The following is a 144,179-nucleotide window of genomic DNA, read 5'->3' on the forward strand; positions in this document are numbered from 1 at the left end:
CTGTAAAATAAATATTAATCCTAAAATAGCTATAATATAATTATAATTTATATTGTAGCTATATTAGGATTTATTTAACAGGTAAGTATTTAGCTTTAAATAGGAATAATTTATTTAATAAGAGTTAATTAATTTCGTTAGATGTAAATTATATTTAAGTTAGGGGGGTGTTAGTGTTAGGGTTAGACTTAGCTTTAAGGGTTAATCCATTTATTAGAGTAGCGGTGAGCTCCGGTCGTCAGATTAGGGGTTAATAATTGAAGTTAGGTGTCGGCGATGTTAGGGAGGGCAGATTAGGGGTTAATACTATTTATGATAGGGTTAGTGAGACGGATTAGGGGTTAATACATTTATTATAGTAGCGCTCAGGTCCGCTCGGCAGATTAGGGGTTAATAAGTGTAGGCAGGTGTCGGCGACGTTGAGGGGGGCAGATTAGGGGTTAATAAATATAATATAGGGGTCGGCGGTGTTAGGGGCAGCAGATTAGGGGTACATAAGGATAACGTATGTGGCGGCGCTTTGCGGTCGGCAGATTAGGGGTTAATTATTGTAAGTAGCTGGCGGCGACGTTGTGGGGGGCAGGTTAGGGGTTAATAAATATAATACAGGGGTCGGCGGTGTTAGGGGCAGCAGATTAGGGGTACATAGGGATAATGTAAGTAGCGGCGGTTTACGGAGCGGCAGATTAGGGGTTAATAATATAATGCAGGGGTCAGCGATAGCGGGGGCGGCAGATTAGGGGTTAATAAGTGTAAGGGTAGGGGTGTTTAGACTCGGGGTACATGTTAGGGTGTTAGGTGCAGATGTAGGAAGTGTTTCCCCATAGGAAACAATGGGGCTGCGTTAGGAGCTGAACGCGGCTTTTTTGCAGGTGTTAGGTTTTTTTTCAGCTCAAACAGCCCCATTGTTTCCTATGGGAGAATCGTGCACGCGTCCGCGTCCGTAAGCAACTCTTGTATCGTGAGTTGCATTTGCGGTAAAAATGCTCTACGCTCCTTTTTTGGAGCCTAACGCAGCATTTTTTTGGACTCTCGATACCAGAGTTAATTTTATGGTGCGGCCAGAAAAAAGCCCGCGTAGCGTTAACAACCCATCTACCGCCAAACTCCAAATCTAGGCCACTGTAACTATTAGTTATATTGTAGCTAGCTTAGGGTTTATTTTATAGGTAAGTATTTAGTTTTAAATAGGAATTATTTTGTTATTAATAGTAGGTTTTATTTAGATTTATTTTAATTATATTTAAGTTAAGGGGTGTTAGGGTTAGACTTAGGTTTAGGGGTTTATTTTATTTAGTATAGTGGTGGCGACGTTGGGGGCAGCAGATTAGGGGTTAATAAATGTAGGTAGGTATCAGAAATATTAGGGGCAGCAGATTAGGGGTTAATAATATTTAACTAGTGTCTTGATGCGGGAGTGTGGCGGTTTAGGGGTTAATATGTTTATTATAGTGGTGGCGATGTCCGGAGCGGCAGATTAGGGGTTAATAAGTATAATGTAGGTGTCGGCCATGTCGGGGGTGGCAGAATAGGGTTAATAAGTATAATGTAGGTGTTGGCGATGTCGGGGGTGGCAGATTAGGGGTTAATAAGTGTAAGATTAGGGGTTTTTAGACTTGGGGTTTATGTTAGGGTGTTAGGTGTAAACATAAATTTTGTTTCCCCATAGGAATCAATGGGGCTGCCTTACTGAGCTTTACGCTGCTTTTTTGCAGGTGTTAGACTTTTTTTCAGCCGGCTCTCCCCATTGATGTCTATGGGGAAATCGTGCACGAGCACATAAAACCAGCTCACCATAGCTTTTAGTAGCGCTGGTATTGGAGTGCGGTATGGAGCTCAATTTTGCTCTACACTCACTTCTTGCCTGCTAACGCCGAATTTTTGTAAACCTGTAATACCAGCGCTGTAGGGAAGTGAGCGGTGACAATAATGTGCAAGTTAGCACCGCACCCCTCATAATGCAAAACTCATAATCTAGCCGTTAATTATTTAAAGTATGATTAATTTCACACCGTACATTCCTAAGCATTACTGTTTTTTAGAAGATCATTTAAACTCATTGGGCTCCATTTATTATAGGTCCTGTGGACATAATTTGCTACCACAAATCATGTCTGCCGGACCTTGCTGCATATGCTGTACGCATTTAACAGTGCCTGCTTGCTGGCAACCAATCGGCTGCTGGCACGGGCTTTCAATCAGGGTTAAAAGGGATAGGAAAGTTAAAATTAAACTTGCATGATTCAGATAGAGCATGTCATTTTAAGACACTTTTAAATTCACTTCTATTTTCAAATGTGTTTTGTTCTCTTGGTATCCATTATTGAAAAAGAATAAGCACACATCCTACACTAGTGGGAGCTGCTGCTAATTGGTGCCTACACACATTTGTCTTGTGATTGGCTAGCTAGATATGTTCATCTTACTGCCAGTAGGGCAATGTTGTTCCTTCAGCAAAGGATAACAAGAGAACAAAGCAAATTTGTTAATGGAAGTCAATTGGAAAGTTGTTTAAAATTTTATGTTCTATCCACATCATGAAAGAAAATATTTGGGTTTTCCTGTACCTTTAAGCAACAGCGGACTTAAGAGCACTGCTTCTTAACTATCGTTTCAAGTGAGCCTCAAACGCTGGGGCTCCGAAGCAACTATAACTGTTGGTAAATGGAGCTCATTATCTCATACAGTCTCACACTATTGCTCTATACATTCATTAAATTAGTTTAAAAAAAGTGCATCACTTACCCAAAAGTCCTTCTGTCCTGTTTTGGAATTTTTGTTGTAGCGTCATCACAAAATTTAATAAACCTAATTCTGCAGACACCAACAGAGAAATGCTGTTGTCAAAAATAGCTTTTGTTTCCCCTGCTTCTGTCTTTTCAAATGCCATGTTTCCAATGTAAGTCAAATTTTCTAAAAAAAAAAATTATGCAACTTTACAAGATGTGAACATAGGAGTTCTGTTACATATACATAAAATATTTGTCTGGATTAAGTAGCGCGATATTTACGCTCAAGTGTTAAAACCGACAAAAGTAATCTTTTTGCGCATGCGGGTTATTAAGCGTATTACAAGCTGAAAGTAAAAGTTTTGCACACAATGGAAATCAGACACACACTAGCCAAAGTTTTTTTTATTATTAATAATAAAATATATTTTTCATATATATATATATATATATATATATATATATATATATACCTATATACATAGGAATAGACATATATTTTACATTAACATTATCAGGTACATATTGAAATATATATTTAATTTTTAAGTGAAAAACATTGGAATATAAATATGCATAAACGTGTTTTGCTTTGTGCGCTTTCGGTCTAACTGGTTATCGGGTTAGCATGCATGAAGAATTCATTAAGGTGCATTATTAAGGTGCATTATTGAAATATTAATTATAAAATTATTGAATAAAATATTTATAATAATTAACAATTATTCTAGTTACTGCAATATTTATATATATATATATATATATATATATATATATATATATATATATATATATATATATATATGTACAGAATACATTCTATGGAATATTCAGAATTTTATAGTACGCCTATGATAATTCATTACATTAATTATTAATATTTTTCAATATTTTATATTTAATACATAATGCATCTTAAAATAACTTGTCAAGTTAGCGCACATGAAGAAAAAGTGTACTTATGTTGGCACATAAACCCAACAGGAGTAAACTAATTCTTCATGTGCGCTAACCCAGCATGAGTTATATCTAGGTGCGTTATGTATTTATTAAATATAAAATATTAAATAATTATTATAGATGTAATGAAAAAATCTAAATATTCCATAAACTATATATATATATATATATATATATGTATATATAAAGCAATAGTTGTGGGATAAGCACTCTCACCTCCTCATTGACTGGCCAGGGTATCAGGAACAATGGTTTTCAATACTGCAAAATAGATCTGCACTCACTGGACTTTAAATAACAAAACGTGGTTATTGTTGTGACGTTTCGGGATCAAACCGTCCCCTTCATCAAACCAAACCTGGTCTGATGAAGGGGACGGTTTGATCCCCGAAACGTCACAACAATAAACCACGTTTTGTTATTTAAAGTCCAGTGAGTGCGGATCTATTTTGCTATATATATTTTAGATTAATTGAAATAATTATTAATAACTATTATTAATATTTTATATTTAATATTTCAATAAATTGGCTTTAGATAACTAATTCTTGATGCGCGCAATATCATATTACTGTAAATGAAAGACATTGAAATGTGAAATATTAATAATTCCTGTCAGGTTAGCGTGTGAGCAATAAGTGCTAGGTTTTTTTCTTCTACGCTCTCCATTAAAGTCTATGAGGAGAATGTGTTAGCTTGGTTGTGATATCCAAAGTCCAAAGTTCATTAGGTTCCTTAATAAAGTATCATCGGTTTCATTATCATTTGTATGCAAATGACACCCAAATCTACCTCTCTACAGCAGAACTATCTCCTTCCTTGCTAACCCGTGTCACTAACTGTCTCTCTTATATCTCATCTTGGATGTTGTCTCACTACCTCAAGCTAAATCTCTCCAAAACTGATCTCCTTATTTTTCCCCCTTCTTCCAAAATCTCAACCCCCCCCATTTTTCTATAACTGTTGATAACTCATTCAATACTCCAACACCACAGGCCCGATGTCTTGGGGGTCACACTTGACTGAGATCTATCTTTCACTCCTCATATTCAGTCCTTGGCTAAAGCCTGCCGCTTCCACCTTAAAAACATCTCTAAAATTAGACATTTCCTTACACAAGACACAACTAAGATTTTAATCCACTCTCTCATCCTTTCCTGCCTCAACTACTGTGACTCCATCCTCTGTGGTCTCTCTGCCGCCTAGCTTCTTCCAGTCCATAATGAACGCCTATGCTAGGCTCATCTTCCTTACATGTCGCTCTTCATCTGCTACACCTCTCTGCCAATGCCTTCACTGGCTTCCTCTTGCCTCCAGGATTAAATACAAAATTCTCACTCTGACACACAAAGCCCTCAACTGCACTGCTCCCCCCTACATCTCAAATCTTGTCTCCAGATACTCTACCTCAAATCCCCTTTGCTCCGCTCATGATCTCCTACTCTCCTCCTCTCTTTTAAATGCTTCAAGTGCTCCCTGAAGGCTCTACTATTCAGGGATGCATGCAACCTACACTAACCTTCCTATCTCCACTGCTATCCCTTTAAACCCCATAGCATGTAAGCCTACGAGCACAGCTATTTGTAGTTAACATTCATAAGAGCCGACTACAACCGTGCAACTCTCGGCAGAGCCCTCTACCTACTTGACCCCTGTAAATTTTATTTTGTAAACCACCTATGTTCATAGCGCTGCGGAATTAATTGGCGCTCTACAAATACCTGATAATAATAATAAGTCCTTAAGTTAGAGTGTGTCGGGTTTTGCTTGCTCAGTATTTTTACTTTCAACTTGTAATATGCACACTACCCAACGAGAGCAAAAAGCTTACTTCTAGCAAAGTCTACAATTGAGCAGGAGCACTGAATACTGCTCCACTTGTAATCTAGCCCTATGTGTGTTAATGGCACTTATATGTTCTTTTCACTGAACTTCAAGGCATTTTCACAGATGCTGTCATACATCTTCATTAAAGAAGGTTTCAAACAGCCAATAGGAAATTATATAAATTATAACTAAAAAGTTTGATTTCACTGAAAAGTAAAGGCAGGCACTATTTGACAGGAAAAATGTGATTCATATTTTTTTTTACTTATCTCCTTTTTTACACTTATTAAACATATATGTAACAAGACAACTTATCACAGCACAAACTACTATACAGATACTTTTTAAAGAATTGATGTGAGAAAAGATGTGATAAGGTGATGAAAATAAGGTGTGTGAGGGTAGGGTGTGTGGGGGAAAGAATGACTGAGGAAAAGAGAGATAGAAGGAGTGAGAAAAAACAGTGAGAACAGTGGATGAGAAAATAGGATGAGGAGAGTGAGAGAGGAGTGGGTGAATGGAGAGAGGATTGGGTGCAAGGAAAGAGTGAAGAGGGAAGGGACTAAGTCTAAGGAAAGAAAGGCATTTTAGTGTCAGGAGAATGTGTGAGAAACTAATGTGAGGAAGGAGTTGTAATGTGAGGAGTAAGAGATAGGAGTTGGTGAGTGGAGATGGATGGAACAACAGGAAGTTTGATGGATGTTGAAGATGACAAAAGGAAAAACAGCCCTTTTTTTATTTCTTAATAACATTACATTGATTTAGACTTAATTTTACCTGGAACTGGAATAATGGTCCCATTGTAGACAAATATAGTTTTATTATCATTTACCATATTCCACTGCACCTGGAATTAAAAAGATACTATTATCAAACTCTATTGTGTGGTCTAGTTAAAGGTCTTTATTCACTTTCATCAGCATTGAATATAAGCTAGTACTGCAACAGATTCAAAACAACGTTCACTAATCGGTGCATTTCTTTTTAAATTACCTGAATACCATCTGAAGCAACTGCAGCAAGTCCAACAAAAACAGTTGCATTGCTCATTCCATTTTCAGCTCTAGCTGTACGTCCTTGAAGCCTGAAGACAACAGTGCCATTCTCATCCTTGACATTGGCCAATATAAACTCACCCAGGCCATTAAATGTGTATTGAACACCATCTAGGGTGTTAATATGGGGGTCTCCAAAAAGAAAACCTTGGGGAGAAATTCCAAATATGTAGTATTAATTATAATACAAACTATTAATTCATGAAAGAGTTTATATCTGTTATGCTATTTTCTTTATCTGCAATTAAGCTAATGTACAGTCTTACCTATTTGAGGAGGGAGATAGTTTTCACAGTTAACTAAAGGACGCTTTTCCCTATAAAGGCTACACAGATAACTGGATCCAGAATTTTTGCAACAAGAGTTGTAGGGATCAAGCTCTTCATCTGTAAATACATTTAGACATAATGTTTTATTTTACTACCATTGCATGTTGCTTTGTATTTGCCTTGCTGCAGAATAGAGTGAATGCAGAATAAGTCAAAATGATTACTTAATTATTAGATATTCACATCTACAATAGGTTGGAGATTTATTTAGTATGGTAAACTGATATATTCTGTTTCACTGACTTGATGCCCCATAAGTTATTGAAAGATAATGCAGGTCATTGCATATAATAAGTGTGCACAAGCATGGTTCTCATTATGTATCAGTATTACAATGCTTTCTTTTATCAGCTGACAACCAACTAACTGTAAAAATATATACTGCTGATACAGTTTTACAGGATATATTCAGTTTACCACCTGGCAATGGGCATGAACTGTTTCCGCAGCTTTGGTATATCTTAGACATTCTAAATACATTTGTCCAAAACTGCAGACTATTATTATTATTATTATTATGCAAGTTCCAAGCAGTACCTTTATATTGATTTATCTGGGGTTTTACAACTGTGTTCAAAAAGTAATTATCATAGGCTTTTGGGTTGGTCAAATATCTCCAATAGTCATAATAAAGCCATGGAGTGGGAAGAAATTTCTCCTTCTCGCCAAAAACAAGAGCTCCGTTTTGACTGTAGTAACACCGTACTCCTGCACCCTTCCATGTGGGGACCACACTTTGCACAGATCGATATTGCTCTGCAAGAAATAGAAAGTGACTAGGCTGATTCATCTAAAGGAAAAACAATGACACTTTTTATTGTAGAATTACTTTTATCAATAACTACATAATATAATTTTTTTTTACATCAACTACAAATATGTAGGAAATCGTTTGTACATACAACTTGAGGTAAATATATAGGGGCATATTTATCAAGCTCCGTACGGAGCTAGATGCCTTGTGTTTCTGGCGAGCCTTCAGGCTCGCCGGAAACACAAGTTATGAAGCAGCGTTCTAAAGACCGCTGCTCCATAACCGATCGCTTGAAAAAGGCTGTAGTTTACAGCTGAAACGCGTAGCGTATATCTATCTTTGAGTGCCGTATCTGTTTGGGGAAGCAGTTCCCAGCGACACACTACAGAAGGAGTAACAGAAAGAATCTTTCTATAGGTCAGAGTAATCATCCGCTAGCGTTCTAAGGAACGCATGAACACAAGGAGCGGAGAGGATTGCAAGGAGACCCTGAAGAGGATTCCATATATTACAGTAAGACTGAGCTTGAATAAACAACTGCCGTAAATTGAATGGAAGGATATCATTTTGATGCATATACCGGTATTTGCCACGTATAACAGCATAAATTGTCTGAACAAGAGGTTTTTTTGCTAACAACTCTTTTTGGCACATTATACAAACAAGACTTGCTTATTCTTGGAGACTTATTCCTAACAGACCTTTTACTTGATATCTCAAAAATAGGTCCTATTTTATGAATACTAACTGAATATTTTTTTGTATGTTAGTTTCTGTATGTTAATTTTAACTAATTCTTAAGTACATGACAATTTTTATGCAGTACCAACAATAAGCTCTCTACTTAGAATGATATAAGTTCTTTATATACAAAGGTGTATTTTAAATCTGACACATTTCTTATTGACTGGCCAGTCACATTTTAACAATAATTTATTAGGTTATGCTGACATACATTTTATGCTTTTTTATTTACAGAGAAACTAGAATAAATGAATATATATTTTTATGTTTATTACATTTTCTCTCTCTGATATTTTAGTCTCTTGGGCCTAGATTTGGAGTTTGGCGGTAGATGGGCTGTTAACGCTACGCAGGCTTTTTTCTGGCCGCACCATAAAATTAACTCTGGTATCGAGAGTCCCAAAAAATGCTGCGTTAGGCTCCAAAAAAGGAGCGTAGAGCATTTTTACCGCAAATGCAACTCTCGATACCAGAGTTGCTTACGGACGCGGCCAGCCTCAAAAACGTGCTCGTGCACGATTCTCCCATAGGAAACAATGGGGCTGTTTGAGCTGAAAAAAAACCTAACACCTGCAAAAAAGCAGCGTTCAGCTCCTAACGCAGCCCCATTGTTTCCTATGGGGAAACACTTCCTACGTCTGCACCTAACACCCTAACATGTACCCCGAGTCTAAACACCCCTACCCTTACACTTATTAACCCCTAATCTGCCGCCCCCGCTATCGCTGACCCCTGCATTATATTATTAACCCCTAGTCTTCCGCTCCGTAAACCGCCGCAACTTACATTATCCCTATGTACCCCTAATCTGCTGCCCCTAACACCGCCGACCCCTGTATTATATTTATTAACCCCTAACCTGCCCCCCACAACGTCGCCGCCAGCTACCTACAATAATTAACCCCTAATCTGCCGACCGCAAAGCGCCGCCACCTACGTTATCCTTATGTACCCCTAATCTGCTGCCCCTAACACCGCCGACCCCTGTATTATATTTATTAACCCCTAATCTGCCCCCCTCAACGTCGCCTCCACCTGCCTACACTTATTAACCCCTAATCTGCAGAGCGGACCTGAGCGCTACTATAATAAAGTTATTAACCCCTAATCCGCCTCACTAACCCTATCATAAATAGTATTAACCCCTAATCTGCCCTCCCTAACATCGCCGACACCTAACTTCAAACATTAACCCCTAATCTGCCGACCGGAGCTCACCACTACTATAATAAATGGATTAACCCCTAAAGCTAAGTCTAACCCTAACACTAACACCCCCCTAAGTTAAATATAATTTAAATCTAACGAAATAAATTAACTCTTATTAAATAAATTATTCCTATTTAAAGATAAATACTTACCTGTAAAATACATCCTAATATAGCTACAATATAAATTATAATTACATTGTAGCTATTTTAGGATTAATATTTATTTTACAGGCAACTTTGTAATTATTTTAACCAGGTACAATAGCTATTAAATAGTTAAGAACTATTTAATAGTTACCTAGTTAAAATAATAACAAAATTACCTGTAAAATAAGTCCTAACCTAAGTTATAATTAAACCTAACACTACCCTATCAATAAATTAATTAAATAAAATACCTACAATTACCTACAATAAAACCTAACACTACACTATCAAAAAATAAATTAAATACAATTTCTACAAATAACTACAATTACATAAACTAACTAAAGTACAAAAAATAAAAAAGAACTAAGTTACAAAAAATAAAAAAATATTTACAAACATAAGAAAAATATTACAATTTTAAACTAATTACATATACTCTAAGCCCCCTAATAAAATAACAAAGACCCCCAAAATAAAAAAATGCCCTACCCTATTCTAAATTAATAAATTTAAAAGCTCTTTTACCTTACCAGCCCTGAACAGGGCCCTTTGCGGGGCATGCCCCAAGAAAATCAGCTCTTTTGCCTGTAAAAAAAAACATACAATACCCCCCCCCCAACATTACAACCCACCACCCACATACCCCTAATCTAACCCAAACCCCCCTTAAATAAACCTAACACTAAGCCCCTGAAGATCTTCCTACCTTGTCTTCACCTCACCGGGTATCACCGATCGGTCCTGGCTCCGATATCTTCATCCAACCCAAGCGGGGGCTAGACATCCACTGAAGAAGTCCAGAAGAGGGTCCAAAGTCTTCCTCCTATCCGGCAAGAAGAGGACATCCGGACCGGCAAACATCTTCATCCAAGTGGCATCTTCGATCTTCTTCCATCCGGTGCGGAGCGGGTCCATGTTGAAGCAGCCTACGCGGATCCATCCTCTTCTTCCGGCGTCTCCCGACGAATGACGGTTCCTTTAAGGGACGTCATCCAAGATGGCGTCCCTCGAATTCCGATTGGCTGATAGGATTCTATCAGCCAATCGGAATTAAGGTAGGAATATTCTGATTGGCTGATGGAATCAGCCAATCAGAATCAAGTTCAATCCGATTGGCTGATCCAATCAGCCAATCAGATTGAGCTCGCATTCTATTGGCTGATCGGAACAGCCAATAGAATGCGAGCTCAATCTGATTGGCTGATCAAATCAGCCAATCGGATTGAACTTGATTCTGATTGGCTGATTCCATCAGCCAATCAGAATATTCCTACCTTAATTCCGATTGGCTGATAGAATCCTATCAGCCAATCGGAATTCGAGGGACGCCATCTTGGATGACGTCCCTTAAAGGAACCGTCATTCGTCGGGAGACGCCGGAAGAAGAGGATGGATCCGCGTCGGCTGCTTCAACATGGACCCGCTCCGCACCGGATGGAAGAAGATCGAAGATGCCGCTTGGATGAAGATGTTTGCCGGTCCGGATGTCCTCTTCTTGCCGGATAGGAGGAAGACTTTGGACCCTCTTCTGGACTTCTTCAGTGGATGTCTAGCCCCCGCTTGGGTTGGATGAAGATATCGGAGCCAGGACCGATCGGTGATACCTGGCATGGTGAAGACAAGGTAGGAAGATCTTCAGGGGCTTAGTGTTAGGTTTATTTAAGGGGGGTTTGGGTTAGATTTGGGGTATGTGGGTGGTGGGTTGTAATGTTGGGGGGGTATTGTATGGTTTTTTTACAGGCAAAAGAGCTGATTTTCTTGGGGCATGCCCCGCAAAGGGCTCTGTTCAGGGCTGGTAAGGTAAAAGAGCTTTTAAATTTATTAATTTAGAATAGGGTAGGGCATTTTTTTATTTTGGGGGTCTTTGTTATTTTATTAGGGGGCTTAGAGTAGGTGTAATTAGTTTAAAATTGTTGTAATATTTTTCTTATGTTTGTAAATATTTTTTTATTTTTTGTAACTTAGTTCTTTTTTATTTTTTGTACTTTAGTTAGTTTATGTAATTGTAGTTATTTGTAGAAATTTATTTAATTTATTTATTGATAGTGTAGTGTTAGGTTTTATTGTAGGTAATTGTAGGTATTTTATTTAATTAATTTATTGATAGGGTAGTGTTAGGTTTAATTATAACTTAGGTTAGGACTTATTTTACAGGTAATTTTGTAATTATTTTAACTAGGTAACTATTAAATAGTTCTTAACTATTTAATAGCTATTGTACCTGGTTAAAATAATTACAAAGTTGCCTGTAAAATAAATATTAATCCTAAAATAGCTACAATGTAATTATAATTTATATTGTAGCTATATTAGGATGTATTTTACAGGTAAGTATTTATCTTTAAATAGGAATAATTTATTTAATAAGAGTTAATTAATTTCGTTAGATTTAAATTATATTTAACTTAGGGGGGTGTTAGTGTTAGGGTTAGACTTAGCTTTAGGGGTTAATACATTTATTAGAATAGCGGTGAGCTCCGGTCGGCAGATTAGGGGTTAATAATTGAAGTTAGGTGTCGGCGATGTTAGGGAGGGCAGATTAGGGGTTAATACTATTTATGATAGGGTTAGTGAGGCGGATTAGGGGTTAATAACTTTATTATAGTAGCGCTCAGGTCCGCTCGGCAGATTAGGGGTTAATAAGTGTAGGCAGGTGTCGGCGACGTTGAGGGGGGCAGATTTGGGGTTAATAAATATAATATAGGGGTCGGCGGTGTTAGGGGCAGCAGATTAGGGGTACATAAGGATAACGTAGGTGGCGGCGCTTTGCGGTCGGCAGATTAGGGGTTAATTATTGTAAGTAGCTGGCGGTGACGTTGAGGGGGGCAGGTTAGGGGTTAATAAATATAATACAGGGGTCGGCGGTGTTAGGGGCAGCAGATTAGGGGTACATAAGGATAACGTAGGTGGCGGTCGGCAGATTAGGGGTTAAAAAAATTTAATCGAGTTGCGGCGATGTGGCGGGACCTCAGTTTAGGGGTACATAGGTAGTTTATGGGTGTTAGTGTACTTTAGGGTACAGTAGTTAAGAGCTTTATGAACCAGCGTTAGCCCAGAAAGCTCTTAACTCCTGCTTTTTTTCGGCGGCTGGAGTTTTGTCGTTAGAGCTCTAACGCTCACTTCAGACACGACTCTAAATACCGGCGTTAGGAAAAGATAGGATACGCAATTGACGTAAGGGGATCTGCGGTATGGAAAAGTCGCGGCTGAAAAGTGAGCGTTAGACCCTTTAATCACTGACTCCAAATACCGGCGGTAGCCTAAAACCAGCGTTAGGAGCCTCTAACGCTGGTTTTCACGGCTAACGCCAAACTCCAAATCTAGGCCTTGGTCTTTTTTAGTTTTAGCTTTAGTTTCAGTCTGATTATTTTTGTCATACATTTTAGTTTATATCTGTACAATCAGCTTTAAGCCTTTCTTTGAGAGTCTAGGCTAGCATTTAAAGGTGCAACCACACTATTTTCGTTCTCTAAATTGTATCCCAATACACCAATTTTCCTGAGGTTTTATTGGTTTTGGTGTAGTTGTTTAGTGGATATATACAGATATACTCTTTTCACTGTCTTTTAGACTTTTTCATATCCATAACCTATTCGCCTGCTCTGAAACGGCGGACATACATCGCCAGAAATTAACCCGATCAAATACGATCGGGTTGATTGACACCCTCTGCTAGCGGCTGATTGGCCACAAATCTGCAGGGGGGCGGTATTGCACCAGCCGTTCACAAGAACTGCTGGTGCAATGATAAATGCATTTATCGATGTGCAGCGGACATGATCCGCAATATCGGATCATGTCCGCTCGCACAATGATAATTCGGCCCCACAATAACAGAAGTTAGCAAGATATATGGCAATTAAACAGACTTTAAATATTGCAAAACCAATAAATCTCATGGTTCTGATAACATACTATCGCCTAGACCACAAAAAAGATGTTGGCTGCACTAAACATTTTCTGGTAATTCTGTTTCACTATTTACTTGTAATACCAGATGCGCTAATCTTTTCAAGATCCCACAATATTAATAGCACTACTTGTGCTATCAATAGTGCTCCACTTGTAATCTAGTGCCTTATTGAAGTCGATCACAGTCGTTTAGAGAAAAGTTTTAAAAATAATTTATCTACAAAGATCCCCATAGACTTTGATGTTTTTCTTCTGTTGCTGATCATCATGACATACGTTTTCTTAAGTATTGTGATCAACCCCATAGTTAGAGGAAATAAATGGAATATTATTTTCAAGACAAAAACAATATTATTTTTTAACCCATTTGAGCTGGGGAATATTGGGCAAACAGAACATGCATTTATGGGGTGTAAAAAATACGTACATACATTTTCTATTTGTTTATTTGTGTGTTTTTGGTTTAGAAAAAGGATTAAGAGTGTGGGATATTAATACACATTAAAAATGACAGTAACTTTTCCCAATCATCATACTGTATTTAAAAAACATTTCTTATGCTGCAAAATGTATTTTACAAAAAGGTGTAATTTCTACTATTTAAATTGAGTAACTGCTTCTTTTGCACTGTAGTACATTTATGAAAACTATATCACACTCTACCTACCACATTTATGCATTCTCACAGTATAAACGTGTTTGGTATAAACACAACCATTATGTATAAAATGATACTAAGGGGCCTATTTATCAAATGTCTGTCCAACACGATCCGATCAGTGGCTCATGTCCGACAGACATCGCTGAATGCGGACAGCAACACGCTCTCCGCATTCAGCATTGCACTAGCAGTTCTTGTGAACTGCTGGTGCAATGCCGACCCCTGCAGATCCGCGGCCAATCGGCTGCTAGCAGCGGGTGTCAATCAACCCGATCGTATTCGATCAGGTTTTTTTTCGGCAATCTCTGTCCGCCTCCTCAGAGCAGACGGACAGGTTATGGAGCAGCGGTCTATAGACCGCTGCTTCATAACTTGTGTTTCTGGCGAGCCTAAAGGCTCGCCAGAAACACGGGGCTTCAAGCTCCATACGGAGCTTGATAAATATGCCCCTATGTGTTATACAGCTACAAACTGTTTCATAAGGAAATATAGAAATAGACAGTTTTAGAAACATAGACAGGTAGAATTTGACAATAGATAATAACCAAAACGCCTAACAAGTCTACCCATATTACATATTACTCCTGAATCTCTTTCTGTTTCTACCCATATTACATGTTACTGTTTTCTTAGGATATCCTTATACATGTCCCAGGCATTTGTACAGTCTTTGTGCTTACCAACTCTAATGGAAGTTTATTCCATGAATCTACCACCTTTTTTTGTAAAAAATGCTTCCTCACATTTCTTCTGATCCTGCTACCCTCTAACTTAAGATTGTGTCCCCTTGTTTGGTAAGGGGTCACAATCACAATGTATCTATGCCCAGAAAGAATAATTTTTTCTTACCTGATGAACTTTTTAAATCAAATCCATAATACAATAGGTTGATTCCATCAGTAAATGATGAATCAAAAGAAGCCTGCATGTATGTGCAAGGACAAGGTGGTGTGCTACGAAGTGCAGTAGGTTCAGACTCTTTATAATACCAGTTTAGACACTTAAGTCGTGCATTGTTTGTATTCAGACTGTTACTGTCTAGTCGATATGCCCACTGTCCTTTTTTATCTGGTGAAAAAAGCACAATTATAATATATTTTTATGTGTTCACTCAAATATAAACTTATACATAAATAAATAGTGAAAATGCCAAACAAATAGTGTAAAATAAAATAAAAAGGATAAAGTCCTTCAATCCGACAGTTTGAGATTTTTTCCAGAATATTTTGGTTGCTGTGTTAATCCTGGAAATAGACCTTAATGGGAAAAAAGGAAAACAGACAATATTGAAGTCCGTTTTAAGAAACCAATATTTTTATGAGTGGTCAGGTACTCACACACTTTTGAGCTATAACTCAGCTTTTAGTGGTTGGGGAGGTAAGTATCAGGCCCCTCGGCCATCCCTCTTGTTGTATATCTTCCAATTATGCAGATAAATAACAAAGAAAACAGAAAATAGTATACTTTTATTTTATTTTACAATATTGTTTTGGCAATACATAATTATAATTGACAACTTAAAGCCACTCATCATACACTCACACCCGTTAAAGCATTTTATTTATTTATTTATTTATTTACATTTTCTGTTGTCAGGCCATTCCATCAAATATTTTACTTTTATTACCTTTTTCCTTGTAAAGCTACCCACAGATTACTGATTCAATTTATAAAATATTATGGGATATAACTATTATATAAAAATAATATTTATATGGGTTTAATCAATATTGGTCACTGAAGTGCATATGTATATGTTTGGTTGAACGCATGCATTGTTTGGCTGTAAGCTAGGGACGCAGGGAGGAAGAGACCTTGACGTGGTCCTGGGCCTTCCACCATTTGGTCAAATGCTGTAACTAACTCTTCTATTTTGCTTTAAGCTGTGTGCTTGCAAGAGGGTGCCAGACTTTCTATGTTTTGTGTTAATAATTTTCACCTAGATTACGAGTTTTGCGCTAAACAGGGTGCAAAACTAACTCCAAAAAAGTTGCATATTTCACTCTCCATAGCTAGTTACTGAAAAGCCTCCTTGTGCATGCGATATGGTGGTGTTAAGCTCCATACTGCACAAAATCCAAGGGCTGCTTTAACGTGTCCATGCACACTTTCCCCCATAGACATCAATGGGGAGAGAGTGTTCGAAAAAAAATTAACACCTGAAGTGCGGAATGACGAATCTCCGTAACGCAACCCCATTGATGTCTATGGGTAAAAAAAGTTACGTTTAAACCTAACACCCTAACATAAACCCCTAGTCTAAATATCCCTAATCTGCGGACCCCGACATCGCTGAGCCTAAATAAAGTTGTTAACCCCTAATCCGCCGCTCCCTATATCGCCTACACTAATAAAAGTTATTAACCCCTATTCTGCCTCTCCCCGACATCGTCGACACTAATAAAAGTTATTAACCCCTATTCTGCCACTCCCCAACATCATCGACACTATAATAAAGTTATTAACCCCTAAACATCCGGCCTCCCACATCACTGCCACTATTGAACAGCCAATAGGATTTAAGAAACTCTCATCCTATTGGCTGATTTGAATTTGAAGAATCAAATCAGCCAACAGGAATGCAAAGTACGCCATTTTGAAACGGCTGCCTTGCATTCAATTTCAGTGTACGGTGGTCACCGTATGAAGAGGACGCTCCGCGCAGGATGTCTTCGGCTTCCAGAATGGCTCCGTGCCCCTGGGATGAAGATAGAAGACGCCGCCTGGATGGTGATGGATGTCCGGACTTCAGGAACCGTGAGTAGATATTCTGGGGTTAGTGTTATTTTTTTTTTTTCAATTTTTTGGGTGTTTTTTTTTTTTTTTAGATTAGGGCTTTGGGCTATTTTAAAAGAGCTGAATGTCCTTTTAAGGGCAATGAAAAAGAGCTTAATGCACATACAAATGCCCCTTTAGGGGCAATGGGTAGCTTAGGTTTTTTTTTAGAGTTAGGTTTTTTTATTTAGGCGGGTTGGTTGGGTGATAGGTTTTACTGTTGGGGGGACTTTGTATTTTTTTACAGGTAAAAGAACTGTTTAACTTAGGGCAATGCCCTACAAAAGGCCCTTCTAATGGCTATTGGTAGTTTTTTGCAGGGTAGGGTTTTTATTTTGGGGGGCTTTTTTATATTTATAGATTAGTTGTAATTGTTTTTATTTTTTGATAATTTCTATATTACTTTTTGTAACCTTAGTGTTTTTATTTTTTGTAATTTAGTGTTTATTATTTTTTGTAATTTTTTAAATTTGTAATTTAGATTTTTTAATTGGTAGTTTTTGTTTATTTTATTAGAATACAGTAGTTATGTTAGGCTAATTTATAAGATAGTTATATTGTAATTTTAATTTAAAGTTAGGGGGTGTTAGGTTTAGGGGTTAATAGTTTAATTTAGGGTTTTGCGATGTGGGGGGGCTGGCGGTTTAGGGGTTAATAGGTTTATTTAGTAGCGGCAATGGGGGGGGGCCTAAGGTTTAGGGGTTAATAGGTTAATTTAGTGGTGACGATGTGGGAGGCCGGAGGTTTAGAGGTTAATAACTTTATTATAGTGGCGGCGATGTCAGGGAGTGGCGGATTAGGGTTAAATAGCTTTATTATAGTGACAGCGATGTCGGGGGTGGCGGATTAGGGGTCATTAGGTTTATTTAATAGTTGGGATGTGGGTGGGTGGCAGATTAGGGGTTAATAAGTTTTAAATAGTGTTTGCGATGCGGGAGGGTGGCGGTTTAGGGGTTAATAGGTAGTTTATGGGTGTTAGTGTATTTTGTAACAGTTTAGTTATGAGTTTGTGAAACATCTTTGTTTTGCAAAATCCATAACTACTGCTCTCAGATGGTGGTATGGATCATGTCGGTATAGGCTGTAACGCAAGCATTTTAGCCTGAACACACAACCTGTAATACCGGTGCTATGAAAATCCCACACAAAAACGTAATTTTTTTGAGTGCGGAATTGATGCTGCGTTACAGGCTAAAATGCTTGCAGTATAGCTATACCGATACGACTTGTAATATGCATTCCTGGCGATTACGCAGGAATTGCCATTTTTTCAGCGTTAAAAGTCGTACCACACCGTAACGCAAAACTCGTAATCTAGCCTTTTATTTTTACATTTTCCCTATGGGCATTGCACACAGACCTGCCTGGGTTAACTGCCTGAGTCTCTGAAAGATGTGCAGCTGTCTGTGAGTACTGATGTGCACCCACGGCTGTGAGTTTTGCAGGGTTATAGTCATAGGATGTGTACGAAGTATGGTTTGAGAGTGCAGTCTTTTTCTGTGTTTTGTGTTATACATATATATATGAATATTGTTTTACCTGTGTTATAGCCTTTATATTGATCTGGCATGTACCGTTGTTCTTTGCTCACAGAAGGATCTGTTTGTGGGTCATTGAAAGCTGGAAAGTTGTTTTTGTTGCTGGCACTGGGAAGGCCACTAGGAAGATAAAATTTGACAGTTACAACATTGAAACAATGCAAGTTTTTATTAAGTGATGTTAATTATGGAGTAAATTTAAATGTGTGATCTAATTTAGGGTATCTAAAGAACTTTAATTTTACACATATCAAAAATTAACTAAACCAAACAAAAACTACTATAAACTTTAATCTTTATATTACAAAATAACAGCTGTGTGATGATTAATCAGAGACTGACAAGTATGTATGACAATCTTAAAGAAATATACAACAAAAGAGTAAGAAAGACTTTCAACCTCAAATATGTACAGCTCACTACCTTGTATTATACATATGCTCTCCAAAATCCATCTGTCCACTTTAGCCTTTCACAAAATTTCCTGAAGTATCTGAGTCTGAACCATCAAAAACAACAACAAATTCTCAAAACAAATCGCTAATTTTCTTGAAATAACAGCTACAAAAATCCCAGATGAATGTATCAAACAGGTATAGGCACTGTCAGAGCTCATTAACTTTATTTCTTAGAAAAAGCTCACACAGGGTGCAGCATCTTTTGAAATTTGTCTTATATGCTGAGCTTTACCTGTTTTTGAATCACCAAGTTTCTATTAGATTTAAACTCTTTGAAAATCAGAAAAATTCAGAGAAACAATCGCTCAAGTAACTTATTTGATACATTGAGGACTGTTTGAATTATTCAGGCATTCTGTTTGGGTGGTCTGATATACCGGCTCCATTATCGACGCAACTGTTTATTGTACAGGGGCGTTTTGTTATCCATACAGCTATTATATGCTCAGAATTACTCTGCCTGCTTTTACGGTATATTTTTTTTTAAATACTATTTTAATTGAGGATTTGGTGGCAGACCTGCTTATTGCCAGTGAGATGTTGTACCTATGTTAAACCAGTGAGGGAAAGACCCACAGAATAGGCTGCATTGTTAGCACTCAGAGCTTGGACTAATGAGTAAAGAGAAAACTAAGGTTGTAAAAAAATTAACTTTTATTCATGTTACATTAAAATTTGGGACCCAGTGTGTGAAACACATTAAAAACAACTAAAGACCATGTGACAGAATTCCTGTTAATTAATTAATGTTGCCTTTGAGGTACAATATGTAAAAACAGGAATCTGTGACTGTGCGGTTAGTATCTAGTGTAGAGACGTCATGTACTCATGCTTAAAGGGACACTAAACCCAAACTTTTTCTTTTATGATTTAGATAGAGAATACAATTTGAAACAACATTCCAAATTACTTCTATTATCTAATTTGCTTAATTCTTTAGATATCCTTTGTTGAAGAAATAGCAATGCACATGAGTTAGCCTATCACATGAGGCATCTATGTGCAGCCACCAATCAGCAACTCCTGAGCCTATCTAGATATGCTTTTCAGCAAGTAATAACAAGAGAATGATGCAAATTAGATAATAGAAGTAAATTAGAAAGCTGTTTAAAATTGCATGCTCTTTCTAAATCATGAGAGAAAAAAAACGGGTTTCATGTCCCTTTAAGGACAGAAGTAAGGAGTAAGGAGGCTGTGATTTGGACATAGATCAATATAGGTTAGTGTAAATACCACAATTCAGTTTTCCCTTAAAGGGACATAATACTCATATGCTAAATCACTTGAAACTGATGCAGTATAACTGTAAAAAGCTGACAGGAAAATATCACCTGAGCATCTCTATATAAAAAGGAAGATATTTTACCTCACAATCTCCTCAGCTCAGCAGAGTAAGTTCTGTGTAAAAAGTTATACTCAGCTGCTCCCAGCTGCAGGTAAAAATAAAAAAAATAATGAAGAAATGAACAGCAGCCAGTCAGCATCAGCAGTGCTGAGGTCATGAACTCTTACTGTGATCTCATGAGATTTCACTTAACTCTCATGAAATTTCATAGTAAGCTTCCTTTACCTGATTGGTGATATAATATGAGAGTTCAAGAAGCTCATCCTTTCAGCTGTCCCAGGACAGACACACTAAAATGCTGCTTAGAAATCCTTTACAATGGGAGGTGGCTACTGAGGAACTTTTGAGGTAAAATATCTTTCTTTTTTACATAGAGATGTTCAGGAGATATTTTCTAGTCAGCTTTTTACAGCTATGCTGCATCACTTTCAAGTGTTTAAACATTTGGGTATTATGGCCCTTTAAGTATGTCAAATTCTCAAGGGATTTGTATTCGTGCTCAGTGAGATAATGTACTTAATATCATTACTATAGTAAAGAAATCTCAGATTTACTTCATGTAACCATTATAATCAGTCATATAGGTTATGTATGTCTAATATATAATCAGGCATAGATCATCTATTCATTGCTTAATAGCCCATCTGACCAAAGAAAGGGTTTGACAAGTCTTGATACTGAGAACTATTATTATTGATAGTTCGTGAAGTATGTAGTGCTTCAACACATGATTATTTAGTATGGTATGCCAGTTCCCGTTATTTAAATTTAAAAGAGAATTATTAAATTCTTTTGACAGATCCAGAATTCCTTAATGTGATCTTTATAGTGTGAGTAATTGTATGTATTTCTCCCTCTGTTGCTTGGAATTTTCTCAGCAGAGGTATGACACTGAGTCTGAATCTGGTGTGTGTATCAAAATATGAATTAAATATTGTTATACTTATAGCAAATCAGGTAGAGATTGTTATAACACAAAAATATTTATTATTTGCTGATATTTAAGTTATGGTTGATATAAATATTACTATTCCTCTTAGCTTGTTAGAACAGTAGTCATAGCAGTATTCTCTGGTGTGGCAATAAAATTGCTAGTGTAGTTACGTCTATCGATACGCCAATAGATTTCTATTAAAGTTATAGTTGGTAGCAATGATAAAGTGTTGCTCGAATAACAGCGTATGTATCAGAAAGAAGACTTTTCATTCTTTAATTATTAGAGATTTTAGTTAGCTACCTTTACGTCACCACTCAATCATCAGGTAAATTGCTGTGTTATGATAACAGTTTAGGAAAATATCCTAAACAAATTTCACAGCAACATTAACTTATAGAGCTGTAAACTGCTGTCTGTCCTTATGTGTTAACTAACCTTTCAGAGCAAATACTGGTAGCATACACATTCAATATTGTGGGCTATATTAGAATGGCCGTGATAGTCCTTCTGTACCAATACCGTGAAACAGTACACTACCCCTTCCACTATCTAGACGCTGCTGGAACTATTTTCACAGCAGTGTGATATTAACCTCTTAAAATAACTTGGTCATAACTAGATAAACTGTAGTCTCTACGAGGTGTGATACTAGCTAATAAAAAGTACACATAAAGTTACAGATAGAAACACTACAAATAGTAACATATACTCTCCTAGATACAAATAAGCAAATTTAGCGGCTACAAGGTAAGAACCATAGTTCAGTAAACACCGCCAGTGCGGTTAACAGGTCTAAAGTAACTTAAAATTTGAGCTCCCATGAGCTCCTAACCCCCTGACGCATTTTGCTCATATAGAGCTATTTCAAAGGCGGAGATACGGGTTTAAGTACCGACACTGAACCCAGTAGAGAGTTTCTATCTCTATGTTAATTGGATAGCTTGCCTGTCACTCAAATATTTTGGTCTAATGAGAATTGTGACAGCGTCCATATTAGGCAAAGGATATATCGATGTATGGTGTATAAATAGTTTAAAAGGTATAAGTCCATTAATTAACAGTCAAATATGGCATTGATATTACAATTGTAGACGGTAAACTGGTTACAGTAAGTATCTCAGTTGAATTCTATCTTGTGTTTTACTGTCACTCAGCTGATATATACTGAGGGTTTATAATTGCTTCCAATAACTTACAGAGGCTGTATTATGGCTGTATATAGAATAAGAACTTTGTAAGTAGCATCAAGTTTATTCGTATGTGAAATTAAGTGGAGAAATCCACCCTGATTTTGAAATTATATAATCTGCGCCTATAGTATAACGGGTGGTCTAAGTATCACCGTTAGGACATAACTTAGTTTGTTAAACATAGACTACGTTATTATTGTGATAACTCATATCGGCTGATTAGTGTCTATAGAGATATTCAACTACAGACACTACTTGGTTTCTTGTATTATAGATCTAGGATAGTTACTCTATTAGAAATGATCAAAGTTCTGTGATATGCTACGGTGCAATGGTGTGACTCTTATATGTCATCTGGGTGGTCAATTCAACATAGTGGTGTGTACAAATGGTGTGTGACAAAAAAAGAAGACTAAAGAAAGGAAAACATTCTTATGTGAGGCGATTCCTGGGATCAAGTTGCAAGTGTATTACAAACGTGATTGATATACAATCTAACTGAAATATTAGTATTAAAATGTCATACAGCTGATGGCCCAGTGCAAATGAGTAAATAGATTGTGCAATCACAATGGAATTATAGCAAAGTTCTAGATTATGTATAACAGAGCGTACATAAGTGCTCTAGAAGTGAAAGAATAATTAAGAATAAATGTAAAAAAAGGGGATAAGTGGAATGGTGTAGCAAATATAGAACATAAGAGTGTAACAGCTTAATAGCTAAATGACCTTGCAACTATCCAAGTAAAATATATCTGATAGTATTGTAAGAAAATGGAAACAGACTGGGCAGAGTAAATTGTCCTATCTTGAATCATTAAATTATACTGAGCCATACTAGTAGTATAAATTGTTGAGGTCTTAAAGATGGACTTAATAGTTATTGTTTTCATTAAGTCCATAGGGTTGAACTGTATTCAATAAATATATCCATCTACTCTCTGTTTTTAATAATGTTTTTTCTAAATTGCAACCTCTAATTCAAAGGCTCACCTTCTCTATACCTTGGCATAGTAATTCTTCTGCATTTGAATTATGGTGGTGTAAAAAATGTAAAGCGACACTGGTTAGAGTTTTGCCATCTTGCTTGTCTTTTTGTGCATTTCTTATGTTACAAAGATGTTCTATCACTCTAATCCTCAGCTTACGTGTTATCATACCAACATAAATTTTGTCACATTTGCATTTGAGGGCGTATATAACTCCCTCTGTTTGACAGCTGATATATTTGCTGACATGGTGCCTTTTATTGAATCTATCAGTTATGTAATCTGATTTGATGATATATTTGCAGGTACTACAATTACCACATTTGTGTGAACCTGGGGCTAATGAGGTCTTAGTTCTATGTCTTTGGAGATGACTACTCGTTATCATGGCTTTGATATTCTTAGTCTGTCTGTAAGTAATAGAAGGTTTATCTCACACTGTATCTTTAAGAGTAGTGTCTGACATCAAAATATGCCAATGTTTATTAATAATCTGTGTTACGTTGGTGGTTTGGCCATTATGGGCATTATGTTTTTTTCTGCAACAACACTTGTCTGTTAGTTTCAAGAGCCCTGTGTCTGGCTTTTTTAATGTTCCTTTTGCTGTAACCCCTCTCCAATAGTCTGGATTCTAGTTCCTGGGCTCTCTTGTGAGAGATATTGTACCTTACCTGCTTTACACAATGAGAGACATTAGATCACAGTGTCCTATATCTCATTTGTCTTGGTTAGCGTTTGACTTTTATGTATACTTCATGAAGCATAGCTGTAGTTAGGCAAATTGTGTCTTCCACTGAAGAGAACTAAGCATCAATGGTATAATGTAGTTATTAGTCAACATCCTATACCTGTAGTAGCCCATTTTCGGCAGGTGCTCAGATGGAAGAGCATAATATCGCCACTTCATGCCACCATCTTCAAACAAAATCAAGCAGAAAGAGTACATGCCGTCTGTAGCCAGTATAGCTTGGAAAGTGTTAGTCTGAGTAAAATGAAGCATATGACAAAAACATTTCAAAGAAGTGCTTAACCTTAATAACTTTTCAGATTACAAATTGCTATATAGGAACAAATATTGACATTTGAGGTGAAGATTAAAAAAATAAAAAAAATACACCAAATATAATGGGTTTTGCTAAATCTTTAAAGCTCCTGTGTTTATAAGATTAAACTATTACAAAGACACTGGCTATTTTTTGTTTTAACACCTGTGTGTTCTGTATGTACTGTATGGTACAGTGGATACTGAAAACTGAGTTCTGTTTATATTAAACTATGTTGTGTGTGTGTGTGTGTGGGGGGGGATTTCTAACAATGCATTGTGAAAGCAATTTAAAAAAATAGATGCTTTAGTTTTGCATTATAAATTATGGGACGTTGCCCTTAGAGTATCAGAAATAGGGCCGGACAATGATCAACAACTCTCAGTGAACTCATTAGGTTCTTGCAGGATTTGCAAGCTATAAATAATTTATATGTCACTATTTCTCATATTAACTTTCAAAGGACCAATATAAATAAAGATTTTGATGAAAACAATGTAACATGTCAGGATACCATAAGCTCTGTTCGTACTAAAATGCAAACTGTAGGACGGGGACGCCACCATTGACTCCCTGCCTGGGATTGAACCAGGGACTCCAGGTTCAAAGTCCAGCTTGCCCTGACTGGAGGATATTTATTTGCAGGGGTTTGTGAAGGAATATTAAAATCAGTATGTGCATCTCCCAACTCTACCCTCTTTGGATGCTAGCCAATCAGGGAAATGCTTTCCGACTACATATTGAACAACCTATGCCTTTACAGGTTGCTTTGGCATTGAAGTATTTCCTGTTCCTGCTTCCTGTTTGTTGCTGGACTTCCTGCTGGTGACCTTACCTAAGTTTCCTGTCCTGACCTTGTCTCTGCATTTGGCACCATTAGTAATACTGCTTGGACTTTCCCTGTTGCAGTTTCCCAGCTCCAGTACCTTATTGCCTGCTGTGCCTATTTGTTTATCCTGTCTCCAGCCCTGCCTTTGCTGCTGCTTGCAGCTTTTATTCAGCACATTGTATTTCATTTGCTTAACCCAGAAGCTGGCATTCCCTTTGTTTAGCCAAGAAACTGCCATTCCCTTTGCTTTGCCAAGGAGCTGCATTTCCTTTGTTTAGCCCAGAAGTGTATACTACCGTCTTTGGCACTCAAGTGGGCCTTTCAATACTTGGCTCATTTCTATCTGAACTTTAACATGAACATTAGCTATACTGGTTTGTACAGTTTTCTTCTGTTAACTCTTGCTTGTACCTGTTTCACAGTATAAACTATTTCAGGACATTACTTGCTAATTGTCTGTGTAACATTCTCTAAATAAACATGATTGTTGTATATATCTGAGTCTCCAGTCTATTGCTATTCAATCTGCTCAGTTCCCTGCTAACCCTCCTATTTGGCTCCATCCTGTAAAGGAGGTCAGAAACATGACAATCAAGCACTATTGGATATATTCATATTCCCACCTGTTCTCTGAAACATGTAAATTACTAAAATGTGATTTGTATTCGGACCTAGGCCTTTGGAGTTAATAGAAGTGTTCTAGATATACTTACATTTGTGCTGTATGTACTCCAGTATTTGTCTGAATTGTAATGAGCAGTAGTTGGAGGAACATTTTCCCATGTTATCTTCAAAGCCCATAAAGCACTGAATCTCTGGGCTAGAGAAGAGCTGAAATATTCATTAATGGCCTTCTCCAGAGAAATCTTAAAACTTTCATCTGAAGTAGCAGTGGAGGACTGGAAATTATATTCCTAAATAAAAAACAAAGAATAAATAAGTTTTAAGATAAGGTACAAGAGAAATGTAGATTGCAGTGCTTTCTACAACATGATGTTAGGGGCATGGGTTAATAGAGAATTATTTCTTTGTTCTAAATGGTATAGATTGACTAAGATGTGGGAGCTTAGTGAGATTCATAAAATTGGTACAATATAAATTATATAAAAGTATATTGAGGATCCAACTTCTTCATATAACATATAAAAATGTTGTTTTTTTTTTATCATAATTATTTATTCATTTTATTTGCTTTTTAACATATTTTCTAATCAATTTTCCATCTTGCAAATGTAGAGATGAGTTATTGAGCCTATAAGACCGCGGCACACCAATGTGTTAGAGGTCACTGGACGTGACGTCCTATACGTTTCATGCCACACAGTGTCACACTATACTATACTATATCGACAATCAAAATTTGCCAAAACGAATGAATGCACTGCTGGCAAGAACTTAATAAGAGTAGTTTAGGCTTTTAATTCTAGAAATGCTGTACACATATAAAGATATGATACATATGACACATTCAGCCTCACTTTTTCCTCCTATTAAAAGGTTAACTGTAGCTATCACAATGGCCTTACCCTTAAACATATACGACCATGTAAATAAAACGATAATTCCAATAATCCCTTTTTAGATTTCACCAAAAAACCCAACTAATAGTATAAAATACTACACTAACAGGTATTGTACAAATAAATAAATCAGTTTGTAAATTACACTATTCTTATTGTTTAAAAACAAAATTTCAAAGAGCCTTAAACATAAGGGTGTAAAGAACAAGTGCATATCAGGAGTTAAATTAGAAACATATTTTTTAATTTAAAGGTTATAATATTTTCCTTAACACAAAAAGGAGATAAATAAATAATGGATACAATAAGTAAATGGATTAAACCCTAAACAAATACAAAAACCAGTTAGTTAAGCACATTTTTCATTACTCATCACTAGGCAGAATGACTCTAAACCTCCTTAACTCATTTACACTTATTCTGACCCTTACCCAGTGCAAGATCCTTTAAAAGCACAAAACCTCACTTGTAACCCAAAGATCCCACTAGTCCTAAATTGTCTTCACTGCCACCCATAACGCAATGACACTAAGGCAAAGGTTATTTCCAGCATTGCTTATTTTATCTTGATTGACATCCTCAATCATCTGACTCTTCTAGCCAGGAACCAGCAGGATGTAATCCTCCTCAGCAATGACTTTTTCATCTTCTCATTGATAGATACTTTGCTTAAAAGGACAGTAAAGTCAAAATTAAAGTTTCATAATTCGGATAGAGCATGCAATTTTAAACAACTTTCCAATTTACTTCTGTTATCCAATTTTCTTCGTTCTCTTGGTATCTTTTATTGAAGAGTAAAACTAGGTAGTCTCATAGGAGTTTAGGAGTGTGCACGTGTCTTTAGCACTCTATGGAAGCAGTGTTTTGCAACATTATTTGTAGCTTTGTTATACAATGTTGCAAAACACTGCTGCCATAGAGCTCTTTTGAGCCTACCTAATTTGACTCTTCAATAAAAGATATGAAGAGAACAAAACAAATTTGATAACAGAAGTAAATTGGAAAGCTGTCTATCTGAATCATGAAAGTTTAATTTTTACTTTACTGTCCCTTAATGAATTAACAAATCAGAATCTAAATTTGATCATTCAATCATAAAAGTAGAAGCTTCAATAGTAAAGCCCTGATTCACTGTTTTTACTCCTGACTTGTTAATTTCTTAATAAATTAAAATGATAGATTACTGCCACTTAGATTACAGGACAATGAATCCTGTACATCGTCACTTCTAAATTTCTGAATTAATAGTTCAGGATAAGCAGTGACCTTGATTAATGTAATTCAGGTATTTTATGTCCTGGCAGCCACCAATCAGCAAGCGTGACCCAGGTGTTAAACCAAAAATGGGCCGGTTCCTATGCTTACATTCCTGCCTTTTCAAATAAAGATATCAAGAGAACAAAGAAAAATGTATAATAGGAGTAAATTAGAAAGTTGCTTAAATGTACATGCTCTATATGAATCATGAAAGAAAATATTGGGGTTTTGAGTCCCTTTAATTACTTTGCATTATGGAAAATCTTGCCTTGTGTACAGAATCTGCCACATTGTTTGCAATGCTCTGACCTATTACCTTGTAATATATCTCTCCTAGTCCTTCTGATAAGTCTGAATCTGCCCAGAAAGGGGCTATCATTGGTGGTGTATAAGGATCATTGCTTTGAAAAAGTGAGTATGGATGGCTGAGTACATAGACTGGATCATAAATATTGCGCTGGAATATGATCACACCATTGTCTGTGAACTGTTGATTAGAAAGAAAAAAAATAGTTATTACACATATTTATACCACACATTTTACATCACCATATATATAATGGAAGATAAGAGTTGGGGAGCATGCATGTATCTTAAAGTGAATGTAAAGTTAACGTAGTGCGGTAAAGTCAAACGATAAAAGTTTCATTCATGAAATCTTTACTATATACTTATCTTCAGAGATATTTCAATAGAAACGCTCTACAGATAAGACCCGATCCTCCACCCGGCATAATCAGCAATTGATTGTCAGATTACTCATCTGCAATCAACTAATCATAGTTTCCCCCCTGGGGCGTTAAGCACCTTTACACAAACGTCACTGCCCGATTAGTTGATTGCAGATGAGCAATTTATTATATAAGTAAATAGGAAAGTTTTTTCATTTTACATTTCATGCTCTATCCAATTCATTTAAGTTTAATTGTGAATTTACTATGCTTTTAAAAATTACACAGTAAATTGGATATTATTAATGAATTTTATGTAACTGTATATGCTACTCAAATTTAGAAATATGGTACAATTCCATATGCTTAATTACCTGTTGGGAAGTTTGAAACAGCTTTTTCAATTATTGATGAAACTATCTGATATCTGTTTTCTGCTCTGTGGTGCTGAGGGCCCCACACACAAAAAATATCCTTGGAGATCTTACATTACTAATTTATATAACTATCAGTAAAATATAATTATGCAGTATGAATCTTTCTGAAGATTGAACTTATGTATTAAAACTATGGTTCAAACTCTAGATCCACAGAACCAAATGCAACTCATTTTGGGTCTTCACTCTACAGAGTTTCCTGTATATACTTACATAAAGATTTGAATAAAACATAGAGTCAAATGGGAATCCAAAAGGAACAGTGATCAAGCGAGAAACAAAGTCTCTGGAACGCTTTGTTGCTTTTACATCACCCGTTGCGGCTCCATAATTAAAAAGACGTTTCTCTTAATGGACAGAAAGAAAAATTATTTACAAATCTTTTTTTAATTAAACTTTTAATTAACTGTGCAAAACAAGAAGACATCCCAAGTAAGCTCTGTACATTTTTGTGAGAAATTTGATATTTCATACTATCTAATCTATTTTTAGGGATTTTAAATGTGAGGCCATTTTTCATCTAATATAAAACCAGTTATTACCAATTCTTCGTATTGAGGAACATTACTCCCAGTCTATTATCTTTTTTTTTACATGATTTTTGCCACTTACAATAAAGGGATACTAAACCCACGTTTTTTCTTTCACCAATCAGCAAGCATTATTCAGGGTGCTGAACCAAAAATAGGCTGGCGCCTAAGCTTTCATTCCTGCTTTTCAAATAAAGATACCAAGAGAATGAAGAAAACTTGACAATAGGTGTAAATTAGAAAGTTGCTTAAAATCGCATGCTCTATCTGAATCATAAAAGAAAAAAAAATGGATTTAGTGTCCCTTTCAACACATCAACACTGTATACCATGCTTATTCATCATAAGGTCCATGGCTAAAATGCAGCCTTCTCTGGATTTTTATCTTTAGCATTTACACAACAAATGCTACTTCATTCTACACCAGACTCATACCTGCTGTTTTTTTTTCTTTTTAGTTCTTAATATGTATATTTAATTTGAGGAACTTATTTTCCAAAATATGCTAAAATGTGGAAGCCCTCAAGAAGTTTTAGGAGAAAGTTGCACACATGTTGGAGACAAAGATATTTGAATAGAGTTATATATAGAATAATCCAATATTTTAGGAGCCAGAAATACAATTCTAGGAAATATTGCACTCTAGTTCACAGGATTTGTAAAGCTTTGTATTACATAGAAGTATATATTTTTATTTTAATCAACAGAAATTCTAAAGATTATTTCCTCTTTTCTATATACATACCTTTACAGGTAAAGCCATCTCCCTTATAACCTTCTTTGCAGATGCATTTGTATGAGCCCAAAGTATTGGAGCACTCTGCATGAGGATCACAGTTGCTGGTGCCCAGAAAGCATTCATTTACATCTAAAGCAAATGGAAATGTATCAGTGGTGTAGCACACTCAAGATCACTAATCCCTCTTTTATCCTGCAATTTCATAGTCCTCATTTAAGGGTGTTACTAAAATTAGAGCTAAAGGTGGAAAGTTCACATATTGTACATATTGTTTTTCTTTCATTGTATAATATTTCCAAATTTATTATAACATAATGCATGAAAGTATTATATTAGAAACGTCCTAACCTTCTATGACAGTATGCGCTCAAAATTACAATATTCTTATTTAAGTATCTTCAGTACCCATGGTACTATTTTTAAAAGTTAAAAAAACGGGGGGCATGTCCGGGGCTGCAGCCATGCTAGACTGAAATACCAGGAGCTGTGGGAGATCAATTGATAATCCATAAGTTATCTCTAAAATCCGAATATTAAAGTGCCATAGCTAACAAGATGAATAAAAGCTGAATTTAAACATATCGGTTTTTTGACATTCCAACTCTGGTCTGGTCCAGACTGTTAATTCCTAGGTGACACTCTACTATACAGATATTAACCCCCCCGGTTAGCAGGGTAGTGCAGATGCAAAGGGTCTGTTCAAATGCTAACCATGAAGGAGATATACAATGAAATACTAACATTATTGAAGAACTTCGAACAAGAATTTTGTGCAAAAATGGACGAGCTGAGGATCTCTTTAAAGTCAGAGGTTGGTCTAACAGGCAGATCTTCACTGAAAACAGATATCTGCACAGTTACTTCAACCATCCAAGATGATTTGCGGGATGAAGTCTTAAATCCACCTAACTTACCAGCAAGAGAGCTACCTTCTGTACTGAGTATGAATCCCGAGCTCCAGGATACTTGTTGCTGAGGCCACCTCGAGTTAGTTTATCCACCGGATCTAAACTGAGGAAGAGCCTCCCGCTCCTTTAAATATATACAAGCGAAGGTGGAGAATCATCTGACGCTGATCAAGCAGTAATATCACACAAATTTAGATGGATGGGTCGGGGGAAGTGGCCGGTTCCCTGATGTGTCGATCCGATGTCTCCTTGCAAGTGGAAGCGGTTTGTCAGCAGCCCTTATTCTGGCTATATCATCTGTCGTGTCTCTTGCTGGATGCTGGAAATGCTCCCCAGGGGGCACTTTATAGACTGCTTACCTGGACTCTGACCATACTATGCCGTAAGACTGGCATTGGGTAATATTCATAGTGACACCTCATCTCTAAAAAGTGTCTCTAATACTGAGACACTGCCCTTTATCAGCCAATAGAATGAGAGCTACTGAAATTCTATTGGCTGATTTGAATAGCCAATAGAATTTCAGGAGCTCTCATCATATTGGCTGATTTGAACAGCCAATAGGATTTCAGTAGCTCTCATCCTATTGGCTGATCTGAATTTCAAAAATCAAATAAGCCAATAGGAATGCAAGGGACGCCATTTTGAAAAGGCTCCCTTGCATTGAAGATTCTGTGTACGGCGGCGACCGTATGAAGAGGTTGCTCCGTGCCGGATGTATTTAAAGGGACATTAAACACTTTGAGATGGTAATATAAAATGATAAATTGTATATATAAAACAACTCTGCAATATACTTTCATTATTTATTTTGTCCTCTTTGCCTGTAATTCCATTCTGAAATTGTGAGCTTTTCAGTTCCTGTTAGAAATGGAAGTGCAGAACACTGTTAAATCCAGCACAACCATTGGCTGCACACTCTAATGACCTATTTATAACTGACCCTAATTGGCCACAGCAGAAAAAGTAACACAAGTTACAACATGGCAGCTCCCAGTGTTTTATAGACACTAAAACTTTACACTTATTTTGTAATTTTTTAAACAACTAATGAAACTTTAAAAAATACATCTGCATGTTAGTCATGGACTAATCTTTTCTTTGAATGCATCATTCTATCTAGCATGTATTTAGTGTTTAATGTCCCTTTAAGGATGGACCTGTTTCTTGCTGCCGGGACAAAGATAGATGATGCCGTCTGGATAAAGATAGAAGACGCCTGGATGAAGACCTCGCCACCTGGATGTCCGGACTTCAGAAACTGTAAGTGGATCGTCGGGGGCTAGTGTTAGGGCTTTTTTTTTTACTTTTTTTGGGTGGTTTTATTTTTAGATTAAGGTTTGAGCATTCTTAAAAGTGCTAAATGCCCTTTTCAGGGCAATGAAAAAGAGCTGAATGCCCTTTTAAGGGTAATGCCCATAAAAATGCCCTTTTTAGGGCAACGGGTAGCTTAGGTTTTTGTTAGAGTTAGGATTTTTATTTTTGGGGTTGGTCGGGTGGTGGGTTTTACTGTTGGGGGGGTCTTTGTATTTTTTTTCAGGCAAAAGAGCTGATTTCTTTAGGGCAATGCCCTACAAAAGGCCCTTTTAAGAGCTATTGGTAGTTTATTGTAGGCTAGGGTTTTTTTATTTTAGGGGGCTTTTTTTATAGGGCTATTAGTTTAGGTGTAATTGTTTTTATTTTGGATAATTTCATTTGTTTATTTTTCATAATTTAATGTTTGTTATTTTTTTGTAATTTAGTGTTAGTTATTTTTGTAATCTAGTATTTTAAATTTTTTGTAATTGTAGATTAATTTTTTTTAGTAGTGTTAGTTTTTTTTAATGTGTAATTTAGTTTATTTAATTGATAGATATTTTAATTTTAGTATAATAGTAATGTTAGTTTAATATATAGTTTAAACTTAATTTTTTTTAATTTCCCAGGTAAGTTTTTATTTACTTTAAGATAGGGATATTGTAATTTAAATTTAAAGTTAGGGGGTGATAGGTTTAGGGGTTAATAGTTTAATTTAGTTTCTTGCGATGTGGGGGGATTTCGGTTTAGGGGTTAATAACTTTATTTAGTGGCGGCAATGTCGGGGAGCAGTGGAATAGGGGTTAATATCTTTATTATAGTGTGGGCGATGTTGGGGTGCAGGGGAATAGGGGTTAATAACTTTATTATAGTGACGGCGATGTTGGGGAGCGGCAGAATAGGGGTTAATCAATTTTATTAGTGGCGTCGATGTCGGGGCAGCAGATTAGGGGTTAATAAATTTAATTTAGTGTTTGCAATGCGGGAGGGTGGCGGAATAGGGGTTAATAAATATTGTTAGTGGCGGCGATGTTGGGAGCGGCAGATTAGGGGTTAATAACTTTATTATAGTGTTTGCGATGCGGAAGGGCGGCAGAATAGGGGTTAATAGGTAGTTTATGGGTGTTAGTGTACTTTGTAACAGTTTAGTTATGAGTTTTGTGTAACAGTTTTGTGGCGCAAAACTCATAACTACTGGTCTCAGATTGCGAAATGGATCGTGTCGGTATAGGCTGTAACCCAAGCATTTTAGCCTCACCGCACAACTTGTAATTGCAGCGCTGGGGAAATCCCATGCAAAAACGTCAGTTTTTTGAGTGCCGGACTGACGTTGCGCTACAGGCTAAAATGCTTGCAGTATAGCTATACCGACAAGACTCGTAATGGCTGCATTACAGTTTATACGCTGAAATGGCCATTTTTTCAGCGTTAAAACCGGAACGCAAAACTCGTAATCTAGGTGTGAGTTAATTGCCAAATACAAGATATTCAATAGCTAAAATGTTTTGTAGTTGTTGTGGTGTAATACACATCCCTTTATTACACAGTAAAGCATGATTTACTATAATAGGAATTTGTTGTTACCTTCAGTACAATTTCTCCCTTGCCAGCCATTACGACAATAACATGTGAATCCATTGACTTTATCCATGCATATTCCTCCATTTTCACACGGAGCAGAAACACAATCATCAATGTCTATAGGTGACAAAAATGGAGGATTACTACTAGTGATATGTTACACAGGATTGATTCTTTAACTACCAGCTGTAAGGTGGAATAGGTATTCTATATTTAACATTGACGGAATGGTCTCTTGTAATGGGCAGTATTCTATCATTTATATTTGGTATCTGCAACCATAAGAGATTTGCTTAGACTTTATACGGTTTATATCAGGTAGCTAATATCAGCAGACAAGGATGACTTAATGGTAGCAACCTTTTGCTGTGTTAACATCATGGGCACTTTTGTAATACTATGGCATTACATGTAAGCATTTAAAAAATATTATGTATATATATATATATATATATATATATACAGTATATATATATATATAAATATATATATATATATATATATATATATATATACAGTATATATATATAAATATATATATATATTATATATATATATATATATATATATATATATATATATGTATATATATATATATATATAATAATAATAATAATGTTAAATACTAATTAAGATCTCTGTATGCAAAACCATGGCCAAGCATGGCTAAATGATGGACATGCTTAGACAACAACAAAAATATAATACAGTATTTTTTAGATTAGTAATATACACAAATACTCACCAATTTCACAAAATCTTCCAGTAAATCCAACATTGCATAAACAATTGAAAGAATTGATCAAACCACGGCATGTGGCTCCATTTCGGCATGGGTTGCTGATGCAAAGATCAGTATCTATAAGAAACACAAACTGGTTAATGTATATAGTCTCTTCCCAGACAATTTGTACTGCCTCAGAGTAACATTGTAAGCCAGACATACAACCACTGTGTCCTAACTCGACAGTACCTCAGTGTAATAGGCTGAAATGTATTCTGATAAAATCTGTCCTCTATTGGACTGTAGTGTACATTTGACAAGAACTACTTTAATGCACTACATAATAGTTTCCTCATGTGCAGGACAAAAGCTAAAAGAAATTGCCTCCCTAAAAGGTCAAAATGTCAGTTTTGAATCTCTAATGCTCTCTAAAATCCATTGGCACCTATTGGTATTAGGTATCTGATATTATATATACTAAGGTCAAGGTCTAATCATTCAACAGTTTGTGTGTAAGTCACATATTCTCCAATCACAATAGCCAACTTACAGGAACATGTGACTCCATTTCCTTTATAACCTTCATTGCAAGTGCACGTGTAAGAACCTGCAGTGTTAGTGCATACAGCATTGGGATCACATATTCCAGAGCCCTCTGAGCATTCATTAACATCTGAAACAAACACAATGTTTAAAGCAAGTGTACATGTAAAATCTGTAACATTGCCTACAATAACAAAGCTGGAATGAAGATATCAGTGGTGGTAGCACAGTTGTACAACTGTTGCATTAGCTATAGTGATGGCAAATTAATTTCACTGTAGTGATAGAATATGTGATCAGCACATTTGTCACCAATAGATCTTGTAAAGTGTGTAAATAAGATCTGATAGTGTAATAAAATGAGAAAAAAAGGTATTGATTTTGTAAAACATTTAAAAGTTTTTAACGGCATTATAAAATCCATCTATTGCAGGAATTTTTCTGAAGCAGGGAAAGTACCGAAAGTTTTAAACAAAAATCCTCATTGAAATCTACATTAAAGGGACAGTCTACCATAGAATTGTTATTGTTTTAAAAGATAGATAATCCCTTTATTACCTATTCCCCAGTTTTGCATAACCAACACAGTTATATTAATATACTTTTTACCTCTGATTACCTTGTATCTAGGAACCTTCTTCCAGCCCCCTGATCACATGACTGTGACTGTTTATTATCTATTGTCTTATATTTAGCACTGTTTTGTGCTAAATATTAAATAACCCACTGTGCCTGAACACAGTGTTATCTATATGGCCCATGTGTACTTTCTGTCTCTTTGTGTTGAAAAGATATTTAAAAAGCATGTGATAAGAGGCAGCCCTCAAAGGCTTAGAAATTAGAATATGAGCCTACCTATGTTTAGTTTCAACTAAGAATACCAAGAGAAAAAAGCAAATTTGATGATAAAAGTAAATTGGAAAGTTGATTAAAATTAAAAGTCCTATCTGAATAATGAAAGTTTAATTTATACTAGACTGTCCCTTTAAGTTGTTTTTATGGATAGCATGCTTACAACTGCAAAGACTTTTGTATTTAAATTAATGAGATGTAACCCTTTAGGAACCTTTGGATGTATATACATGTTGTGCACAAGGTGAACAAGTACAATTCAAATACCGTTCAAATAATTTTTTGCAATATCCTTGCTTTAGTAAAAAACACTTCCCATTTTGCTGCTAAATGGAATTTAAGGTTATAGTGTCAGCAAACTGAACAAACATTTGCCTCCTGGGCATGCAGCATGAGTTGGTAACATCACCAGCAATCAGAGCATGTGCAAGTGGAAAATATGAGCACATGCCTCATATTACTATATTGTTAAAGGATGCTGTAATCATTTTTAATATAATGGGCTAGATTACAGGTGGAGTGCTAATTATCACACGCTAGAGCACTGATTAGAGAACAGTTCAAACCAGTTCAAACCATTAACTCACAGAAATTTTTTTTTTTATAGACTTATCTAAAAAAATTATTTCTTTCCGGATATGGTGAGTCCACGGCTTGAGTAATTACTGTTGGGAATATCACTCCTGGCCAGCAGGAGGAGGCAAAGAGCACCACAGTTAAACTGCTAAGTATCACTCCCTTACCCACAACTCCCAGTCATTTGACTGAAGGGAAATGGAGAAAAAGGAGTAACACAAGGTGTAGAGGTGCCTGAGGTTATAGTCAAAAGAACAACTGTCTTAAAACAAAGGGTGGGGCCGTGGACTCACCATATCCAGAAATAAATAAATTTATCAGGTAAGCATACATTTTGTTTTTCTTTCCTAAGATATGGTGAGTTCACGGCTTGAGTAATTACTGTTGGGAACCAACACCCAAGCTAGAGGACACCGATAAATAGGACAAGACAGGCAGTCCTAAGGCACCACCGCTTGAAGAACCTTTCTCCCAAAATAATCCTCAGCCGAGGCAAAAGTATAAAATTTGGAAAATTTGGAAAAAGTATGTAGAGAAGACCAAGTTGCAGCCTTGCAAATTTGTTCCACAGAAGCTTAATGCTTGAAAGCCCAAGAAGAGGAAACAGCTCTTGTAAGAAGGAGCCGTAATTCTCTCAGGAGGCTGCTGTCCAGCAGTCTCATAAGCCAAACGGATTATACTTTGTACCCAAAAAAAAAGAGTAGTAGCAGTAGCTTTCTGACCTTTACATTTCCCAGAGAAACAGACAAAGAGGACTGGCGAAAATCCTTAGTCGCCTGTAAGTAGAATTTAAGAGCACGTACAACATCCAAATTGTGTAACAAACGTTCTTTGGAAGAATAAGGATTAGGACACAATTTCCTGATTGATATTTCTGTTAGAAAAAACCTTAGGAAGGAAACCTAACTTAGTACGAAGAACTGCCTTATCGGCATGAAAAATAAGATAAGGGGAATCACACTGCAGAGCTGAGAGTTCCAAGACTCTTCGAGCAGAAGAGATAGCAACAAGAAACAAAACCTTCCAAGATAACAACTTAATGTCTATGGAATGCAACGGCTCAAACGGAGCCAACTGTATAAGAACAAGGTTGAGGCTCCAAGGAGGAGCAACAGACTTAAAGACAGGTCTGATTTTGACCAAGGCCTGTTATAAAAAATTGCACATCTGCCACATCCACCAAACGTTTATGTAGTAAAACTGATAAAGCAGAAATCTGACCCTTCAGGGTACTGACTGACAATCCCTTCTCCAGGCCTTCCTGAAGAAAAGATAAAACTCTAGGAATTCTAATTCTACTCCAAGAGTAACCCTTGGATTCACACCAATAAAGATATTTACACCATATCTTATGGTAAATCTTTCTAGTAACAGGCTTGCGAGCCTGAATCATGGTCTCACTGACCGACTCAGAAAAACCATGCCTAGATAGAATTAAGCATTCAATCTCCAAGCAGTCAGCATCAGAGAAATGAAATTTGGATGAAGAAAGGGGCCCTAAATCAGAAGGTCCTTCCTCAGAGGTAGTCTCCAAGGTGGGAGATATGACATCTCCACTAGGTCTGCAAACCAGATCCTATAAGGCCATGCAGGGGCTATTCGAATCCCTGACACCCTCTCCTGTTTGATACAAGCAATGACTCATGGAAGGAGAGCTAACGGAGGAAACAGGTATACCAACCTGAAAACCCAAGGAACCGCCAGAGCATCTATCAGAATGACCTGCAGATCTCTTGACCTTTATCCTTACCTTGGAAGCTTGGTGTTCTGAACGGACGCCATCAGATCTAACTCCGGCACCCCCCATTTGAGGACTAAGTTGGAAAACACCTCTGAATGGAGTTCCCACTCTCCGGGATGAAAAGTCTGTCTTCTCAAAAAATCTGCTTCCCAGTTGTCTACTCCTGGAATGTGGATGGCAGAGAGACAGCAATTGTGGGTCTCTGCCCACTGAAGAATCCGAGTAAACTCCTTCATGCCTAAGGAACTCAGAGTTCCTCCCTGGTGATTAATGTAAGCCACAGAGGTTATGTTGTCTGACTGGAACCTGATAAACTGGGCTGAAGACAACTGAGACCAAGCCAAAAGAGCATTGTAAATCGCCCTCAACTCCAAGATGTTGATGGGAAGAGCAGACTCCTCCTGAGTCTGAAGGCCCTGAGCTTTTAACGAGTTCCAGACTGCTCCCCAACTAAGCAGGCTGATGTCCGTGGTCATGATCACCCAGGAAGGTCTCCAAAAGCATGTGCCCTGAGACAGATGTTCCTGAGAAATCCACCATGGGAGAGAATCCCTTGACGACTGATCTAAATCCATTCTCTGAGATAGATCCGCATGGTCACCATTCCATTGTCTAAGCATGCACTACTGGAGAGCACTCAAATGGAATTGAGCAAAAGGAATGATGTCCATGGAAGCCACCATCAGACCGATTACCTCCATACATTGAGCAACTGAAGGATAAGCAGTAGCCTGAAGAGAAAGGCAAGAGGAATTGATTTTGTTTTTCCTGACCTCTATCAAAAAAATATTCATCAATAGAGAAACTATTATGGTCCCTAAGAACACTATTCTTATAGCAGGGGAAAGGGAGCTTTTTTCCAGATTCACATTCCATCCGTGGGAACGAAGAAAAGACAACAGTATCTCTGTGTGAGATTTTGCTAGTTGAAAAAATGGCACCTGAACCAACATGTCATCCAGGTAGGGTGTCACAACAATTCCATGAGAAAGGATCACTGCCAAAAGAGCCCCCAGAACCTTTGAATAAAATTCTGGGAGCCGTGGCTAGACCAAATGGAAGGGCCACAAACTGGATATGTTTGTCCAGAAAGGCAAATCTCAGGAATCTGTGATGGTCCCTTTGAATAGGAACATGAAGATATGTATCCTTTAGGTCTATGGTTGTCATGAACTGACCCTCTTGTACTAAAGGAAAAATGGAGCGTATAGTCTCCATCTTGAAGGATGGAACTTTGAGAAACTTGTTTAGACACTTCAAGTCTAGAATGGGACTGAAAGATCCCTCTTTTTTGGGAACCACAAATAGGGTTGGAAGTAGAACCTGAGACCTTGTTCCTGCACTGGAAATGGAACTATCACTCCCAGGGAGGAAAGATAATCAGATAATCTTGAGAGAAGGAATCTGCCTCTGGGAGGAAATGTCTTGAATTCCAATTTGTAACCCTGGGATACTATATCCACAGTCCAGGGATCTGGGACATCTCATATCCAGGTTTGAGAGAACTTAGAAAGTCTGCCCCCCACCTGATTTGATCCTGGATCGGGGGCAAACCCTTCATGCTGATTTGGAATCAGCTGCGAGTTTCTTTGATTGTTTCCCCTTGTTCCAAGACTGATTGGGTTTCCAAGAAGACTTGGATTAATCCCTGCTTGGAAGAAAAACGGGAAGGCTTTCCTCTGAAGGTTACGAAAGGAACGAAATTACTCTGACGTCCTTTAGGCCTATTCTTCTTGTCTTGAGGTAGAAAAGACCCTTTTCCACCCGTAATATCAGAGATAATTTCTGCCAAACCGGGTCCAAACAAGGTTTTGCCCTTGTAAGGAATCGCCAGAAGCTTGACTTTAGATAAAATGTCCGCAGACCAGGATTTTCAACTATAACGCCCTGCGGGCTAGGACAGCGAAACTTGAAGTTTTAGCTCCTAGTCTAACAACCTGTAAAATAGCATCTGCAATAAACAATTGGCCAATTTAAGAGCTTTAATACTATCTTGAATTTCACCCAAGGAAGTCTCTACTTGAAGAGAATCAGACAAAGCGTCGAACCAATAAGATGCTGCACTACTCACGGTGGCAATACACAGGTTGCCATTGGAGACCTTGATGAACATAAATCTTTTTCAAATAAGCCTCTAGCTTCTTGTCCTTCGGATCCTTAAAAGAGCAGCTATCCTCAATAGGAATAGTGGTTCTCTTAGCCAGAGTGGAAATGGCCCCTTCAACTTTGGGTACAGTATACCAAGGGTCTTTAATGGAGTCCTCGACAGGAAACAATTTCTTAAAAATGGGAGATGGGGAAAAAGACACCCCTGGTTTCTCCCATTCCTGTGAGATAATCTCCCAAGCATGGTCCAGCACAGGAAAAGCCTCCAAGGTGGAAGGTTAATCAAAGAAACTATTAAGTTTACTAGATTTCCTAGGAGTGAAAACGACAGGAGTATCAGAGTCATCTTTAACAATACACAAAGGTGTTCAAGCTTAAATCTGAAGGATACCACCTCAGTCTCAGAAGAAGGAATTATAAAGTCCTGATGTATCTTCCTCATCAGACTTATGAGAAAGGGCAACTTGAGAAGCAGAGCTGAGGACAGGCACCTTACTTTCTGAATTTCTAGATTTCCTCTTGCGTTTTCCCTGTAATCTGGAAATGGCAGTTAATGCCTCAGATATCACTGAAGATACCTGGACAGCAATTTCTGATTTTAAATAAACTCCACTAAGAGTTATAGAGGAACTGCAGGGCACTACATGTGACGCCATTGAGGCTTGGGACATAGCAGGAGAAAGCTGAGGTATTATTTTAACAGCATCATCATGAGAGACATTAGGCTCAAAAATGTTACCTTTATTTTGCAAGGTTTTCTTGACACATGAAGAACAAAATTGCATAGGAGCTGCAATTTGTTCATCTAAATATAATAAGCATGAATTCATGAGAGCAGGCTCTTGCTCCATATCAGACATGTTGTGAAACAGTAAATAAACTTGTACAGATAAGTTTCAAAGATTTTAATATTCATTTAAAATAAGCCAAGGAACAAATATACTAGGATCGATCCCAGCTAAAATTATGTGAGAAAAGTTAAGAAAAAACTTTTAATAAAACATCAAATAAACTTCTAAAATACCCCTCACGCAACCCCACACCTCAATTACTGAGGTGCCTTACTGCTACCAATTAAGACCGAATCACCCAGTAATGTAGAAAAACAACTTTTTCCTCAGAAACGTCAAATTACTGCTGCTACACAGAGAGGCACTAAAAATAGCTTCCTGGTACACTGAGTGCCAGAAATATAAATTTTTTCAGTTTAAAATGTTGCATCGTTTTATTTTAAAGTAAAGGGGAAACGAATAAGCTGCTGAATTAGAAAATTCAGCCTTACTTTCAGTTTAAACTTGTTTTGTTTTATCAAGTAAATATATGTCAGAAAATAAAGCCTAATAAAAAAATGTTACCCTTTCTTTTTAAAAGAGTTTAAATGTTAGTCTCACACATGTTACAGTGCCTGCTTCATGCCCCAGTGTAAGCCATACAACAGGATTATCTATGTCCCAATAAAAAAGCAGTGTCTTTTAATTTGTTAAGTGCATGGTCTCCCCAACTGGAAGAAAAATCACTAACCTGCTCTGCTGTCCGGCATGTAGACAGTTACAAGGTATGAGAAGACACAGTTCCTCACAGAAACCTTTGACAATTAAAGAACAGAGTAGCCAACTCAGGCTTTCTAAACTAGGGCAGCAATTGTTAGGCAAATGCAGTAAGTACCTCTTTACAGGTTCCTAACTGCTTTAAAGCTACCACTACCCGACTGCAAGGAATGATGTGGAATACGTCTATACCCCAAAACTTGCTTGTAGATGAAATCAAAATTTTTCTTCAGACACCTAAACTTCACCTCCTCCATGCATCAAAGGCAAAGAGAATGACTGGGGGTTGTGGGTAAGGGAGTTATACTTAGCAGTTTAACTGTGGTGCTCTTTGCCTCCTCCTGCTGGCCAAGAGAGATATTCCCAATAGTAATTACTCAACCCGTGGACTCACCATATCTTAGGAAAGAAAATTACTATTGAAGCGGACGGTGGAGCGCAGGGTATTTGAATTATTCTCTACATTAAACTGGCTCTTAGAGAGAACACTGGCTGTATGGTAAATTAAAATGTACAGTATATTCTGAAAAAAAGATAATATACTACCGTGAGTTTTCCCTACTACTATGAAACTAATTACATTTTCCCAATTAATATTCCTTTGTATAGTGTTGTATATGCAAATGAGAAAAATCACTATCTGGCACGATAAGCAACGTTGTATGTTACATGGAAAATGATAAAAAGTTGTCCAGAAATGCTGGTGTGCTGGTGCAATCAGCCATTTATCCACTTTAATTAAAACAAAACTGCAGCTGGTTCTAGTGTAGCCACCTCGCCATGTTTTCCTGTACACACGCTGTAGGGTGTGTAGGGAGGATCATGTATTGTGCTGTTCATCAAGCATTATTCATGTGATGTCCAGAGGCATAATACGTGTTCCCCCCTGCAAGTCATAAGTGTCAAGGAAGCCATGGCCGAGGTGGCAACCCTAGCTGGTTCCCAGGCAAACTGCTGAACTGACTTGCTGTGACATCACAAGTACTTTAGCAAAATGGGAACTAGTATCTATTTTCGACAGTGTTGTGACACAAGCTGGAAAAATTGTACCTTGAAAAAAATTGGAAACATTTCTATAAAACTAAAATTGTACTTCCAAAAATTGTTTTATTTGAGAATTTAGATCTGTATTTGTATGTCACTATTTATGTAAAATGCCTTTTTCACAGCAATCTTATTCCATAGTTTATTAACATGTGAACTGAGCATGCAACAAAAATCTGAATTTGAAAAGTCCAAAAACTCATGCAAAAATTTTGCTGGAAAATTGTTTTCTAATGGATTAGAACATCAATGTTGAATTGCCATTTGCAACATTTAAGGAGTGTTATGCTTGGAATGCATTTAATAAGCTTAAAATACATGTGTAATCAAGGGGTTTTAAAATGGATTGGAAAGGTAAAAAAAAAAAAGTTGTGTTTAAGCAAGCTTGGTTATATTAAACCATATTTATAGTAGTAATCCAGATTTTTAATTCATCATTAAATAACAGGTTAAAATACATGGACATACTACTTACCTACACTGCAGGTGATGCCCTTCCACCCTCTTGGACACTGGCAGGAGAAGCTGTGGAATCCATCAATACAAACCCCTTTGTTGTTGCATGGATTAGAGGCACAGTCATCACTGTCTGGAAAAAATAATAAAGTTGACAGGTTCTAATTACCATTACAAACAAGAGCAATTCACACTAATTATTGAAATATACAGTATTTCACCAAAACACTGTGAACTTTATTTTGTGCATAGGTCTTGGTAAAATGTGGACTATATCATTTTACAAAAGTAAATACTAGCACCTAGATTACGAGTTTTGCGTTAGCCTTAAAAAGCAGCGTTGAGAGATCCCAACGCTGCTTTTTAACGCCCCACTGGTATTACGAGTCTTGCAAGTACAGGTGTACCGCTCACTTTTTTTCCACGACTCGAACATACCGCAAATCCACTTACGTCAATTGCGTATCCTATATTTTCAATGGGATTTTCCTAACGTCGGTATTACGAGTCTTGGAAAAAGTGAGCGGTACAGCCTCTCCTGTCAAGACTCGTACCGCAATTAAAAGTCACAAGGTAAGAGTTTTTATGGGCTAATGCCGTAACATAAAACTCTTAACTAAAGTACACTAACACCCATAAACTACCTATTAACCCCTAAACCGAGCCCCCCCCCACATTGCAAACACTTAAATAAAAATTGTAACCTCTAATCTGCCGAACCGGACATCGCCGCCACTTTAATAAAATATATTAACCCCTAAACAACCGCACTCCCGCCTCGCAAACACTAGTTAAATTTATTAACCCTAATCAGCCGTCCCTAACATCGCCGACACCTACCTACATTTATTAACCCCTAATCTGCCGCCCCCAACGTTGCCGCAACTATATTAAATGTATTAACCCCTAAATCTAAGTCTAACCCTAACACCCCATAACTTAAATATAATTTAAATAAATCTAAATAATACTACAATTAAATAAATAATTCCTATTTAAAACTAAATACTTACCTGTAAAATAAACCCTAAACTAGCTACAATATAACTAATAGTTACATTGTATCTATCTTAGGGTTTATTTTTTATTTTACAGGCAACTTTGTATTTATTTTAACTAGGTACAATAGTTATTAACTATTTAATAACTACCTAGCTAAAATAAAGACACATTTACCTGTAAAATAAAACCTAACCTAAATTACAATTACACCTAAATTACACTAAATTAAATTAATTCCCTACACTAACTACAATTAAATACAATTATCTTATTTACGAAAAAAACAAACACTAAATTACAGAAAATAATAAAATAATTAAAACATTTTCATCTAATTATACCTAATCTAATCCCCTAATAAAATAAAAAGCCCCTAAAATAATAAAATCCCTACCCTACACTAAATTACAAATAGCCCTTAAAAGGGCTTTTTGCGGGGGCATTGCCCCAAAGTAATCAGCTCTTTTACCTGTAAAAAAAAAAAGTACAAATACCCCCCCAACATTACAACCCACCACCCACACACCCAACCCTACTCTAAACCCTAGTAGTGAAGTGTTATGTACAGCGCCAATACAGGCTAAGGGATAAATATAAACACTAAAAAATGAGATGTATACCTGCTAAGGCTAAAAAGGATTTAATACAAATGGAATAGTATATTGTTACAAATAATGGATAAAACTAATGGATCAAAAACAATGGTAAGGTGGAAGAGTCTCTATAAAAACTCACAATGCGTGAATGACAATTGGATCCAGGGTATTTGGATGAGAAAACTGAAATGATAATATTGTAACATCCACGTGTGAGTGCGAATAAACAAATAAGCAAATAAGCAAAGTGTTTATGCAACATAAATGTGCAACATAAATGTGCATAAATGTGCAGAGTGTTTTTACAGCATAAGTAGTGAGCAGCCAAATGTGATAATAAAAGTATGAACGTATAACACTGTATGTAAACTAATAATCAAAAATTCACCAAAAAATGATGATAATGCACAAAAAATGATACACAAAAATAATTAATTTGAACAGTCTGATGACACTGCAGTGCAAAAAAGAATAAAAAAGGAACAAAAAAATGAACAAAAATAAATCACCGGTGAGTAGGTACCAATGAGTGACAAATTGTGAAAAATTGGATGAGGTGACACAAGGCAAAAATGGAAAAAAAAATATGTGAAAAAATAGGTCAAAAAATTATAAAAGTGATGTTCAACAAATGTTAATAAAGATCAAAAAAAGAACAAACAGTTGTGTTGTAATCCAAATAACAGTAAATTAGAAAATGGAATCACATGAAGGAACCTTGAATCCTGAGGGGGAGAGTTCCCAGGTGAATCCTGACAACGGTCAGTCTTTGTCCAATGTCCTAGAGATGTCCCTGTAGAAAAGGATCAACATAGCGTAACGAGTCCTCAAAGTAGTTAAAAACTTGGAATAGTGCTTACCAAACAGGTCTACGCGTTTCGGCCCCAAAATAAGGCCTTTATCAAGACTGCTGAAGTGGTAAGCTGAGAGCCCTTTAAATAACAGTGTCACTTAAGTGACCGGATGTGGCTCTGAAGTGCACTTCCGGTTTCGCCCATAAGGTACAAAAGGGTGTTTTAGCATATATACAATATATGTGGAGAATAACACTCAGAGATAGAATTGTCTTAAATTTTTATTCCTAAGATTTATATATATGTATTTGGTGTTATTTGGTTCAATATAATCTTAGGCACCCATAGTCGTGATGTCACTTCCGGTTTACCGGAGTAAACATTTTTTAGCTGATCTTATGTTTGGTAGCCTAAGGTTGTGACCTCTAGTTAGGAGATATAGTTTAGAGATGTGCTTTTGTATGTTTAAAGCTCGATCACCTATATTTTTATGGTGACGATTTTGCAGTAATTTGATTGGTCGTCGACATCATGACCCAAATTCTATGATCCTATTGGTTTTGGAAAAAGGTGTGTGGGTAATAGCCCTCCTGATTGGGTGTTGAGATGTCAAATAGCTTTTTGACAAAGGGGGACAAATTGTTTAGATAACAGAGGAGATTTTAGAAAATAAAGGTGCCCAATTTTGATGATAAGAAGCCCCATTATTTAAAATAAGAGCAGCTTAAAAATGATTAGCCATTCATAATAGGAACAGCTTTAGAGTAATTTGGAGATAATTTATATGCCCTTCTCCTTATGTTTGTACATATTTATAAAGTTATCGCACAAATCATGTATTTTATACCGAGATATAGTTTATATATCTCTCCAATATATATGTGCATAGTGATGATATAATTTATATCTTCTCCAATATATGTGTATATAGTAATAGTGATGTCCCTAAACATATGCCTTACATTTAAATGAGGTTATAGGAGGTCTATTAGTCCTCTCTTATAAACTGGTGCTGCTTTAGGTATTTTTTAAGTATTTTAAAGGCACAACATCATAATGTGGGAATATTGTCAACATCAGAGTTGGAGAATAAAATCCAATAGTGGCACAGTAATAGAATAATAAATAGGAAATCACTAATCCTATAAACCTAATCGAACTAGTTTAGCCAGGCTTAAGAGGAGAAAATGCTATAGCAGTGTGTGTAATTTATCTTACACTGTGTCAACAAAAGGCTATGGCTTTTTTAGAAGAAAAGGAAAAAGAGTCTGAAATCCATAATGTAAAAGAGACTTTATAAGGGTATATCTGTGTATCTTAATTCAGAGTTTATACATACTCGTCACTGAGTGCAATAGCCTCAGTAAATTCTGTAGAGGAGGGTGTATAATACCCCTTATCTGTACCACCAGAATGGAATCTTATATAAGACCTTTAGATCACTAGGGTCTGTAGTGTCACATCATTTGGGAGCAGTGGTAGAGCGGGTGTATGAGATATCTATAAACTACCCAATAGTTAAGAGACTTGATGGTGACCAATATAGATACAAGAGAAACTCCTGTGGATTTTTTATGAGCAGAGAATGATGAACTTCCTAAAGTAGAAATAACATATAAGACCAGATACCTGGACTATACATAAGATATATTAGCCCTTAAGATGTAGGGAGGATCTGACAGAAAATATATCTAAAGTAGAAATAACATATAAGACCAGATACCTGGACTATACATAAGATATATATATTAGCCCTTGAGATGTAGGGAGGATCTGACAGAAAATATATTGAATTCAGAATGAGGGGATAGTCTGATGGATATTCTATAGTGGAGTCCTTCATTTAACTTTAGGTCAGGGGTGTATAATGGTACTGGAAGCAGAGACTGTTTTGGGGGAGAGCTTAGTCAGTCTATGTCTAGGGTGTGTACTTCTAGTCATAGATAGGAAGTTATGAATATATACATTTGGTTAAGATTCTGGAGAGGATCAAATACGATGGTATCATAATGCTATCAGATATAATCATAAATTGAAGAGATGGGTAAGATCCTCTCTGTTATTTAGACCTTTTGGATGTAAGCTGTCCAACAGAAAAATCCATTTGGATTCAGCTTTGAGAAGACTTTTTTCAAAGTCACCACCTCTCCAATTTTTTATAATTTTCTGTATGCCAGTGAATTTCATGTCTTTTATATTGCCGTTATGTTTAGTTGCAAAATGTTTATAAAGAATTGTGTCTTTATTCTGTTTTTCAATCAGCAATATATGTTCTCTTAGCCTGTCTCTGAGGCTCCTTGATGTCTGGCCAATGTACTGGAGGCCACATGAACATTCAATAAGGTATATAATCCCTTTGTCCTGGCATCTTATTAAATCTTTAATAGCAAATTCTTCTCCCGTCTGGTTTGATTTGAATTTTTTGGTCTTAGTGCCTCTTTTGCATGCTTTGCAGGTAGGGCACGGGTAGAAACCTTTGATTGATTTCCCCTGTACATCATATGTTCTTAAGTTGTTCTTCCGTTGTAAACTTGGCGCTAGTTTGTTTTTGAGATTCCCTGTTTTTTTATAGACGAATTTTGGTTGATTTGGGAGTTTATCTCCAATAACATCGTCATTTTTCAACAGGTGCCAGTGTTTTTTGAAAATCTTTTCGATGATGCACCGGTTACTGCTATATTCTGTGATCATAGGTATATTTAGCAGTTCTTCTGTTTCTGGTTTTTTATGGTCTTTGTATTTAGTTAGCTCATTTCTCTCCACTTGTCTTGCTTCCTCTATCTTGAGATCCAGATGTTCCTCCTTATAGCCCCTTTCCATGAATTTTTCTTTTAATCGTTTCACTTGCTTTTCCCATGTGATGATATTTGAACAGTTTTTCCGGACCCTTAAAAATTGGCTTTTTGGGATGTTATTTTTCCATTTTACATGGTGACAGCTCTCATAATGTATGTAGCTATTGCTGTCAACTGATTTAAAATGTGTAGATGTTTCCCATTTGCCTTTTTTAGCTTCTATTTTTAGGTCCAGAAAGACAATTTCTTTGGGACTCCATGTATAAGTGAACTTCAGATTTAGGAGGTTCTGGTTCATGATCTCTATTGTATATATAAGGTCCTGTATCGAACCTTTCCAGATGATCAGAATATCATCAATATATCTGCGGTACAGGACCAGGTCCGCGCTACTGGAAGGAGCCAAGACATCAGGCATATTGGATGATAAGGAATACAGCTACTTGGACATCAATCATCCTATAACACCCAATCCTGTATCATCTGCCAAAGATACATAAAACCCTTAAAGACCCTCCGGGCCGCCCCTATAATCTCCGGGGATTGGATCTCTTACAAGTAACTTGTCAGAATACGTCGATCAACATCTACAGAAGTACGTAAAAGTTCTTCCATCGTATTTAAGAGATTCCACACAAGTTTTGAACATCCTTGAGAACATCCCATGGGAGGAAGGTTACATCATGGCGACCTGTGATGTAGCGTCCTTATATACAAGTATACCACACAAGGAGGGCCGTGAAGCAATAAAATGGTTTCTGGACAAAGATCCATTAATGCCAGAAGATCAGGCTGAGTTCATATTGGATAGTATCCAATATATATTGACACATAATTACTTTTGCAATGAGGGGATATACTACCAACAGATCTGCGGTACAGCCATGGGGACCAGGTTCGCGCCTAGCTATGCCAACTTATACATGGGAAGATGGGAGAGCATCTTCTGGGACTCATGCCCAGCTAGTGCGGACCTGGTCCTGTACCGCAGATATATTGATGATATTCTGATCATCTGGAAAGGTTCGATACAGGACCTTATATATACAATAGAGATCATGAACCAGAACCTCCTAAATCTGAAGTTCACTTATACATGGAGTCCCAAAGAAATTGTCTTTCTGGACCTAAAAATAGAAGCTAAAAAAGGCAAATGGGAAACATCTACACATTTTAAATCAGTTGACAGCAATAGCTACATACATTATGAGAGCTGTCACCATGTAAATGGAAAAATAACATCCCAAAAAGCCAATTTTTAAGGGTCCGGAAAAACTGTTCAAATATCATCACATGGGAAAAGCAAGTGAAACGATTAAAGAAAAATTCATGGAAAGGGGCTATAAGGAGGAACATCTGGATCTCAAGATAGAGGAAGCAAGACAAGTGGAGAGAAATGAGCTAACTAAATACAAAGACCATAAAAAACCAGAAACAGAAGAACTGCTAAATATACCTATGATCACAGAATATAGCAGTAACCGGTGCATCATCGAAAAGATTTTCAAAAAACACTGGCACCTGTTGAAAAATGACGATGTTATTGGAGATAAACTCCCAAATCAACCAAAATTCGTCTATAAAAAAAAAGGGAATCTCAAAAACAAACTAGCGCCAAGTTTACAACGGAAGAACAACTTAACAACATATGATGTACAGGGGGAAATCAATCAAAGGTTTCTACCCTGTGCCCTACCTGCAAAGCATGCAAAAGAAGCACTAAGACCAAAAAATTCAAATCAAACCCAGATGGGAGAAGAATTTGCTATTAAAGATTTAATAAGATGCCAGGACAAAGGGATTATATACCTTATTGAATGTTCATGTGGCCTCCAGTACATTGGCCAGACATCAAGGAGCCTCAGAGACAGGCTAAGAGAACATATATTGCTGATTGAAAAACAGAATAAAGACACAATTCTTTATAAACATTTTGCAACTAAACATAACGGCAATATAAAAGACATGAAATTCACTGGCAATACAGAAAATTATAAAAAATTGGAGAGGTGGTGGACTTTGAAAAAAGTCTTCTCAAAGCTGAATCCAAATGGATTTTTCTGTTGGACAGCTTACATCCCAAAAGGTCTAAATAACAGAGAGGATCTTACCCATCTCTTCAATTTATGATTATATCTGATAGCATTATGATACCATCGTATTTGATCCTCTCCAGAATCTTAACCAAATGTATATATTCATAACTTCCTATCTATGACTAGAAGTACACACCCTAGACATAGGACTGACTAAGCTCTCCCCCAAAACAGTCTCTGCTTCCAGTACCATTATACACCCCCTGACCTAAAGTTAAATGAAGGACTCCACTATAGAATATCCATCAGACTATCCCCTCATTCTGAATTCAATATATTTTCTGTCAGATCCTCCCTACATCTCAAGGGCTAATATATATCTTATGTATAGTCCAGGTATCTGGTCTTATATGTTATTTCTACTTAGATATATTTCTGTCAGATCCTCCCTACATCTTAAGGGCTAATATATCTTATGTATAGTCCAGGTATCTGGTCTTATATGTTATTTCTACTTTAGAAGTTCATCATTCTCTGCTCATAAAAAATCCACAGGAGTTTCTCTTGTATCTATATTGGTCACCATCAAGTCTCTTAACTATTGGGTAGTTTATAGATATCTCATACACCCGCTCTACCACTGCTCCCAAATGATGTGACACTACAGACCCCAGTGATCTAAAGGTCTTATATAAGATTCCATTCTGGTGGTACAGATAAGGGGTATTATACACCCTCCTCTACGGAATTTACTGAGGCTATTGCACTCAGTGACGAGTATGTATAAACTCTGAATTAAGATACACAGATATACCCTTATAAAGTCTCTTTTACATTATGGATTTCAGACTCTTTTTCCTTTTCTTCTAAAAAAGCCATAGCCTTTTTGTTGACACAGTGTAAGATAAATTACACACACTGCTATAGCATTTTCTCTCTTAAGCCTGGCTAAACTAGTTCGATTAGGTTTATAGGATTAGTGATTTCCTATTTATTATTCTATTACTGTGCCACTATTGGATTTTATTCTCCAACTCTGATGTTGACAATATTCCCACATTATGATGTTGTGCCTTTAAAATACTTAAAAATACCTAAAGCAGCACCAGTTTATAAGAGAGGACTAATAGACCTCCTATAACCTCATTTAAATGTAAGGCATATGTTTAGGGACATCACTATTACTATATACACATATATTGGAGAAGATATAAATTATATCATCACTATGCACATATATATTGGAGAAGATATATAAACTATATCTCGGTATAAAATACATGATTTGTGCGATAACTTATAAATATGTACAAACATAATGGAGAAGGCATATAAATTATCTCCAATTACTCTAAAGCTGTTCCTATTATGAAATGGCTAATCATTTTTAAGCTGCTCTTATTTTAAATAATGGGCTTCTTTATCATCAAAATTGGGCACCTTTATTTTCTAAAATCTCCTCTGTTATCTAAACAATTTGTCCCCCCTTTGTCAAAAAGCTATTTGACATCTCAACACCCAATCAGGAGGGCTATTACCCACACACCTTTTTCCAAAACCAATAGGATCATAGAATTTGGGTCATGATGTCACGACCAATCAAATTACTGCAAAATCGTCACCATAAAAATATAGGTGATCGAGCTTTAAACATACAAAAGCACATCTCTAAACTATATCTCCTAACTAGAGGTCACAACCTTAGGCTACCAAAACATAAGATCAGCTAAAAAATGTTTACTCCGGTAAACCGGAAGTGACATCACGACTATGGGTGCCTAAGATATATTGAACCAAATAACACCAAATACATATATATAAATCTTAGGAATAAAATTTAAGACAATTCTATCTCTGAGTGATATTCTCCACATATTTTATATATGCTAAACACCCTTTTTACCTTATGGCGAAACCGGAAGTGCACTTCAGAGCCACATCCGGTCACTTAAGTGACACTGTTATTTAAAGGCTCTCAGCTTACCACTTCAGCAGTCTTGATAAAGGCCTTATTTTGGGGCCGAAACGTGTAGACCTGTTGGTAAGCACTATTCCAAGTTTTTAACTACTTTGAGGACTCGTTACGCTATGTTGATCCTTTTTCTACAGGGACATCTCTAGGACATTGGACAAAGAACTGACCGTTGTCAGGATTCACCTGGGAACTCTCCCCCTCAGGATTCAAGGTTCCTTCATGTGATTCCATTTCTAATTTACTGTTATTTGGATTACAACACAACTTTTGTTCTTTTTTTGATCTTTATTAACATTTGTTGAACATCACTTTTATAATTTTTTGACCTATTTTTTTCACATATTTTTTTTCCATTTTTGCCTTGTGTCACCTCATCCAATTTTTCACAATTTGTCACTCATTGGTACCTACTCACCGGTGATTTATTTTTGTTCATTTTTTGTTCCTTTTTTATTCTTTTTTGCACTGCAGTGTCATCAGGACTGTTCAAATTATTATTTTTTGTGTATCATTTTTTGTGCATTATCATCATTTTTTGTGAATTTTTGATTATTAGTTTACATACAGTGTTCATACGTTCATACTTTTATTATCACATTTGGCTGCTCACTACTTATGCTGTAAAAACACTCTGCACATTTATGCACATTTATGTTGCACATTTATGTTGCATAAACACTTTGCTTATTTGCTTATTTGTTTATTCGCACTCACACGTGGATTTTACAATATTATCATTTCAGTTTTCTCATCCAAATACCCTGGATCCAATTGTCATTCACGCATTGTGAGTTTTTATAGAGACTCTTCCACCTTACCATTGTTTTTATCCATTATTTTTATCCATTATTTGTAACAATATACTATTCCATTTGTATTAAATCCTTTTTAGCTTTAGCAGGTATACATCTCATTTTTTAGTGTTTATATTTATCCCTTAGCCTGTATTGGCGCTGTACATAACACTTCACTACTAGTTCTTTACCTTGGGGGTTGGTTAGACCCTTTTATTTGTATTCAGCTTCAAGGGATTGTCTTAGCGCTTGGCTACCACACCATATTCTCTACCTACTCTAAAACCTACCCATTACCCCTTAATAAAACCTAACACTAACCCCTTGAAGATCACCCTACCTTGAGACGTCTTCACCCAACCGGCAGAAGTGGTCCTCCAGACGGGCAGAAGTCTTCATCCAAGCCGGGAAGAAGAGGTCCTCCAGACAGGCAGAAGTCTTCATCCAGCGGCATCTTCTATCTTCATCCATCCGGAGCGGAGCGGGTCCATCTTCAAGACATCCAACGCGGAGCATCCTCTTCTGTCTTGATCCGATGACTAAATAACGGTACCTTTAAGTGACGTCATCCAGATGGCGTCCCTTCAAAACCTGAATTAAGGTAGAAAAAATCTGTTGGCTGTTCCAATAGAATGGGGTTTTATTAAGGGGATTGGATGGGTTTTATAGTAGGGTTGGGGTGTGTGGGTAGTGGGTTTTAATGTTAGGGGGTATTGTATTTTTTTTTTACAGGTAAAAGAGTTGATTACTTTTGGGCAATGCCCCGCAAGAAGCCCTTTTAAGGGCTATTTGTAATTTAGTGTAGGGTAGGGATTTTTATTATTTTGGGGGGCTTTTATATTTTATTAGGGGGATTAGATTAGGTGTAATTAGTTTAAAAAAATTGTAATTATTTTATTATTTTCTGTAATTTAGTGTTTTTTTGTTTGTAATTTAGATAATTGTATTTAATTGTATTTAATTGTAGTTAGTGTAGGGAATTAATTTAATTATAGTGTAGTGTTAGGTGTAATTGTAACTTAGGTTAGGTTTTATTTTACAGGTAAATTTGTCTTTACTTTAGCTAGGTAGTTATTAAATAGTTAATAACTATTTAATAACTATTGTACCTAGTTAAAAAAAATACAAAGTTGCCTGTAAAATAAAAATAAACCCTAAGATAGCTACAATATAACTAATAGTTACATTGTAGCTATCTTAGGGTTAATTTTATAGGTATTTAGTTTTAAATAGGAATTATTTATTTAATTGTAGTAATTTTATTTAAATTTATTTAAATTATATTTAAGTTAGGGGGGGTTAGACTTAGGTTTAGGGGGTTAATAACTTTAATATAGTGGCGGCGACGTGGGCAGCAGATTAGGGGTTAATAATTGTAGTTAGGTTGCGGAGACATTGGGGCGGCAGAGTAGGGTTTAATAAATATAATGTAGGTGTCGGCGATGTTGGGGGCAGCAGATTAGGGGTTCATAAGTATAATGTAGGTAGCAGCGGTGTACTGAGCAGCAGATTAGGGGTTAATAATATAATGTAGGTGTCGCCAATGTCGGGGGCGGAAGATTAGGGGTTAATAAATGTAAGATTAAGGGTGTTTAGACTCGGGGTTCATGTTAGGGTGTTAGGTGTAGACATAAAAGTATTTCCCCATAGGAATCAATGGGGCTGCGTTAAGAGCTGAAAGCTGCTTTTTCTCTTGTTAAGTGTATCCAGTCCATGGATCATCCATTACTTATGGGATATTAACTCCTCCCCAACAGGAAGTGCAAGAGGATTCACCCAGCAGAGCTGGCTATATAGCTCCTCCCCTAACTGCCATTCCAGTCATTTCTCTTGCACCCAACGAATAGATAGGATGTGTGAGAGGACTGTGGTGATTATACTTAGTTTTCATACCTTCAATCAAAAGTTTGTTATTTTATAATAGCACCGGAGTGTGTTATTCCTTCTCTGGTAGAATTTGAAGAAGAATCTACCTGAGTTTTTCTATGATTTTAGCCGGAGTAGTTAAGATCATATTGCTGTTTCTCGGCCATCTGAGGAGAGGTAAACTTCAGATCAGGGGACAGCGGGCAGATTAATCTGCAAAGAGGTATGTAGCAGCTTATTATTTTCTGACAATGGAATTGATGAGAAAATTCTGCCATACCGATATAATGTAAACTCAGCCTTAAATGCAGTAGCAGCAACTGGTATCAGGCTGTCATGTATGTATATTTTACACTTCAGTATTCTGGGGAATGGCACTTCACTGGAATTATACTGTATGCATAAAACTTTAGCCTAATTTGCAGGGACTAGCAACAGGCTTTTTAATAACACTCAATTTATTAATGTTAAACGTTTTTTGCTGGCATGTAAAATCGTTTAATTTTCTGAGGTACTGGGTGAAAAAATGTTTTGGGCACTATTTTTTTCCACTTGGCAGTCGTTTTATTTAATTTATGACAGTTTACTGATCTCTCTCACTGTTATGTGTGAGGGGGAGGGGCCTTTTTTGGCGCTTTTGCTACGCATCAAAAAATTCAGTCAGAAGTTTATTGTCTTCCCTGCATGATCCGGTTCATCTCTACAGAACTCAGGGGTCTTCAAAACTTATTTTGAGGGAGGTAATCACTCACAGCAGAGCTGTGAGATTGTAGTTGACTGTGATAAAAAAACGTCTATTTCTGTATTTTTTTTCTGCTATCAGGGTTAGTTATCCTTTGCTAATGGGAGCAATCCTTTGCTAAAATTGTGTTTTTTACAAAGATTTGATGCTATAACTTTTCAGTTTATTAATTTTCAACTGTCATAACTTTTTCTGTGCTTCTTATAGGCACAGTACGTTTTCATATTATAGTAAATTACTTGAAAAGTATTTCCAAGTTGCTAGTTTATTTGCTAGTGTGTTAAACATGTCTGATTCAGAGGAAGATATCTGTGCTATATGTGCTAAAGCCAAAGTGGAGCCCAATAGAAATTTATGTACTAACTGTATTGATGCTACTTTAAATAAAAGTCAATCTGTACAAATTGAACATATTTCACCAAACAACGAGGGGAGAGTTATGCCGACTAACTCGCCTCACGTGTCAGTACCTGCATCTCCCGCTCGGGAGGTGCGTGATATTGTAGCGCCGAGTACATCTGGGCGGCCATTACAAATCACATTACAGGATATGGCTACTGTTATGACTGAAGTTTTGGCTAAATTACCAGAACTAAGAGGTAAGCGTGATCACTCTGGGGTGAGACAGAGTGCGCTGATAATATTAGGGCCATGTCAGACACTGCGTCACAATTTGCAGAACATGAGGACGGAGAGCTTCATTCTGCGGGTGACGGTTCTGATCCAAACAAACTGGATTCAGATATTTCAAATTTTAAATTTAAGCTGGGAAAACCTCCGTGTATTACTAGGGGAGGTGTTAGTGGCTCTGAATGATTGTAACACAGTTGCAATACCAGAGAAAATGTGTAGGTTGGATAAATATTTTGCGGGTACCGGCGGAGTACTGACGTTTTTCCTATACCTAAGAGACTTACTGAAATTGTTACTAAGGAGTGGGATAGACCGGTGTGCCGTTCTCACCCCCCTCTGATATTTAGAAAGATGTTTCCAATAGACGCCACCACACGGGACTTATGGCAAACGGTCCCTAAGGTGGAGGGAGCAGTTTCTACTTTAGCTAAGCGTACCACTATCCCGGTGGAGGATAGCTGTGCCTTTTCAGATCCAATGGATAAAAAGTTAGAGGGGTTACCTTAAGAAAATGTTTGTTCAACAAGGTTTTATATTACAACCTCTTGCATGCATTGCGCCTGTCACGGCTGCAGCAGCATTTTGGTTTGAGTCTCTGGAAGAGACACTTGAATCAGCTCCATTAGATGAGATTACACACAAGCTTAAAGCCCTTAAGTTAGCTAACTCATTTATTTCAGATGCCGTAGTACATTTAACTAAACTTACGGCTAAGAATTCCGGATTCGCCATTCAGGCACGCAGAGCACTGTGGCTAAAATCCTGGTCAGCTGACGTTACTTCTAAATCTAAATTGCTTAATATACCTTTCAAAGGGCAGACCTTATTCGGGCCCGGGTTGAAAGAAATTATCGCTGACATTACAGGAGGTAAAGGCCATGCCCTGCCTCAAGACAGAGCCAAACCTAAGGCTAGACAGTCTAATTTTCGTTCCTTTCGTAATTTCAAAGCAGGAGCAGCATCAACTTCCTCTGCACCAAAACAGGAAGGAGCTGTTGCTCGCTACAGACAAGGCTGGAGACCTAACCAGTCCTGGAACAAGGGCAAGCAGGCCAGGAAACCTGCTGCTGCCCCTAAGACAGCATGAATCGAGGGCCCCCGATCCGGGAACGGATCTAGTGGGGGGCAGACTTTCTCTCTTCGCCCAGGCTTGGGCAAGAGATGTCCAGGATCCCTGGGCGTTAGAGATCATATCTCAGGGATACCTTCTAGACTTCAAATTCTCTCCCCCAAGAGGGAGATTTCATCTGTCAAGGTTGTCAACAAACCAAATAAAGAAAGAGGCGTTTCTACGCTGCGTACAAGATCTTTTATTAATGGTAGTGATCCATCCGGTTCCGCGGTCGGAAACAAGGACAAGGGTTTTACTCAAATCTGTTTGTGGTTCCCAAAAAAGAGGGAACTTTCAGGCCAATCTTGGATTTAAAGATCCTAAACAAATTCCTAAGAGTTCCATCGTTCAAAATGGAAACTATTCGGACAATTTTACCCATGATCCAAAAGGGTCAGTACATGACCACAGTGGATTTAAAGGATGCTTACCTTCACATACCGATTCACAAAGATCATTACCGGTATCTAAGGTTTGCCTTTCTAGACAGGCATTACCAGTTTGTAGCTCTTCCATTCGGATTGGCTACGGCTCCGAGAATCTTCACAAAGGTTCTGGGTGCTCTTCTGGCGGTACTAAGACGACATTCTGATACAAGCTTCAAGCTTTCAAACTGCCAAGTCTCATACAGAGTTAGTACTGGCATTTCTAAGGTCGCATGGATGGAAGGTGAACGAAAAGAAGAGTTCTCTCTTTCCACTCACAAGAGTTCCCTTCTTGGGGACTCTTATAGATTCTGTAGAAATGAAGATTTACCTGACAGAAGACAGGTTAACAAAGCTTCAAAATGCATGCCGTGTCCCTTCATTCCATTCAACACCCGTCAGTAGCTCAATGCATGGAGGTGATCGGCTTAATGGTAGCAGCAATGGACATAGTACCCTTTGCACGCCTACATCTCAGACCGCTGCAATTGTGCATGCTCAGTCAGTGGAATGGGGATTACTCAGACTTGTCCCCTACTCTGAATCTGGATCAAGAGACCAGAAATTCTCTTCTATGGTGGCTTTCTCGGCCACATCTGTCCAGGGGGATGCCATTCAGCAGGCCGGACTGGACAATTGTAACAACAGACGCCAGCCTACTAGGTTGGGGCGCTGTCTGGAATTCTCTGAAGGCTCGGGGACAATGGAATCAGGAGGAGAGTCTCCTACCAATAAACATTCTGGAATTGAGAGCAGTTCTCAATGCCCTTCTGGCTTGGCCCCAGTTAACAACTCGGGGGTTCATCAGGTTTCAGTCGGACAACATCACGACTGTAGCTTACATCAACCATCAGGGAGGGACAAGAAGCTCCCTAGCAATGATGGAAGTATCAAAGATAATTCGCTGGGCAGAGTCTCACTCTTGCCACCTGTCAGCAATCCACATCCCGGGAGTGGAGAACTGGGAGGCGGATTTCTTAAGTCGTCAGACTTTTCATCCGGGGGAGTGGGAACTTCATCCGGAGGTCTTTGCCCAAATACTTCGACGTTGGGGCAAACCAGAGATAGATCTCATGGCGTCTCGACAGAACGCCAAGCTTCCTCGTTACGGGTCCAGATCCAGGGATCCGGGAGCGGTTCTGATAGATGCTTTGACAGCACCTTGGACCTTCGGGATGGCTTATGTGTTTCCACCCTTCCCGATGCTTCCTCGATTGATTGCCAGAATCAAACAGGAGAGCATCAGTGATTCTAATAGCGCCTGCATGGCCACGCAGGACTTGGTATGCAGATCTAGTGGACATGTCATCCTGTCCACCTTGGTCGCTACCTCTGAAACAGGACCTTCTGATCCAGGGTCCCTTCAAACATCAAAATCTAATTTCTCTGAAGCTGACTGCTTGGAAATTGAACGCTTGATTTTATCAAAACGTGGTTTTTCTGAGTCAGTTATTGATACCTTAATACAGGCTAGGAAGCCTGTTACCAGAAAGATTTACCATAAGATATGGCGCAAATACTTATATTGGTGCGAATCCAAGAGTTACTCATGGAGTAAGGTTAGGATTCCGAGGATATTGTCTTTTCTACAAGAAGGTTTAGAAAAGGGTTTATCCGCTAGTTCCTTAAAGGGACAGATTTCAGCTCTGTCCTTCTTTTACACAAACGTCTGTCAGAAGTTCCGGACGTTCAAGCTTTTTGTCAGGCTTTAGCTAGGATCAAGCCTGTGTTTAAAACTGTTGCTCCACCATGGAGTTTGAACTTAGTTCTTAATGTTTTACAAGGGGTTTCCGTTTGAACCCCTTCATTCCATTGATATCAAGTTGTTATCTTGGAAAGTTCTGTTTTTAATGGCGATTTCCTCGGCTCGAAGAGTCTCTGAGTTATCTGCCTTACATTGTGATTCTCCTTATCTGATTTTTCATTCAGACAAGGTAGTTCTGCGTACTAAACCTGGGTTCCTACCTAAGGTGGTCACTAACAGGAATATCAATCAAGAGATTGTGGTTCCATCTTTGTGTCCTAATCCTTCTTCGAAAAAGGAACGTCTGCTACACAATCTAGATGTAGTCCGTGCCCTGAAATTTTATCTACAGGCAACTAAGGATTTTCGACAAACGTCTTCCCTGTTTGTCGTTTATTCTGGTCAGAGGAGAGGTCAAAAAGCTTCGGCTACCTCTCTCTCCTTTTGGCTTCGTAGCATAATATGGTTAGCCTATGAGACTGCTGGACAGCAGCCTCCTGAAAGCACATTCTACTAGAGCTGTGGCTTCCACTTGGGCCTTTAAGAATGAGGCTTCTGTTGAACAGATTTGCAAGGCTGCAACTTGGTCTTCTCTTCATACTTTTTCCAAATTTTACAAATTTGACACTTTTGCTTCTTCAGAGGCTGTTTTTGGGAGAAAGGTTCTTCAGGCAGTGGTTCCTTCCGTATAAAGAGCCTGCCTGTCCCTCCCGTCATCCGTGTACTTTAGCTTTGGTATTGGTATCCCATTAGTAATGGATGATCCGTGGACTGGATACACTTAACAAGAGAAAACATAATTTATGCTTACCTGATAAATTTATTTCTCTTGTAGTGTATCCAGTCCATGGCCCGCCCTGTCACTTTAAGGCAGGTAATTTTTCCATTAAACTACAGTCACCACTGCACCCTATGGTTTTCCTTTCTCTGCATGTTTTCGGTCGAATGACTGGTAATGGCAGTTAGGGGAGGAGCTATATAGCAGCTCTGCTGGGTGAATCCTCTTGCACTTCCTGTTGGGGAGGAGTTAATATCCCATAAGTAATGGATGATCCATGGACTGGATACACTACAAGAGAAATAAATTTATCAGGTAAGCATAAATTATGTTTTTGCAGGTGTTAGGTTTGTTTTCAGCCAAATCTGCCCCATTGATTCCTATGAGGAAATCATGCACAAGCACGTTTTGCCAGCTCACTGCTACCGTAAGCAGCGCTGGTATTGAGGTGAGATGTGGAGCTAAATTTTGCTCTCCACTCACTTTTCTGCGGCTATCGCCTGGTTTGTTAAAACCCGTATTACCAGCGTTGTCTGTAGGTGAGCTGTTAGCTGAAACTGCTCGTTAGCCCCGCAAGCCTTACCGACAAAAACTTGTAATCTAGCCGAAAGTGTCTTAATTAAAGGCTTAAAGGGACATTCAATAACAAAATTGTTATTGTTTAAAAAGATAGATAATGCCTTTACTATCCATTCCTCAGCTTTGCACAACCAACATTGTTATATTAATATAATATATATTAACAGGAGACTGATATGACTATCTATCGTTTTAAACAATGACATTTTTGGAGTTGACTGTCCCTTTAAGGAATATGAGTTAGGCTTTTGAAAATATATGTAACAGCTTGTATGCTTAAGCTATTCTAATGTATTATTTCCTGATCCCACATACGTTCCTTACTTCCCCTCTAAACTATCAATATTAATTATCTATTTTCCTTAGTTCTTTGCACACAAAATTAGAAGTGAATATTAATTAATTGCTTCCCCAAGTCTTAATATTACATTTAATACTTTAACATTGTTCTTAAATATGGTCGATCCCTCAAAATTTACAAACTAAATCCATAACCTTTTTAATAGTACTAATCAAAGAACTGTTGCATGTAACAGGTCTTAAAATATGGGTTCCATTTATCAATTAATGGACAGACAAGGTTCCCAGCAAGGGAATCTGTCCTCCCCTGTTCACAGTGAGCTAGTAGCAGAAAAGCAGTGTCCACTTCCTGCATTTATTTAGCAAAATCATCTGCTTGTGTAACACTGAACTCTGCTGTCATGTAGAGCAGCTTCTGTCACCTGGATGAAAGCGTACAGGGTGATTTAACTCTGCTGTCTCTGGGTTGGCTAAACGTTTTGGAAGTGGTGGTGTTATGAAAGCTGCGTCTTAACTTATGAGTGAGCCTGCACTGCAAACACTCCAAACTGCCTCCAAATGTTGATGATTATAGCACTATGGGCCTGATGATTAAATATTATCCAGCTTGAGAGAAAATATTGTTCAGACTTTAGAGTGGCTGAACTCAGTGAATTCTCTAAGAAAAGGGGTAGAACCCGGAAGTTCCAGAGAGATGACTACAATTTAACTTGCATTTGCTTCTAGTTTAGTACCCATTACATTTCTTAATGGTTAAGAGTTATATAAAAGTATTGTGAATTTTGAACAAATGTCACCTGCACACAGAATAATGTTTACAACCAGCAAATAGAGACTACTATGGGAGACTTAAAGAAAGGGGGTATACACAAATATTACTTGACCAGAGTCGAAAACAAGTAGACAATATGTTTAGACATACTCTCTTACAATACAAAAAGAAAGGTAATTATAAAAAAAATAGGTCTGGTAGATCTTGTTTTGTTACTTCATACAATACTGATTATCACAAAGTGTGCAAAATTATAAACCAATGTCTTCCTATATTATAAGAGGATCCTATCCTAAAGTAGCTTATTTTAAATGATTGTAGTTTTGTATCACGGAAGGCAAAAACTATTTGGAATATCCTTGCACCTTCTATGTTACCAATCAAATACAAATTCGAAATGTCTTTCTTGGAGAAAGGGCTGCTTTATATGCAGAGGTAGGAGGTGCAAAACATGTCAATATATTATGGAGGACATAGTCATCTACTACAGGATTAACTTTTAAAATAAAGAATTTAATTAATTGCAATACTACTCATGTAATTAACCTCCTTGTGTATAAAGCCTTCACAAAGCAGTATGTAGGTAAAATGAAAAGGACCCTTATGGGACAAATTTTTAAAACATTAAGAACCATTGAGGATCTTGAATCTTAGACCTTGGTTGGTAGGCATTTAAGAATTAAACACAATTCTGATATAAGGTTTTTTACTAATACAAGGAATTTATACCGAAATTGACCAGAGGGGGTGATAGAGAGAGATTGTTGGATAGAAGTGGTGTACTGGATTTTTCACCTGGACATTAGATATCACAAATGGACATTATTTTATCAATAACCAATTTTGAGTTAAAAAAAATAAATTTCTTCCAACAGTCAATCCCTATTAAGTGATTTCTTTTTCTTAATAGTAAGAGGAAAACAAAGGAAATAACAAGAAAATAATAAGGAAGCGATGTAATATGCTAGTAATATATGGTTTGGTACCTTTAAGAAATGCTTAGGCAATATACCTTTAAATATTTCTCATGTGTGTTGGGTATATAAGAGGTATATAAGAGTGAATTTTGTATAACGACAGAGAGCTGGTGAGCATGGGCTAGGAGCAGCCCAAAATACCCACAGTAACACAATTACCCTTTGCATATGGCTGTGTATCTATCTTTTTTATAGGGTCCTATGTATTTAATCATGGACTTTCAACATAATTCACTTTTTATTTCTATTGCCTTGGGACTTCTAACACTGCATGCAGAGGAATTTTCATTGCTACAGATTATTCTGCTTTAAAGGAGGAGGTTCCCCAGGCACCAGCCATATGGTGTGCCTCCTCTTTGTGCTAACACTGAAGAATGCCAGAGGGGGAGCGAGAAGAAAACTTAGCACCCAGTCATTCTTGCCTGCACACAGCTGGCAAGATAAAACAGGGAGATTTGCAGGTGTAAAAAGAGAATATCATGAAAATTGTGAGAGAGATTCAGACATACCCTGGGATCTCCCACGCTAAGCACAGGCAACTCCCTTTTCCCTCCTACTTTCTGAAACTGTCAGGCTTTAATTCATATAGAACAAATACAAAGTGCTATGCAATTTGTAAAAGAAACACGAAAATATAGATGAATGGTCCTAATTTGTTAATGTTGCACAGAAATTTTAAAAGCATAATCAAAAATTTTAAATACACTGCTGTATACATACTGTAATCTAAATGTAATAAAAAAAAAAAAGTAGAAAGTCCAGATTAAATGTAATAAAAAAATAAAGGACAAAATCGGAAGTCTAAAGTAATATAAAATGCAAAACATGCCATGCACTGCTATACTGCATTGTGCTTGTCTCTCCTTCACATCTACAAATACAGGGAACACCTCTGAGAGAAGTATAGCTAAATTCACCTTTACATGATCTCGTGAGGGACCTTGCTTTGATAGAGGATTCATTTAGATCTTCTCATCTGGAGAGCTTTAGATCAGTCAACCATAGAATTGTTATTGTTTTAAAAGATAGATAATCCCTTTATTACTCATTCCCTAGTTTTGCATAACCAACACAGTTATATTAATGCACTTTTTACCTTTGTGATTACCCTTGTATCTAGAACCTTCTTCCAGCCCCCTGATCACATGACTGTGACTGTTTATTATCTATTGTCTTAAATATAGAATTGTATTGTGCTAGATCTTAAATAACTTTCTGTGTCTGATCACAGTGTTATCTATATAGCTCATGTGTACTTTCTGTCTCTTTGTGTTGAAAAGAAATTTAAAAAGCATGTGATAAGAGGCAGCCCTCAAAGGCTTAGAAATTAGCATATGAGCCTACCTATGTTTAGTTTAAACTAAGAATACCAAGAGAAAAAAGCAAATTCTATCTGAATAATGAAAGTTTAATTTATACTTGACTGTCCCTTAAGTCTTTACAAAACTATTACATTTATCACAGATCAAGCTAAATATGCAAATATTTATCAAAGCTCCTAAATGCAACCTTTCTATTAATTGAGTTGCAGCTAACATTTACCTGGAGTTGTTCTGATTGCAGTTGTAACCATATTCGGTGATAAAGTAGAATGAGCAACAGGTGTAGTTTTCCAAGATGTTGGCATTATTGTGGTATTTGTAAAGGTTGTAGAGTTTTCACTGTGGACAGTTGTAGAGTTATTTGTGGCAAAAGGAGGAAGTTTTTCAGATGGTTTATTTGCTGAGGAAAAAAAAGTTATTTGTTTTTTGCTGGATTGTGATTGTTATACTAATCTGGATATTTATGTACATCATGTAAAAGGACCTGGTCTAGCCTATAATGCTATAAGAATTACTGTGCAAAAGAAATGTATTGTAGTAAAGATAATTTTTTATTTCCAAGCCATTCCAATTGATTAGAAGTGTCCATTTGAATTAGTAAAATGTCTCAAATTAGCCAATTGCTAAACTGGAAGAGTTGTTTTGTTTTTTTTGCAGGAAACTTTAAAGATCTTCATTAAAACATGTGATTATTAGTTATAGATAATTAAGTTAGTTTCTAAATCCACAGAAATTAAATAAAGTCAGTAAATAAAGTAGTAAGCTTTGCCTATATCAATGATTTACAGTTAGTACATTTTAGGACACAAGAGCCAGATAGATAGGTTTGCAGATATTATTTTCCACCATAAGGCCCTTCCCATGATCCGTCTAGCTGATTCAGTGCAGGTCTCTTCTGTGCTGGAAGTGCTCCTTGTAGGTAGAAATTTATACACAAGCTCAGGAGAGCATATCCAAATAACTGAGCCATTCAATCAGTAATTAATTGAGTTTAGAGATGTAACATGCCCTGGTAATTTTATCTACAAAAACTACAGTAGGGGCTAGATTACAAGTGGTGCACTAAAGCTAGAGCAGGTTGAGATAAGCAAAATCACGGCTGATTATTATTACAAGTTGAAAATTAGCAGGTGCACTTGATCACAAATAAAAATTGCATTTGTCGGGTTAGCGAGAGTGAAGACCTAGCGTAAAGTGTATGAGGTAAAAAAATAGTTGCACCAAGTACAACATAAGTACATTAAAATAAAACGTTACACTCATATATACACTATCTGGCAAAAATGTTTAATTTAGGGCTAGATTACAAGTGGAGCGCTAAATATAACTTGCGCACAATCAGTCAGATGTCTGGTTAATTAACTAAACGTGGGATTCCCTGTGGTTAAACAAACATTCTTTTGATCTTAACAAAAAATATATAGGGCTAGATTACAAGTGGAGCGCTACATATCCCTTGCATACAATCGATAATAGGGCTCCACTTTGTAATACCAGCGCACAAAAGCGCTCCACTTGTAATCTAGCCCATAGTTTTTTTATTGTTATTACAGGAACATGAAATACAGAATTTTTCCTTAATGATTCAGATACAGCAAACAATTTTAAACAACTTTCCAATTTTTTTCTCTTATTTAATTTACTTAGTTCCCTTTGTATCCTTTGTTGAAATGCATACCTAAGTAGGCCCAGTAGCTGGGAGCTAGAAGTTGGCGGGTGGCTTCACATATAAGTTTCTTGTCATTGGCTTATAAATATGTTTAAACTGCTCACAGTAGTGCATTGCTTCTCTGTCAACAATGGATACCAAGGGAATGAAGCAAAATTGATAATAGAAATAAAATGGAAAGTTGTTTAAAAATGTGAATAAAAAAATGAAAAAAAAAGTTTTTTTATGTCACTTTAAAATAAAGAAAAATGTAATTAAATTCATTAAGAGTGTAAGTAATGTGTATAGTATACCTGGTTCAGGAAATGAAATGGTTCGAAAAGCTGCAGTAGATGGTTCTGAACTTCTTGAAAATGTTGACAAGGAATTAGTTTTATCATCTGTATTTGTTTGAAAACTAGTGGGTTCTGATGATAAGGTGCTACTGCTTCCTTCGTTTGTAGCAGAGTTAGAATTAGTTGGATTTGCTGACAAAGTAGAAATATCGGTTTCAGTAAACAAAGCTGTACTAAGAGATTCTGCAGATGAAAACACAGTAGATGGTTGACTGGATGGCATAGTACTTGACGAAAGACTAGATGGTGTTGTACTTCTTGAGTATGCTGATGATAAAATAGTTTGATCACCTGTATTTAAATTTATACTAGTAGGTTCTGCTGATAATGTGGTAAATTCATTATCAGTAGGTACAGCTTGGCTAAATAAGGGGGTTGACAAATTGACACTTGTAGATTCAGTAGGTAATTTGGTACTTTCTGGATATTTAGATATTAAGCTGCTTGATGCTTCAGTAGATGATGAAGTACTTTTTGGATTGCTTGCTGCATCATTAGATGTAGATTCAGTTGTGAATTCAATTGGAAATGCAGTCAAACCTGGTTCAGTAGTCAGAGGGTGTCCAGATGGTAAATTGGTAGATGAGACAAACGTTGCTTTAGAAGACGAAGAAGAGGATTTTAATTCAGTTGAAGATATGGTACCAAATGTTTCAACAGACTCATATGTACTAGTGGAAGGTTCAATAGATGATGCAATACCTTGTGAAAATGTTGTAGAGACAAAACTGCTTGCTGTTTCTGTTAAGTAAGAGGTACTTTTTGGGGTATTTGCAGCTTCATTTGATGAAGGAGAAATTGTGTATTCAGTCAATAAAGTTGCATTGCCTTGTTCAATTAATGGAGAAGTTCCAGGTGGTATTATAGGGGTTGAACCTAATATTGGTTCAGCAGTTGAAGAAGGTGCATTTGTGTAACGTGTTGACCGGTTATCGATAATTCCAGTAGACACATCAGAACTAGTTGCTTGATTAGACAAAGTAGTTATGTCTTGAAAAGTAGGTGGAACACTGCTCTCAGATTCATTAGGTGTAGGTGTACCCTCAGAATTTGTTATGGACAAAGTACTTTTGAAATAGGTAGATGTTTGCATACTGCTTCCTTCTTCTGCAGCGGAGTAAGAATTAGTTGGATTTGCTGACAAAGTAGAAATATCTGTTTCAGTAAATAAAGCTGTACTAAGAGATTCTGCAGATGAAAACACAGTAGATGGTTGACCGGATGGAATAGTACTTGAGGATAGACTAGATGGTGTTGTACTTCTTGAGTATGCTGATGATAAAATAGTTTGATCACCTGTATTTAAATTTATACTAGTAGGTTCAGCTGATGATAATGTGGTAAATTCATTATCAGTAGGTACAGCTTGGCTAGATGAGAGGGTTGAGAAATCGACACTTGTAGGTTCACTAGGTAATTTTGTACTTTCTGGATATTTAGATATTAAGCTGCTTGATGCTTCTATAGATGATGAACTACTTTTTGGATTGCTTGCTGCATCATTAGATGTAGATTCAGTTGTGAATTCAATTGAAAAATCAGTCAGACCTGATTCAGTAGTCAGAGGGTGTCTAGATGGTAAATTATTGGATGAGACAAACGTTGCTTTAGAAGATAAAGAAGAGGATTTTAAGTCAGTTGAAGATATGGTACCAAATGTTTCAAAAGACTCATATGTGTTACTGGAAGGTTCAATAGATGATTCAATACCTTGTGAAAATGTTGTAGAGACAAAACTGCTTGCTGTTTCTGTTAAGTAAGAGGTACTTTTTGGGGTATTTGCAGCTTCATTTGATGAAGGAGAAATTGTGTATTCAGTCAATAAAGTTGTAATGCTTTGTTCAGTTAATGGAGAGGTTCCAGGTTGTATTGTAGGGGTTGAACTTAATATTGGTTCAGAAGTTGAAGAAGGTGCATTTGTGTAACGTGTTGACAGGTTATCAATCATTCCAGTAGACACATCAGAACTAGTTGCTTCATTAGACAAAGTAGTTTTGTATTGAAAAGTAGGTGGAACACTGCTCTCAGATTCATTAGGTGTAGGTGTACCCTCAGAATTTGTAACGGACAAAGTACTTTTGAAATAGGTAGATGTTTGCGTGCTGCTTCCTTCTTCTGCAGCGGAGTAAGAATTAGTTGGATTTGCAGACAAAGTAGAAATATCTGTTTCAGTGAATGAAGCTGTACTAAGAGATTCTGCAGATGAAAACACAGTAGATGGTTGACCGGATGGCATAGTACTTGAGGATAGACTAGATGGTGTTGTACTTCTTGAGTATGCTGATGATAAAATAGTTTGATCACCTGTATTTAAATTTATACTAGTAGGTTCTGCTGATAATGTGGTAAATCCATTATCAGTAGGTACAGCTTGGCTAGATAAGGGGGTTGACAAATGGACACTTGTAGGTTCACTAGGTAATTTTGTACTTTCTGGATATTTAGATATTAAGCTGCTTGATGCTTCTGTAGATGATGAACTACTTTTTGGATTGCTTGCTGCATCATTAGATGTAGATTCAGTTGTGAATTCAATTGGAAATGCAGTCACACCTGGTTCCTTAGTCAGAGGGTGTCCAGATGGTAAATTAGTGGATGAGGCAAATGTTGCTTTAGCAGACGAAGAAGGGGATTTTAAGTCAGTTGAAGATATGGTACCAAATGTTTCAACAGACTCATATGTGTTACTGGAAGGTTCAATAGATGATTCAATACCTTGTGAAAATGTTGTAGAGACAAAATTGCTTGCTGTTTCTGTTAAGTAAGAGGTACTTTTTGGGGTATTTGCAGCTTCATTTGATGAAGGAGAAATTGTGTATTCAGTCAATAAAGTTGTAATGCTTTGTTCAGTTAATGGAGAGGTTCCAGGTGGTATTGTAGGGGTTGAACTTAATATTGGTTCAGAAGTTGAAGAAGGTGCATTTGTGTAACGTGTTGACAGGTTATCAATCATTCCAGTAGACACATCAGAACTAGTTGCTTCATTAGATAAAGAAGTTATGTCTTGAAAAGTAGGTGGAACACTGCTCTCAGATTCATTAGGTGTAGGTGTACCCTCAGAATTTGTAACGGACAAAGTACTTTTGAAATAGGTAGATGTTTGCGTGCTGCTTCCTTCTTCTGCAGCGGAGTAAGAATAAGTAGGATTTGATGACAAAGTAGAAATATCTGTTTCAGTGAATAAAGCTGTACTAAGAGATTCTGTAGATGAAAACTCAGTAGATGGTTGACTGGATGGCATAGTACTTGAGGATAGACTAGATGGTGTTGTACTTCTTGAGTATGCTGATGATAAAATAGTTTGATCACCTGTATTTAAATTTATACTAGTAGGTTCTGCTGATAATGTGGTAAATCCATTATCAGTAGGTACAGCTTGGCTAGATGAGGGGGTTGACAAATGGACACTTGTAGGTTCACTAGGTAATTTTGTACTTTCTGGATATTTAGATATTAAGCTGCTTGATGCTTCAGTAGATGATGACGTACTTTTTGGATTGCTTACTGCATCATTAGATGTAGATTCAGTTGTGAATTCAATTGAAAAATCAGTCAGACCTGATTCAGTAGTCAGAGGGTGTCCAGATGGTAAATTAGTGGATGAGACAAATGTTGCTTTAGAAGATGAAGAAGAGGATTTTAAGTCAGTTGAAGATATGGTACCAAATGTTTCAACAGACTCATATGTGTTACTGGAAGGTTCAATAGATGAGTCAATACCTTGTGAAAATGTTGTAGAGACAAAACTGCTTGCTGTTTCTGTTAAGTAAGAGGTACTTTTTGGGGTATTTGCAGCTTCATTTGATGAAGGAGAAATTGTGTATTCAGTCAATAAAGTTGTAATGCTTTGTTCAGTTAATGGAGAGGTTCCAGGTTGTATTGTAGGGGTTGAACTTAATATTGGTTCAGAAGTTGAAGAAGGTGCATTTGTGTAACGTGTTGACAGGTTATTAATCATTCCAGTAGACACATCAGAACTAGTTGCTTCATTAGATAAAGTAGTTTTGTCTTGAAAAGTAGGTGGAACACTGCTCTCAGATTCATTATGTGTAGGTGTACCCTCAGAATTTGTAACGGACAAAGTACTTTTGAAATAGGTAGATGTTTGCATGCTGCTTCCATCTTCTGCAGCGGAGTAAGAATTAGTTGGATTTGCAGACAAAGTAGAAATATCTGTTTGAGTGAATAAAGCTGTACTAAGAGATTCTGCAAACGAAAACACAGTAGATGTTTGACCGGATGGCATAGTACTTGAGGATAGACTAGATGGTGTTGTACTTGAGTATGCTGATGATAAAATAGTTTGATCACCTGTATTTAAATTTATACTAGTAGGTTCTGCTAATAATGTGGTAAATCCATTATCAGTAGGTACATCTTGGCTAGATGAGGGGGTTGACAAATGGACACTTGTAGGTTCACTAGGTAATTTTGTACTTTCTGGATATTTAGATATTAAGCTGCTTGATGCTTCAGTAGATGATGACGTACTTTTTGGATTGCTTACTGCATCATTAGATGTAGATTCAGTTGTGAATTCAATTGAAAAATCAGTCAGACCTGATTCAGTAGTCAGAGGGTGTCCAGATGGTAAATTAGTGGATGAGACAAACGTTGCTTTAGAAGATGAAGAAGAGAATTTTAAGTCAGTTGAAGATATGGTACCAAATGTTTCAACAGACTCATATGTGTTACTGGAAGGTTCAATAGATGAGTCAATACCTTGTGAAAATGTTGTAGAGACAAAACTGCTTGCTGTTTCTGTTAAGTAAGAGGTACTTTTTGGGGTATTTGCAGCTTCATTTGATGAAGGAGAAATTGTGTATTCAGTCAATAAAGTTGTAATGCTTTGTTCAGTTAATGGAGAGGTTCCAGGTGGTATTGTAGAGGTTGAACTTAATATTGGTTCAGAAGTTGAAGAAGGTGCATTTGTGTAACGTGTTGACAGGTTATCAATCATTCCAGTAGACACATCAGAACTAGTTGCTTCATTAGATAAAGTAGTTATGTCTTGAAAAGTAGGTGGAACACTGCTCTCAGATTCATTAGGTGTAGGTGTACCCTCAGAATTTGTAACAGACAAAGTACTTTTGAAATAGGTAGATGTTTGCGTGCTGCTTCCTTCTTCTGCAGCGGAGTAAGAATTAGTTGGATTTGCAGACAAAGTAGAAATATCTGTTTCAGTGAATAAAGCTGTACTAAGAGATTCTGCAGATGAAAACACAGTAGATGGTTGACCGGATGGAATAGTACTTGAGGATAGACTAGATGGTGTTGTACTTCTTGAGTATGCTGATGATAAAATAGTTTGATCACCTGTATTTAAATTTATACTAGTAGGTTCTGCTGATAATGTGGTAAATTCATTATCAGTAGGTACAGCTTGGCTAGATGAGAGGGTTGACAAATCGACACTTGTAGGTTCACTAGGTAATTTTGTACTTTCTGGATATTTAGATATTAAGCTGCTTGATGCTTCTGTAGATGATGAACTACTTTTTGGATTGCTTGCTGCATCATTAGATGTAGATTCAGTTGTGAATTCAATTGAAAAATCAGTCAGACCTGATTCAGTAGTCAGAGGGTGTCCAGATGGTAAATTAGTGGATGAGACAAACGTTGCTTTAGAAGATGAAGAAGAGGATTTTAAGTCAGTTGAAGATATGGTACCAAATGTTTCAACAGACTCATATGTGTTACTGGAAGGTTCAATAGATGATTCAATACCTTGTGAAAATGTTGTAGAGACAAAACTGCTTGCTGTTTCTGTTAAGTAAGAGGTACTTTTTTGGGTATTTGCAGCTTCATTTGATGAAGGAGAAATTGTGTATTCAGTCAATAAAGTTGTACTGCTTTGTTCAGTTAATGGAGAGGTTCCAGGTGGTATTGTAGGGGTTGAACTTAATATTGGTTCAGAAGTTGAAGAAGGTGCATTTGTGTAACGTGTTGACAGGTTATCAATCATTCCAGTAGACACATCAGAACTAGTTGCTTCATTAGATAAAGTAGTTATGTCTTGAAAAGTAGGTGGAACACTGCTCTCAGATTCATTAGGTGTAGGTGTACCCTCAGAATTTGTAACGGACAAAGTACTTTTGAAATAGGTAGATGTTTGCGTGCTGCTTCCTTCTTCTGCAGCGGAGTAAGAATTAGTAGGATTTGATGACAAAGTAGAAATATCTGTTTCAGTGAATAAAGCTGTACTAAGAGATTCTGTAGATGAAAACTCAGTAGATGGTTGACTGGATGGCATAGTACTTGAGGATAGACTAGATGGTGTTGTACTTCTTGAGTATGCTGATGATAAAATAGTTTGATCACCTGTATTTAAATTTATACTAGTAGGTTCTGCTGATAATGTGGTAAATCCATTATCTGTAGGTACAGCTTGGCTAGATGAGGGGGTTGACAAATGGACACTTGTAGGTTCACTAGGTAATTTTGTACTTTCTGGATATTTAGATATTAAGCTGCTTGATGCTTCAGTAGATGATGACGTACTTTTTGGATTGCTTACTGCATCATTAGATGTAGATTCAGTTGTGAATTCAATTGAAAAATCAGTCAGACCTGATTCAGTAGTCAGAGGGTGTCCAGATGGTAAATTAGTGGATGAGACAAACGTTGCTTTAGAAGATGAAGAAGAGGATTTTAAGTCAGTTGAAGATATGGTACCAAATGTTTCAACAGACTCATATGTGTTACTGGAAGGTTCAATAGATGAGTCAATACCTTGTGAAAATGTTGTAGAGACAAAACTGCTTGCTATTTCTGTTAAGTAAGAGGTACTTTTTGGGGTATTTGCAGCTTCATTTGATGAAGGAGAAATTGTGTATTCAGTCAATAAAGTTGTAATGCTTTGTTCAGTTAATGGAGAGGTTCCAGGTTGTATTGTAGGGGTTGAACTTAATATTGGTTCAGAAGTTGAAGAAGGTGCATTTGTGTAACGTGTTGACAGGTTATTAATCATTCCAGTAGACACATCAGAACTAGTTGCTTCATTAGACAAAGTAGTTTTGTCTTGAAAAGTAGGTGGAACACTGCTCTCAGATTCATTATGTGTAGGTGTACCCTCAGAATTTGTAACGGACAAAGTACTTTTGAAATAGGTAGATGTTTGCGTGCTGCTTCCTTCTTCTGCAGCGAAGTAAGAATTAGTTGGATTTGCAGACAAAGTAGAAATATCTGTTTCAGTGAATAAAGCTGTACTAAGAGATTCTGCAGATGAAAACACAGTAGATGTTTGACCGGATGGCATAGTACTTGAGGATAGACTAGATGGTGTTGTACTTGAGTATGCTGATGATAAAATAGTTTGATCACCTGTATTTAAATTTATACTAGTAGGTTCTGCTAATAATGTGGTAAATCCATTATCAGTAGGTACAGCTTGGCTAGATGAGGGGGTTGACAAATGGACACTTGTAGGTTCACTAGGTAATTTTGTACTTTCTAGATATTTAGATATTAAGCTGCTTGATGCTTCTGTAGATGATGAACTACTTTTTGGATTGCTTGCTCCATCATTAGATGTAGATTCAGTTGTGAATTCAATTGGAAATGCAGTCACACCTGGTTCAGTAGTCAGAGGGTGTCCAGATGGTAAATTAGTGGATGAGGCAAACGTTGCTTTAGAAGACGAAGAAGGGGATTTTAAGTCAGTTGAAGATATGGTACCAAATGTTTCAACAGACTCATATGTGTTACTGGACGGTTCAATAGATGATTCAATACCTTGTGAAAATGTTGTAGAGACAAAACTGCTTGCTGTTTCTTTTAAGTAAGAGGTACTTTTTGGGGTATTTGCAGCTTCATTTGATGAAGGAGAAATTGTGTATTCAGTCAATAAAGTTATAATGCTTTGTTCAGTTAATGGAGAGGTTCCAGGTGGTATTGTAGGGGTTGAACTTAATTTTGATTCAGCAGTTGAAGAAGGTGCATTTGTGTAACGTGTTGACAGGTTATCGATCATTCCAGTAGACACATCAGAACTAGTTGCTTCATTAGATAAAGTAGTTATGTCTTGAAAAGTAGGTGGAACACTGCTGTCAGATTCATTAGGTGTAGGTGTACCCTCAGAATTTGTAAAGGACAAAGTATTTTTGAAATAGGTAGATGTTTGCGTGCTGCTTCCTTCTTCTGCAGCAGAGTAAGAATTAGTTGGATTTGCAGACAAAGTAGAAATATCTGTTTCAGTGAATAAAGCTGTACTAATAGATTCTGCAGATGAAAACACAGTAGATGGTTGACCGGATGGAATAGTACTTGAGGATAGACTAGATGATGTTGTACTTCTTGAGTATGCTGATGATAAAATAGTTTGATCACCTGTATTTAAATTTATACTAGTAGGTTCTGCTGATAATGTGGTAAATTCATTATCAGTAGGTACAGCTTGGCTAGATGAGAGGGTTGACAAATCGACACTTGTAGGTTCACTAGGCAATTTTGTACTTTCTGGATATTTAGATATTAAGCTGCTTGATGCTTCTGTAGATGATGAACTACTTTTTGGATTGCTTGCTGCATCATTAGATGTAGATTCAGTTGTGAATTCAATTGAAAAATCAGTCAGACCTGATTCAGTAGTCAGAGGGTGTCCAGATGGTAAATTAGTGGATGAGACAAACGTTGCTTTAGAAGATGAAGAAGAGGATTTTAAGTCAGTTGAAGATATGGTACCAAATGTTTTAACAGACTCATATGTGTTACTGGAAGGTTCAATAGATGATTCAATACCTTGTGAAAATGTTGTAGAGACAAAACTGCTTGCTGTTTCTGTTAAGTAAGAGGTACTTTTTGGGGTATTTGCAGCTTCATTTGATGAAGGATAAATTGTGTATTCAGTCAATAAAGTTGTAATGCTCTGTTCAGTTAATGGAGAGGTTCCAGGTGGTATTGTAGGGGTTGAACTTAATATTGGTTCAGAAGTTGAAGAAGGTGCATTTGTGTAACGTGTTGACAGGTTATCAATCATTCCAGTTTTCACATCAGAACTAGTTGCTTCATTAGATAAAGTAGTTATGTCTTGAAAAGTAGGTGGAACACTGCTCTCAGATTCATTAGGTGTAGGTGTACCCTCAGAATTTGTAACGGACAAAGTACTTTTGAAATAGGTAGATGTTTGCGTGCTGCTTCCTTCTTCTGCAGCGGAGTAAGAATTAGTTGGATTTGCTGACAAAGTAGAAATATCTGTTTCAGTGAATAAAGCTGTACTAAGAGATTTTGTAGATGAAAACTCAGTAGATGGTTGACTGGATGGCATAGTACTTGAGGATAGACTAGATGGTGTTGTACTTCTTGAGTATGCTGATGATAAAATAGTTTGATCACCTGTATTTAAATTTATACTAGTAGGTTCTGCTAATAATGTGGTAAATCCATTATCAGTAGGTACAGCTTGGCTAGATGAGGGGGTTGACAAATAGACACTTGTAGGTTCACTAGGTAATTTTGTACTTTCTGGATATTTAGATATTAAGCTGCTTGATGCTTCAGTAGATGATGACGTACTTTTTGGATTGCTTACTGCATCATTAGAGGTAGATTCAGTTGTGAATTCAATTGAAAAATCAGTCAGACCTGATTCAGTAGTCAGAGGGTGTCCAGATGGTAAATTAGTGGATGAGACAAACGTTGCTTTAGAAGATGAAGAAGAGGATTTTAAGTCAGTTGAAGATATGGTACCAAATGTTTCAACAGACTCATATGTGTTACTGGAAGTTTCAATAGATGAGTCAATACCTTGTGAAAATGTTGTAGAGACAAAACTGCTTGCTGTTTCTGTTAAGTAAGAGGTACTTTTTGGGGTATTTGCAGCTTCATTTGATGAAGGAGAAATTGTGTATTCAGTAAATAAAGTTGAAATGCTTTGTTCAGTTAATGGAGAGGTTCCAGGTTGTATTGTAGGGGTTGAACTTAATATTGGTTCAGAAGTTGAAGAAGGTGCATTTGTGTAACGTGTTGACAGGTTATTAATCATTCCAGTAGACACATCAGAACTAGTTGCTTCATTAGACAAAGTAATTATGTCTTGAAAAGTAGGTGGAACACTGCTCTCAGATTCATTAGGTGTAGGTGTACCCTCAGAATTTGTAACGGACAAAGTACTTTTGAAATAGGTAAATGTTTGCATGCTGCTTCCTTCTTCTGCAGCGGAGTAAGAATTAGTTGGATTTGCAGACAAAGTAGAAATATCTGTTTCAGTGAATAAAGCTGTACTAAGAGATTCTGCAGATGAAAACACAGTAGATGGTTGACCGGATGGAATAGTACTTGAGGATAGACTAGATGGTGTTGTACTTCTTGAGTATGCTGATGATAAAATAGTTTGATCACCTATATTTAAATATATACTAGTAGGTTCTGCTGATAATGTGGTAAATTTATTATCAGTAGGTACAGCTTGGCTAGATGAGGGGGTTGACAAATGGACACTTGTAGGTTCACTAGGTAATTTTGTACTTTCTGGATATTTAGATATTAAGCTGCTTGATGCTTCTGTAGATGATGAACTACTTTTTGGATTGCTTGCTGCACCATTAGATGTAGATTCAGTTGTGAATTCAATTGAAAAATCAGTCAGACCTGATTCAGTAGTCAGAGGGTGTCCAGATGGTAAATTAGTGGATGAGACAAACGTTGCTTTAGAAGATGAAGAAGAGGATTTTAAGTCAGTTGAAGATATGGTACCAAATGTTTCAACAGACTCATATGTGTTACTGGAAGGTTCAATAGATGATTCAATACCTTGTGAAAATGTTGTAGAGACAAAACTGCTTGCTTTTTCTGTTAAGTAAGAGGTACTTTTTGGGGTATTTGCAGCTTCATTTGATGAAGGAGAAATTGTGTATTCAGTCAATAAAGTTGTAATGCTTTGTTCAGTTAATGGAGAGGTTCCAGGTGGTATTGTAGGGGTTGAACTTAATATTGGTTCAGAAGTTGAAGAAGGTGCATTTGTGTAACGTGTTGACAGGTTATCAATCATTCCAGTAGACACATCAGAACTAGTTGCTTCATTAGATAAAGTAGTTATGTCTTGAAAAGTAGGTGGAACACTGCTCTCAGATTCATTAGGTGTAGGTGTACCCTCAGAATTTGTAACGGACATAGTACTTTTGAAATAGGTAGATGTTTGCGTGCTGCTTCCTTCTTCTGCAGCGGAGTAAGAATTAGTTGGATTTGCAGACAAAGTAGAAATATCTGTTTCAGTGAATAAAGCTGTACTAAGAGATTCTGCAGATGAAAACACAGTAGATGGTTGACCTGATGGAATAGTACTTGAGGATAGAATAGATGATGTTGTACTTCTTGAGTATGCTGATGATAAAATAGTTTGATCACCTGTATTTAAATTTATACTAGTAGGTTCTGCTGATAATGTGGTAAATTCATTATCAGTAGGTACAGCTTGGCTAGATGAGAGGGTTGACAAATCGACACTTGTAGGTTCACTAGATAATTTTGTACTTTCTGGATATTTAGATATTAAGCTGCTTGATGCTTCTGTAGATGATGAACTACTTTTTGGATTGCTTGCTGCATCATTAGATGTAGATTCAGTTGTGAATTCAATTGAAAAATCAGTCAGACCTGATTCAGTAGTCAGAGGGTGTCCAGATGGTAAATTAGTGGATGAGACAAACGTTGCTTTAGAAGATGAAGAAGAGGATTTTAAGTCAGTTGAAGATATGGTACCAAATGTTTCAACAGACTCATATGTGTTACTGGAAGGTTCAATAGATGATTCAATACCTTGTGAAAATGTTGTAGAGACAAAACTGCTTGCTGTTTCTGTTAAGTAAGAGGTACTTTTTGGGGTATTTGCAGCTTCATTTGATGAAGGAGAAATTGTGTATTCAGTCAATAAAGTTGTAATGCTTTGTTCAGTTAATGGAGAGGTTCCAGGTGGTATTGTAGGGGTTGAACTTAATATTGGTTCAGAAGTTGAAGAAGGTGCATTTGTGTAACGTGTTGACAGGTTATCACTCATTCCAGTAGACACATCAGAACTAGTTGCTTCATTAGATAAAGTAGTTATGTCTTGAAAAGTAGGTGGAACACTGCTCTCAGATTCATTAGGTGTAGGTGTACCCTCAGAATTTGTAACGGACAAAGTACTTTTGAAATAGGTAGATGTTTGCGTGCTGCTTCCTTCTTCTGCAGCGGAGAAAGAATTAGTTGGTTTTACTGACAAAGTAGAAATATCTGTTTCAGTGAATAAAGCTGTACTAAGAGTTTCTGCAGATGAAAACACAGTAGATGGTTGACCGGATGGAATAGTACTTGAGGATAGACTAGATGGTGTTGTACTTCTTGAGTATGCTGATGATAAAATAGTTTGATCACCTGTATTTAAATTTATACTAGTAGGTTCTGCTGATAATGTGGTAAATTCATTATCAGTAGGTACAGCTTGGCTAGATGAGAGGGTTGACAAATCGACACTTGTAGGTTCACTAGGTAATTTTGTACTTTCTGGATATTTAGATATTAAGCTGCTTGATGCTTCTGTAGATGATGAACTACTTTTTGGATTGCTTGCTGCATCATTAGATGTAGATTTAGTTGTGAATTCAATTGAAAAATCAGTCAGACCTGATTCAGTAGTCAGAGGGTGTCCAGATGGTAAATTAATGGATGAGACAAACGTTGCTTTAGAAGATGAAGAAGAGGATTTTAAGTCAGTTGAAGATATGGTACCAAATGTTTCAACAGACTCATATGTGTTACTGGAAGGTTCAATAGATGATTCAATACCTTGTGAAAATGTTGTAGAGACAAAACTGCTTGCTGTTTCTGTTAAGTAAGAGGTACTTTTTGGGGTATTTGCAGCTTCATTTGATGAAGGAGAAATTGTGTATTCAGTCAATAAAGTTGTAATGCTTTGTTCAGTTAATGGAGAGGTTCCAGGTGGTATTGTAGGGGTTGAACTTAATATTGGTTCAGAAGTTGAAGAAGGTGCATTTGTGTAACGTGTTGACACATTATCAATCATTCCAGTAGACACATCAAAACTAGTTGCTTCATTAGATAAAGTAGTTATGACTTGAAAAGTAGGTGGAACACTGCTCTCAGATTCATTAGGTGTAGGTGTACCCTCAGAATTTGTAACGGACAAAGTACTTTTGAAATAGGTAGATGTTTGCGTGCTGCTTCCTTCTTCTGCAGCGGAGTAAGAATTAGTTGGATTTGCTGACAAAGTAGAAATATCTGTTTCAGTGAATAAAGCAGTACTAAGAGATTCTGCAGATGAAAACGCAGTAGATGGTTGACCGGATGGAATAGTACTTGAGGATAGACTAGATGGTGTTGTACTTCTTGAGTATGCTGATGATAAAATAGTTTGATCACCTGTATTTAAATTTATACTAGTAGGTTCTGCTGATAATGTGGTAAATTCATTATCAGTAGGTACAGCTTGGCTAGATGAGAGGGTTGACAAATCGACACTTGTAGGTTCACTAGGTAACTTTGTACTTTCTGGATATTTAGATATTAAGCTGCTTGATGCTTCTGTAGATGATGAACTACTTTTTAGATTGCTTGCTGCATCATTAGATGTAGATTCAGTTGTGAATTCAATTGAAAAATCAGTCAGACCTGATTCAGTAGTCAGAGCGTGTCCAGATGGTAAATTAGTGGATGAGACAAACGTTGCTTTAGAAGATGAAGAAGAGGATTTTAAGTCAGTTGAAGATATGGTACCAAATGTTTCAACAGACTCATATGTGTTACTGGAAGGTTCAATAGATGATTCAATACCTTGTGAAAATGTTGTAGAGACAAAACTGCTTGCTGTTTCTGTTAAGTAAGAGGTACTTTTTGGGGTATTTGCAGCTTCATTTGATGAAGGAGAAATTGTGTATTCAGTCAATAAAGTTGTAATGCTTTGTTCAGTTAATGGAGAGGTTCCAGGTGGTATTGTAGGGGTTGAACTTAATATTGGTTCAGAAGTTGAAGAAGGTGCATTTGTGTAATGTGTTGACAGGTTATCAATCATTCCAGTAGACACATCAGAACTAGTTGCTTCATTAGATAAAGTAGTTATGTCTTGAAAAGTAGGTGGAACACTGCTCTCAGATTCATTAGGTGTAGGTGTACCCTCAGAATTTGTAACGGACAAAGTACTTTTGAAATAGGTAGATGTTTTCGTGCTGCTCCCTTCTTCTGCAGCGGAGAAAGAATTAGTTGGTTTTACTGACAAAGTAGAAATATCTGTTTCAGTGAATAAAGCTGTACTAAGAGATTCTGCAGATGAAAACACAGTAGATGGTTGACCGGATGGAATAGTACTTGAGGATAGACTAGATGGTGTTGTACTTCTTGAGTATGCTGATGATAAAATAGTTTGATCACCTGTATTTAAATTTATACTAGTAGGTTCTGCTGATAATGTGGTAAATCCATTATCAGTAGGTACAGCTTGGCTAGATGAGGGGGTTGACAAATGGACAATTGTAGGTTCACTGGGTAATTTTGTACTTTCTGGATATTTAGATATTAAGCTGCTTGATGCTTCAGTAGATGATGACGTAATTTTTGGATTGCTTGCTGCATCATTAGATGTAGATTCAGTTGTGAATTCAATTGAAAAATCAGTCAGACCTGATTCAGTAGTCAGAGGGTGTCCAGATGGTAAATTAGTGGATGAGACAAACGTTGCTTTAGAATATGAAGAAGAGGATTTTAAGTCAGTTGAAGATATGGTACCAAATGTTTTCAACAGACTCATATGTGTTACTGGAAGGTTCAATAGATGATTCAATACCTTGTGAAAATGTTGTAGAGACAAAACTGCTTGCTGTTTCTGTTAAGTAAGAGGTACTTTTTGGGGTATTTGCAGCTTCATTTGATGAAGGAGAAATTGTGTATTCAGTCAATAAAGTTGTAATGCTTTGTTCAGTTAATGGAGAGGTTCCAGGTGGTATTGTAGGGGTTGAACTTAATATTGGTTTAGAAGTTGAAGAAGGTGCATTTGTGTAACGTGTTGACAGGTTATCACTCATTCCAGTAGACACATCAGAACTAGTTGCTTCATTAGATAAAGTAGTTATGTCTTGAAAAGTAGGTGGAACACTGCTCTCAGATTCAATAGGTGTAGGTGTACCCTCAGAATTTGTAACGGACAAAGTACTTTTGAAATAGGTAGATGTTTGCGTGCTGCTTCCTTCTTCTGCAGCGGAGAAAGAATTAGTTGGTTTTACTGACAAAGTAGAAATATCTGTTTCAGTGAATAAAGCTGTACTAAGAGATTCTGCAGATGAAAACACAGTAGATGGTTTACCGGATGGAATAGTACTTGAGGATAGACTAGATGGTGTTGTACTTCTTGAGTATGCTGATGATAAAATAGTTTGATCACCTGTATTTAAATTTATACTAGTAGGTTCTGCTGATAATGTGGTAAATTCATTATCAGTAGGTACAGCTTGGCTAGATGAGAGGGTTGACAAATCGACACTTGTAGGTTCACTAGGTAATTTTGTACTTTCTGGATATTTAGATATTAAGCTGCTTGATGCTTCTGTAGATGATGAACTACTTTTTGGATTGCTTGCTGCATCATTAGATGTAGATTCAGTTGTGAATTCAATTGAAAAATCAGTCAGACCTGATTCAGTAGTCAGAGCGTGTCCAGATGGTAAATTAGTGGATGAGACAAACGTTGCTTTAGAAGATGAAGAAGAGGATTTTAAGTCAGTTGAAGATATGGTACCAAATGTTTCAACAGACTCATATGTGTTACTGGAAGGTTCAATAGATGATTCAATACCTTGTGAAAATGTTGTAGAGACAAAACTGCTTGCTGTTTCTGTTAAGTAAGAGGTACTTTTTGGGGTATTTGCAGCTTCATTTGATGAAGGAGAAATTGTGTATTCAGTCAATAAAGTTGTAATGCTTTGTTCAGTTAATGGAGAGGTTCCAGGTGGTATTGTAGGGGTTGAACTTAATATTGGTTCAGAGGTTGAAGAAGGTGCATTTGTGTAACGTGTTGACAGGTTATCAATCATTCCAGTAGACACATCAGAACTAGTTGCTTCATTAGATAAAGTAGTTATGTCTTGAAAACTAGGTGGAACACTGCTCTCAGATTCATTAGGTGTAGGTGTACCCTCAGAATTTGTAACGGACAAAGTACTTTTGAAATAGGTAGATGTTTGCGTGCTGATTCCTTCTTCTACAGCGGAGTAAGAATTAGTTGGATTTGCAGACAAAGTAGAAATATCTGTTTCAGTGAATAAAGCTGTACTAAGAGATTCTGCAGATGAAAACACAGTAGATGGTTGACCGGATGGAATAGTACTTGAGGATAGACTAGATGGTGTTGTACTTCTTGAGTATGCTGATGATAAAATAGTTTGATCACCTGTATTTAAATTTATACTAGTAGGTTCTGCTGATAATGTGGTAAATCCATTATCAGTAGGTACAGCTTGGCTAGATGAGGGGGTTGACAAATGGACAATTGTAGGTTCACTGGGTAATTTTGTACTTTCTGGATATTTGGATATTAAGTTGCTTGATGCTTCAGTAGATGATGACGTAATTTTTGGATTGCTTGCTGCATCATTAGATGTAGATTCAGTTGTGAATTCAATTGAAAAATCAGTCAGACCTGATTCAGTAGTCAGAGGGTGTCCAGATGGTAAATTAGTGGATGAGACAAACGTTGCTTTAGAATATGAAGAAGAGGATTTTAAGTCAGTTGAAGATATGGTACCAAATGTTTCAACAGACTCATATGTGTTACTGGAAGGTTCAATAGATGATTCAATACCTTGTGAAAATGTTGTAGAGACAAAACTGCTTGCTGTTTCTGTTAAGTAAGAGGTACTTTTTGGGGTATTTGCAGCTTCATTTGATGAAGGAGAAATTGTGTATTCAGTCAATAAAGTTGTAATGCTTTGTTCAGTTAATGGAGAGGTTCCAGGTGGTATTGTAGGGGTTGAACTTAATATTGGTTTAGAAGTTGAAGAAGGTGCATTTGTGTAACGTGTTGACAGGTTATCACTCATTCCAGTAGACACATCAGAACTAGTTGCTTCATTAGATAAAGTAGTTATGTCTTGAAAAGTAGGTGGAACACTGCTCTCAGATTCAATAGGTGTAGGTGTACCCTCAGAATTTGTAACGGACAAAGTACTTTTGAAATAGGTAGATGTTTGCGTGCTGCTTCCTTCTTCTGCAGCGGAGAAAGAATTAGTTGGTTTTACTGACAAAGTAGAAATATCTGTTTCAGTGAATAAAGCTGTACTAAGAGATTCTGCAGATGAAAACACAGTAGATGGTTTACCGGATGGAATAGTACTTGAGGATAGACTAGATGGTATTGTACTTCTTGAGTATGCTGATGATAAAATAGTTTGATCACCTGTATTTAAATTTATACTAGTAGGTTCTGCTGATAATGTGGTAAATTCATTATCAGTAGGTACAGCTTGGCTAGATGAGAGGGTTGACAAATCGACACTTGTAGGTTCACTAGGTAATTTTGTACTTTCTGGATATTTAGATATTAAGCTGCTTGATGCTTCTGTAGATGATGAACTACTTTTTGGATTGCTTGCTGCATCATTAGATGTAGATTCAGTTGTGAATTCAATTGAAAAATCAGTCAGACCTGATTCAGTAGTCAGAGCGTGTCCAGATGGTAAATTAGTGGATGAGACAAACGTTGCTTTAGAAGATGAAGAAGAGGATTTTAAGTCAGTTGAAGATATGGTACCAAATGTTTCAACAGACTCATATGTGTTACTGGAAGGTTCAATAGATGATTCAATACCTTGTGAAAATGTTGTAGAGACAAAACTGCTTGCTGTTTCTGTTAAGTAAGAGGTACTTTTTGGGGTATTTGCAGCTTCATTTGATGAAGGAGAAATTGTGTATTCAGTCAATAAAGTTGTAATGCTTTGTTCAGTTAATGGAGAGGTTCCAGGTGGTATTGTAGGGGTTGAACTTAATATTGGTTCAGAAGCTGAAGAAGGTGCATTTGTGTAACGTGTTGACAGGTTATCAATCATTCCAGTAGACACATCAGAACTAGTTGCTTCATTAGATAAAGTAGTTATGTCTTGAAAACTAGGTGGAACACTGCTCTCAGATTCATTAGGTGTAGGTGTACCCTCAGAATTTGTAACGGACAAAGTACTTTTGAAATAGGTAGATGTTTGCGTGCTGATTCCTTCTTCTACAGCGGAGTAAGAATTAGTTGGATTTGCAGACAAAGTAGAAATATCTGTTTCAGTGAATAAAGCTGTACTAAGAGATTCTGCAGATGAAAACACAGTAGATGGTTGACCGGATGGAATAGTACTTAAGGATAGACTTGATGGTGTTGTACTTCTTGAGTATGCTGATGATAAAATAGTTTGATCACCTATATTTAAATGTATACTAGTAGGTTCTGCTGATAATGTGGTAAATTCATTATCAGTAGGTACAGCTTGGCTAGATGAGAGGGTTGACAAATCGACACTTGTAGGTTCACTAGGTAATTTTGTACTTTCTGGATATTTAGATATTAAGCTGCTTGATGCTTCTGTAGATGATGAACTACTTTTTGGATTGCTTGCTGCATCATTAGATGTAGATTCAGTTGTGAATTCAATTGAAAAATCAGTCAGACCTGATTCAGTAGTCAGAGGGTGTCCAGATGGTAAATTAGTGGATGAGACAAACGTTGCTTTAGAAGATGAAGAAGAGGATTTTAAGTCAGTTGAAGATATGGTACCAAATGTTTCAACAGACTCATATGTGTTACTGGAAGGTTCAATAGATGATTCAATACCTTGTGAAAATGTTGTAGAGACAAAACTGCTTGCTGTTTCTGTTAAGTAAGAGGTACTTTTTGGGGAATTTGCAGCTTCATTTGATGAAGGAGAAATTGTGTATTCAGTCAATAAAGTTATAATGCTTTGTTCAGTTAATGGAGAGGTTCCAGGTAGTATTTTAGGGGTTGAACTTAATATTGGTTCAGAAGTTGAAGAAGGTGCATTTGTGTAACGTGTTGACAGGTTATCAATCATTCCAGTAGACACATCAGAACTAGTAGCTTCATTAGTAAAAGTAGTTTTGTCTTGAAAAGTAGGTAGAACACTGCTCTCAGATTCATTAGGTGTAGGTGTACCCTCAGAATTTGTAACAGACAAAGTACTTTTGAAATAGGTAGATGTTTGCGTGCTGCTTCCTTCTTCTGCAGCGGAGTAAGAATTAGTTGGATTTGCAGACAAAGTAGAAATATCTGTTTCAGTGAATAAAGCTGTACTAAGAGATTCTGCAGATGAAAACACAGTAGATGGTTGACCGGATGGAATAGTACTTGAGGATAGACTAGATGGTGTTGTACTTCTTGAGTATGCTGATGATAAAATAGTGTGATCACCTGTATTTAAATTTATACTAGTAGGTTCTGCTGATAATGTGGTAAATTCATTATCAGTAGGTACAGCTTGGCTAGATGAGAGGGTTGACAAATCGACACTTGTAGGTTCACTAGATAATTTTGTACTTTCTGGATATTTAGATATTAAGCTGCTTGATGCTTCTGTAGATGATGAACTACTTTTTGGATTGCTTGCTGCATCATTAGATGTAGATTCAGTTGTGAATTCAATTGAAAAATCAGTCAGACCTGATTCAGTAGTCAGAGGGTGTCCAGATGGTAAATTAGTGGATGAGACAAACATTGCTTTAGAAGATGAAGAAGAGGATTTTAAGTCAGTTGAAGATATGGTACCAAATGTTTCAACAGACTCATATGTGTTACTGGAAGGTTCAATAGATGATTCAATACCTTGTGAAAATGTTGTAGAGACAAAACTGCTTGCTGTTTCTGTTAAGTAAGAGGTACTTTTTGGGGTATTTGCAGCTTCATTTGATGAAGGAGAAATTGTGTATTCAGTCAATAAAGTTGTAATGCTTTGTTCAGTTAATGGAGAGGTTCCAGGTGGTATTGTAGGGGTTGAACTTAATATTGGTTCAGAAGTTGAAGAAGGTGCATTTGTGTAATGTGTTGACAGGTTATCAATCATTCCAGTAGACACATCAGAACTAGTTGCTTCATTAGATAAAGTAGTTATGTCTTGAAAAGTAGGTGGAACACTGCTCTCAGATTCATTAGGTGTAGGTGTACCCTCAGAATTTGTAACGGACAAAGTACTTTTGAAATAGGTAGATGTTTGCGTGCTGCTTCCTTCTTCTGCAGCGGAGAAAGAATTAGTTGGTTTTACTGACAAAGTAGAAATATCTGTTTCAGTGAATAAAGCTGTACTAAGAGATTCTGCAGATGAAAACACAGTAGATGGTTGACCGGATGGAATAGTACTTGAGGATAGACTAGATGGTGTTGTACTTCTTGAGTATGCTGATGATAAAATAGTTTGATCACCTGTATTTAAATTTATACTAGTAGGTTCTGCTGATAATGTGGTAAATTCATTATCAGTAGGTACAGCTTGGCTAGATGAGAGGGTTGACAAATCGACACTTGTAGGTTCACTAGGTAATTTTGTACTTTCTGGATATTTAGATATTAAGCTGCTTGATGCTTCTGTAGATGATGAACTACTTTTTGGATTGCTTGCTGCATCATTAGATGTAGATTTAGTTGTGAATTCAATTAAAAAATCAGTCAGACCTGATTCAGTAGTCAGAGGGTGTCCAGATGGTAAATTAATGGATGAGACAAACGTTGCTTTAGAAGATGAAGAAGAGGATTTTAAGTCAGTTGAAGATATGGTACCAAATGTTTCAACAGACTCATATGTGTTACTGGAAGGTTCAATAGATGATTCAATACCTTGTGAAAATGTTGTAGAGACAAAACTGCTTGCTGTTTCTGTTAAGTAAGAGGTACTTTTTGGGGTATTTGCAGCTTCATTTGATGAAGGAGAAATTGTGTATTCAGTCAATAAAGTTGTAATGCTTTGTTCAGTTAATGGAGAGGTTCCAGGTGGTATTGTAGGGGTTGAACTTAATATTGGTTCAGAAGCTGAAGAAGGTGCATTTGTGTAACGTGTTGACAGGTTATCAATCATTCCAGTAGACACATCAGAACTAGTTGCTTCATTAGATAAAGTAGTTATGTCTTGAAAACTAGGTGGAACACTGCTCTCAGATTCATTAGGTGTAGGTGTACCCTCAGAATTTGTAACGGACAAAGTACTTTTGAAATAGGTAGATGTTTTCGTGCTGATTCCTTCTTCTACAGCGGAGTAAGAATTAGTTGGATTTGCAGACAAAGTAGAAATATCTGTTTCAGTGAATAAAGCTGTACTAAGAGATTCTGCAGATGAAAACACAGTAGATGGTTGACCGGATGGAATAGTACTTAAGGATAGACTTGATGGTGTTGTACTTCTTGAGTATGCTGATGATAAAATAGTTTGATCACCTATATTTAAATGTATACTAGTAGGTTCTGCTGATAATGTGGTAAATTCATTATCAGTAGGTACAGCTTGGCTAGATGAGAGGGTTGACAAATCGACACTTGTAGGTTCACTAGGTAATTTTGTACTTTCTGGATATTTAGATATTAAGCTGCTTGATGCTTCTGTAGATGATGAACTACTTTTTGGATTGCTTGCTGCATCATTAGATGTAGATTCAGTTGTGAATTCAATTGAAAAATCAGTCAGACCTGATTCAGTAGTCAGAGGGTGTCCAGATGGTAAATTAGTGGATGAGACAAACGTTGCTTTAGAAGATGAAGAAGAGGATTTTAAGTCAGTTGAAGATATGGTACCAAATGTTTCAACAGACTCATATGTGTTACTGGAAGGTTCAATAGATGATTCAATACCTTGTGAAAATGTTGTAGAGACAAAACTGCTTGCTGTTTCTGTTAAGTAAGAGGTACTTTTTGGGGAATTTGCAGCTTCATTTGATGAAGGAGAAATTGTGTATTCAGTCAATAAAGTTATAATGCTTTGTTCAGTTAATGGAGAGGTTCCAGGTAGTATTTTAGGGGTTGAACTTAATATTGGTTCAGAAGTTGAAGAAGGTGCATTTGTGTAACGTGTTGACAGGTTATCAATCATTCCAGTAGACACATCAGAACTAGTAGCTTCATTAGTAAAAGTAGTTTTGTCTTGAAAAGTAGGTAGAACACTGCTCTCAGATTCATTAGGTGTAGGTGTACCCTCAGAATTTGTAACAGACAAAGTACTTTTGAAATAGGTAGATGTTTGCGTGCTGCTTCCTTCTTCTGCAGCGGAGTAAGAATTAGTTGGATTTGCAGACAAAGTAGAAATATCTGTTTCAGTGAATAAAGCTGTACTAAGAGATTCTGCAGATGAAAACACAGTAGATGGTTGACCGGATGGAATAGTACTTGAGGATAGACTAGATGGTGTTGTACTTCTTGAGTATGCTGATGATAAAATAGTGTGATCACCTGTATTTAAATTTATACTAGTAGGTTCTGCTGATAATGTGGTAAATTCATTATCAGTAGGTACAGCTTGGCTAGATGAGAGGGTTGACAAATCGACACTTGTAGGTTCACTAGATAATTTTGTACTTTCTGGATATTTAGATATTAAGCTGCTTGATGCTTCTGTAGATGATGAACTACTTTTTGGATTGCTTGCTGCATCATTAGATGTAGATTCAGTTGTGAATTCAATTGAAAAATCAGTCAGACCTGATTCAGTAGTCAGAGGGTGTCCAGATGGTAAATTAGTGGATGAGACAAACGTTGCTTTAGAAGATGAAGAAGAGGATTTTAAGTCAGTTGAAGATATGGTACCAAATGTTTCAACAGACTCATATGTGTTACTGGAAGGTTCAATAGATGATTCAATACCTTGTGAAAATGTTGTAGAGACAAAACTGCTTGCTGTTTCTGTTAAGTAAGAGGTACTTTTTGGGGTATTTGCAGCTTCATTTGATGAAGGATAAATTGTGTATTCAGTCAATAAAGTTGTAATGCTTTGTTCAGTTAATGGAGAGGTTCCAGGTGGTATTGTAGGGGTTGAACTTAATATTGGTTCAGAAGTTGAAGAAGGTGCATTTGTGTAATGTGTTGACAGGTTATCAATCATTCCAGTAGACACATCAGAACTAGTTGCTTCATTAGATAAAGTAGTTATGTCTTGAAAAGTAGGTGGAACACTGCTCTCAGATTCATTAGGTGTAGGTGTACCCTCAGAATTTGTAACGGACAAAGTACTTTTGAAATAGGTAGATGTTTGCGTGCTGCTTCCTTCTTCTGCAGCGGAGAAAGAATTAGTTGGTTTTACTGACAAAGTAGAAATATCTGTTTCAGTGAATAAAGCTGTACTAAGAGATTCTGCAGATGAAAACACAGTAGATGGTTGACCGGATGGAATAGTACTTGAGGATAGACTAGATGGTGTTGTACTTCTTGAGTATGCTGATGATAAAATAGTTTGATCACCTGTATTTAAATTTATACTAGTAGGTTCTGCTGATAATGTGGTAAATTCATTATCAGTAGGTACAGCTTGGCTAGATGAGAGGGTTGACAAATCGACACTTGTAGGTTCACTAGGTAATTTTGTACTTTCTGGATATTTAGATATTAAGCTGCTTGATGCTTCTGTAGATGATGAACTACTTTTTGGATTGCTTGCTGCATCATTAGATGTAGATTTAGTTGTGAATTCAATTAAAAAATCAGTCAGACCTGATTCAGTAGTCAGAGGGTGTCCAGATGGTAAATTAATGGATGAGACAAACGTTGCTTTAGAAGATGAAGAAGAGGATTTTAAGTCAGTTGAAGATATGGTACCAAATGTTTCAACAGACTCATATGTGTTACTGGAAGGTTCAATAGATGATTCAATACCTTGTGAAAATGTTGTAGAGACAAAACTGCTTGCTGTTTCTGTTAAGTAAGAGGTACTTTTTGGGGTATTTGCAGCTTCATTTGATGAAGGAGAAATTGTGTATTCAGTCAATAAAGTTGTAATGCTTTGTTCAGTTAATGGAGAGGTTCCAGGTGGTATTGTAGGGGTTGAACTTAATATTGGTTCAGAAGTTGAAGAAGGTGCATTTGTGTAACGTGTTGACACATTATCAATCATTCCAGTAGACACATCAGAACTAGTTGCTTCATTAGATAAAGTAGTTATGTCTTGAAAAGTAGGTGGAACACTGCTCTCAGATTCATTAGGTGTAGGTGTACCCTCAGAATTTGTAACGGACAAAGTACTTTTGAAATAGGTAGATGTTTGCGTGCTGCTTCCTTCTTCTGCAGCGGAGTAAGAATTAGTTGGATTTGCTGACAAAGTAGAAATATCTGTTTCAGTGAATAAAGCTGTACTAAGAGATTCTGCAGATGAAAACACAGTAGATGGTTGACCGGATGGAATAGTACTTGAGGATAGACTAGATGGTGTTGTACTTCTTGAGTATGCTGATGATAAAATAGTTTGATCACCTGTATTTAAATATATACTAGTAGGTTCTGCTGATAATGTGGTAAATTCATTATCAGTAGGTACAGCTTGGCTAGATGAGAGGGTTGACAAATCGACACTTGTAGGTTCACTAGATAATTTTGTACTTTCTGGATATTTAGATATTAAGCTGCTTGATGCTTCTGTAGATGATGAACTACTTTTTGGATTGCTTGCTGCATCATTAGATGTAGATTCAGTTGTGAATTCAATTGAAAAATCAGTCAGACCTGATTCAGTAGTCAGAGGGTGTCCAGATGGTAAATTAGTGGATGAGACAAACGTTGCTTTAGAAGATGAAGAAGAGGATTTTAAGTCAGTTGAAGATATGGTACCAAATGTTTCAACAGACTCATATGTGTTACTGGAAGGTTCAATAGATGATTCAATACCTTGTGAAAATGTTGTAGAGACAAAACTGCTTGCTGTTTCTGTTAAGTAAGAGGGACTTTTTGGGGAATTTGCAGCTTCATTTGATGAAGGAGAAATTGTGTATTCAGTCAATAAAGTTATAATGCTTTGTTCAGTTAATGGAGAGGTTCCAGGTAGTATTTTAGGGGTTGAACTTAATATTGGTTCAGAAGTTGAAGAAGGTGCATTTGTGTAACGTGTTGACAGGTTATCAATCATTCCAGTAGACACATCAGAACTAGTAGCTTCATTAGTCAAAGTAGTTTTGTCTTGAAAAGTAGGTAGAACACTGCTCTCAGATTCATTAGGTGTAGGTGTACCCTCAGAATTTGTAACAGACAAAGTACTTTTGAAATAGGTAGATGTTTGCGTGCTTCTTCCTTCTTCTGCAGCGGAGTAAGAATTAGTTGGATTTGCAGACAAAGTAGAAATATCTGTTTCAGTGAATAAAGCTGTACTAAGAGATTCTGCAGATGAAAACACAGTAGATGGTTGACCTGATGGAATAGTACTTGAGGATAGACTAGATGATGTTGTACTTCTTGAGTATGCTGATGATAAAATAGTTTGATCACCTGTATTTAAATTTATACTAGTAGGTTCTGCTGATAATGTGGTAAATTCATTATCAGTAGGTACAGCTTGGCTAGATGAGAGGGTTGACAAATCGACACTTTTAGGTTCACTAGATAATTTTGTACTTTCTGGATATTTAGATATTAAGCTGCTTGATGCTTCTGTAGATGATGAACTACTTTTTGGATTGCTTGCTGCATCATTAGATGTAGATTCAGTTGTGAATTCAATTGAAAAATCAGTCAGACCTGATTCAGTAGTCAGAGGGTGTCCAGATGGTAAATTAGTGGATGAGACAAACGTTGCTTTAGAAGATGTAGAAGAGGATTTTAAGTCAGTTGAAGATATGGTACCAAATGTTTCAACAGACTCATATGTGTTACTGGAAGGTTCAATAGATGATTCAATACCTTGTGAAAATGTTGTAGAGACAAAACTGCTTGCTGTTTCTGTTAAGTAAGAGGGACTTTTTGGGGAATTTGCAGCTTCATTTGATGAAGGAGAAATTGTGTATTCAGTCAATAAAGTTATAATGCTTTGTTCAGTTAATGGAGAGGTTCCAGGTAGTATTTTAGGGGTTGAACTTAATATTGGTTCAGAAGTTGAAGAAGGTGCATTTGTGTAACGTGTTGACAGGTTATCAATCATTCCAGTAGACACATCAGAACTAGTAGCTTCATTAGTCAAAGTAGTTTTGTCTTGAAAAGTAGGTAGAACACTGCTCTCAGATTCATTAGGTGTAGGTGTACCCTCAGAATTTGTAACAGACAAAGTACTTTTGAAATAGGTAGATGTTTGCGTGCTTCTTCCTTCTTCTGCAGCGGAGTAAGAATTAGTTGGATTTGCAGACAAAGTAGAAATATCTGTTTCAGTGAATAAAGCTGTACTAAGAGATTCTGCAGATGAAAACACAGTAGATGGTTGACTGGATGGAATAGTATTTGAGGATAGACTAGATGGTGTTGTACTTCTTGAGTATGCTGATGATAAAATAGTTTGATCACCTGTATTTAAATTTATACTAGTAGGTTCTGCTGATAATGTGGTAAATTCATTATCAGTAGGTACAGCTTGGCTAGATGAGAGGGTTGACAAATCGACACTTGTAGGTTCACTAGGTAATTTTGTATTTTCTGGATATTTAGATATTAAGCTGCTTGATGCTTCTGTAGATGATGAACTACTTTTTGGATTGCTTGCTGCATCATTAGATGTAGATTCAGTTGTGAATTCAATTGAAAAATCAGTCAGACCTGATTCAGTAGTCAGAGGGTGTCCAGATGGTAAATTAGTGGATGAGACAAACGTTGCTTTAGAAGATGAAGAAGAGGATTTTAAGTCAGTTGAAGATATGGTACCAAATGTTTCAACAGACTCATATGTGTTACTGGAAGGTTCAATAGATGATTCAATACCTTGTGAAAATGTTGTAGAGACAAAACTGCTTGCTGTTTCTGTTAAGTAAGAGGTACTTTTTGGGGTATTTGCAGCTTCATTTGATGAAGGATAAATTTTGTATTCAGTCAATAAAGTTGTAATGCTTTGTTCAGTTAATGGAGAGGTTCCAGGTGGTATTGTAGGGGTTGAACTTAATATTGGTTCAGAAGTTGAAGAAGGTGCATTTGTGTAATGTGTTGACAGGTTATCAATCATTCCAGTAGACACATCAGAACTAGTTGCTTCATTAGATAAAGTAGTTATGTCTTGAAAAGTAGGTGGAACACTGCTCTCAGATTCATTAGGTTTAGGTGTACCCTCAGAATTTGTAACGGACAAAGTACTTTTGAAATAGGTAGATGTTTTCGTGCTGCTTCCTTCTTCTGCAGCGGAGAAAGAATTAGTTGGTTTTACTGACAAAGTAGAAATATCTGTTTCAGTGAATAAAGCTGTACTAAGAGATTCTGCAGATGAAAACACAGTAGATGGTTGACCGGATGGAATAGTACTTGAGGATAAACTAGATGGTGTTGTACTTCTTGAGTATGCTGATGATAAAATAGTTTGATCACCTGTATTTAAATTTATACTAGTAGGTTCTGCTGATAATGTGGTAAATCCATTATCAGTAGGTACAGCTTGGCTAGATGAGGGGGTTGACAAATGGACAATTGTAGGTTCACTGGGTAATTTTGTACTTTCTGGATATTTAGATATTAAGCTGCTTGATGCTTCAGTAGATGATGACGTAATTTTTGGATTGCTTGCTGCATCATTAGATGTAGATTCAGTTGTGAATTCAATTGAAAAATCAGTCAGACCTGATTCAGTAGTCAGAGGGTGTCCAGATGGTAAATTAGTGGATGAGACAAACGTTGCTTTAGAAGATGAAGAAGAGGATTTTAAGTCAGTTGAAGATATGGTACCAAATGTTTCAACAGACTCATATGTGTTACTGGAAGGTTCAATAGATGATTCAATACCTTGTGAAAATGTTGTAGAGACAAAACTGCTTGCTGTTTCTGTTAAGTAAGAGGTACTTTTTGGGGTATTTGCAGCTTCATTTGATGAAGGAGAAATTGTGTATTCAGTCAATAAAGTTATAATGCTTTGTTCAGTTAATGGAGAGGTTCCAGGTAGTATTGTAGGGGTTGAACTTAATATTGGTTCAGAAGTTGAAGAAGGTGCATTTGTGTAACGTGTTGACAGGTTATCAATCATTCCAGTAGACACATCAGAACTAGTTGCATCATTAGATAAAGTAGTTATGTCTTGAAAACTAGGTGGAACACTGCTCTCAGATTCATTAGGTGTAGGTGTACCCTCAGAATTTGTAACGGACAAAGTACTTTTGAAATAGGTAGATGTTTGCGTGCTGCTTCCTTCTTCTGCAGCGGAGTAAGAATTAGTTGGATTTGCAGACAAAGTAGAAATATCTGTTTCAGTGAATAAAGCTGTACTAAGAGATTCTGCAGATGAAAACACAGTAGATGGTTGACCGGATGGAATAGTACTTAAGGATAGACTTGATGGTGTTGTACTTCTTGAGTATGCTGATGATAAAATAGTTTGATCACCTGTATTTAAATGTATACTAGTAGGTTCTGCTGATAATGTGGTAAATTCATTATCAGTAGGTACAGCTTGGCTAGATGAGAGGGTTGACAAATCGACACTTGTAGGTTCACTAGGTAATTTTGTACTTTCTGGATATTTAGATATTAAGCTGCTTGATGCTTCTGTAGATGATGAACTACTTTTTGGATTGCTTGCTGCATTATTAGATGTAGATTCAGTTGTGAATTCAATTGAAAAATCAGTCAGACCTGATTCAGTAGTCAGAGGGTGTCCAGATGGTAAATTAGTGAATGAGACAAACGTTGCTTTAGAAGATGAAGAAGAGGATTTTAAGTCAGTTGAAGATATGGTACCAAATGTTTCAACAGACTCATATGTGTTACTGGAAGGTTCAATAGATGATTCAATACCTTGTGAAAATGTTGTAGAGACAAAACTGCTTGCTGTTTCTGTTAAGTAAGAGGTACTTTTTGGGGTATTTGCAGCTTCATTTGATGAAGGAGAAATTGTGTATTCAGTCAATAAAGTTATAATGCTTTGTTCAGTTAATGGAGAGGTTCCAGGTAGTATTGTAGGGGTTGAACTTAATATTGGTTCAGAAGTTGAAGAAGGTGCATTTGTGTAACGTGTTGACAGGTTTTCAATCATTCCAGTAGACACATCAGAACTAGTTGCTTCATTAGACAAAGTAGTTTTGTCTTGAAAAGTAGGTAGAACACTGCTCTCAGATTCATTAGGTGTAGGTGTACCCTCAGAATTTGTAACGGACAAAGTACTTTTGAAATAGGTAGATGTTTGCGTGCTGCTTCCTTCTTCTGCAGCGGAGTAAGAATTAGTTGGATTTGCAGACAAAGAAGAAATATCTATTTCAGTGAATAAAGCTGTACTAAGAGATTCTGCAGATGAAAACACAGTAGATGGTTGACCGGATGGCATAGTACTTGAGGATAGACTAGATGGTGTTGCACTTCTTGAGTATGCTGATGATAAAATAGTTTGATCACCTGTATTTAAATTTATACTAGTAGGTTCTGCTGATAATGTGGTAAATTCATTATCAGTAGGTACAGCTTGGCTAGATGAGAGGGTTGACAAATCGACACTTGTAGGTTCACTAGATAATTTTGTACTTTCTGGATATTTAGATATTAAGCTGCTTGATGCTTCTGTAGATGATGAACTACTTTTTGGATTGCTTGCTGCATCATTAGATGTAGATTCAGTTGTGAATTCAACTGAAAAATCAGTCAGACCTGATTCAGTAGTCAGAGGGTGTCCAGATGGTAAATTAGTGGATGAGACAAACGTTGCTTTAGAAGATGAAGAAGAGGATTTTAAGTCAGTTGAAGATATGGTACCAAATGTTTCAACAGACTCATATGTGTTACTGGAAGGTTCAATAGATGATTCAATACCTTGTGAAAATGTTGTAGAGACAAAACTGCTTGCTGTTTCTGTTAAGTAAGAGGTACTTTTTGGGGTATTTGCAGCTTCATTTGATGAAGGAGAAATTGTGTATTCAGTCAATAAAGTTGTAATGCTTTGTTCAGTTAATGGAGAGGTTCCAGGTGGTATTGTAGGGGTTGAACTTAATATTGGTTCAGAAGTTGAAGAAGGTGCATTTGTGTAACGTGTTGACAGGTTATCAATCATTCCAGTAGACACATCAGAACTAGTTGCTTCATTAGATAAAGTAGTTATGTCTTGAAAAGTAGGTGGAACACTGCTCTCAGATTCATTAGGTGTAGGTGTACCCTCAGAATTTGTAACGGACAAAGTACTTTTGAAATAGGTAGATGTTTGCTTGCTGCTTCCTTCTTCTGCAGCGGAGTAAGAATTAGTTGGATTTGCAGACAAAGTAGAAATATCTGTTTCAGTGAATAAAGCTGTACTAAGAGATTCTGCAGATGAAAACACAGTAGATGGTTGACTGGATGGAATAGTACTTAAGGATAGACTTGATGGTGTTGTACTTCTTGAGTATGCTGATGATAAAATAGTTTGATCACCTGTATTTAAATGTATACTAGTAGGTTCTGCTGATAATGTGGTAAATTCATTATCAGTAGGTACAGCTTGGCTAGATGAGGGGGTTGACAAATGGACACTTGTATGTTCACTAGGTAATTTTGTACTTTCTGGATATTTAGATATTAAGCTGCTTGATGCTTCAGTAGATGATGACGTACTTTTTGGATTGCTTGCTGCATCATTAGATGTAGATTCAGTTGTGAATTCAATTGAAAAATCAGTCAGACCTGATTCAGTAGTCAGAGGGTTTCCAGATAGTAAATTAGTGGATGAGACAAACGTTGCTTTAGAAGATGAAGAAAAGGATTTTAAGTCAGTTGAAGATATGGTACCAAATGTTTCAACAGACTCATATGTGTTACTGGAAGGTTCAATAGATGATTCAATACCTTGTGAAAATGTTGTAGAGACAAAACTGCTTGCTGTTTCTGTTAAGTAAGAGGTACTTTTTGCGGTATTTGCAGCTTCATTTGATGAAGGAGAAATTGTGTATTCAGTCAATAAAGTTATAATGCTTTGTTCAGTTAATGGAGAGGTTCCAGGTAGTATTGTAGGGGTTGAACTTAATATTGGTTCAGAAGTTGAAGAAGGTGCAGTTGTGTAACGTGTTGACAGGTTATCAATCATTCCAGTAGACACATCAGAACTAGTTGCTTCATTAGACAAAGTAGTTTTGTCTTGAAAAGTAGGTAGAACACTGCTCTCAGATTCATTAGGTGTAGGTGTACCCTCAGAATTTGTAACGGACAAAGTACTTTTGAAATAGGTAGATGTTTGCGTGCTGCTTCCTTCTTCTGCAGCGGAGTAAGAATTAGTTGGATTTGCAGACAAAGTAGAAATATCTGTTTCAGTGAATAAAGCTGTACTAAGAGATTCTGCAGATGAAAACACAGTAGATGGTTGACCGGATGGCATAGTACTTGAGGATAGACTAGATGGTGTTGTACTTCTTGAGTATGCTGATGATAAAATAGTTTGATCACCTGTATTTAAATTTATACTAGTAGGTTCTACTGATAATGTGGTAAATTCATTATCAGTAGGTACAGCTTGGCTAGATGAGAGGGTTGACAAATCGACACTTGTAGGTTCACTAGGTAATTTTGTACTTTCTGGATATTTAGATATTAAGCTGCTTGATGCTTCTGTAGATGATGAACTACTTTTTGGATTGCTTGCTGCATCATTAGATGTAGATTCAGTTGTGAAATCAATTGAAAAATCAGTCAGACCTGATTCAGTAGTCAGAGGGTGTCCAGATGGTAAATTAGTGGATGAGACAAACGTTGTTTTAGAAGATGAAGAAGAGGATTTTAAGTCAGTTGAAGATATGGTACCAAATGTTTCAACAGACTCATATGTGTTACTGGAAGGTTCAATAGATGATTCAATACCTTGTGAAAATGTTGTAGACACAAAACTGCTTGCTGTTTCTGTTAAGTAAGAGGTACTTTTTGGGGTATTTGCAGCTTCATTTGATGAAGGAGAAATTGTGTATTCAGTCAATAAAGTTGTAATGCTTTGTTCAGTTAATGGAGAGGTTCCAGGTGGTATTGTAGGGGTTGAACTTAATATTGGTTCAGAAGTTGAAGAAGGTGCATTTGTGTAACGTGTTGACAGGTTATCAATCATTCCAGTAGACACATCAGAACTAGTTGCTTCATTAGATAAAGTAGTTATGTCTTGAAAAGTAGGTGGAACACTGCTCTCAGATTCATTAGGTGTAGGTGTACCCTCAGAATTTGTAACGGACAAAGTACTTTTGAAATAGGTAGATGTTTGCGTGCTGCTTCCTTCTTCTGCAGCGGAGTAAGAATTAGTTAGATTTGCTGACAAAGTAGAAATATCTGTTTCCGTGAATAAAGCTGTACTAAGAGATTCTGTAGATGAAAACACAGTAGATGGTTGACTGGATGGCATAGTACTTGAGGATAGACTAGATGGTGTTGTACTTCTTGAGTATGCTGATGATAAAATAGTTTGATCACCTGTATTTAAATTTATACTAGTAGGTTCTGCTGATAATGTGGTAAATTCATTATTAGTAGGTACAGCTTGGCTAGATGAGGGGGTTGACAAATGGACACTTGTAGGTTCACTAGGTAATTTTGTACTTTCTGGATTTTTAGATATTAAGCTGCTTGATGCTTCAGTAGATGATGACATACTTTTTGGATTGCTTGCTGAATCATTAGATGTAGATCCAGCTGTGAATTCAATTGAAAAATCAGTCAGACCTGATTCAGTAGTCAGAGGGTGTCCAGATGGTAAATTAGTGGATGAGACAAACGTTGCTTTAGAAGATGAAGAAGAGGATTTTAAGTCAGTTGAAGATATGGTACCAAATGTTTCAACAGACTCAAATATGTTACTGGAAGGTTCAATAGATGATTCAATACCTTGTGAAAATGTTGTAGAGACAAAACTGCTTGCTGTTTCTGTTAAGTAAGAGGTACTTTTTGGGGTATTTGCAGCTTCATTTGATGAAGGAGAAATTGTGTATTCAGTCAATAAAGTTGTAATGCTTTGTTCAGTTAATGGAGAGGTTCCAGGTGGTATTGTAGGGGTTGAACTTAATATTGGTTCAGAAGTTGAAGAAGGTGCATTTGTGTAACGTGTTGACAGGTTATCAATCATTCCAGTAGACACATCAGAACTAGTTGCTTCATTAGATAAAGTAGTTATGTCTTGAAAAGTAGGTGGAACACTGCTCTCAGATTCATTAGGTGTAGGTGTACCCTCAGAATTTGTAACGGACAAAGTACTTTTGAAATAGGTAGATGTTTGCGTGCTGCTTCCTTCTTCTGCAGCGGAGTAAGAATTAGTTGGATTTGCAGACAAAGTAGAAATATCTGTTTCAGTGAATAAAGCTGTACTAAGAGATTCTGCAGATGAAAACACAGTAGATGGTTGACCGGATGGAATAGTACTTGAGGATAGACTAGATGGTGTTGTACTTCTTGAGTATGCTGATGATAAAATAGTTTGATCACCTGTATTTAAATTTATACTAGTAGGTTCTGCTGATAATGTGGTAAATTCATTATCAGTAGGTACAGCTTGGCTAGATGAGAGGGTTGACAAATCGACACTTGTAGGTTCACTAGGTAATTTTGTACTTTCTGGATATTTAGATATTAAGCTGCTTGATGCTTCTGTAGATGTTGAACTACTTTTTGGATTGCTTGCTGCATCATTAGATGTAGATTCAGTTGTGAATTCAATTGAAAAATCAGTCAGACCTGATTCAGTAGTCAGAGGGTGTCCAGATGGTAAATTAGTGGATGAGACAAGCGTTGTTTTAGAAGATGAAGAAGAGGATTTTAAGTCAGTTGAAGATATGGTACCAAATGTTTCAACAGACTCATATGTGTTACTGGAAGGTTCAATAGATGATTCAATACCTTGTGAAAATGTTGTAGAGACAAAACTGCTTGCTGTTTCTGTTAAGTAAGAGGTACTTTTTGAGGTATTTGCAGCTTCATTTGATGAAGGAGAAATTGTGTATTCAGTCAATAAAGTTGTAATGCTTTGTTCAGTTAATGGAGAGGTTCCAGGTGGTATTGTAGGGGTTGAACTTAATATTGGTTCAGAAGTTGAAGAAGGTGCATTTGTGTAACGTGTTGACAGGTTATCAATCATTCCAGTAGACACATCAGAACTAGTTGCTTCATTAGATAAAGTAGTTATGTCTTGAAAAGTAGGTGGAACAGTGCTCTCAGATTCATTAGGTGTAGGTGTACCCTCAGAATTTGTAATGGACAAAGTACTTTTGAAATAGGTAGATGTTTGCGTGCTGCTTCCTTCTTCTGCAGCGGAGTAAGAATTAGTTGGATTTGCTGACAAAGTAGAAATATCTGTTTCAGTGAATAAAGCTGTACTAAGAGATTCTGCAGATGAAAACACAGTAGATGGTTGACCGGATGGAATAGTACTTGAGGATAGACTAGATGGTGTTGTACTTCTTGAGTATGCTGATGATAAAATAGTTTGGTCACCTGTATTTAAATTTATACTAGTAGGTTCTGCTGATAATGTGGTAAATCCATTATCAGTAGGTACAGCTTGGCTAGATGAGAGGGTTGACAAATCGACACTTGTAGGTTCACTAGGTAATTTTGTACTTTCTGGATATTTAGATATTAAGCTGCTTGATGCTTCTGTAGATGATGAACTACTTTTTGGATTGCTTGCTGCATCATTAGATGTAGATTCAGTTGTGAATTCAATTGAAAAATCAGTCAGACCTGATTCAGTAGTCAGAGGGTGTCCAGATGGTAAATTAGTGGATGAGACAAACGTTGCTTTAGAAGATGAAGAAGAGGATTTTAAGTCAGTTGAAGATATGGTACCAAATGTTTCAACAGACTCATATGTGTTACTGGAAGGTTCAATAGATGATTCAATACCTTGTGAAAATGTTGTAGAGACAAAACTGCTTGCTGTTTCTGTTAAGTAAGAGGTACTTTTTGGGGTATTTGCAGCTTCATTTGATGAAGGAGAAATTGTGTATTCAGTCAATAAAGTTGTAATGCTTTGTTCAGTTAATGGAGAGGTTCCAGGTTGTATTGTAGGGGTTGAACTTAATATTGGTTCAGAAGTTGAAGAAGGTGCATTTGTGTAACGTGTTGACAGGTTATGAATCATTCCAGTAGACACATCAGAACTAGTTGCTTCATTAGACAAAGTAGTTTTGTCTTGAAAAGTAGGTAGAACACTGCTCTCAGATTCATTAGGTGTAGGTGTACCCTCAGAATTTGTAACGGACAAAGTACTTTTGAAATAGGTAGATGTTTGCGTGCTGCTTCCTTCTTCTGCAGCGGAGTAAGAATTAGTTGGATTTGCAGACAAAGTAGAAATATCTGTTTCAGTGAATAAAGCTGTACTAAGAGATTCTGCAGATGAAAACACAGTAGATGGTTGACCGGATGGCATAGTACTTGAGGATAGACTAGATGGTGTTGTACTTCTTGAGTATGCTGATGATAAAATAGTTTGATCACCTGTATTTAAATTTATACTAGTAGGTTCTGCTGATAATGTGGTAAATTCATTATCAGTAGGTACAGCTTGGCTAGATGAGAGGGTTGACAAATCGACACTTGTAGGTTCACTAGGTAATTTTGTACTTTCTGGATATTTAGATATTAAGCTGCTTGATGCTTCAGTAGATGATGACGTACTTTTTGGATTGGTTGCTCCATCATTAGATGTAGATTCAGTTGTGAATTCAATTGAAAAATCAGTCAGACCTGATTCAGTAGGCAGAGGGTGTCCAGATGGTAAATTAGTGGATGAGACAAACGTTGTTTTAGAAGATGAAGAAGAGGATTTTAAGTCAGTTGAAGATATGGTACCAAATGTTTCAACAGACTCATATGTGTTACTGGAAGGTTCAATAGATGATTCAATACCTTGTGAAAATGTTGTAGAGACAAAACTGCTTGCTGTTTCTGTTAAGTAAGAGGTACTTTTTGGGGTATTTGCAGCTTCATTTGATGAAGGAGAAATTGAGTATTCAGTTAATAAAGTTGTAATGTCTTGTTCAGTTAATGGAGAGGTTCCAGGTGGTATTGTAGGGGTTGAACTTAATATTGGTTCAGCAGTTGAAGAAGGTGCAATTGTGTAATGTGTTGACAGGTTATCAATCATTCCAGTAGACACATCAGAACTAGTTGCTTCATTAGACAAAGTAGTTTTCTCTTGAAAAGTAGGTGAAACACTGCTCTCAGATTTATAAGGTGTAGGTGTACCCTCAGAATTTGTAACTGACAAAGTACTTTTGAAATAGGTAGATGTTTGCGTGCTGCTTCCTTCTTCTGCAGTGAAGTAAGAATTAGTTGGACTTGCTGACAAAGTAGAAATATCTGTTTCAGTGAATAAAGCTGTACTAAGAGATTCTGCAGATGAAAACACAGTAGATGGTTGACCGGATGGCATAGTACTTGAGGATTGGCTAGATGGTGTTGTACTTCTTGAGTATGCTGATGATAAAATAGTTTGATCACCTGTATTTAAATTTATACTAGTAGGTTCTGCTGATAATGTGGTAAATTCATTATCAGTAGGTACAACTTGGCTAGATGAGAGGGTTGACAAATCGACACTTGTAGGTTCACTAGGTAATTTTTTACTTTCAGGATATTTAGATATTAAGCTGCTTGATGATTCTGTAGATGATGAACTACTTTTTAGATTGCTTGCTGCATCATTAGATGTAGATTCAGTTGTGAATTCAATTGAAAATGTAGTCACACCTGGTTCAGTAGTCAGAGGGTGTCCAGATGGTAAATTATTGGATGAGGCAAACGTTTCTTTAGAAGACGAAGAAGAGGATTTTAAGTCAGTTGAAGATATGGTACCAAATGTTTCAACAGACTCATATGTGTTACTGGAAGGTTCAATAGATGAATCAATACCTTGTGAAAATGTTGTAGAGACAAAACTGCTTGCTGTTTCTGTTAAGAAAGAGGTACTTTTTGGGGTATTTGCAGCTTCATTTGATGAAGGAGAAATTGTGTATTCAGTTAATAAAGTTGTAATGTCTTGTTCAGTTAATGGAGAGGTTCCAGGTGGTATTGTAGGGGTTGAACTTAATATTGGTTCAGCAGTTGAAGAAGGTGCAATTGTGTAATGTGTTGACAGGTTATCGATCATTCCAGTAGACACATCAGAACTAGTTGCTTCATTAGATAAAGTAGTTATGTCTTGAAAAGTAGGTGGAACACTGCTCTCAGATTGATTACGTGTAGGTGTACCCTCAGAATTTGTAACGGACAAAGTACTTTTGAAATAGGTAGATGTTTGCGTGCTGCTTCCTTCTTCTACAGTAGAGTAAGAATTAGTTGGATTTGCTGACAACGTAGAAATATCTGTTTCAGTGAATAAAGCTGTACTAAGAGATTCTGCAGATGAAAACACAGTAGATGGTTGACCGGATGGAATAGTACTTGAGGATAGACTAGATGATGTTGTACTTCTTGAGTATGCTGATGATAAAATAGTTTGATCACCTGTATTTGAATTTATACTAGTAGGTTCTGCTGATAATGTGGTAAATCCATTATCAGTAGGTACAGCTTGGCTAGATGAGGGAGTTGACAAATGGACACTTGTAGGTTCACTAGGTAATGTTGTTCTTTCTGGATATTTAGATATTAAGCTGCTTGATGCTTCAGTAGATGATGACGTACTTTTTGGATTGCTTGCTGCATCATTAGATGTAGATTCAGTTGTGAATTCAATTGAAAAATCAGTCAGACCTGATTTAGTAGTCAGAGGGTATCCAGATGGTAAATTAGCGGAAGAGACAAACGTTGCTTTAGAAGATGAAGAAGAGGATTTTAAGTCAGTTGAAGAAGATATGGTACCAAATGTTTCAACAGACTTATATGTGCTACTGGAAGGTTCAATAGATGATTCAATACCTTGTGAAAATGTTTTAGAGACAAAACTGCTTGCTGTTTCTGTTAAGTAAGAGGTACTTTTTGGGGTATTTGCAGCTTCATTTGATGAAGGAGAAATTGTGTTTTCAGTCAATAAAGTTGTAATGCTTTGTTCAGTTAATGGAGAGGTTCCAGGTGGTATTGTAGGGGTTGAACTTAATATTGATTCAGCAGTTAAAGAAGGTGCATTTGTGTAACGTGTTGACAGGTTATCAATAATTCCAGTAGACACATCAGAACTAATTGCTTCATTAGACAAAGTAGTTATGTCTTGAAAAGTAGGTGTAACACTGCTCTCAGATTCATTAGGTGTAGGTGTACCCTCAAAATTTGTAATGGACAAAGTACTTTTGAAATAGGTAGATGTTTGCGTACTGCTTCCTTCTTCTGCAGCGGAGTAAGAATTAGTTGGATTTGCTAACAAAGTAGAAATATCTGTTTCAGTGAATAAAGCTGTACTAAGAGATTCTGCAGATGAAAAAACAGTAGATGGTTGACCGAATGGCATAGTACTTGAGGATAGACTAGATGGTGTTATACTTCTTGAGTATGCTGATGATAAAATAGTTTGATCACCTGTGTTTAAATTTATACTTGTAGGTTCTGTTGATAAAGTGGTAAATTCATTACCAGTAGATACAGCTTGGCTAGATGAGAGGGTTGACAAATCGACACTTGTAGGTTCAATAGGTAATTTTGTACTTTCTGGATATTTAGATATTAATCTGCTTGATTCTTCAGTAGATGATGAAGTACTTTTTTGATTGCTTGCTGCATTATAAGATGTATTTTCAGTTGTGCGTTTAATTGAAAATGCAGTTACGGCTGGTTCAGTAGTCAGAGGGTGTCCAGATGGTAAATTGGTAGATGAGATAAACATTGTTTCAGATGACGAAGACGAGGATTTTAAGTCATTTGAAGATATGGTACCAAATGTTTCAACAGACTCATTCGTGCTACTGGAAGGTTCAATAGATGACCCAATACCTTGTGAAAAGGTTGTAGAGACAAAACCACTGGCTGTTTCAGTCAATGAAGAGGTACTTTTTGGAGTATTTGTAGCTTCATTTGATAAAGGAGATATTGTGTATTCATTTAATAATGTAGTCGTGTCTTGTTCAGTTAATGGATATTTTTCAGGCAGTAATGTAGGGGTTGCATTTGGTTTTGGTTCAATAGTTAATGAAGCTGCATTTGTGTAGGTCGATGAAATGTTACCATCCATTTCTGTAGATACATTTGAAATACTTTCTTCATTAGAAAATGTAGTCATGTCTTGAATATTAGAAATAGATATTTTTTCTGCTGATAATGTAGTATTTTTTGTTTCAGATGTTTCTGTTTCTGTGTAAGTCTCCCTTGGTGACAAGGTATTTTCTGATTTAACATATAAGGATGAGCTGACTGTTTTTGTTATTGTTTTTGAAGTTAAATAAGATACGGTAGGTGAAAAGGAAGTTGATGGTCCTGTAGATGAATACATATTTTTTTCTTCAGTCGATGATCTGGTGGTAGCTATTTTAATGTATTGAGGATAGAAAATGATATGTTATTTGATAGCAGCAGTTAAATATAACAATTTAATATTTCTAATAAATTTATGCTTTAAAAATATATAAAAGCAAAACGTGCAAGCCACTCTGATTAGCCTTTATCTTTAGCTACAATATGCATGCATTTTAATACTTATAAAGGGACATCAAACCAAAAATGTATTCACCAAGAAAATTAGTAAGTGTAGTACAATGAAAAACAACATATTTTAAATGTCCTTTCATTATTTTGTTTGTTTAAACTATGAAATTGAGAAGTTGAAGTAAATTCTGTAAGATTCTGAAAGCTAACAGTAAATTGTACACAAAGGGCTTTAACATCTCTTGTATTGATAAGATAAGGTTTACAATATATCACTTTAGTCATTAGGTTCTTACTTCTGAGTATAACATTATGAATTTTGTGCTTTCCTATCCATCTGAAACATTAGTTTGCTACGTTATCTGGATTTCTTCTTTCCTCTGTTTTAATAGTTTCTGGAATGACAGGTGTAAGTACATTTCGCTCTATGACTATGAAAAATAAATTTAAAAAGTTCCTGTAAATAAATCTGCAAACAGTTTAGAGGACTATCACATGTCATGCACTTTGCAGCAATAAAGTTAGGTAATAGTCTACAGATAAATGCTATGTACCAGAAATAACTGCAGGCCCCACCTACCAGTGATGAAATGGTAAACAAAAAAACACATTTTTATGTGTTTTGCTTATGCATGTTCCTCAAAATAATTGTTAAATCAAGTAAAAACATTTTTCTTATGATTCATAGTGTATTGTCCTATTTAAATACACATACCCAATACATACACACATACAAATACATATATATATATATATATATATATATATATACATATAATATATATAAATATCCTATACTATAAAAGGCCAAGTGTGTTTGTCCGAAGCTGTCATGCGCAGTAGAGACAGCACAAGGACAAACACACCTGGCCTTACAGTCCCTAAGTCTGCAGTGCGAGCAGAAGTGGAAGTGGCCGAGCGTGTGTGGGGGGCATGGCCGAGCGTGAAGGGGGCGGGCCAAGCATGGAGGGCAGTGAAGGGGGCATGGTCGAGCATGAAGGGGCGGGGCCAGGTGGGCCCGTGAAAGGCCGTGCAGACTGAGACTCTGAGCGCTCAAAGCAGCTCAAAAGAGGGGAGAGAGGGGGTAGGGAAAAGATAAGAAAGGTGAGAGAGAGATCAAGAGGGGAGAGAGAGATCAAGAGGGGAGATAAAGAGAGCACAAGAGAGGGAGCAAAAGAGAGGGAGAGAGACAGCAAAAGAGAGGGGGAGGGAGAGCAAAAGAAAGGGGAGAGAGAGATCAAAAGAGAGGGGGGGAAGAGAGAGAGGGGGAGAGAGGGGGGGGGAGGGGGGGAGGGGGGAGAGAGAGGGAGGGGGGAGAGAAAGAGGGGAGGGAGAGAAAGGGGGGGAGGGAGAGAAAGAGGGGGGGTGGGAGAGAAAGGGGGGGTGGGAGAGAAAGGGGGGGAGGGAGAGAAAGGAGGGAGGGAGAGAAAGAGGGGGGGAGGGAGTGAAAAAGGGAGGGGAGGGAGAGAAAGAGGGGGGGGAGAGAGGGGCGGAGAGAGAGAGGGGGGAGGGAGAGAGGGGAGGGAGAGAGAGAGGGGAGGGAGAGAGGGGGGAGAGAGAGAGGGGAGAGAGAGGGGGGGAGTGAGCGCAAAAGAGAGGGGGAGAGAGAGCGCAAAAGAGAGGGGTGAGAGAGAGAGCGTAAAAGAGAGGGGTGAGAGAGAGAGCGCAAAAGAGAGGGGGAGAGAGAGCGTAAAAGAGAGCAGTGAGAGAGAGCGCAAAAGAGAGGGGGAGAGTGCAAAAGAGAGGGGGAGAGAGAGAGAGCGCAAAAGAGGGGGGGAGAGAGAGAGTGCAAAAGAGGGGGGGGGGAGAGTGCAAAAGAGGGGGGAGAGAGAGCGCAAAAGAGGGGGGAGAGAGAGAGCGCAAAAGAGGGGGGGAGAGAGGGAGCGCAAAAGAGGGGGAGAGAGAGTGCAAAAGAGGGGGAGAGAGAGCGCAAAAGAGAGGGGGGAGAGAGAGCTCAAAAAAGAGGGAGAGAGAGAGAGCTCAAAAGAGAGGTGGAGAGAGAGAGCTCAAAAGAGAGGGGGAAAGAAAGCGCAAAAGAGAGGGGGAAAGAAAGCGCAAAAGAGAGGGGGAGAGAGAGCAAAAGAGAGGGGGAGATAGAGAGCGCAAAAGAGGGGGAGAGAGAGCACAAAAGAGGGGGGAGAGAGAGCGCAAAAGAGAGGGGGAGAGAGAGCTCAAAAGAGAGGGGGAGAGAAAGCGCAAAAGAGAGGGGGGAAAGAGAGAGAGAGCAAAAGAGAGGGGGAGGGAGAGAGCGCAAGGGGTGGGACCGCTGTACCCTGCAAAAAATGGCCCGTGTGAACGGGCTTTAGGACTAGTATATATATATATATATATATATATATATATATATATATATATATATTATTATTTTTTTCATAAATGGAAAGAGTCCACAGCTGCATTCCTTACTTTTGGGAATTAAGAACCTGGCCACCAGGAGGAGGCAAAGACACCCCAGCCAAAGGCTTAAATACCTCTCTAAACAAATGAAATGGCAAGGGAGATCAACCATTAAGGGGATTCAATAAATAAAACTTAACGTTTAATGTCAATTAGTTAAAAGGACAACAAAGTGTGAATGTATTAAAACTAAGATTAATAGGTAAAAGCAATGGTGGGAACAAGCAATCACAAATGATGCTATAACACCGAAATCTATGCGCCCTGTAACACACACAGCACAGTGCAAACAAAACAGCTCATGTACTGCATAAACAATTATCTGAATACTAGAATTGATCTCGCAACCAATGACTCTAAAGAAAGCAGTACTAGAGCAAAGTAAGCATAGTTCTGTGTGATTCGAAGTTGCAGGGAAGAGCATAAATAGGCCCTTATGTCAAATTAAAGAAATGCTATTAGAGTGATTGCAAGTCCCAACAGCACCTGATGCGCATTTCGCTGTGAACTCGGCTTTCTCAAAGGCTAACCCGAATTGGGATAGCCCCTCCGCCTATGTATATTTCGTAGACCAATCAGGGCTGAGTATCGTTACACGCCCCACTAATAAGCCTATCACTAGAATCCTGCATTAGTTTAGAATGTGCGTGTCACATGATTAGGCACAGCCAATAGTAAGTTTGCATCGTATTCGTAGTGACCGTCACCAACCATATGTGGTTCCCAAAATAATAAGCAGAAAATAGTAAGTGATATGCTGAAGCGGAGTTGTTCGCTAGAGGAAGATGGTCCTTTGATTATAATGAGAAAATCAAAAAGTACCATTCAGAATTATCTGCCAACTAATAGTGATGAAGATACTCTAGCATATATGGGTGATTCTTCCATATGTGAATAGTATACAAGAGAATGAAAGAGGATGTCAAATATCGATTGTAAGCAAAACAATATATATGACTTATAAAATAACCAATACGGGGGGCGGAGTCTAGCCACGCTAGGAGATGGCAGCTAGATAGAAAGGCTCCTGTCTCCTAAACCGACAAAATCACAAACTGATGGCATAAAATCCCTAATTTTTCCCCATCTACAGGCTTAATATACCTCCCCTGCAGCCAGCACTGACTTGAAGCCCCCTGAAGATCGGACTTTAATTTTCATACAGAAAAGTGTGCGGGACCTGTTGCCGCGGCCGCCATATCTGAGGACCTGAGCTCTCACCATAGATCACACAGGAACGGCAATACCCTTAAAGCTGTTTGGAGACGCTGGCCGCGATCGGTAACACCCGACTGACCTTAACACCGGTCCTAAGGCTTAATATACCTCCTTTGCAGCCAACCCTGATCTACAACCTTCCGGGGGTCAGACCTAAACTTTCACACAGCAAAGTGCGCGGGGCCTGCTGCCTCGGCCGACACACCGGAGGAGACTTAGAGATCAGAGCTCTCATCACTGATCACACAGGGTCCGCTACCCCCTTAGAGCTGTGTGCAGACGCTGACCGCGACCAGTAACACCCGATTGTCTTCAATACCGGACCTAAGGTGAGCGCTCCATTAACACTAATTTGGGAGGTGTGCGGCCCAGTTGGCGGGTGACGGTCCTTGAGAACTCTCTGAGGGGGGCACAGGGAAGGCTGGTTACAAAAGTCATTGCTGCAAGAAGTAAAAGAGGTTAACAGCATTGTAAACCATATTTGTATAAAAACTGGGACTTGGGTACAGTAAAGAACCTTTCATGTGCTGCGAACTCTTTTCTCAAAACTGCAACCACAAGGCCTCTTCTAGCTAGTTAAAGGAGCATATCATTATTGCTGGACTTGTGCAGATCCCCCAGTCAAACATCTATAGCTCTTCAAATTGAAAAGAGAGGTTAAGGTAGAAGCATTTAAATACAGAATATACCTAAGCAGCTATTAAACACGTTTGAAGAGATAGTCTGCAGTCCTAAGAAAGAAAATCATCTTTCCTCAGCAGTTCCCTACTCACACCTAGGGCCCTTTAACTCTCCCTCACACAAAAGTGGGATATTATTTCTGACTTATCTAAAGCTCTCTGGGAAGCCCAGCGGATGCCTTGTAAGAGGCAAACCAAAGGAGATAAAACCCCCTCATCTAAAACGCTCAGTCAATATTTAATACCCAAAGAGCCAAACTCTGGTAACGCAGAGAAACCTTTGACCTCTCAAACACAAATGGCTGAAATTGATAATACAGCTGACTTCGGATCTGGGTCTTTTCTAACTAAAAAGGACATCACCCACCTATCATCAAAAGATGATATCAAGACAGTTTTACATGAAATGAGAACTCTATTCGGCGATCTGAGGAAAGACCTTGGGGCTATGGAGCAGAGGGTAGTTTCCCTGGAAAAAAATCAAACTGCCCTACTGACAGAAATCCAAACTAACACATCAGATGTACAGGAGCTTGACAAGAGGGTCTACACTTTATCAGAAAAACTGGAAGACCTGGAAAACAGGACCCGCCGAAATAATCTCCGAATAAGGGGTGTATCTGAAACTATCTACCCACCGGTGATTGAGGGATATCTCCAGGCCCTTTTTAGAGTTGTTAAGGATGATCCCTCCAGCGTAGATATTCAGATAGAGAGAGCCCATAGAGCTTTGAGGCCTAAACCCCCACCTAAGGCCCCGCCGAGGGACATAATAGTTAAATTCCTCCGATATAAAGACAAAGAGGATCTGCTCCGCTGTGCAAGGGACAAACATCCAATCATGCACGCAGGCGAGGAAATACATTTATTTACCGACCTCTCTCCCACCACCCTCCAAAAAAGAAGGGATCTTTCTCACGTCACTGACATCCTGAAGAAACATAAGATTCAATACAGATGGGGCTTCCCGGTCTCGCTGATTGCTACTGCTAATAACAAAACAGCCATTTTCAGACCTGGGGCGGACCTAGATCTTTTTTATAAGGAACTATCTCTCTCACAGGCTCCTGCCAGAGGGGTTTCCCCTCCTGACAACAGTGACACTTCAAACTCTGGCTCCCATACAAGAAGCCCTCCTGACAGCTAAGAGAGGGGTCTTGTGGCATATCTCTACCGGTGTATCCTTTTCTTTTGGTTTCAAAATAGTTAAGAAACGGCATCCAAGGGGACCTCGGTAGTCCAACTTACTATAACTCACTTGAAGCGGGCCTCCTTGGGCCCCTTCAACCAATGACTCTAACTTAAGTGTTTAACCATTTGTTTTGAATGCTTAATCAACCTTTCTTTCCATACAGGGACTGCTTAATGTCAAATAGACTTGCGCCCATATGGGTGATTAGAAACTGCCCCCCGAGTCACCCTGGACAAGTTTCTCTGTTTAATTATTAATGTAAAGTTCTTATATATTACTTGTTTGGTTCTGTTTTGCTATTTGCCAAAGAAGGTTTTGAAGTTGCTGAATATGCTTGTTGTTATACATGAACCCTGACATTTGAGCACATTTAATTCAAATTCGATATGAAACACTAGTAGCTCTATCTACCCTATTAAAGGAGCCTTATTACATACACTAGGTTACGCCATGTTTAAAGAGTTCATGCTTTTTGTACGTTAATCAGGCTAGTATGCACACTGTTAATTATTGTTACTTCTTTACATCCCTTTGCAATATCTTGTAGAAGATCCCCTGTTGGATAATTCAGAACTTTGAAAAAGACAAAGATAGAATTACTTCATTTACTGTAGATAATTCACCTCCTCTGACACCCATACCCACCCACCCTTGCACATTCCATACCCCTTCCCCACATCTTAACCATCAAGTTGGACATACCTCTTTTCAAATGCATGACAAAGTCGGTTATGGAGACACTTCCCCAGTGTAAACACCTTTTTTTTTTTTTTTAAAGGGTTTCCAACTCCTCTCTTGGAGTTGTGTTTTCTTTTCCCACATAATTCTGTTGAGCTCACTCACTGCAAAGGACACCACTGTTGGTAGTCTAGTTCTACATCATCTCATTGCATCCCTGTTAGAGGGTCCTTAACCTTTCATAAAACTCTCCCTTTTTCTCAACTTATTTCTTGCTTCTACTCTCACTTCTATCCTATCTTAGTTATCTTCCCCCCCCCCCTTTTTTTTTTTTTTTTTCAGGAGGAAGGGAGACAATGCAGCACAGCAGATTTCATGATCATTCGCTTAGGCTGACCTCGATAAACGTCAAAGGGCTCAATGACCCAGGTAAGCGCTCTATAGCACTCCGGGAATTAAATAGAATGAAGAGTCAGATCGTCCTGTTACAGGAAACTCACTTCCAAAAAGGTAAAGAGCCCCATTGGTCCCCAAAACATTTTCCCATATCTATCTTTGCCTCTGGTCCAAATAAAAAAGGGGGGGGGTGGGAATCCTTATTCACAAAACATTATCCCTTAAGATCACACACCTTATAAAAGATCCAAAAGGACGTTATGTTCTTCTAGTGGGCACCCTTTTTGGACAACACATTACCATACTGAATGTCTATGCTCCCAATCAAGCACAAGATACATTTTTCAAAGATGCTCTAAACAATTTATTAGATTCTGCTAAAGGAGTGATATTCCTAGCAGGAGATTTTAACCTCTGCCTTGATCCCCTCCTAGATACTTCCAAAGGAACAACTAGTGTGTCTGGTCCAATTCTTAAGAAGGTGAAGCATACTCTAAACACTCACACTATGCAGGACATCTGGAGAATATTACACCCATCTGATAGGGACTACACCTTTTTTTCTGCACCACACAACTGCTATACAAGAATTGACTATGTGATGACCGACTCGCACGGACTTTCCCTGATTACACAATGTGACATAGGAAGCATAACTTGGACTGATCATGCCCCAGTAACTTGCTCTATTCTCTGGCCTGACCTCCCAGTCACACATAGAATTTGGAGACTAGACGACTTGCTTTTAGATGACCCTTTAGTCTTGGAGGATGTAACAAAAACTATTTCAGAGTACTTCATACTTAATACGGATACGTCCTCCTCCCCAATGATAGAGTGGGAGGCACACAAATCCGTGATTCGTGGAATATTCATAAAACACAGCGCTAGACAAGCTAAACAAGCCAAAACATATCACACAGGTCTTCTAGACAGGATTAGTGTCCTAGAAAAACTACACAAACAAGACCCTTCTAAAGTTGCTTATGTACAAGAGTTAACATCCACAAGAACAGAACTAAAGCATTACCTTATCAAATCGCAACAAAGAAACGCCCTCTTACTTAAGCAGCATTACTATGAAGGTGGGAACAAGCCGGGTAAGATACTGGCAAGAACCCTTCGTAGGAAGCAATTGGCAACCCACATACAATTGTTACACACTAAGGAGGGCTCAGTTGTACATAGCAGTAAACAAATCGCTTCCACCTTTCGGACTTATTATAAGTCTCTTTACAACATCAACAGCACTAAAGCCCCTCCAGACTCTCTCTCAGATGACGAAAATTTCACAGAATGCATTGACAGCTTTTTCAGAAACATTAAACTCCCTACCCTAAAAGATACAGAGAAAAGTAACCTGGCAGCCAATATTACAATAGAAGAAATACAGCAAGCTATTAAAGATACACCATCGGGTAAAAGTCCCGGCCCGGATGGCCTCACTTCAAGATATTACAAACTACTTAGCACTCTATTGTCCCCTTACCTGCTACGATTGTTTAATAATCTAAGAGACAGCACTGTCCTATCCAAACAACTCCTCGAGGCCCACATCACACTCATACCCAAACCAGGAAAACCAACCACACGCCCTGAAAACTTTAGACCCATCTCTCTTATTAACACTGACATGAAGCTACTTGCAAAAATTTTGGCCACCAGATTAAATACATATTTGCCCACACTGATAGCTAAAGATCAAGTTGGCTTTGTCCCGGGAAGAGAAGCCCGGGACAACACCATTAAAGTATTACAACTGATTAATCACGCTGCCGTCACGAAAACACCGTTAGTCCTCCTTGCGACAGACGCGGAGAAGGCCTTCGACAGGGTTCGATGGTCTTTTCTACAAAGAACCATGACTGAAGTGGGCCTCCCGAAACCCTACATAAACATGGCCATGGCCTTATACTCCTCCCCAAATGCCAGAATTAGAGTCAATGGCACCCTTTCAGATTCATTTAACATAACGAATGGTACCAGGCAAGGATGTCCTCTGTCTCCCTTGTTATTTGCCCTGGCTATGGAAGTTCTAGCCCAAAAGGTTAGAAACAATACGGAGATTAGGGGACTGACTGTAGGAGATTTTGAACATAAACAAGCTCTATATGCTGACGACGCCCTTTTCACCCTGACTGACGCCGACACTTCTGTCCCTGCTCTAATCAAAGAAATTAATAGTTATAGCAAGATATCAAACTTTCAATTAAATTTCTCTAAATCGGAATTCCTTAACATTAACACTAACCCGATCAACATTAAAAACCTAAGCAACACTTACAACATTCCTATAGCCAAGAATAAACTGAAATATCTAGGAATATACCTATCCGCCTCCAAGGCAGACCTGTTTAAACTAAACTATAGCTCTTTAAAAAATGATATAGTCCGGGATTTATCATCCTGGAAAGCAAAAAACTCTCCTGGCTGGGAAGGATAGGGGTGCTTAAAATGAACATCCTTCCCCGCATCTTATATTTATTTCAAACTCTTCCCATTTCTCTACCAGCCAGTTATATCCCGCAACTACAAAAAGCCTTTGAACAGTTCATATGGGCCGGTGCCAGACCTAGGATACCAAGAAAAACCATGTACCTTTCCAGGGATGAGGGAGGCTTGGGGGTACCATGTCTAGAAAGATATAAGCAAGCGATAACCCTACAACATGTGGTTGAGTGGGCGCATAATGCCACTGATAAAGCCTGGATTCACATAGACAGACATATCTTCAAATTTAACAATATAGCATCGATATGTTGGACAGCTCACCAAAAGAGACCCAAGCTAATTGATAAATACTATCTCACAGCAGGTATATTAACAGAATGGGACAAAATCATCGCAACTAGCACACACATTTCCACGAAATATGCCCCGCTCACTCCAATTATTGAACAGATAGATTTGCCATATTGTAGACTAGGGTTTTCTAGACTACACCCCTACACTTTAAAGTCAGGGACGATGCTCTCAGTCACAGCTGAGAAAGGACTAAAAACACAAGCTGAAATGGAGGAAGTACATGGGGAGATTTTCTCCTCATGGCTTCACTACCACCAACTGATCCATTTTATATCACATCACAGTCATAAGTTTGGTAGAAAGCTGACACCATTTGAGGACATTTGCACATCTCAGGCCCTTCCGACTCATTTGATTTCTAAATTATATAAAATACTCACTGGGTCTGGCTCATTTAACCTCCCGTCCTACACATACTCTTGGAAGAAAGAACTTAACTGTGATTTAGAGGATGAGGCCTGGTATCAAGCCTTCAGATTAACTAAGAAATCATCAGTCTCAGCAGTAACACAAGAGATTCATATAAAACTTCTGTATAGATGGTACCTAACACCATCCCGACTGCACAAGATATACCCCATGCTTAGTGATACCTGTTGGAGGGGTTGTGGGGGAGAGGGAACTCTCCTTCACATCTGGTGGTCATGCCCCCAACTGAAGAATTTTTGGCAGGAAACCCTGTCAGAGATCTCGGAAATTCTAGGCACACAGATAGAACACAGCCCAAACACATTACTACTTCTGTCGCTTCCTAAGTTGGTAGGTGAAGGCAAACACCCATTATTACTAATTATGCTTACGGCGGCCAAAAAACTTATTCCGAAGTTCTGGAAAACTCAAACTATCCCTACTCTTCACGTATGGAGATCGACTGTGGTTGAACTTCTCTCTCTTGAGAGATACCACTACATGAAAATTCACAAACTAGAAATACATGAGATAATGTTAGCCATGTGGGACAGGAACATATAGATTATACATATCCACTATAAGCAACCCCCTTCAATTTGATCAGAACGAGGGCGCTGCCTATCTCTCCTTCCTCCCCCCTATATATGTATAATTTTTTTTTATAATTTTTTTATATATATTTTTTTTTTCTCTTCCTACTATTCTCTTCTCTCTTTTCTTCTGTCCCTGTGTACTAAATGCTGAGATCTGTACTTTGGAGCCTCAGCAATAGGTATCTGTATAAATTAATATATGCCTAATTCTAAAAAAAATGTAAAAATTTGTTAAGCATAATGAGAAAGCCTTTTAACATCTTAATTTTTGTCTCTAAGATCATACTTTCTCCTTTTCAAGTGCTTTCTAATGGAATGTACAACTATGGTTGTTGATTTAATGAATGGCTTAATGTTTGTTACTGAACTCTGGATGTGTATCATTGGCCATATTCTGTATTTATTTTAATGTTCTAACGCATATACTTCCTTGTTGTACTTTGGTTTATCTCAATAAAAATTCTTTAAAAAAAAAAAAAATAACCAATACAAGATATATCAAATGTATTACAAATGTTTGGACAAATAAAGGTGGTATTGCTATAAGAAAAATATTTGACTGGTATTACACAACAGCATAAGATTGAGTTACACATTGTTACTGTTGAATTATGTTGACTATTACTTTAATTCATAAAGAGAGACAATATAGTGAAATGCCATATAACAGCACAGAGTAAAGTTATTAAGAATCTCATATAAAGTATGTGAGTTAAATTTAATCCATAATAAAAAGATTTTTATAATGTGAACAACTGATTAATAACATATATTATTAGACATCTTAGCAAATCTTACATCTCCATAATAGGCAATGGAGATGTATCATATTATATCATGTATGCTTGGACAAAAATGTAGTTGTGCATTATATCTGTAAATTATATATTGCTTTTAAGTATTCTCTTTAAAGAAATTAATAATACAAATGAATGCTCAGAGATGAGTAACAAGGGATATGAAAGTAGCCTATTGTCATGCAAGGCCATCATAGCTACAAATAATTTATTAGATATGGACATTATTAACACTTAGTATATATAGATGGTTGTATATTGAGAAGAAATCCATCCTGTTCATTCAAACCTTGTGGTGTAATAGTGTTTAGCCAGAAAATCCACCTACATTCTGCTTGTAGTAGCATTGTTTCTACATTTCCTCCTCTTATTCTCACCTACAAATTGAGATATTTCTCTGTATTCCACTTATAATTTTATGGTCTGCATTGATAAGAAAAAAGACAAAAATCTAACTCCTGCGGCTCGACATTATTTAAGTAAACATGGTGCTAAACCAGAACTAAAAGTATCAGTCCTCCAGGTCATTAAACCAGGAATAAGATTGCTTGTACCCACCATTACTTTTACCTATTAATCTAAGTTTTAATACATTCACACTTTGTTGTCCTTTTAACTAATTGACATTAAACGTTAAGTTTTATTTATTGAATCCCCTTTTTGGGTGATCTTCCTTGCCATTTTCCTATAGATACAGATACCTTTCCTTGAGTGCCAATTAAATGTCCACTTTTTGCCCTTGTTTGTACTCTAACATTGGGACAGTGAGCACCCGCCCCCCTGCGACTCTATACTTATATAGGTTATTATATATATAGTTTCTACTCAAACCTTCTCTTGGTTTGGGTCTATATTTGATACGTATTCTATCTTTGAATTATATTATTAGTGGGGAGTCTTAATAGACAAACATATTTTCCCCTTTTACTCATATATACATTAAATACCTCTCCCACTTCTGTCATCCCCTAGTCATTCTTTGCTTTTCGTCCCAGGAGGTTGGCAGAGAAATGTCAGAATTTTCTATAGTCTCTTATGGAGGGTAGAACTCTTCGGCATGGGACTGGAGTTTTAAGTAATCCTGTCAGCCTCTCAGTGAGAGCATGGATGAAAGTTAGAGTCCGGAGATGCAGGGAGAGTCTTTCTGCGAACCCATCCCGACTCATATTAACAGCTCCACAAGCAGTCAGCGTTGCCCCAAAACTCCAAGAAAATACAAGGATTTTCACTCAGCTGTTAAAACGGCCATTTGCAAGCAACAGCCTAATTTGAAATATATTCCTGCCCCAAAACTCCAAGAAAATACAAGGATTTTCACTCAGCTGTTAAAACTGCCATTTGCAAGCAATAGCCTAATTTGAAATATATTCCTTCCCCAAAACTTCAGGAAAATACAAGGATTTTCACTCAGCTGTTAAAACTGCCATTTGCAAGCAACAGCCTAATTTGAAATATATTCCTGCCCCAAAACTCCAAGAAAATACAAGGATTTTCACTCAGCTGTAGTGATGTCGCGAACATAAAAATTTGGGTTCGCGAACGGCGAACGCAAACTTCCGCAAAAGTTCGCGAACCGGGCGATCCGCCATAGACTTCAATGGGCAGGCGAATTTTAAAACCCACAGGGACTCTTTCTGGCCACAATAGTGATGGAAAAGTTGTTTCAAGGGGACTAACACCTGGACTGTGGCATGCCGGAGGGGGATCCATGGCAAAACTCCCATGGAAAATTACATAGTTGATGCAGAGTCTGCTTTTAATCCATAAAGGGCATAAATCACCTAACATTCCTAAATTGTTTGGAATAACGTGCTTTAAAACATCAGGTATGATGTTGTATCGATCAGGTAGTGTAAGGGTTACGCCCGCTTCACAGTGACAGACCAAACTCCCGCAGCGGGTACAACATCATCATCATCACACCGTACGTCCATGTGTGTAATGCTGCCTGACTGAGACATATCCCTGTTATCTATATCCTCTGGCAATAATGGTTGCGCATCACTCATTTCTTCCAACTGATGTGTAAATAACTCCTCTGACAGATCAAGTGAAGCGGCTGTGGTGCTAGTGTTGGTGGTGGCGGCAGGCGGGCGAGTGGTAACTTGAGAGGTGCCTGAAGCTAAGCTGGAGGAGGATGGTGCATCAAGGTTCCGAGCGGAAGCTGTAGAAGATTGGGTGTCCTGTGTTAGCCAGTCAACTATGTCCTCAGAACTTTTCGAGTTCAGGGTACGTGGCCTCTGAACACTGAGCATTATTCTAGGGCCAAAGGGAATCACAGCACCACAACCACGACGGCCCCTGCGGGGTGGCCTGCCTCTGCCAGTCATTTTTTTTTTCGATTAGTGGTACTATGCGTGCAAGCTACTGTGACAACAGATATGAGTGGCACTGTGCACTGGCAGAAGTTGGCAGAGTAGACGCTGTAGGCCTGACACACACGCTTGCAGACAACTAACTGCTATTCAATCTATTACAGTCCAAACATTTTTTTTTTTAATGTACACTACTGTTACACCAGATATGAGTTGCACTGGTGTGACACTGTGCCCTGGCAGGCCCTGAAAAATCTGTTACACATCTACAACCACCAAAAAACAACCATGCTAAATAGTTTCTAAATTTTGTCCTGAGTTTAGAAATACCCAATGTTAACATGTTCTTTGCTTTTTTTGCAAGTTATAGGGAAATAAATACAAGAAGCACTTTGCTATTTCAAAACCACTTTTTTTCAAAATGAGCGCTAGTTACATTGGAACCCTGATATCTGTCAGGAATACCTGAATATCCCTTGGCATGTATATATTTTTTTTTTAGAAGACATCCCAAAGTATTGATCTAGGCCCATTTTGGTATATTTCATGCCACCATTTCACCGCCAAATGCGATGAAATAAAAAAAAATTGTTCACTTTTTCGCGAACTTTAGGTTTCTCACAGAAATTATTTACAAACTTATGCAATTATGGCATAATTGGTTGTAAATGCTTCTCTGGGATCCCCTTTGTTCAGAAATAGCAGACATATATGACTTTGGCATTGCTTTCTGGTAATTAGAAGGCCGCTAAATGCTGCTGCGCATCACACGTGTATTATGGCTAGCAGTGAAGGGGTTAATTAGGTAGTTTGTAGGGAGCTTGCAGGGTTAATTTTAGCTTTAGTGTAGAGATCAGCCTCCCACCTGACACATCAGACCCCCTGATCCCTTCCAAACAGCTCCCTTCCCTCCCCCACCCCACAATTGTCCCCGCCATCTTAAGTACTGGCAGAAAGTCTGCCAGTACTAAAATAAAAGGTTTTTAATTTTTTAATTTTTTTTAGCATATTTACATATGCTGTGGTGTAGCATCCCCCCCTTAGCCCCCAACCTCCCTGATCCCCCCCAAAACAGCTCCCTCCCCATCTGCCTTATTGGCGGCCATCTTGGGTACTGGCAGCTGTCTGCTATTATTTCACAGTCAAAAAAGTGTTGTTTTTTTTTAATGTACACTACTGTTACACTAGATATGAGTGGTGGCACTGGGCAAGTGGGCACAGTATACGCTGTGAGCCTGATACACACGCTGGCAGGCAGGCAACTGGAATTAGATTACACAGGAAAAAAAAAAAAAAAACAGACTGATGTTCTAGCCCTAAAAATGGCTTTTTGGGGTGCTGTCCTTACAGCAGAGATCAGATGAGTCCTTCAGGACTGTAGTGGACACTGAATACACTAGCCTATCTATCGATTTCCCTATTAAATCAGCAGCAGCTACACTGTCCCTCCTCTCAATAAGAATGCAGCTTCCAAATGAATCTAAAATGGATGCTGTCCAGGAGGTGGGAGGGTCTGGGAGGGAGTGTCTGCCGCTGATTGGCTGTAATGTGTCTGCTGACTGTGAGGTACAGGGTCAAAGTTTAGTCGATGACGAATAGGGGGCGGATCGAACATCGCATATGTTCGCCTGCCGCGGCGAACACAAACATGCTATGTTCGCCGGGAACTATTCGCTGGCGAACTATTCGCGACATCACTACTCAGCTGTTAAAACTGCCATTTGCAAGCAACAGCCTAATTTGAAATATATTCCTGCCCCAAAACTCAAAGAAAATACAAGGATTTTCACTCAGCTGTTAAAACTGCCATTTGCAAGCAACAGGTAGAATTCTGGAAAACGATTTCTTCATTATATTTTATCTACCAAGTTGTTTTTATTGTATGTGTTTGTATATTTAGTGGTTATTTTTATTTTCTTATTTTAAATGTATAAATCACTAACGGCTAGATTTAGAGTTCTGCGGCCAAAGGGGTGCATTAGCTACGCGTGCTTTTTTTCTCCCGCACCTTTTAAATACCGCTGGTATTTAGAGTTCACAGAAGGGCTGCGTTAGGCTCCAAAAAGGGAGCTTATAGCATATTTACCGCCACTGCAACTCTAGATACCAGCATTGCTTACGGACGCGGCCAGCTTCAAAAACGTGCTCGTGCACGATTCCCCCATAGGAAACAATGGGGCTGTTTGAGCTGAAAAAAAAACTAACACCTGCAAAAAAGCAGCGTTCAGCTCCTAACGCAGCTACATTGTTTCCTATGAGGAAACACTTCCTAAGTCTGCACCTAACACCCTAACATGAACCCCGAGTCTAAACACCCCTAACCTTACACTTATTAACCCCTAATCTGCCGCCCCCGCTATCGCTGACCCCTGCATATTATTATTAACCCCTAATCTGCCGCTCCATACACCGCCGCCAGCTACGTTATCCCTATGTACCCCTAATCTGCTGCCCCTAACACCGCCGACCCCTATATTATATTTATTAACCCCTAATCTGCCACCCCCAACGTCGCCTCCACCTACCTACAATTATTAACCCCTAATCTGCCGACCGGATAAACCCCTAAAGCTAAGTCTAACCCTAACCCTAACACCCCCCTAAGTTAAATATAATTTAAATCTAACGAAATAAATTAACTATTATTAAATAACTTATTCCTATTTAAAGCTAAATACTTACCTGTAAAATAAACCCTAATATAGCTACAATATAAATTATATTGTAGCTATTTTAGGATTAATATTTATTTTACAGGCAACTTTGTAATTATATTAACCAGGTACAATAGCTATTAAATAGTTAATAACTATTTAATAGTTACCTAGTTAAAATAATTACAAAATTACCTGTAAAATAAATCCTAACCTAAGTTACAATTAAACCTAACACTACACTATCAATAAATTAATTAAATACAATACCTACAAATAAATACAATTAAATAAACTAACTAAAGTACAAAAAATAAAAAATAACTAAGTTACAAAAAATAAAAAAATATTTACAAACATTAGAAAAATATTACAACAATTTTAAACTAATTACACCTACTCTAAGCCCCCTAATAAAATAACAAAGCCCCCTTATTGGCTGTTCTGATCAGCCAATAGAATGCAAGCTCAATCTGATTGGCTTATTGGATCAGCCAATCGGATTGAACTTGAATCTGATTGGCTGATTCCATCAGCCAATCAGAATATTCCTACCTTAATTCCGATTGGCTGATAGAATCTTATCAGCCAATCGGAATTCGAGGGACGCCATCTTGGATGACGTCATTTAAAGGAACCGTCATTCGGCGAGTAGGCGTCGGTTGAAGAGGATGGATCCGCGTCGGCTGGGAAGAAGATGGCTCCGCTCCGGAAGAAAGAAGATTGAAGATGCCGCTTGATAGAAGGCTTCATCCCGATAATGGACTTCCGACTTCATCCCGATGATGGAGTTCTTCAGCCGCCGCTTGGATCAAGACTTCGGACCCTCTTCTGGACCGATCGCTGAACCCGGTGAGGTGAAGACAAGGTAGGGAGATCTTCAGGGGCTTAGTGTTAGGTTTATTTAAGGGGGGTTTGGGTTAGATTAGGGGTATGTGGGTGTTGGGTTGTAATGTTGGGGGGGGGTATTGTATGTGTTTTTTTTACAGGCAAAAGAGCTGAATTCTTTGGGGCATGCCCCGCAAAGGGCCCTTTTCAGGGCTGGTAAGGTAAAAGAGCTTTGAACCTTTTTAATTTAGAATAGGGTAGGGCATTTTTTTATTTTGGGGGGCTTTGTTATTTTATTAGGGGGCTTAGAGTAGGTGTAATTAGTTTAAAATTGTTGTAATATTTTTCTAATGTTTGTAAATATTTTTTTATTTTTTGTAACTTAGTTATTTTTTATTTTTTGTACTTTAGTTAGTTTATTTCATTGTATTTATTTGTAGATATTGTATTTAATTAATTTATTGATAGTGTAGTGTTAGGTTTAATTGTAACTTAGGTTAGGATTTATTTTACAGGTAATTTTGTAATTATTTTAACTAGGTAACTATTAAATAGTTATTAACTATTTAATAGCTATTGTACCTGGTTAATATAATTACAAAGTTGCCTGTAAAATAAATATTAATCCTAAAATAGCTACAATATAATTATAATTTATATTGTAGCTATATTAGGGTTTATTTTACAGGTAAGTATTTAGCTTTAAATAGGAATAATTTATTTAATAAGAGTTAATTTATTTCATTAGAATAAAATTATATTTAATTTAGGGGGGTGTTAGGGTTAGGGTTAGAATTAGCTTTAGGGGTTAAAAAATTTATTAGAGTAGCGGTGAGCTCCGATCGGCAGATTAGGGGTTAATACTTGAAGTTAGGTGTCGGCGATGTTAGGGAGGGCAGATTAGGGGTTAATACTATTTATTATAGGGTTATTGAGGCGGGAGTGAGGCGGATTAGGGGTTAATAACTTTATTATAATAGCAGCGCGGTCCGGTCGGCAGATTAGGGGTTAATAAGTGTAGGTAGGTAGCGGCGACGTTGGGGGCGGCATATTAGGGGTTAATAAATATAATATAGGGGTCGGCGGTGTTAGGGGCAGCAGATTAGGGGTTCATAGGGATAACGTAGGTGGCAGCGGTGTGCGGTCGGCAGATTAGGGGTTAAAAAATTTTAATAGAGTGGCGGCAATGTGGGGGGACCTTGGTTTAGGGATACATAGGTAGTTTATGGGTGTTAGTGTACTTTAGAGCACAGTAGTTAGAGCTTTATAAACCAGCGTTAGCCCAGAAAGCTCTTAACTACTGACTTTTTTCTGCGGCTGGAGTTTTGTCGTTAGATTTCTAACGCTCACTTCAGCCAAGACTCTAAATACCGGCGTTAGAAAGATCCCATTGAAAAGATAGGATACGCAAATGGTGTAGGGGGATCTGCGGTATGGAAAAGTCGAGGCTGCAAAGTGAGCGTTAGACCCTTTCCTGACTGACTCCAAATACCAGAGGGCGGTAAAAACCAGCGTTAGGAGCCTCTAACGCTGGTTTTGACGGCTACCGCCCAACTCTAAATCTAGCCGTACGACTTTAAAATCACAGGCTGTGTAGTGTGCTAGTCTTAATTTGCATACCCTTAGCACATTGCATATTTTATCCACTTTATGCCTGCCCATTATGTTAAGTTAGTTTAAAGGAACAGTCAGCACAGTAGATTTGCATAATCAACAAATGCAAGATAACAAGACAATGCAATAGCACTTAGTCTGAACTTCAAATGAGTAGTAGATTTTTTTTCTGACAATTTTAAAAGTTATGCCTTTTTTCACTCCCCCTGTACCATGTGACAGCGATCAGCCATTCACAAATGCATACACGTACCATGTGACAGCCACCAGCCATTCACAAATGCATACACACTTATTCTTGCACATGCTCAGTAGGAGGTGGTGACTCAAAAAGTTTAAATATAAAAAGAATGTGCTCATTTTGTTAATGGAAGTAAATTGGAAAGTTGTTTAAGATGGCATGCTCTATCTGAATAATGAAAGTTTAATTTTGATTGAGTGTCCCTTTAAGCAGCCCTGGCCCATATATCTGTCTATTTATTTGTTTAATGGTTTTATTTCACCCCCCTGTAATACCTCAGTCTCATCTCTGTAATATTTTGATCTTTTGTTTTTTGCTTGAATGACCCTTAGCTCAAATGTCCATAAATGCACCCTCCCCATTCCTTTAAAACACTTTTTACAGGCCTATCATGACCCTAATATGAACAGGGAGGGAGAACAAGTCAGGCACACCTAAAGAGAAGGCACCACCGCTTGAAGAACCTTTCTCCCAAAGAGGCCTCAGCCAAGGCAAAAGTATCAAATTTGGAAAATTTGGAAAAATTATACAGAGAGGACCAAGTTGCAGCCTTGCAAATCTGTTCCACAGAAGCTTCATTTTTGAACGCCCAAGAAGAGGAGACAGCCCTAGTGGAATGAGCTGTAATTCTCTCAGGAGGCTTCTGCCCAGCAGTCTCATAAGCAAAATGAATCATGCTTCTCAACCAGAGGGAAATTTATGCAAATTGATGCAAAGTTATATACACCACTAACACCATATTATGGTGCAACATGTCTGAATATATTGTGCGATTTCCAGGGTGTTAAATGTCATCATATTTGATGTAAGTTTCATATGTATATATTGTGTTTTGTAAACATTTTGATTTGTTTTTAATAGCCCTTGTTTATGTGTGGTTGCCATACCAATGAAGTTGTGAATAATTATCTGCATGTATGAACTCACCTGTTTAATTCTATGTTTATTGTGGTTACCATATCAACTAATTAACGCCGAGCACACATAGGTGTGAGTCATAATTGGTTGCCCTATCAGAAAACTTTTAGATTTTGGATTTCTGTTATATAGCAAGTGTACTTTTAATCTGTATTATAGCCTGATGAAACAGCCCACAGGAGGCTGAAAAACGCGTCGCATTGTTAATAAAGTATTTTAATTTTTTATACACTTGCTGTTGTGGTGTATCACTATATTATCAAGCTGCTGAGAAATACTGCACAATTTTTTTCTGCTGGTAGCTGTGGATTTCCTATGATAATAGTCTATTGGGCGACTGTGAGGTCCCAGCTTGCTGATATTGTACCTGGAGGTGCTTTGTATCCTGTAAGTATAATCTTATGGTTACACCCTCCTCCTGCATAAACGTTATTGGGCCATGTTGGTTTGCCTTGTTTGTCCACTCAGGCATCTTACCATAGGCCCCTCCAAGGAACTTTGACCGGATCCCCGCTGAGGGCCAACAGTGAGCTGGACCACTGCGAAGTTCCAGTCTGCCCTACTAGCACCATTGGGTGCTTTATGTTAGTGAGTATATTCATCAATCTGCATTCACATATACCTGCTCTGGTGGTACTAGGCCATGGTGGCGCCTCTGTTTTTCTCTCTTTCGAGAAGCAGAAGTAGCCTGACCCTTATGCTTTCCTGAGAAACAAACAAACAGGGCAGAAGACTGGCGAAAATCCTTAGTCTCCAGTAGGTAAAATTTTAGAGCATGCACAACATCCAAGTTGTGCAACAGACATTCTTTATGAGAAGAAGGATTGGGACAGAGAGAAGGAACAAAAATTTCCTGATTAATATTTCTATCCAAAAACACTTTAGGAAGAAACTCCAATTTAGTACGAAGAACCGCCTTATCCGCATGAAAGATAAGATAAGGCAAATCACACTGCAAAGCCGAGAGTTCCGAAACTCTCCGAGCAGAAGAGATAGCGAAAAGAAACAAAACCATCCAAGATAGCAACTTAATATCTATGGAATACATTGGCTCAAACAGAGCCTGCTGCAAAACTTTAAGAACAAGATTAAAGCTACAAGGAGGAGCAACAGGTTTAAACACAGGTCTGATTTTGACCAGGGCCTGACAAAAAGATTGAACATCTGGCACATCTGTAACAAAATAGATAATGCAGAAATCTGACCTTTCAGAGAACTGACTGACAACCCTTTCTCCAGACCTTCCTGGAGAAGAGACAAAATTCTAGGAATCTTGACCCTACTCCAAGAGTAGCCCTTAGATTCACACCAATAAAGGTGTTTATGAAATACCTTATGGTAAATTTGTCGAGTAACAGGCTTGCAAGCCTGGATCATGGTCTCAATGACCGACTCAGAAAATCCACGCTTAGATGCCTATCTATCAAGCCGTCAACTTTATTGCATTCAATGGCACCAATATGCTCGCCTAACATTGCTTAACATCGCGGCCGCAGACCTGAATACGATCTCCATATTTGTTAAAAAACCCAGCAAAAAGCCGCGCATCAAGTATGGGGCGATGAGCACCAGACTGTTGTTAACTAGCAGTCATCAATCTTGCTGCTATTCGGCTTTTTACCAACTTTATTTATACTCTGTCACTAAACACAGCCACTATACTAAAATTTTGAACCCCTATTCCGCTGCTCCCGGACCCAACCGCAACTAAATAAAAGTATTAACCACCATTCCTCCGTTCCCGGACCCCACCGCAACTAATAAATGTATTAACCCCTAAACCCCTGGCCTCCCACATCACTACCACTTACTAAACCTATTAACCCCTAAACTGCCAGCCCCCCACATCGCCATAAACTAAATTAAACTATTAACCCCTTAACCTAGCAACCCGCTAACTTTATATTAAAATTACAACATCCCTATCTTATAATACATTTAAACTTACCTATAGAATTAAATTAAACTATATTAAACTATTAATTAACCTACCCTAACTATTATACTAAAATTACATTAAACTATATTGAACTATTAATTAACCTACCCTAACTATTATACTAAAATTACATTAAACTACCAATTAAATTAACTATATTTCATATTTTAAAACCTAACCCTACTCAAATTATTTAAATCTACAAATAAAAATTACTAAATTACAAAAAAAATAAACGCTAAGTTACAAAAAATAAAAAACCACAGTATCAAAAATAAAAAAGAATTACACCTAATCTAATAGCCTATCAAAATAAAAAAGCCCCCCCCCCAAAAATAAAAAAAAACCTAGCCTACAATAAACTACCAATGGCCCTTTGAGCAGTTCTCATCCTATTGTCTGTTCCAATCAGCCAATAGGATGAGAGCTCAATCCTATTGGCTGATTGGAACAGCCAATAGGATTTTAGCGGCTCTAATCCTATTGGCTGATTGGAACCTTTCAGCCAATAGGAATGGAAGGGACGCAATCTTGGATGACGTCACTTGCATTCAAGATCCAGTTTACGGCGGAGACCATATTGAAGAGGAGCTTCTCGTCAGATGTCTTCAGGATGGACCCGCTCCTCGCCGGATGGATGAAGATAGAAGAGGCCGCATGGATGACGACTTTGCCATCTGGATGAAGATGGAAGAGGCCGCCCGGATGAATACTTCTTGTCGGCTAGATGGATCCTTCAAGTGGAACTTCAAAAACTGTTAAGCAGATCGTCGGGGTTAGTGTTAGGTTTAAGGGTTTTTTGGGTGGGTTTTATTTTTAGAGTAGGGTCTGGGCAATTGGGAGCTTAGGTTTTTTAGATAGGGTTTTTATTTGGGGGGGTTGGTTGTGTGGGTGGTGGGTTTTAATGTTGGGGGGGTGTTTGTATTTTTTCTTACAGGTAAAAGAGCTTATTTCTTTGGGGCAATGCCCCGCAAAAGGCCCTTTTAAGGGCCATTGGTAGTTTATTGTAGGCTAGGGTTTTTTTTATTTTGGGGGAGCTTTTATATTTTGATAGGGCTATTAGATTAGGTGTAATTCTTTTTTATTTTTGATACTGTGGTTTTTTATTTTTTGTAACTTAGCGTTTATTTTTTTTGTAATTTAGTAATTTTTATTTGTAGATTTAAATAATTTGAGTAGGGTTAGGTTTTTAAATATGAAATATAGTTAATTTAATTGGTAGTTTAATGTAATTTTAGTATAATAGTTAGGGTAGGTTAATTAATAGTTCAATATAGTTTAATGTAATTTTAGTATAATAGCTAGGGTAGGTTAATTAATAGTTTAATATAGTTTAATTTAATTCTACAGGTAAGTTTAAATGTATTATAAGATAGGGATGTTGTAATTTTAAAGTAAAGTTAGCGGGTTGCTAGGTTAAGGGGTTAATAGTTTAATTTAGTTTATGGCGATGTGGGGGGCTGGCGGTTTAGGGGTTAATAGGTTTAGTAAGTGGTAGTGATGTGGGAGGCCAGGGGTTTAGGGGTTCATATATTTATTTAGTTGCGGTGGGGTCCAGGAGCGGCGGGATAGGGGTTAATACATTTATTTAGTTGCGGGGGGATAGGGGTTAATAACATTATGTAGGTGGCTATGATGTCGGGGCATCAGATTAGGGGTGTTTAGACTCGGGGCTTATGTTAGGGTGTTAGGTGTAAACGTAACTGTTTTTCTACCATAGAAATCAATGGGATATCTGGCAGCATCGAACATAAGCTTTCGCTGCTTTCAGACTCCCATTGATTCCTATGGCATCCGCGGCCTCCAGGTTGGCGGATTGAAAACCAAGTATGCTGGGCCGCAATAGCCGCGAGCGTACTGGTTAACTATTTGATAACTTTGAAAAAGTGTCAAATTTAGTGCTGCGGAATCTGTTGGCGCTCTACAAATAACTGATAATAATAATAATAATAGTGCTGAATGTGTATTCGGAAAATCTGTAATGACGTAAGCATTGATCGGATTGAGACCGGCGGATCGTATATTACATCACAGATTTCAACTTTTGCCGGTCTGTAGGCTTTGATAATAAGGTCGAATCAAGCTCCCCACAATTACGCTGAAGAATTCCAGCGTATTTGCAGTTGACGGCTTGATAAATATCCCTCTTAGACAGAACTAAGCGTTCAATCTCCAAGCAGTCAGCTTCAGAGAAACAAGATTTGGATGGAGGAATGGACCCTGAGTTAGAAGCTCCTTCCTCAGAGAAAACCTCCAAGGTGGCTGAGATGACATCTTCACTGGGTCTGCATACCAGGTCCTGTGAGGCCATGCAAAAGCTATTAGAATTACAGATGCTCTCTCTTGTTTGATACAAGCCATAACTTGTGAAAGGAGCGCAAACGGAGGAAACAGGTATGCTAGACCGAAATCCCAAGGAAACGCTAGAGCATCTATCAGAGTGGCCTGGGGATCTCTTGACCTTGAACCATACCTTGAAAGCTTGGCATTCTGCCAAGATGCCTTTAGATCCAACTACGGTACCCCCTATTTGAGGGTTAACCTGGAGAACACCTCCTGATGGAGAGCCCACTCCCTGGGATGAAATGTCTGTCTGCTCAGGAAATCCACTTCCCAGTTGTCCACTCCAGGAATGTGGATGGCAGATAGACAACAATTGTGAGCTTCCACCCACTGAATAATCCTCCTTGGGGGTTGATGTAAACCACTGAGGTGATGTTGTCTGACTGAAACCTGATAAACCAGGCTAAAGACAATTGAGGCCAAGCCATCAGAGCATTGTAAATCGCTCTCAACTCCAAGATGTTTATGGGGAGAGCAGACTCCTCCTGAGTCCATAGTCCTTGAACCTTTAACAAGTCCCAGACTGCTCCCCAGCCTAGCAGGCTGGAGTCCATGGTTACAATCACCCAGGAAGGTCTCTGGAAGCATGTGCCCTGAGACAGATGGTCCTGAGAAAGCCACCATGGGAGAGAGTCTGTTGTCGACTGTTCTATCCTCTTAGACAGATCCGAATGGTCTCTGTTCCATTGTCTGAGCATGCATAATTACAGAGCTCTCAAAGGGAATCGAGCAAAGGGAATGATGTCCATGGAAGTGACTATCAGACCAATTACCTCCATACATTGAGCCACTGATGGCCGAACAGTAGACTGAAGAGAGAGGCAAAAGGAGAGAATTTTGGATTTTCTGACCTCTGTCAGAAAAATGTTCATAGATAGGGAATCTATTATGGTCCCTAATAAAACCACCCTTGTAGCTGGAGCAAGGGAACTCTTATCCAGATTCACTTTCCAACCGTAGGAACATAGAAAAGACAACAAGATATTTGTATGAGAGTTCGCTTGTTGAAAAGATAGCGCCTTAACCAAATGTCGTCCAGGTATGGCGCCACTGCAATTCCCCGAAACCTGATCACTGCCAAGAGAGCCCCCAAGAACCTTTGAGAACATTCTGGGAGCTGTGGCAAGGCCAAACGGAAAAGCCACAAACTGAAAGTGTTTGTCTATAAAGGCGGATTTCAGGAATTTGTGATGATCCATGTGGATGGGAACGTGAATATACGCTTCCTTCAGGTCTATGGTTGTCATGAACTGACCCTCTTTGACCAAAGGAAGAAAGGAACGAATGGTTTCCATTTTGAAGGATGGTACCCTGAGAAACTTGTTGAGGCACTTTAGGTCTAAAATGAGTCGAAAAGTTCCCTCTTTTTTGGGAACCACAAATAGATTTGAACAGAATCCTAGACCCTGTTCCCTTACTGGAACTGGAACAATCACTCCCAGGGAGGAAAGTTCCTGAACGATGTTCAAGAATGCCAAGAACCTTTGAGAACATTCTGGGAGCTGTGGCAAGGCCAAACGGAAAAGCCACAAACTGAAAGTGTTTGTCTATAAAGGCGGATTTCAGGAATTTGTGATGATCCATGTGGATGGGAACATGAATATACGCTTCCTTCAGGTCTATGGTTGTCATCAACTGACCCTCTTTGACCAAAGGAAGAAAGGAACGAATGGTTTCCATTTTGAAGGACGGTACCCTGAGAAACTTGTTGAGGCACTTTAGGTCTAAAATGAGTCGAAAAGTTCCCTCTTTTTTGGGAACCACAAACAGATTTGAACAGAATCCTAGACCTAGACCTAGACCTAGATGGAATCTGCCCCTACGTGGGATTTTTTGAATTCTATTTTGTAACCCTGAGATACTATGTCCACAGCCCAAGGATTTGGGACATAGTATCTCAAATCCAAGACTGATTGGGCTTCCAAGAAGACTTGGACTGCTACTGCTTGGAAGAGGGAGAAGAAGACTTTCGACCTTTGAAGTTACAAAAGGAATGAAAATTACTTTGACGTCCTTTGAGTCTGTTCTACTTGTCTTGCGGTAGAAAAGGTATTACACTTGTAAGGAAGTGCCAGAAGCGTGAACTTAGAGGTAACATCAGCTGACCGAGATTTTAGCCACAATGCCCTGCGGACGAGGACAGTGAAGCCAGACATCTTGACTCCCATTCTAATAACTTGCATGTTAGCATCAGAAATAAAGGAATTGGATCAATTGAGAGCCTTAATCCTATCTTGTATCTCCTCCAACAGAGTCTCTACTAAAATTGATTCAGATAAGGCGTCGCACCAATAAGATGACGCACTTGCTACTGTGGCAATACAAACTGCAGGTTGCCATTGAAGACCTTGATGAACATACATCTTCTTCAAATAAGCTTCCAGCTTTTTGCCCATGGGATCCTTAAAGGAGCAGCTATCCTCTATAGGGATTGTGGTTCTCTTAGCCAGAGTAGAAATAGCCTCTTTATACATTAGGCACCGTGCGTCAAGAATCTTTAATGGAGTCAGCAACAGGAAACATCTTTTTAAATACAGGAGACTGGGAATAAGGAATCCCTGGCTTCTCCCATTCCTGTGAAATAATCTCCGTCACACAGTCTGGGATAGGAAAAACTACCACAGAGGAAGGAACATCATAGTATTTATTAAGTTTACAAGACTTCTTAGGGTTGACAACAACAGAAGTATCGGAGTTATCCAAAGTAGCCAATACATCCTTTAACAGTACACAAAGGTGTTCAAGCTTAAATCTGAAGTTTACTTCTTCAGTATCAGATGAAGGAATAATACTGTACGAATTTGGGATTTCACCCTCAGAGGCTACCGACGTATCCTTCTCATCAGAATTATGAGAGAGGGCAACCTGCGTAGCAGTAGGTGGAACAGAAACCTTACTATCTGAATGTCTAATTTACCTCTTGCGTTTTCCTAGCATAGGAAAAGCAGATAATGCCACATATACCGCAGAAGATACCTGTGCAGCAAAATCTGCAGGCAAACAAACTCCTCCAGGAGGCTGAGAGGAACTGCGGGGCACTGTATGTGATGCTATAGAGGCTTGGGAAGTTTGAGGAGAAAGCTGTGACATTGCCTGAACAGCATCATCCTGAGAGACATTGGGCTCTGAGGGCAACAATTTATCTTTAAATTGAAGTGTTCTAGCTAAGCATGCAGCAAAGAATTGCATAGACAAAACAATGTGTGCCTCTAGGCATAACAAGCATTTCTCAAAAGACACAGAGGGGCATATTTATCAAGCTCCGTACGGAGCTTGATGCCCCGTGTTTCCAGCGAACCTTCAGGCTCCCTGGAAACAGAAGTTATGAAGCAACGGTCTAAAGACTGCTGTCTCATAACCTGTCCACCTGCTCTGAGGTGGTGGACAGAAATTGGCAGAAATCAACCCGATCAAATACGAATGCTATTGGCCAATTTGCCGTGAATCTGCAGGGGCGGCATTGCACCAGTAGTTCACAAGAACTGCTAGTGCAATGATAAATGCCGAGAGCGTATGCTGTCGGCATTTATCGATGTGCAGTGGACATGATCCGCTATATCGGATCATGCCCGCTTGCACAATCATAAATGTGCCCCAGAGTCTTGGTCCATGTCCATAATACTAAATAAAAAATTCCCGAAATTGTAGAAATTTTTTAAATACACTGTCACTTTAAGAATTTTTAAAACCACAGCAGATTAATATTATGCAAAAATTCTTTAAAATAATAAACCAATCAGGCCCCCTACACCTCAGACAGGCTGAGGTGCCTTACCGTAACACTTATACACAAATTGACTGCCAGAAGTCTCTAAAACAATCATATAGTAGATCGACACTGAAGAGACTAAAATTCAATGATGCCGCTCCGCTCCTCCGACAGCAGAGATAAGTCACATGACTGACAGAGAGAGAAAACTATGCAGCAAGTAAAAGACGCGCGTTTCCCTACAACACCAGAGCTTAATTTACACAAATGTTAAAGCAGTCTGTCAGTTAGCCTGTTCTAGCTAAGCAAGCAAAGAAAACCAACTGCCAAATTTTAAGTTTATACATAAATCCCTGTATAAAACATAAGCCCAAAGAGGAAAAGCATCCCAATAAAGGGAAGATTAACTCCTAGTCTCAACATACATAATGTGCCTGCCCACTGCCAAAGCAAATCCTGTGTAAAGGATTTTAAAAATGTCCCCATCTACTGCATATGACATATTCTTCTTAAGTGAAAGTCTCCAAGACCTAGGAGACAAAAGCACTTACCTGCAGTCTAGCTGCCAGGCAGGGAGACAGCTCACAAGGCGTGAAAGGACACTTACTCCTTACAGAGACCTGTAGAAAAAAGAAAGAACAGAGTAACCAACTCTGGAATTCTGTACCATGGGCAGTAATATGTTAGGAAACAAAGCAATGACTACCTCACAACCTCCTAACTGCTTAAAAGCCACCACTACTCTACTGAAGAGATTGACGTTGACTCAACTAAACCCAAATCCTTGCTTGCAGGGAAAAGTACCCAAAAAAGGAATTAATTTCTTTAGACACCAAACTTCACCTCCTCCATTGACAGAGGCAAAGAGAATGACTGGGGATTATGGGTAGGGGAGTGACACTTAATAGCTTTGCTGTGGTGCTTTTTTCCTCCTCTTGCTGGCCAGGAGTGATATTCCCACTAGTAATTGAATGACATCGTGGACTCTCAATATCTTAGGAAAGAAATTTAAAAAAAAAACTAACTATAAAAAACCTAAGCTACCCATTGTCCCTAAAGGGGCATTTGTATGGGCATTGCCCTTAAAAGGGCAATCAGCTCTTTAGTGCCCATTAAAAAATAAAAAAAGCCCTAATCTAAAAAAAACAAACACACCCCCCCCCAAAAAATAATAACACTAACTCCAAAAAATGTACTCACCATTCCTTAAGCCCGGTCATCCATCTTCTTCAAGGCGGAGTAAAGTCTTCATCCAGTGCGGGGACATCTTCATCCAGCGCAGGGACATCTTCTTTCTTCATCTCGGTGATTTGAACAGCCAATAGGATTTAAGCAGCTCTCATCCTATTGGCTGATTTGAAAATTTCAGCCAATAGGAATGCAAGGTACCCCAATATAAAAGGGGTACCTTGCATTCAATCTTCAGTGTGCACCAGAGATTGCATGAAGAGGAAGCTCTGCGCTGGATGTTGCCGTCATTGCTGTTCCTGCTCTGTTACGCACGGCCACATCTCCGCACCACCAGGATGAAGAAAAAAGATGTACCCGCGCTGGATAAAGATATCGCCGCCTGGATGAAGACTTTACTCTGCCTGAAACAAGATGGATGTCCGGACTTCAGGAACGGTGGGTCAAATTTTTTGGGGTTAGTGTTATTTTTTTTTTTTAGGGGCCATGGGTAGCTTTTTTTTTTTTTTTTTTTGAAAAACATTTTTTATTGAGGTTGGTAGATATGATAACTAGTGATGTCGCGAACCTAAAATTTTCGGTTCGCGAACGGCGGACTCGAACTTCCGGTATTGTTCGCGAACCCGCAAACCGCCATTGAATTCAATAGGCAGGCGAACTTTAAAACCTACAAGGACTCTTTCTGGCCACAATAGTGATGGAAAAGTTTTTCCAAGGGTACTAACACCTGGACTGTCGCATGCTGGAGGGGGATCCCTGGCAAAACTCCCTTGGAAAATTACATAGTTTATGCAGAGTCTGCTTTTAAGCCATAATGGGCCTAAATCAACTAACATTCCCAAAGTGGCTGTCTCAAAACATCCCGGACAGAAGATAGATTGATAGATAGGATAGATAGATATACATAGATTAATAGTTAGATAGAATCGATAGAAGAGAAATAGATAGATTTGTTAGATATATAATTACCCTGATAAAGTCTAATAATTAAACATGCGTTCTTGGACCCAACTAGGTTGTGTTAAGTAGTACTGTTCTTCGCACTTTCAGCCCTGTAACTCCCCCTATTGGTGGAGGTCTATATGGCGGTTATGATTACCCTGACAAAGTATAACAACAAGACACGTGGTCTGGGACCCATGGTAATTTTGTTGTGTTAAGTAAAACTTTTCTTATCACTTGAATCAATCTTACCCCCCCCTTTTGTTGGAGCTCTATATGGCCTGCATGATTAGCCTGACAAAGTATAATAATAAAACATCTGCTCTTGGACCCATGGTAATTAGGTTGTGTTTAAGTAGTACTATTCTTATAACTGTAATACCTGTTACTCCCCCTATCAAGGGAGGTCTATATGGCCTGCATGATTACCCTTACAAAATATAATAACCAAACATATGCTCTGGGACCCATGGTAAGTAGGTTGTGTTAAGTAGTACTGTTCTTTGCAGTTTAATACCTGTTACAACACCAAATGGTGGCAGGTCTATCTGGCCTTCATGATTAGCTGCACCCAAACCCAAAAAAAAGCCGAGTGGTCTTAGACTAACACCCATGGCTAACTCGGTTGTTTCAATTAGTACTATTCTTAGCACTTTCATCCCTGTTACGGGTGGTCTACATGGCCATCATGATTAGCCAAACAAAATACTACAATCCAACCTTTGCTCAGTCTTCATAGGCCCTTCATTGTCTGTATTTTGATAGTACAGTTCTTATTATTTTTATAGCTGATACAACACCGAATGGTGGCAGCTTTATAAAGCCTGCATGATTAGCCGCACCCAATACAAAAATAAATCCAAGCGGTCTTGGATTAACACCCATGGCTAACTCTGTTGTTTCAAGTAGTACTATTCTTAGCACTTTCATCTCATCATCCCTGTTACTTCCAGGACTCTCGGTGGTGGTCTACATGGCCATCATGATTAGCCTAACCAAATACTACAATCCAACCTTGGCTCAGTCTTCATAAGGCTCCAGGACCCTCAACAAAACCAGCAGCATGAAAGAGGACATATGGCATCCTTTTGAAAATTAGATTACAGGAAAGGCATTGATTTTAGAAACACAGAGATCATTAGTTGCAACCGTGAAATCTAAAAAAACATAGATTATACACCCAGTACACTTCTTTATCCTTAGGCCTTTTTATAAGAGGCTCCCGGAGCCTCAACAGAAACAACAGCATGAAAGAGGACATATGGCATCCTTGTGAATAATAGATTACAGGAAAGGCATTGATTTTAGAAACCCGGGGATAATTTGTTGCAACCGTGAAATCTAAAAAAACATAGATTAGACACCCAGTACACTTCTTTATCCTTAGGCCTTTTTATAAGAGGCTCCCGGAGCCTCAACAGAAACAACAGCATGAAAGAGGACATATGGCATCCTTGTGAATAATCGATTACAGGAAAGGCATTGATTTTAGAAACCCGTGGATAATTTGTTGCAACCGTGAAATCTAAAAAAAACATTGATTAGACACCCAGTACACTTATTTATCCTTAGGCCTTTTTTTAGCAGAGGCTCCAGGACCCTCAACAAAACCAGCAGCAGGAAAGAAGACATATGGCATCCTTTTGAAAATTAGATTACAGGAAAGGCATTGATTTTAGAAACCCGGAGATAATTTGTTGCAACCGGGAATTTGAATCAAACAAATGATTCGATGGACACCCAGTACACTTCTTTCTCCTTCTGCCTTTTTATAAGAGGGTCCAGGACCCTCAAAAAAACACCAGCAGGAAAGAGGACGTATGGCATCCTTTTGAACAATAGAGTACAGGTACAGCATTGATTTTACAAACCCAGAGATAATTTTGGTCAAATGTGAAATAGAAAAAAAAAATTGAGTGGACACCCAGTACACCTCTTTCTCCTTAGGCCTTTTTATAAGAGGGTCCAGGACCCTCAAACAAAATACCAGCAGGAAAGAGAACATATGGCATCCTTTTGAACAATAGAGTATTGGTACGGCATTGATTTTAGAAACCCACAGATAATTGTTTGGAAAAGTGAAATAGCCCCAAAAACCATGCTTGGACTCCCACTCCAGGTCATTCTCCTTCAGCTTTTTTATAAGAGGGTCCAGCACCCTCAACAGAAACAACTGCAGGAAACACCACCACATATGCCATCCTTTTGCACAAGCGAGTACAGGTATGGCATCCATTTTAGAAACCCAGAGATAATTGAGAGGAACCAGGAACATTTTTCTAAAAATTTGATGGGGCACCCATTACAGGTCGTTCTCCTTCAGCCTTTTTATACCATGGGCCACGACCCGCAACAGGCACAACAGCATGAAACACCACATATGCCACCCTTTTGCACAATAGAGTACAGGTATGGCATAGATGGAACACGGAGATAATTTAGAGCAACCAAGAGACGGATAAAGATGCTTGGTCGGTCCTCCTCCTTCAAATTTGTGGCATTTTGCGTTCAATTTAATGGTCCACCAGATATGAGTGGTTTGCTAAGTTGTACAATTCGTAACAGTTTAATCACTAGTGTTATGTGCCTTACTTTTTTTATTTGAGTTTTGTACCCACAGAGCTGCAGCAGAGGCCAGAAAAATTAGGAATGTACAAATGACTGAAAAAATTGGGTATTGTTGTAGCAACTGCTGTAGCAGCGGCCAGAAAAATTGATGTTTGTAAAACATTTATAAAGTGCCCTAAAAGCTTGTGGCTTGAACACTAGTTGTTGGCGGATAAGTCAAGCAAGTCCTCCGGCTTTATAACAAAAAAAAAAGGCCAGCCTGTGTACCAGTTGTAGCCCAAGCCAGCTCATCTCATCATCAGGCCTTTTTTATTCAAATGTATCGCCCAATGTCAGTCCCTTCGGGATCCAGCCCTCATTCATTTTTATAAAAGTGAGATAGTCAAGGCTTTTTTGACCTAGGTGACTACTCTTCTCAGTGACAAAACCTCCTGCTGCACTGAAAGTCCTTTCGGACAGGACACTTGAAGCGGGGCAGGCCAGAAGTTCCATTGCAAATTGGGATAGCTCAGGCCACAAATTCAGCCTGCACACCCAGTAGTCAAGGGGTCCATCGCTCCTGAGAGTGTCGAGATCCGCAGTTAAAGCTAGGTAGTCTGCTACCTGTCGGTTGAGTCTTTCTCTAAGGCTGGATCCCGAAAGGCTCTGATGGTGCATGGGAGTTAAAAAGGTACGCATGTCCTCCATCAACAAGACGTCAGGAAAGCGTCCGGTCCTTGCCGCCGTGGTCGTGGGAGGAGGAGGAGGATTAATTTCATCTCTTCCCCTGTTACATTCCCGTGGTGCTGTGACTTCACCCTTATACGCTGTGTAAAGCATAGTTTTTAATTTATTATGAAAATGCTCCATCCTTTCCGACTAGCGGGAATTTGGTAACATTTCAGGCACTTTATGCTTATACCGGGGGTCGAGGAGCATGGACACCCAGTACAGGTCGTTCTCCTTCATCTTTTTTATACGAGGGTCCCTCAACAGGCACGACAGCATGAAAGAACCCATTTGAACAAGGTTGGATGCCGAGCTAATCATGTCCCGTTCCTCCTCCTCACTGATCTCACTGATGGTATCTTCTTCCCCCCAGCCACGTACAACACCACGGGTACCAGAGAGGTGACAACAACGAGCACCCTGGGATGCCTGTTGTGCTCGGTCTTCCTCCTCCTCCTCCTCCTCAAAGCCACATTCCTCCTCTGACTCCTCTTCCTCACAATCCTCTTCCTGCATTGCCGCAGCTCCAGCAAGCGATGCTGATTCGGCTGTTTGTGGGGGTGATGGACACCACAACTCTCCCGCTTCCTCTTCACGCTCATCTACTGCCTGATCCAGCACTCTTCGCAGGGCACGCTCCAGGAAGAAAACAAATGGTATGATGTCGCTGATGGTGCCTTCGGTGCGACTGACAAGGTTTGTCACCTCCTCAAAAGGACGCATGAGCCTACAGGCATTGCGCATGAGCGTCCATTAATTTGGAAAAAATATCCCCAGCTCCCCAGAGGCTGGCCTAGCACCCCGGTCATACAAATACTCATTAACAGCTTTTTCTTGTTGGAGCAGGCGGTCAAACATTAGGAGTGTTGAATTCCACCGTGTCGGGCTGTCGCAAATCAAGCGCCTCACTGGCAGGTTGTTTCGACGCTGGATATCGGACAAGTGTTCCATGGCCGTGTAGGAATGCCTGAAATGGCCACACACCTTCCTGGCCTGCTTCAGGATGTCCTGTAAGCCTGGGTACTTATGGACAAATCGTTTTACAATTAGATTACATACATGTGCCATGCACGGCACATGTGTCAACTTGCCCAATTTCAATGCCGCCACCAAATTACTTCCATTGTCAGAAACAACCTTGCCAATCTCCAGTTGGTGCGGAGTCAGCCACTGATCCACCTGTGCGTTCAGGGCGGTCAGGAGTGCTGGTGTGGTGTGACTCTCCGCTTTCAGGCAAGTCAACCCCAAGACGGCGTGACACTGCCGTACCCAGGATGTAGCATAGTACCTGGGGAGCTGGAGGGGTGCCATAGATGTGGAGCAAGACGCAGAAGTTAAAGAGGACTCAGCCGAGGAAGAGGTTATGGAAGAGGTTATGGAGTAGGAGGAGTAGAGGAGGTAGCAGCAGGCCTGCCTGCAAGTCGTGGCGGTGTCACCAACTCTTCTGCAGAGCCACGCATTCCATGCTTGTCAGAAGTCAGCAGGTTTACCCAATGCACAGTGTAGGTGATATACCTGCCCTGACCATGCTTTGCAGACCAGCTATCCATGGTCATATGGACCCTTGCCCCAACGCTGTGTGCCCGACATGCCATAACTTCCTTTCTCACAACAGAGTACAGGTTTGGGATTGCCTTTTGTGAAAAGAAATTTCTGCCAGGTACCTTCCACTGCAGTGTCCCAATAGATACAAATTTTTTTAAAGCATCAGACTCCACCAGCTTGTATGGTAAAAGCTGGCGGGCTAAGAGTTCAGACAAGCCAGCTGTCAGATGCCGGGCAAGGGGATGACTTTGAGAAATTGGCTTCTTACGCTCAAACATGTCCTTGACAGACACCTGACTGTGGGCAGATGACCAGGAACTGCTACGTAAGAGAGACTGAGTGGAGGATGGTTGAGAGGGGGCAAGGAGGACAGCACTGGTTGATGTGGCTGAAGATGCTGGAGCAGGAGGAGGAGGGCGGCTTTCACTTTGTGTGCTGCTTCTACTCATGTGTTCTTCCCATCGGCCTTTGTGATGGGAGACCATGTGCCTTCGCAAAGCAGTTGTACCTAGGTGGCTGTTGGACTTCCCACAACTCAGTTTCTTTTGGCACAGGTTGCAAATGGCATTGCTGTTGTCAGAGGCAGACACACAAAAAAAATGCCACACTGCTGAGCTCTGCGATGACGGCATTCTGGTGGTGGCAACAGCATGCGTTGATGGGCGTCGGCGTGCTGTCTGGCTGACCCCTGGTGACGATGCATGCTGTCTGACTGTGCCACTAGCTCCTTGAGACGACCTCCCCATGCTTCCAAATCATCTCCTCCTCCTCTCTGTCTCCCCATGTGAACTTTCCCCCTCTTCTTCTTCTCTTCTAGCAGGCACCCACGTGACATCCACCGACACATCATCATCAACCGCTTCACTTGTATCTGAAACATCAAGAAAGGAAGCAGCAGCGGGTACAACATCATCATCACACCGTACCTCCATGTCGGTAATGCTGCCTGACTGAGACTGATCACTATTATCTACATCCTCTGTCAATGATGGTTGCGCATCACTCATTTCTTCCAAATGATGTGTCAATAACTCCTGTGACAGATCAAGTGAAGCGGCTGTGGTGCTAGTGTTTGTGGTGGCGACAGGCGGGGGAGTGGCACTGGTCACTTGAGACCTGCCCAAAGCACAGCTGGACATAGATGGTGCGTCAAGGTTAGGAGGACTAGCAGCGGAAGATGAAGAAGATTGGGTGTCCTGTGTTAGCCATTCAACTAGGTCCTCCTCAGAAGTTTTCGCGTCCCCCCTGGCACCCGGCGTCTGAACAATGTGCATATTTGTAGGGTCTAAAGGAATCACAGCACCACGACCACGACCACGGAACCTGCGGGGTGGCCTGCCTCTGCCTGTCATTTTTTTTAAAATGGACACTAACAATACTATTACACCAATTGAGTGGTGGCACTGTGAAAGTGGGCACAGTATACGCTGTGAGACTGACAACAACAAAAAAGACAGATGTTTTAAAAATCACAAATTGTTAATTTTTTAAAATATTACAAGTACTGTGACAACAAATATGATTGTTTGGCACTAGTTGGCAAATGGGCCTGTCTGGCACACACGCTAGGAGAAAGGAAACTGCAATTCAATGGCACTAGGAGACTGAAGAATCACAGTCAAAACAGTTATGATTAACAAAAATTCCAATCCTGTTACAATAAATATGATTGGTGGCACTAATTGGCTAGTTGGGACTGGCACACAGGCAGGCAGGCAGGAGGAAAATGCAATTCAAGGAGGGCACTAGTAGACTGCAGATTGACAGTCAAAACAGTGATGATTGACAAATTTTGCAATACTGTTAAAATAAATATGATTGCTGGCACTAATTGGATAGTTGGGCCTGGCACACAGGCTGGCAGGCAGTAGAAAAGTGCAATTCAATGGCACGAGCAAACTGAGGATTAAGATCAACAATCAAAATTTTTTTAATTTTAATTAGTAACTATACTGTGACAACAATTATGATTGGTGTAAATAGTTGGCAAGACGGCCTGGCACAAAAGGCTGGCAGGCAGGAGGTAGATGCAATTCAAGGACACTAGGAGACTGATTACTGACAGTCAAAACAGTGATGATTGACAATTTTTGCAATACTGTTAAAAGAAATATGATTGCTGGCAATAATTGGCTAGGTGGGCCTGGCACACAGGCTGCAAGGCAGGAGGAAAGTGCAATTCAATGGCACAAGCAAACTGAGGATTCACAACAACTATTACCAAAAATTTTAATTTTTAATTATTAATAATACTGTGACAACAAATATGATTGGTGTAAATATTTTTCAAGTAGGCCTGGCACACAGGCTTGGAAGGCAGTAGAAAAGTATCATTCTAGGGCACGAGCAAACTGAGGATTAAGATCAACAATCAAGAATTTTTTAATTTTAATTAGTAACTGTACTGTGACAACAATTATGATTGGTGTAAATAGTTGGCAAGATGGCCTGGCACAAAAGGCTGGAAGGTAGGAGGTAAATGCAATTCAAGGACACTAGGAGACTGATTACTGACAGTAAAAACAGTGATGATTGACAATTTTTGCAATACTGTTAAAAGAAATATGATTGCTGGCAATAATTGGCTAGGTGGGCCTAGCACACAGCAGGCTGCAAGGCAGGAGGAAAGTGCAATTCAATGGCACGAGCAAACTGAGGATTCACAACTATTACCAAAATTTTTAATTTTTAATTATTAATAATACTGTGACAACAAATATGATTGGTGTAAATATTTTTCAAGTAGGCCT

The 144,179-nt window shown here is 38.1% G+C and overlaps 1 protein-coding gene across 1 annotated transcript; it reads right to left on the reverse strand.

The window, feature by feature from the left end:
* Positions 1 to 30,570: 30,570 nt before the first annotated feature.
* On the reverse strand, positions 30,571 to 106,388 carry LOC128657535 (mucin-16-like). Its single transcript, XM_053711908.1, has 8 exons — positions 105,692 to 106,388; positions 81,980 to 105,583; positions 67,168 to 81,873; positions 65,426 to 65,605; positions 35,650 to 35,772; positions 35,121 to 35,234; positions 34,379 to 34,492; positions 30,571 to 30,719 (listed from the first exon to the last, which is right to left on the reverse strand). The coding sequence occupies exons 1-8, from the start codon at positions 106,386 to 106,388 to the stop codon at positions 30,571 to 30,573; spliced, it is 39,687 nt and encodes a 13,228-aa protein (XP_053567883.1).
* Positions 106,389 to 144,179: the final 37,791 nt, after the last annotated feature.

The sequence above is a fragment of the Bombina bombina genome, chromosome 4 (assembly GCF_027579735.1).
Source record: "Bombina bombina isolate aBomBom1 chromosome 4, aBomBom1.pri, whole genome shotgun sequence".
Classification (NCBI taxonomy): Eukaryota; Metazoa; Chordata; class Amphibia; order Anura; family Bombinatoridae; genus Bombina; species Bombina bombina.

Excerpts from the sequence above, each read along its gene's own strand:
- LOC128657535 (XM_053711908.1), bottom strand. The coding sequence starts at position 106,388 with ATGACTACATTTTCTAATGAAGAAAGTATTTCAAATGTATCTACAGAA. Across the intron at positions 65,606-67,167 it reads CATTTCATTTCCTGAACCAG|CAAATAAACCATCTGAAAAA; the intron begins GTATACTATACA and ends TTTTTTCCTCAG. Across the intron at positions 35,773-65,425 it reads TGCAATCAGAACAACTCCAG|ATGTTAATGAATGCTCAGAG; the intron begins GTAAATGTTAGC and ends TGTTTGTTTCAG.